This window comes from Cricetulus griseus, chromosome X, assembly GCF_003668045.3.
Source record: "Cricetulus griseus strain 17A/GY chromosome X, alternate assembly CriGri-PICRH-1.0, whole genome shotgun sequence".
NCBI lineage: Eukaryota > Metazoa > Chordata > Mammalia > Rodentia > Cricetidae > Cricetulus > Cricetulus griseus.
The window spans coordinates 1,843,110-1,979,704 of record NC_048604.1 but is presented as its reverse complement, the minus strand read 5'-3'; the positions used below and the strand labels follow the sequence as shown (position 1 = coordinate 1,979,704).

General features: G+C 48.2%; 9 protein-coding genes and 2 pseudogenes across 22 annotated transcripts in view; 6 read left to right on the top strand and 5 right to left on the bottom strand.

The window, feature by feature from the left end:
- Positions 1-9,533, top strand: part of Plxnb3 (plexin B3) — a 13,120-nt gene extending 3,587 nt beyond the window's left edge. The window contains 29 exon segments of the mRNA XM_035450104.1: positions 97-253; positions 344-452; positions 536-650; positions 764-889; positions 976-1,092; positions 1,421-1,514; positions 1,600-1,769; positions 1,984-2,135; positions 2,353-2,458; positions 3,099-3,229; positions 3,440-3,616; positions 3,710-3,905; positions 4,020-4,259; positions 4,365-4,526; positions 4,595-4,746; positions 4,856-4,956; positions 5,033-5,256; positions 5,412-5,590; positions 5,759-5,825; positions 6,227-6,554; positions 6,671-6,774; positions 6,877-6,973; positions 7,324-7,502; positions 7,634-7,794; positions 8,137-8,284; positions 8,453-8,517; positions 8,585-8,660; positions 8,789-8,863; positions 9,140-9,533. Of these exon segments, the coding sequence (XP_035305995.1) occupies positions 97-253; positions 344-452; positions 536-650; positions 764-889; positions 976-1,092; positions 1,421-1,514; positions 1,600-1,769; positions 1,984-2,135; positions 2,353-2,458; positions 3,099-3,229; positions 3,440-3,616; positions 3,710-3,905; positions 4,020-4,259; positions 4,365-4,526; positions 4,595-4,746; positions 4,856-4,956; positions 5,033-5,256; positions 5,412-5,590; positions 5,759-5,825; positions 6,227-6,554; positions 6,671-6,774; positions 6,877-6,973; positions 7,324-7,502; positions 7,634-7,794; positions 8,137-8,284; positions 8,453-8,517; positions 8,585-8,660; positions 8,789-8,863; positions 9,140-9,244 (4,113 nt within the window). The 3' untranslated portion in view covers positions 9,245-9,533.
- A 2,241-nt stretch (positions 9,534-11,774) lies between these two features.
- Positions 11,775-16,338, top strand: Srpk3 (SRSF protein kinase 3). 2 transcript variants are annotated; one of them, XM_035449972.1, is made up of 16 exons: positions 11,775-11,882; positions 11,960-12,090; positions 12,271-12,379; positions 12,480-12,567; positions 12,846-12,933; positions 13,398-13,504; positions 13,575-13,740; positions 13,837-13,862; positions 14,356-14,485; positions 14,575-14,622; positions 14,722-14,814; positions 14,900-15,000; positions 15,363-15,470; positions 15,546-15,615; positions 15,695-15,787; positions 15,907-16,338. In XM_035449972.1, exons 1-16 carry the CDS (start codon positions 11,827-11,829, stop codon positions 16,089-16,091), a joined length of 1,599 nt encoding a protein of 532 aa, XP_035305863.1. In that variant the 5' UTR covers positions 11,775-11,826; the 3' UTR covers positions 16,092-16,338. The 2 variants fall into 2 exon arrangements, with proteins under 2 accessions (XP_035305863.1, XP_027288213.2); XM_027432412.2 differs by having other exon boundaries at positions 14,575-14,814.
- A 52-nt stretch (positions 16,339-16,390) lies between these two features.
- On the bottom strand, positions 16,391-25,353 carry Idh3g (isocitrate dehydrogenase (NAD(+)) 3 non-catalytic subunit gamma). 5 transcript variants are annotated; one of them, XM_027432413.2, is made up of 13 exons: positions 25,202-25,353; positions 21,420-21,461; positions 21,079-21,090; positions 20,765-20,862; positions 20,243-20,355; positions 18,567-18,627; positions 18,313-18,445; positions 17,983-18,116; positions 17,585-17,687; positions 17,355-17,501; positions 17,003-17,097; positions 16,852-16,912; positions 16,391-16,599 (listed from the first exon to the last, which is right to left on the bottom strand). In XM_027432413.2, exons 1-13 carry the CDS (start codon positions 25,280-25,282, stop codon positions 16,498-16,500), a joined length of 1,182 nt encoding a protein of 393 aa, XP_027288214.1. In that variant the 5' UTR covers positions 25,283-25,353; the 3' UTR covers positions 16,391-16,497. The 5 variants fall into 5 exon arrangements, with proteins under 5 accessions (XP_027288214.1, XP_027288216.1, XP_035305864.1 ...); XM_027432415.2 differs by having other exon boundaries at positions 25,195-25,259; XM_035449973.1 differs by lacking the exon at positions 20,765-20,862.
- Positions 25,354-25,463: 110 nt separating this feature from the next.
- Positions 25,464-29,137, top strand: Ssr4 (signal sequence receptor subunit 4). 4 transcript variants are annotated; one of them, XM_027432419.2, is made up of 6 exons: positions 25,464-25,733; positions 27,212-27,330; positions 28,147-28,221; positions 28,375-28,464; positions 28,712-28,777; positions 28,965-29,137. In XM_027432419.2, exons 1-6 carry the CDS (start codon positions 25,667-25,669, stop codon positions 29,067-29,069), a joined length of 522 nt encoding a protein of 173 aa, XP_027288220.1. In that variant the 5' UTR covers positions 25,464-25,666; the 3' UTR covers positions 29,070-29,137. The 4 variants fall into 4 exon arrangements, with proteins under 4 accessions (XP_027288220.1, XP_027288221.1, XP_027288218.1 ...); XM_027432420.2 differs by having other exon boundaries at positions 25,521-25,733; positions 28,698-28,777; XM_027432417.2 differs by having other exon boundaries at positions 25,531-25,733; positions 27,215-27,330.
- Positions 29,138-32,273: 3,136 nt separating this feature from the next.
- On the bottom strand, positions 32,274-62,955 carry Pdzd4 (PDZ domain containing 4). 3 transcript variants are annotated; one of them, XM_027432484.2, is made up of 8 exons: positions 62,896-62,955; positions 38,132-38,385; positions 36,900-36,990; positions 36,342-36,440; positions 35,083-35,145; positions 34,622-34,723; positions 34,125-34,235; positions 32,274-33,937 (listed from the first exon to the last, which is right to left on the bottom strand). In XM_027432484.2, the coding sequence occupies exons 1-8, from the start codon at positions 62,953-62,955 to the stop codon at positions 32,414-32,416; spliced, it is 2,304 nt and encodes a 767-aa protein (XP_027288285.1). In that variant the 3' UTR covers positions 32,274-32,413. The 3 variants fall into 3 exon arrangements, with proteins under 3 accessions (XP_027288285.1, XP_035306042.1, XP_027288286.1); XM_035450151.1 differs by having other exon boundaries at positions 38,150-38,385; XM_027432485.2 differs by lacking the exons at positions 36,900-36,990; positions 38,132-38,385.
- LOC100750878 lies at positions 48,431-48,921 on the top strand (annotated as a pseudogene).
- A 12,783-nt stretch (positions 62,956-75,738) lies between the features above and the next one.
- On the top strand, positions 75,739-76,660 carry LOC100769411 (annotated as a pseudogene).
- An 859-nt stretch (positions 76,661-77,519) lies between these two features.
- On the bottom strand, positions 77,520-77,757 carry LOC118239413 (thymosin beta-4-like). Its single transcript, XM_035450103.1, has 2 exons — positions 77,608-77,757; positions 77,520-77,535 (listed from the first exon to the last, which is right to left on the bottom strand). The coding sequence occupies exons 1-2, from the start codon at positions 77,736-77,738 to the stop codon at positions 77,520-77,522; spliced, it is 147 nt and encodes a 48-aa protein (XP_035305994.1). The 5' UTR covers positions 77,739-77,757.
- Positions 77,758-81,076: 3,319 nt separating this feature from the next.
- L1cam (L1 cell adhesion molecule) lies at positions 81,077-96,061 on the bottom strand. 3 transcript variants are annotated; one of them, XM_035450124.1, is made up of 28 exons: positions 95,986-96,061; positions 93,088-93,102; positions 91,682-91,787; positions 91,252-91,451; positions 90,070-90,192; positions 89,798-89,968; positions 89,066-89,177; positions 88,761-88,945; positions 88,480-88,611; positions 88,207-88,350; positions 87,518-87,629; positions 87,242-87,408; positions 86,984-87,140; positions 86,675-86,799; positions 86,398-86,508; positions 85,973-86,170; positions 85,669-85,739; positions 85,286-85,508; positions 84,046-84,161; positions 83,655-83,856; positions 83,442-83,564; positions 83,183-83,356; positions 82,918-83,037; positions 82,646-82,807; positions 82,166-82,303; positions 81,776-81,848; positions 81,668-81,679; positions 81,077-81,308 (listed from the first exon to the last, which is right to left on the bottom strand). In XM_035450124.1, exons 1-28 carry the CDS (start codon positions 96,059-96,061, stop codon positions 81,077-81,079), a joined length of 3,780 nt encoding a protein of 1,259 aa, XP_035306015.1. The 3 variants fall into 3 exon arrangements, with proteins under 3 accessions (XP_035306015.1, XP_035306016.1, XP_035306017.1); XM_035450125.1 differs by lacking the exon at positions 81,668-81,679; XM_035450126.1 differs by lacking the exons at positions 81,668-81,679; positions 93,088-93,102.
- Positions 96,062-120,727: 24,666 nt separating this feature from the next.
- On the top strand, positions 120,728-122,362 carry Avpr2 (arginine vasopressin receptor 2). Of its 2 annotated transcripts, none has more exons than XM_027432459.2 (3): positions 120,728-120,752; positions 121,081-121,965; positions 122,146-122,362. In XM_027432459.2, exons 1-3 carry the CDS (start codon positions 120,728-120,730, stop codon positions 122,349-122,351), a joined length of 1,116 nt encoding a protein of 371 aa, XP_027288260.1. In that variant the 3' UTR covers positions 122,352-122,362. The 2 variants fall into 2 exon arrangements, with proteins under 2 accessions (XP_027288260.1, XP_035305924.1); XM_035450033.1 differs by having other exon boundaries at positions 121,081-121,877; positions 122,146-122,331.
- Arhgap4 (Rho GTPase activating protein 4) overlaps positions 122,122-136,595 on the bottom strand; it is a 17,033-nt gene continuing 2,559 nt past the window's right edge. The window contains exons 2-21 of the mRNA XM_027432456.2: positions 135,033-135,240; positions 134,793-134,955; positions 134,517-134,579; positions 134,027-134,239; positions 132,559-132,687; positions 132,228-132,449; positions 129,404-129,505; positions 129,040-129,231; positions 128,864-128,948; positions 128,575-128,602; positions 128,308-128,410; positions 126,505-126,565; positions 126,342-126,419; positions 126,133-126,267; positions 125,934-126,039; positions 125,610-125,843; positions 125,461-125,534; positions 125,190-125,373; positions 124,404-124,503; positions 122,122-123,445 (exon numbers count right to left, since the gene is read on the bottom strand). Of these exons, the coding sequence (XP_027288257.2) occupies positions 123,212-123,445; positions 124,404-124,503; positions 125,190-125,373; positions 125,461-125,534; positions 125,610-125,843; positions 125,934-126,039; positions 126,133-126,267; positions 126,342-126,419; positions 126,505-126,565; positions 128,308-128,410; positions 128,575-128,602; positions 128,864-128,948; positions 129,040-129,231; positions 129,404-129,505; positions 132,228-132,449; positions 132,559-132,687; positions 134,027-134,239; positions 134,517-134,579; positions 134,793-134,955; positions 135,033-135,240 (2,714 nt within the window). The 3' untranslated portion in view covers positions 122,122-123,211. The remainder of the gene's footprint in view (positions 123,446-124,403; positions 124,504-125,189; positions 125,374-125,460; positions 125,535-125,609; positions 125,844-125,933; positions 126,040-126,132; positions 126,268-126,341; positions 126,420-126,504; positions 126,566-128,307; positions 128,411-128,574; positions 128,603-128,863; positions 128,949-129,039; positions 129,232-129,403; positions 129,506-132,227; positions 132,450-132,558; positions 132,688-134,026; positions 134,240-134,516; positions 134,580-134,792; positions 134,956-135,032; positions 135,241-136,595) is intronic.

Sequence of the window (136,595 nt, the reverse complement as noted above, 5' to 3'; positions counted from 1 at the left end):
ATTTCTTCCCTAGCTGCGTCTGCCCACAGCTGCAGCATGGCCCTTACAGCACTCTGCTGTAGATCCATCTCCCTGTTTCCCTTTCATGTGTCATAGATCAGTCTGTCTGTTCCCTGGCTGCCCACCCTGGCCATGGATGAATACTTCCATTGTGCTTTTGGGGACTATGACAGTTTGGCCCAGGTGGAAGGGCCCCATGTGGTCTGTGTCACCCCTCCTGGAGATCAGGTACCACCTAACCCTCCAGGCTCAGGTGAGTAGACCTTTGGGTATGGATCCTAATGTGGAACTCGAGTCGGCCAGGAGCTACAAGACCTTCTCTGCCACTACTGTCCCCTTGCAGATCATGTCACCTTGCCCTTGGCCCTGATGTTTGAGGATGTGGTAATGGCTGCCACCACCTTCTCCTTCTATGACTGCAGCGCTGTCCAGGCCTTGGAAGTGGCTTCCCCGTGAGTTCCTGGATCTGGCTCCTGATGGGTAAGGGTGGAAATCTCATATGGTACCCAGCCTGAGAACATCCCTGCCCCTCCAGGTGTCGCACTTGTGTGGGCAGCCTGTGGAGGTGCCACTGGTGCCCTCAGAGTAGCCATTGTGTATATGGAGAGCACTGCCCAGAGGGTGAGAAGACTGTCTACAGTGCCCAGGAGGTGGGTATGACTGCACCTGATCAACCCAGAAGGTAACCCCAGTAGGACAGGACCAGACCCACCCAGAAGTGGTCCCATGCAATTTTAAAGGGCTAAGGCTATCCTTTCCCTAGGTGGATATCCAGGTTCGTGGCCCAGGGGCTTGTCCCCAGGTTGAGGGCCTAGCAAGTCCCCAATTGGTGCCTGTGGGTTGGGAGAGCCATTTGGCCCTGCACATTCAGAACCTTCACTATTTCCAAGTGAGTACTAAGGTGGATGGGGGAATGCATGAGGGGAGAGGAGACAGTGTCCACAAGACTGACATTATGGCATCTGCACCTTCCAGGGTCTGCCTGCTTTATACTACTGCTGGCTAGAGCTGCCTGGAAAACTGCAGAAGCTACCTGCCTCCCTAGAAGAAACATCTAGGGACTCTGGCCTCATTCACTGCCAGGCCCAGCAGGTGAAAGGCTGCTTGCTGTGTTAGGTAGCCTCACTCCACTGAAACACACACACACACACACACACACACACACACACAGAGAGAGAGAGAGAGAGAGAGAGAGAGAGAGAGAGTGCTCTGACCAATCCCTCTTCCTCTTACCATTACTTATAAAAGGTCATCCTGTGCTCCCTGGGCATATATCAAGATCAGGGTGCCTGCAGCCTCTGTCCCTCTGCTTAGAGATGCAAAGGATAACCACACCCATTCTAAGGAGGTGTTCTGTAGGAAGTACGAGGAAGAGATGTCCCAAGTGGAGGTCAAGCCTGACCCTACTCTCTGCCCACAGTTCCACCCCTCTATGTCCCAGAGGGAGCTCCCAGTGCCCATTTATGTAACCAGAGGTGAGATTCAGCGGCTGGACAATGCCCATGATCTTCATGGTGAGCCCTGAGATGACAAGGCAGGTGGGGGGCAGGATATGTGACTCATGGGCAGTGGCTCAACATGTTGCCTCACCTTCTTCAGTGACTCTGTATGACTGTGCTGTGGGTCACCCTGACTGCAGTCATTGCCAGGCAGCCAATGGAAGCCTGAGCTGTCTGTGGTGTGGCGATGGACAGCCTTCTTGCCGCTATGGACCATTGTGCCCACCAGATGCTGTGGAACAGCTATGCCCTACACCCACCATTGATATGGTGAGACTCTCCCTCTGTAGTTCCTGGCTTCCCCACCCCCAAGGTCCCTGCCTCCACTGTCCAATACTTCCCCCATGTCAAGCTGCTTGCCTTAGACTCCCAGCCCCTAGTAGTTTGGTTCAGACATTTTTTAGTAGTTGGTTGACTGGGCACCACCACTGCAGAATGGGCTGTGGGTTTGGGGGACCCTATCTGCCATCCTTCTCTGCTACAGATTGAACCCCTGACTGGTCCCCCAGAAGGTGGCTTGGCCATCACCATCCTGGGTTCCAACCTGGGCCAGGCCTTTAATGATGTGCAAAATGCTGTGACTGTGGCTGGCCGGCCCTGCAGCCCTGACCCTTCTCTCTACAGCATCTCTGCCCGGTGAGGCACCTCAGCAGGCTGGGGAGGGTAGGGATGCTGTCCAGAGTAGGCCTTCACAAACTGGTTACTCAGAGAGAGGGGAAGCTTGCAGCCAAGAAATGTGAGGTCCTGAGTCAGAACACAAAAGGGAAACATATGGCACAGGAGGAGCAGGCTCCAGGCAGCCCCTAACAGGCTCCCCCAGGGCTTGAGCAGCTACTGGACCTTGATTCACCAGGATTGTGTGTTTGACATCTCCTGCTCCCAATGGCACTGCTGGGCCTGTCCAAGTGGCCATTAAGAGTCGTCCTCCCAGCATTTCAATCCAGCACTTCATCTACCAGGTCTGTAACTCCCCTAAGGTGCTCCTAATGCAGAGTATGGTGGGAAGGAGGACAATGTAAAGATGTCGAACTGGATCCAAGAGCAGCAGAAAAGACTGCTGCTATCCCCAATAAGGAAGCTAATTGATCTCACTGGAGAGTAGGCTGGGGACAGTATTGTGATAACAAGCATACTGTCACTGGCAGCTGTCCAGGAGGCAGGCAAGCAATATAGAAGCAGCAGCAGCAGACAGCCAGGGTGAAGAGCATGCAAAACTTGCTGTAGCTCTGGTAGATGATGTGGAGAAAGTAGGGTATCTCCAGATGCTAGCCTGAGCCCTGGGCACATGATTGGACCACTGTGGAGTGGAAAGTTCAGGTTTAGAGCAAGTTTTGCTGCAGTACTGGATTCTAGAGCCTAGAACTTGGGAGGTCCCAGGTGTAAACTGCCCCAAGAGGGAGAAGGTGGTATCAAGGGCAGGGGCAGAGAGGAGGGGAACTAGCCTAGGCAGAAAAGGTGGAAGAAGAAAGGCATGTACTTCAAGAAGCAGAGTGCAGTTGACTGAAACCCCTGACTCAAGAAACCAGTAATCCTTCCCCTCAAAGCTGGAGGGACTTGAGGATAGGCCCTGTGTCTACTCCAGCCTACTCTGTTCCCTAGGACCCTGTCCTGCTGAGCCTGAGTCCTCAGTGGGGCCCCATGTCAGGGGGCACCCAGCTCACCATCCATGGGCAGCACCTCCAAACAGGAGGCAACGTCAGTGCCTTTGTGGGTGACCAACCTTGCCTCATGTAAGTATCCAACTCAACTCACCTATTCCAGGTCTGAACACTGTCAATGGGGCAGTGGATTCAAGGCTTCCTTGAAATTCTAAAAGAAGTGGTACTATGCCTATTCCTAATAACCTCTGCCTCTGCTGAGGGAAGCAAGTGTGTCTCTTCCTGAAGGACTGGTCCAGGTCTAGGGTTGAGCCCAAAGTGATAATATCCTTTCCCTTGCAGCCAGGAGCCTGTGTGTCCTGAAGCCATCATATGCCACACCATGTCCCAAGCAGAGCCAGGAGAAGCAGTGGTCCTTGTAGTCTTTGGCCATGTTGAACGCAAACTGCTCACCACCCCATTTCGTTATACTGCCAATCCCCAGCTGGTGGCAGCAGAGCCTAGTGTCAGCTTCCGGGGGTGAGTATTTGGCCAACCCACAGTGAACCACTGGAAAGATAGGGTTGAGTTACCCAAAATCATCTCAACTCTCTGACTTCCATGCTGGCACAGGGGTGGACGACTGATTCGAGTCAGGGGTATAGGCCTAGATGTCGTGTGGCAGCCCTTGCTGTCTGTGTGGCTGGAGGATGAGGACCAGGTAAAGGCTTTGGGGGTCCAGGGCCAGGTTGTGAACCCAAGGAGGAGCTGCAGTGCCCCTGCTGAAGATCCCCAGGCGTGTATCCTGCTTGAGAGTGGCTTGTTACAGGTGAGTCCCCTACCACCACTAGCAGAGAATAGGTTCATCCCCAGGGAATGCTTAGTGAGGGGTCAGGGAGGGTCACCAAGACCACTCACTGATCTGCATCCCTGCCCCCTCCAGTGCTCCACCCTGTGCTCTGTCAACTCATCTAGCCTTCTCCTGTGCCACAGTCCAGCGGTGCCGGATGGGGCCCTCCCAAAACGGGTTTTCTTTGCCCTAGACAACATGCAAGTAGACTTTGCCAGTGCTAGTGGGGGCCAGGGATTTCTGTATCAGCCTAACCCTCGCCTGGTTCCACTCAATCATGAAGGACTCGCTCACCCCTACCGCCTCAAGCCAGGGCACGTCCTGGATGTGGAGGTAGGTGTGCCACCAGTGTGCCACTGCTTGGGCACTCACCATCCTGAGGAGGATGGCGGTGGAGATGGGGGTTCCACAAGCTCAGGCTCCTACTATGTATCCCAGGGTGAGGGCCTCAACCTAGCAATCAGCAAGGAGGAGGTACAGGTGCACATTGGGGATGGAGAGTGCCTGGTGAAGACGCTGACACTTACTCACTTGTACTGCGAGCCACCCCTACAAGCCCCTCAGCCAACCAATGGTTCAGGCACTTTGCTGCAGTTCGTGGTGAGTGTGAGCCCCTGGTGGACGGGAGGCGTGCTGCAGTCCCATGCTCAGGAGCCCTGCTCCCCTAGGTGCAGATGGGCAATGTGCGCCTGGCTTTGGGCCCTGTCCAGTACGAAACAGAGAGCATGACGTCCACCTTTCCAGTGGAGGCCCAAGTGGGCCTGGGCCTGGGTGCTACTGTGCTGATTGCCGCGGTGCTCCTCCTTACCCTCATGTACAGGTGAGGATGCTCCCTCTTCAGCACATATGGGCAAATTTCCCATGGCAGGACCCAGGCCAAAGGCCATCCTAGTCTGGCCCTGTGGTTGATGCCTGGCCTCTGGCTCCAGGCACAAGAGCAAGCAGGCTCTGAGAGACTATCAGAAGGTGCTGGTGCAGCTGGAGAACCTGGAGACTGGTGTAGGAGACCAGTGTCGCAAAGAGTTCACAGGTATGTGGGGGTACAGGGGGGAGGACAGGGCATTCACCAGGCCTGAACCCACATCTTGGTGGGTTCTGGCCTGCAGACCTGATGACTGAGATGACAGACCTCACCAGTGACCTAGAGGCCAGTGGGATACCCTTTCTGGATTATCGGACATATGCTGAGCGTGCCTTCTTCCCTGGCTATGGTGGCTGCCCACTGAAGCCAGGGCTTGAAGGTCCTGGGGAAGAGGGTCGCCGTGCCACTGTGTGCCAGGGCCTCACACAACTCTCCAATTTGCTCAACAGCAAGCTCTTCCTTCTCACAGTAAGAGCCACATGGATGGTGGGGACAGGCAGAGCAGGGAAATCTCAGCTGGTAGGGAGGTGGGGTTTTGGACTGGCCAGAGCCATGTAGAAACATGGCCACAGAAATAGGGAGGGTATGGGGCTTTGTGGAGTAAATGCTGACTCCCTGTCTAGCTCATCCACACTCTGGAAGAGCAGCCAAGCTTCTCTCAGAGGGACCGTTGCCATGTGGCTTCACTGCTATCCCTGGCTCTGCACAGCAAGCTTGAGTACTTGACTGACATCATGAGAACTCTGCTTGGTGACCTAGCAGCCCATTATGTACACAAGAACCCCAAACTCATGTTACGCAGGTTGGCCTTGACCTGAGTGGGGGCAGGGACAGGGGCAGGGGCTCACATCTGACCAATAAATGCTGAGTGGGATCTAGCCCTGAGATCCGGAGCCAGGAACTCCGGGAATAGGGTCAGAGAGGATTTTAGGATTATCCTCACCAGGGCTCTGGGGTCTCCTTCACACAGGACAGAGACCATGGTAGAGAAACTGCTCACCAACTGGCTATCCATTTGTCTCTATGCCTTCTTAAAGGTGAGGGCACTTTCTAACATGCCTCCCTAGCACTTAGGAAATTCTGCCTGCTTGTGGTCTCCATAACTGCTACCCAAATCCCCCAGGACCCTTGGCTGAGACTTAGGGTGGGCCATCAAATGAAAGTCATGAGATCCTTTTCTCTGCTCAGTGGATCCATGAGAGGCCCAGAACAAGCATGCTGGGTAAGGGAAGGCATTGTGCTCCTTCTCCAGCTGACTGTTAAGCAGGGACAAAAAGGGCTTGAGGCCCAGCCCAGGGGCCTGTGTTAGCTGGGTGGCCTTTGCTCATCCTTGCTGTAGGTTGCTAACTGCCCCTCCCAGTCCCACTATGCCCTCTGCTGGGCTTTGCTGGGTCCACTAGCCCTGTGGCCAATGGCTGGCACATCTTAATGGTTGTAGGAAGTAGCTGGTGAGCCACTGTACATGCTCTTCCGGGCCATCAAGTACCAGGTGGACAAGGGCCCTGTGGATGCTGTGACAGGCAAAGCAAAACGAACTCTGAATGATAGCCACCTGCTTCGAGAGGATGTGGAGTTCCGGCCCTTGACCTTGATGACACTAGTGGGACCTGGGACTTATGGGACAGCAGGGAACAGTGAGGTGCAGCGAATGCCAGTCCGGGTGCTTGACACAGACACCATCACCCAAGTCAAGGAGAAGGTGTTAGATCAAGTCTACAAGGGAACTCCCTTCTCCCAGAGGCCTTCAGTACACTCCCTAGACCTTGGTGAGAAAGCCAGCCTTATACCCTCCTCAGCCCACTGACCCTCCCACACCTGCAGTTTCTAATGAGGAACTCAGAAAGCAGGCTGTGGGCTTATGGGCTTCTCTGAGTCCCTCTAGAGTGGCGCTCGGGCCTAGCTGGTCATCTAACCCTGTCAGATGAGGACTTGACCTCCGTGACTCAAAACCACTGGAAGAGACTCAACACCCTGCAACACTACAAGGTGCTAGTGGGCAGCAGTAGGACAAGGTGGATGGATGTGCAGGGGCTGACCCCAGAATTAACATGTGAAGGGTGCCCCTTTGCTCTCATTCCTCATCTGCAGGTCCCGGATGGAGCAACAGTGGTGCTCATTCCTCAGCTGCACAATGGTGGCACTGTCTCCCAGAGACTGGGCCAGACTGGCTGCCCCTTTGGAGAGAGTGAGTCCCTTGGTTCAGACATGCCCGTCTACCAGGAGCACCAACAGTGCTGCAGTGGCACAGGGTTAGATTCACTAGAACCCCAGGCTAGGCCAGCAGAAGTCCTGGCCATGGTATCTACCTCATCTGGGTTTCTCACCCCTCCTTGCCAGTGGGATAGCCAAATCTCTAGGCTGAACCAAGGTGTGGAAATTGTTGATGTCAGGATGTCAGGATGAGCAAGTTCCCAAGCCACCTCTTCCTTGTGCCCCACCTTCTCACTCCTCCCCAAGAGAAGTACAGGCTGCATATCTTAGGTTGCATGTTGAGGGCAGGAGTATGGGGCTGAGGCCAAGCTTCTGTGGTCTTAGACACCCCCATGCTGGAAGATGGTGAGGAGGGTGGAGTTCGGCTCTGGCACCTGGTGAAGGCCACTGAGGAGCCAGAAGGGGCCAAAGTTCAGCGCAGTAACCTCCGGGAACGAGAACGAGAGCGGGCACGAGCCAAGGCTATTCCTGAAATCTATCTTACACGTTTACTTTCAATGAAGGTTGGTGCTGCCTGGGGAGCCAGGCAACGTAGCAGGGTTGTCAAGGAATTGTGAGTTGAGGAGGAGGTGTGGTTCTGATGAAACAGGAGTTAGCCTCCTTCACACCCTGCCTTCACATGGTCTTCATGCAGGGAACCTTGCAGAAGTTTGTGGATGACACCTTCCAGGCCATTCTTAGTGTGAATCGGCCCGTGCCTATTGCTGTTAAGTACCTATTTGACTTCCTGGATGAGCTGGCAGAGAAACATGGCATAGAGGATCCAGAGACCCTGCACATTTGGAAGACAAACAGGTACCTTTCCTGTTGACCCCTTTCCTTCCCACTGAATTTCAGAGGGATATGTCTTCATCATGACAGGGTAGCAAGTCCAAGACAGGAAGTAAGACTTTACAACATTACCCTGAGTTTCTGCCCTCACTCCCAAACCTAGACTAATAATAGGAGGGTCCAAGTTCAGGTCATTTGGGCCATGAGGATAGCTTCCGGTGGAAAACGAACCCTGAGTTCCCTGCTGCCTAGGTCCCCAACTCCGGGACAGACATCTTATGTGGAGGAGTGGGGAGAGGAAGTACAAGGGGAGGAGGCCACAATGGAAGGCCAGGCCTCATCTCCACACCTGACCTGTACCTCCAGCCTACTGCTGCGATTCTGGGTGAATGCCTTGAAGAACCCGCAGCTCACTTTTGATGTGCGGGTGTCAGACAATGAGGATGCCATCTTGGCTGTTATTGCACAAACCTTCATTGACTCCTGTGTGATCTCGGAGCATAAAGTGGGCCGGGTAAGGGCATGAGCAAGGCACCAGAGGCAAATAGAAGAAAAGTTTGTGGGGAAACCCAGTGCAGAGCCTGGATGCTGAGAGGGATGGCATCATGGAGGTATGAGATGGTGGTGTAGGTGGTTCTCCTACCTCCCTGTTTACACCTCTAACCTCCTCTACCTGGAGCAGGATTCCCCAGTGAACAAACTGCTCTACGCCCGGGAGATCCCTTGCTACAAGCAGATGGTGGAGAAGTAGGTATCAGAACCTTTGGGGCTGGGGATCAGGGATACAGGCTTTTAACCCTGCTGACTTCTCCAGGTACTATGCTGACATTCACCAGAGCTCTCCAGTGAGCTATCAGGAGATGAACTCGACTCTGGCTGAACTGTCTGGGGTGAGGTGTGGCCCAGGGTACCCAGTCCTCCACATTTAGGGGGAGAGTAACTGGCAGAGTAACAGTGGAGAGCTTTGGGTCTTGAGGTCTGGGATAAGAGACTTACTGCCCCCCCATACTATCCATAGAACTACACCTCTGCTCCCCACTGTCTGGAGGCTCTTCAAGAACTTTACAACCACATCCACAGGTATTATGACCAGGTGAGGCCATAGCACTCTTGGAATAGTTGTAGCTAAAACAATGACCCACAGAACCTCCCTGATGGAAGGATAGGTTTGGGGATGGCCCAATCTAGATAAAGGGAATGGAGGAAGGGAGCCATCTTGTGCTGGAAGGGCCCAACCTGGTCAGGTGTCCAGAAGAGCCCCTACTCTATCACCCCGGGACCTTGTAGAGATGGAAAAAGAACTGGATGGCCCTGGGCTGAAGGGAAGAGGAGTGGGATTTCAGGCAGGTACACTCTACTGCCCTGACAGATTATCAGTGCCCTGGAGGAGGACCCTGTGGCCCAGAAGATGCAGCTGGCTTGCCGCCTGCAGCAGATCGCTGCCCTCGTGGAGAACAAAGTGACTGACTTGTGAATGCGAGCCACAGTGGTCACCTGAGACATGCCAGATTGTAGAACAGTGAGCAGGATCCACCACCAAACTGCTGTATGACCCTGGCCAAGCAGTGACTGAGGAGGGGTCAGCAAGACTGTCTACCAACACCCGCTTGCCTTATTTCTAATTTATAATGATCCCTACCCTCTTTCTCACTGTATTTATTTGCTTGCTGGAAAATAACATCTGAAAATAAAATAGAAACACATCTTTAAAATAAAAGAAACAGTCCCAATCCACTACCCTGGGGCTGAGGTGAGAGGCATGAGTGAGGGTTATGGGGAAACCACCTGCATCCCTACCTTCTAGATATAGGATGCCACTTTTCCCAGTACCAAAGTTTACTCTGCGGACACACCCAGGCTCTGCACAGGGTTTCTCTACAAGTCTTTCTTTTATTCACCTTTGCCCTTGCTCCGACTGCTATAATCTGCCATCCTTGGGGAAAAAAGTATAAAGCCTTCCATACCTTGCCCTGTCCCTCCTTTCCTGACCTCTCAGGCCCTGCAGAGAGGCTGTCCTGTCCATCTATGCCAGCCCCATCCATACCAGTTCTTTCTTATGATAGTACACTGGACAAAGAGTCTTCTACCTTAGGATAAGCACTGTCTCTGCCAAGCCCCCTCCAGTTCCTTCAGAAGTTCCTGGTTGACCTCCTAGCTCCACTTTTGCCCCCTTTGTTCTCTTTTTTTTCTTTTTTTTCATTCCCCTTTATTCTCATCTAGAAGCAATTTGAGTGGGCTCTCTACCTCTTGCACTCTTGTCTTATTGTTTTAGTGTTTATATATATATATATATATATATATATATATATATATATATATGGATGGATGTTTTGCCTGCATACATGTCTGTACCTCCCTTGTGTGCCTGGTGTCCAGGAAGGCCAGAAGAGGGTGTCAAGTCCTATGAGAGCTACAGTTACAACATGTGAGCTATAATATGGGTGCTGGGAATTGAACTTGGACAATAGTAGCCAGTATTCTTAACCACTGAGCCAACTCTCCAATCCATTTTTCTTTTCTTTTTTTGGGGGGGGGTTGAGACAGGGTTTCTCTGTGGCTTTGGAGGCTGTCCTGGAACTAGCTCTTGTAGACCAGGCTGGTCTTGAACTCACAGAGATCCACCTGCCTCTGCCTCCCGAGTGCTGGGATTAAAGGCATGCGCCACCAACCCTGGCCTTTTTTTTTTTTTTTTTTTTGGTTTTTTCGAGACAGGGTTTCTCTGTGGCTTTGGAGGCTGTCCTGGAACTAGCTCTTGTAGACCAGGCTGGTCTCGAACTCAGAGAGATCCGCCTGCCTCTGCCTCCCAAGTGCTGGGAATATCTTTTTAAAGATAAGGTCTCATGCATCCCAGGCTGGCCTCAAACTTGCTATGTGTCTGGGGATGACTCTGAATTTCTGGTTCTCCTGAGTATTGAGATTACAGGCACATTCCACCACAACTGGTTTATGAAGGGATGGAGATCAATCCTAGGGCTTAATACATACCTGGCATCACTCTACCAACTGAATAGACTCTTCCAAGTTCCAGAGTGGGTTTTCTAAAGAGCAAAAGTACTTGTCCACTTTGCTGGAACTCCCCAGTGACATCCATAGACTCCAGATGAGGTTCTCAGTTGTTTCCCCAGGTCCTAGCCTTCTGTATTGTGCCAGCATATGGTAGTCTCCAGTATTCTCTGTGTTTCCCGGAATGCTTCTGGGGACTCAATGCTCCCTGGTCTCTCAGGATACACAGGATCCTTTAGTTACCACCCAGCTTATGGTCACCAATTGCAGGGTTTTTGTTCTCCTGATCCACAGGAGGAGCTGCAAACATTGGTGGAGACAGTCATCAAGGTAGAGGTGGCCAGCTCTAGAGCTAGGAGTAGGAGACTATACAAGCCAATAGTGATCTCAAGGGCCTGTTGTCTCTGATGGGAGGAATGGGCTGCCTTAAGCTCTTGACCTTGATCCCCTTGGTCAGCCACATTTAGATCTGGGCTCCCACCTGTATGAGGAGGTCCTGTGAATTACAAAAAAAAAGCTGGAATCAGGGCTTATAATAAGCAAAGAATGGGACTCAGATGGATTTAGCAGGGGTCACTTCCAGAAGGATACTCACATGGGTTAAGTGGGAAGTTCTAGAATACATCAAGTGACATACAGCATTTGGAGAGAGCTCATCCTAAGGATCTGGTCACCATGTCAACCACATTCTTTCATAGGAGTCTCCTCTCCCCACAGTCCTAGGGTGTAGGAGCTCCAGACTGCTCTATCACCATGTAGATGTCTTTCTTGGTTGGTCTTGGACTTTGGGGAATTGACCTAGAGGCTGAGTCTCTATTATAACCCCAGCTTGGTGGCCCCTTCTGTCTCTAGAGTATGGGTGAGACAGAAGGGTTCAGCTATCGGTGCACTGCCCCCTCCCTATGCTGCATACCTTGCCCACAGCTGAGCAGCTGGGAGGCTATTTATAAAGACGGGTGAGATCAGCGGCAGAGGCTATAAATGTACTGGCCACAGCTAGGCCCCACAGGAACAGTGGTCCAGTGCAACAGAGCTTTGGGCTGCAACACCAGGATGAGTGCCAATGCTGGTGGTAGTGGTGGTGTGGACTGTGGTGGCAGTAGCAGCAGGTATGACCAGGCTGGGGAGACGGAGGTCCCATACACCTTATGAGCTTACTGCCTGTGTCCTCCCTCTTCACCCACAGCTCTCAGACTTCCTGTGGGCCGGAGTCCTCAGGGTCTGAATTAGCTCCAGCCACACCGGCACCTCCGTTGCTACAGGGGTTCCTGGGCTCTGATGAGGAAGAGCAGGAAGATCCCAAGGACTATTGCAGGGGTAAGGCCTGACCTTGGCTGCATGTGGTCCACCAGATTGACACAGGGGTTCAGGACAGCCTGGGAGGAAGAAGTTGCCCAGAGACTAGGCCTCTCATGGGACAGATGATCAGCAGGACTAGGCTATCTTGAGGGATAGGAGAGAGACGCCCTACTCTGATCTATCGGCTTCCTTCTGCAGGTGGCTACTACCCAGTGAAGATAGGTGATTTGTTCAATGGACGGTACCATGTGGTGCGCAAGCTAGGCTGGGGCCACTTCTCTACAGTCTGGCTCTGCTGGGATATTCAGTGAGTAGCTGGGATCTGCCTGTGGGTTTGGTTGAGGCTACCACCATGACCATGTGAGTCTGGCAAAGACTGGTAGCCTATAAGGGTCTCCATATTACAGGCGCAAGCGCTTCGTGGCCCTGAAAGTAGTGAAGAGCGCAGGGCATTACACAGAGACAGCTGTGGATGAGATCAAGCTCCTGAAATGTGTGAGGCGCCTCCCCTACTGTTCCCAGCTTCTCAAACTGCTTTGGGCCTGGCAATGTGGGTGCAGGGCCTGCTGGGGCCCTGCAGAGTGGGGCGGGGCAGCTCCAGCTGGTTCTGCCAAGTAAGAGGACCTGGAGGGCAGACACCTAAAAGAGGCAGTTGCCTCTCTAAGTGGGCCCCAGCTGGACTGGGAAAGGGGGCAAGAAGTGCTTAAGAGGAGTTGAGCAGCTGGTGAGGAACAGGTTGGAGCCATCTGTGGCTCGTTGCCTTTTTGTTCCAGGTCCGGGACAGTGACCCTAGTGACCCCAAAAGAGAGACCATTGTTCAACTCATTGATGACTTCAGGATCTCAGGAGTTAATGGAGTCCGTATCCTTCAAAGGATGAGCAATATGGCAGTCAAAGGACCCCAGACTTCTGGTCTGCACCATGGGACTCAGCCCTTACAGAGACATCCCATGAAGCAACCCCACAATGCCCTTTGAGCATTTGTGTTTTTGAGTTGGGGTATCACAGTAGGACACTGCTGAATGACCCCCAAAATATAAAAGGCTGCTTTTGAGGCCTTTTGAACAATTGGGCAGACAGAAGAGTAAGGCTGGTCTGAGAGGCATCTCTAAGATGATAAAAGGTACCATCCCAACTGGCATACCTTTGCTGGTGACAGAAACACTATAAACAATAAACTGAGACAGTGATAGCCACCAAGATGGTCCAGAGAAAGTCCTGCTTTCCTGACCTCTGCACCACAGGAGCCTAGGCGCTCCTGTGCTGGAGGGTAGGTAAGCCTGTGCATTAGTTGTGTTGCTGGCTGCCCTTCACTCCAAGTCCAGATGTGTGCATGGTGCTAGAGGTCCTGGGCCACCAGCTCCTCAAGTGGATCATCAAGTCCAACTACCAGGGCCTGCCTGTACCCTGTGTTAAGAGCATTGTTAGGCAGGTAGGTGCTGCCCCAGGCTACACAGCTTGGCTGGGTGTGGCTGCTGGGGTTCAGCTATAGCTTTCACCAGGTGCTACATGGTCTGGATTACCTCCATACTAAGTGCAAGATCATCCATACGGACATCAAGCCTGAGAACATCCTACTGTGTGTTGGAGATGCCTACATCAGGCACCTGGCTGCTGAAGCCACAGAGTGGCAGCAGTCAGGGGCCCAGCCCCCATCCCGCTCCACAGGTACCAAGAGCATGTGTGGGGACTCTTGCCAGGACTCAGGCCACAATCCCTACCTGAATTACTATTCTTTTTCTCTCCCTAACCCCTACCCCGTAGTCAGCACCGCCCCCCAGGAGGTCTTGGTAAGTTGTGGCATCCCTCTTTCCCTGTTTCCTTTTCCCATCCAAGGCAGATGAGCCATATCCTCAGGGCTGGGCTCCTCAGCCACACCTGTTCCACTTTATGAACTTCTGCAGTGGCATCTCTAAATAGTTGGGTACATGAGAAAAGAGTGATTATACAACAGTGGGCTATGTGCTCCAAACTGCTTCTGGTGACCCACTATCACTTCAATGGAAAGATACTGTGCCTTCACCAAATGGCTATTTCAGGCCGCTTCATCTAAGCTAGGAGTGGACAAGGAGCAATTTAGGGCAGGCCCACCACATTCTCCCAAACAACAAAGCTTTAGGGAGTAGGAAGATAGGAGGAAAGGCAGAGAAATGGATGAGGGGCTGGCACTAAGGGTGAGACAAAAGGTAGTACCACCATTTCTCTGACACCCCCATAGGAGTTAGTTCTGGGGTCCAGGGCTAGGCAGAGAAACTAAGGAGGTGACCCTCACTCTGGTGGCAGACTGGTAAGCTATCCAAAAATAAGAGGAAGAAGATGAGGCGTAAAAGAAAGCAACAGAAGCGGCTGCTGGAGGAGCGGCTGCGGGACTTGCAGAGGCTGGAGGCCATGGAAGCGGCAGTACAGGCTGAGGGTGAGGGGCCAGAGAGGGCACTGGGTTACTAAGCATGCAAGTGGAATACAGGTCTCTGCTCAAGGTGCACTTCTGCCCCTTCTCCCCAGACTCCGGCTCAAGATTAGAGCGGGGCAGCGGCTCCACCTCTTCTTCAGGCTGCCACCCGGAGGGCACCAGGGCTGGCCCCTCTCCAGCCTCTTCTTCCCCTGCACCTGGGGGTGACCGCAGCTTTAGTCCCAGTTCACAGACCTCAGGTTTTTCGGGGTCTCTGTTCTCCACGGCTTCCTGCTCCATCCTCTCAGGCTCATCTAATCAGCGTGAGACTGGGGGTCTTCTGTCCCCTAGCAGTAAGTTTGGGGAACAGTGGGTAGTGGATAGTCGGGGCCAGAAAGAGCAGGGCCAGATCAGTTTCTCTTCTGCTTCTTTCCCCAGCACCATTTAGTGCTTCCAACCTTCTGGTGAACCCCCTGGAGCCCCAAAATGCAGACAAGATCAAGATCAAGATTGCAGACCTGGGCAACGCCTGCTGGGTGGTATGCTGAACATTTTGGAATAAGAGTGTTTGGTCTTGGGGAGCCCTACTCTAGACCTCTGGTGTGGCCTAGGACTCACGGAGCCAGCAGTCTCCTTGACTATAGCTGGCAGAGCAACTTCTTTCTGTTTAAGCAGAAGAGACCTCCCAGGCCAGAACTATGCCCATGGCGAGAGACAGAAGCCACTAGGAAGGGGCTACCCTCAGGTCACCTAGACAGTCCCTCCTGTAACATCTGAAGAATTCTAAGAATCAGAGTGAGCTCCATGAAGCTCAGGTGCATGGACCAGAGGCAGGAGTGGGCTGTGGGGGAAGGCTAGTCTGGGCCCAGGCTCCTGTTCCAAGGGTTCCCTTTTCCTCCAGCACAAACACTTCACTGAGGACATTCAGACTCGGCAGTACAGGGCAGTGGAGGTGCTGATTGGTGCTGAGTATGGCCCCCCAGCTGACATCTGGAGCACAGCATGCATGGTATGCTAGTCCAGCTGCCTCCATGCCTAGGACCTGCCATCTGCCATAGCCTCACTTCTCCCCCTTCCCTTCCAGGCTTTTGAGCTTGCCACTGGTGACTACCTGTTTGAGCCTCACTCTGGAGAAGACTATAGTCGTGATGAGGGTAAGGGACACAAATCCTGGCCTTGGCTTTAGGATCTCCAGCTGCCCCACCCTGACTCCCAACCTTCTCTGGCCTACAGACCATATTGCTCATATCGTGGAACTTCTGGGAGACATCCCACCAGCTTTTGCCCTCTCAGGCCGCTATTCACGGGAGTTCTTCAACCGCAGAGGTAAGGACCAAATAGGTAGGCTTAGGCCACAGGGGCTAGGAGAGCAGAGAGAAGGTTAGGGACCTTGATTCTGACAGAGAGAACACTGGGGACACAGCCTAATGTTGCCCACCCTCCAGGACAGCTGCGGCACATCCACAACCTCAAGCACTGGGGCCTATATGAGGTACTCATGGAGAAGTATGAGTGGCCCTTGGAGCAAGCCACACAGTTCAGTGCTTTCCTGTTGCCTATGATGGAGTACATCCCCGAGAAGCGGGCCAGTGCTGCTGACTGCCTCCAGCACCCCTGGCTAAACCCCTAGATCTCACTGGAGCTGTGGACAGCAGGGGCTGTGCAAGCTTTGCCCTAGGTCACAGTACCTTGAGGGAAAGCAGGCAACTTCTATCACCCTGTGGGAACTGCTCCTCCACCCTGCTGGGTGCTATTGTGCTCGTTCCTGCCCCATGACAGGACAGAAATGCTGGAGCAAGTTCCACATCTCAGCCAGTCCACTTGTGATCCTTCCAGACGGTCTTGAGTGGGAAAGAGTGCCTGTTTCTTTCTTAATAAAGTGGGAACCAAAACACTGGTGTCCTGGCATGAAGGAAGCACATGGCCAAGTTCTGGGGCAGAAGTGGCTTTATTCTGGAGCATGTCCACCAAGCTAGCAGGAGTGCTAGAATGAGAAGGGGGGTCCTATGGACAGGTTGAGATAACTGCAAGGATAATTAAGCTTCCACAGCCCGGCCATTAATGATGCGGATGTGACGAATGATGTCCTGGATGGCTTGGGATGTGGTACCTTGGCCTCCAATGTCTGGAGTATGCATCTGGAAGAAAACAGGAAGCTTGAACATATCAGGGCAAAGTCTGCCACAACCCCATGGTGATCAGGGCTACCTACTGTTTCCAATAGTTGGAAGTGCAAGGAGCTGGTACTAGGAGGCCAGTACCACCCTTCCGTTACAGGCCATAGCCAGTGCTGGTCTCTGGCTGGAGCATATAGGACTTGTCAGACCAATATAACATGGGCTACAGGAGAGGAAACTGGACATGGGACAAAGAGTAGACAAGAGCCTTACATTTTCATTGTCCATGGATGCTAAGACAGCTTTGCGGATGGAGGTGGCATAGGAGTGGAGCCTAGGGGATGAAGAGAACAAGCTTTTGGTTGTTCTCAGGGCCTAGAGGCTGGCCAGAGGACTCATGACTAGACATTAAGAAACCACTTACTTGAGGTGGTCTAGCATCATGCAACTTGCTAGCAGTGTGGCAGTGGGGTTAGCAATGTTCTTATTGGCAATACTTTTGCCTGTGTTCCTTGTAGCCTAGAAAAGGAAAGAAGTGAGTACGTGGGAAAATGGAAGAATGCATAGCAGATGATTCTACTTGTATAGAGGCATATTCCAGACACAAAAAATGAAGGCATATTAGGGATTGGGAGAGGGAATGGGGATGCTCATGGGTCTGTGTTTCCTTTAGAAACCTTTAGTCTTAAGCTACACAACACTGTGGGATACCAACTATGACATAAGGCCACTACAAGAGAAAGAGAAAGATGGCAGAGTTGTGCCTAGCTACTCACTGTCTCAAATACTGCATACACATGGCCATAGTTGGCCCCAGCCACAAGGCCTGGGCCTCCAACTAGCCCTGCGCAGACATTGTTGACAATGTTACCATAGAGATTAGGCATCACCATGACATCAAACTGCTGAGGCCTGGATACCAGCTGTGGGAAAAAAGTGAGCTGAGTTGTACAAGCCATGAGAACCAAGGGTGGGCAGACGCTAGGGAGCCAGCTGGGCTGATTACCTGCATTGTTGTGTTGTCCACAATCATGCTGTCAAAGGTGATCTGCGGGTAGCGTGCTGCTACTTCCCTGCAGCACTGGAGGAAGAGCCCATCACCCAGTTTCCTAGATGATAGGAGGGGGTTGGGGATACAAGACACCAGATTGGCCTCTCACTACAGTCAGCTGGAGAGTCAGGGTATACAGAGAACCATGGAACCCTGAGGACTGTCCTCCATATGGAAAAATAAGCATAATCCCATATATCTCACTATAGTAAGGACACAGAGCCTCAGGGACAATATGATACAGTCCTAAGTGTGGCCCCTGATACCCTAGATCCTGCAGGTGGACCTGAGCAGGTTCTTCCAGCTACTTTGGAGCTGTTCAAAGTAGGCAGAAAGGTATGAAGTAGACATACATGATGTTGGCCTTGTGCACAGCCGTTACTTTCTTACGCCCACTCTCCTGGGCCAGCTTGAAAGCATATTCAGCAATGCGTAGGGACTTGGCCTTGGTGATAATCTTCAAGCTCTCCACCACTCCTGCTACGCTCTGAAAAGAGGGCAGTGAACAACAAACAGCTTAATGGGAGCACAACAGGATGCATGCAGCCTTATCACTGAGTATATCTGGCTTTTCCAACCCCTTGAGTGGGGGGTACCTTTTCCTTGTTTCTGAAGCTCTCTCAACTCTGACCCTGGCTGTAATCACTACTACCTACCAAAGAGGATCAAGTAGGTTTGCCTACCTCATGCTCCAGGCTGCTGTACTCTCCCTCTGTGTTTTCCCGCACAATGAGGATGTCTATGTTCTTGTGCCGGGTCACCACTCCTGGCAGGCTCTTACAGTGGATAACATTGGCATAGAGGTCTAGGCTGGTACTGGGAGGGAGACAGGGAGAAAGTCAAACCAGACTTAACTAGCAACTAGCTAGGTTCATCAATGGCAGCACAGCCCTCCCTGGCCTTCACTGAGCCACTGCTCTGTGAACATAGCTCTCACCGAAGGATGTTGTTTCGGGATTTGTGGGATGGTGGCAGGTTATGATTTGTTTCGATGTTGCCTACAGGACAAAAACAAACAAGATAGATAAGCTAGAGAGGGATCCTCTGGACTCAGCTGCATTGCCATAGCCCCCTATCTGGCCCAGGGAATGCTCGCCAAAGTTTGATCCAACTGAAGAAGATTGTTTTCAGGAGCAAAATACTTCCTCAGACTGTAGGATGTAACTGCCATTGTGAGGTCCATGAGGTTCAAGTGTGTGTGTGTGTGTGTGTGTGTGTGTGTGTGTGTGTGTGTGTGTGTGAGAGAGAGAGAGAGAGAGAGAGAGAGAGAGAGAGAGAGAGAGAGAGAGAGAGAGAGAGCAACCCATGATGACCTTGATAATTTCAAGAACTTTGACAAGCACCTGGCACATAGTAGATACTCAATACATATTTACTAGATAAATTAATAAATATGCTTGATAGCTAGCTAGCCAGGACACCCTGCCACTTACTACCCAGGCTTGTTTATGAATAAACTGTCTGGCCATGCTGGGGTGAACAATTTGACCTTGGTCAGGGTTACTGCCAGGACTCAAACTGAGGTGCTATCTACGCCCACCTCAGAGGCAGGTGGAGGCTGCCTGAAAAGGGCCCCAACTAGGCCACAGCATGTCTGGGCCACAGTGCCCCAGATATCTAGAGGAAGGAAAACAGAGGCCCAGTGAGGCCAGTGAGGTAGTATCTTCTAGAAGGTGATTAGTAGAAAAGCCTTTTTTGGCAGCCAACCAGAACCACCTCCCCCACCCAACTTTCAAGCTGTTCCCTGCCCAGACTGACTTGACCCAAAGAGCTGTGGCTCATATAAGGCCTATTAAATGCCAACATATTCCTCATAAAGAACAATGGATGGGTTAAACTTCATAGAATAATTAATTTAACCTGCAACCAAGGCAAACCCCAGGAAAGATTGTTAGAATCATTATGTATAATGTCATGACTATGCCACTTGGAGCCAAGACAGCAGGCTGATAGGATATAAGGGTAGATTATTGAATCTACTCTGAAAAGAAAAAAAAAGAGGATATAGAGAAATGTGGTGATGTCTTGTTTATACTCTAACAAATAAAGCTTGCCTGAAGATCAGAGGGTGGAGGTAGCCACTAGTTAACCACAGAGGTCTATACAGACAGACAGGAAGTGAGATGGCTGGGCTGAGAGAGGAATAGACTTAGGAGGAGACAGGAGCTCACTCTCCTTTCAATCTGAGGATTTGGTAGAGATAAGAGCTCTAGTGCTGCTGCTCTGCTTCTCTGATCCTTCAGTTTTCACTCCCTAATATCAGACACTGGGCTGTTACTATTAAGACCTATTAGAACTCATGTTACAGCAGGCAGGAAGGCAAAATACATATCCTTAGTTTGTGAAGAAAAGCTGTGGGTCAAAACAGATCCCAGCAGAGGCATGCCTCAGTGACGGAAGAGGTGGGAGGAAACCACTGAGCAAGCTCACACAGGCCATTGAAATAACAGAACCATGTAGTCAACATGCCCACAGAAGCCTCTACCCAGATGCCAAGAATAAGAGTCATCAATAACCAGAAAAATCCCTGAAATTGGAACCATGAGGACACACAAAAGTCAGTATATAGGCAAAAGGGATTATGTATAGCACCCCAACCTGACCCGAGCTCACCCTTCAGGGCTACACGGTTCCGGCGGATGGCCATGATGGCATTTCGGATATCCTCCTCATCAGCGTTGGAGCTCACATGCACCTCTTCAAAATCCACTGGCACACAAGCATGCCTGCAGTAAAGCCAGGCTAAAGAGGCTGACCTTTCACACCCCTCCTGAAGCCTTTATCAGTCTTTCTCCTGCTGGCTTCCCACCTTGACCTGGCTCCAGCTAAGAGGGAACTGGACCCACCCAGCCAAACATGGGGGGTGGTGGTGGTGTCACACTTAACTTCCACAGGATTGGTGCCACTTTCCTTGTGCCCAAATCAGCCTAGCAGGATGAGAAACATTGGGAAACAAGGCCTGGGTTTACAGACAGGGTTTTATGCCACCACCCCATTAGGTACTTGGGTAAAGCTGGTGGGCTTCTGAGTTCCCTGTGCATCTTGACACAAGGTTCTTGGGAGCTTCTAGCTTAGCATGGAGTACAACCCTCCCTGGGAGAGAAGGTAAGGGAGGAAGGTCTAGGCCCTCCATACCTGAATACTGATTTAACATGCAACATGAGCTCCGGACCAATGCCATCCCCTGGGATCATAGTCACTGTATGCCGCCCACCATACTTAGCAGATGGAGGCTAGAAAAAGGGAGAAGGTAAAAGTGAGCCCTTGGGTACACCAATGTACCCAGTTCCCTTCTTCCCAACAGTACCAATCCCACAGGCTAGCCAAGGCAAGCTTGCTGTTATGGGGCTCACGATCAGCAGCCATCACCACCACCCCAAGCCCACCTGGACTTGGGTTAACCCCAAAGCAACTAAGAGCCCCTCAAATCTAATACAGAGAATACTCACAATTGTTTGTTGCTAGAGGGAAGACAGAAAAGAAAAAGACATGGATCAGCCAAGGTTGGAGAAACAAGGCTGTGGCCAGGGAACTAGGTTCTTTTCACTGGGGATTCTGTCTAGCACAACTCAGAGGCAAGGTATGAGTGAGTGACCTCTGGAGACTATGCCTCAAAGGGAAGGACAGGAGGGCCATGGAACAACATACAGTCATGTGTGCATGGGCACATATACACATAGTACACATAGTCTCATATACATTATGTGTTCACATGGAAATACATGAGCACAGCTCTCCCCCTCACATGTACACGTGCACGTGCAAACACACATCCAAGGCAGGTACTTACTGAGGAAATGCTCCTCCAGGGGGTCTCATTGGCACCTAGAACCTGGCAAAGAGAACCCAGATGCCAATGTTAGCTATTCAATCCCAAAAGTAAAGTTCAAAAGAGCTAACCTAAGCTCTTGGCAGAGAGGAAATGATAACCAGTAAACAGCTCATCATGTGCCTAGGACATTCCAAAGCCTCCATTCCCAACAACTGTTCCAAAGGAGCACCAGACAAAGTTGGCCCAATACTTCACTCTCCTTGTGGATCAGCATAATAAAAACTGTATGCCCCAGCCTGATGTCATAGTTTTAATCCCAGCCCCCAGAAGACAGATGCAAATGGATCTCTGTGAGTTCAAGGCCAGCTTGGTATACATAGTGAGTTCCAGGACATTAAGGGTAACAGAATGACGTCTTGTCTCTAAAACAAAACAAAAACAGAACTGTATGTCCTCATCCCACTTGTGTATTGGCTTTTGGTTCTCTTTTGGCCACTTATTGAACATGTGGAAGGAAAAAGACTGGTAAACTTGAAATGCTGCAAAAGGATAATCTCAACAAGTCACCAACTCTGAGCAATAATTTCATTATGTTTTTCCTTATTAGAAAGCTAGTACATGGTCACTATAATAAATAAATGAAAATGGGGAGGTAGAGGATATAGCACTCCACTGCCCTGGGATAAGCACTGTCACCCCTAAGGAATGACCTAAAAAAAAAAAAAAAAAAACCAGCCATTTCTGGAGGACTGATAACATGAAATCTCTAGGATGGCTTTCACATGGGACGGCAAAGTGCTTTGTGGTGTATCCTGGATGGATGATGAATGTCCCCAACCACATGACAGGGAAGCAGCCATGTTTGGTCATGCTGGTGACAATCTTACAGCTTCAGAGAAAAAGTTGGGCCAAATGGACTTGGTGCTAAGAAGTAACCCACTGACCTCAGCTCCATAGGAAAGCTTTCTGCTGGGCCCCACTCACTTAGGAACACCGAAGGAGGCACTGGCATGGCACAGCTAAGTGCTTCCTTGTAACTTGAAGATTGTCTGCCATTCACCCACCAATTGGAATGTTCTATCCAATAGCCATTTTCCTTTTCTTTTTTTTCTAAAGATTTTATTTATTTATTATGTATACAGTCTTGTGCCTGCACGCCAGCAGAGGGCACCAGATCTCATTCAAGGTGGTTGTGAGCCACCATGTGGTTGCTGGGAATTGAACTCAGGACCTCTGGAAGAACAGTCAGTGCTCTTAACTGCTGAGCCATCTCTCCAGCTCCGAACATAGCCATTTTCTAACAGAACCTGTCTTCTTTACAGAAGACTAAGTTCCTCTATCCCATAATTATAAGAGACCCAGTTACCCTGGCACTAACAATCCAGGAATGGCACTCAGTGGCCCAAGCTGAGAACTAGGAAGGCTGAGTACTAGAACCAGAGCCCCAAGGCTCCCTTACCACATATACAGTCACAGGTATATGTGGAACTTCCTTTTCTTTCTAGTTCTTATCAATATCAGATTCATCTTATCTGCAGGGTTTCCATGCCTTGTATCAGAAGGTAGCATAGATAGCCCTTCCTCCTGGCAGCCTTCCTTGGACTGTTAAATTCTACTTATACCTTACCCCTACCTATCTAAGAGATGTAACTCCATCTGATTATCAGCTCTCTTCCTAGCCTGAGAACAGAACACACGTTTTTCTCACTCTCACTGTCACTCCAAGACCAAGCACAGTGCCTGGCCCAGTGCTGGAACCACAAGGAACATTTCCTAAGTGAATAATAAGCACATCAGAAAACGAAGAAGAAACAGATGAAGACCTAGGATATCTGAGTCCAAATCCACCATCTGCTACTCTTGAAATGGCTTTGTGTCTACAAAATCCATGGAATAGAAGCTCAGCATGGCAGTACACACCTGTAGTCCTAGCACCTAGGAGGATCAAAAGTTCAAGATCATCCTCATCTACATAGCGATTTCAAGGCTAGCTTAGGCTACATGAAACTCTGCTTTAAAAAACAAAAAAGGGGGAATTAGTTAATCCATGGAATGAAGGCACCAACTTCATTTAACTACTGGAAAGCTTAACCAAGAGGAGGTATGCAAATTGTTCACAGGCCCCAGTAGGATGGAGCTGAGCTAAAGTACACCACCTCTCACTCTACCAGCTTCTCAGTAAGAGAAGTCAGTTCAAAGCTAGTGTCCTTGGGAGATGCAAGGCTGACCCCTGTAACTCCCAGCAGTTAATTCCTCCTGGACTTCAGCTGTGGCACTGAGCCAGCCTTCTAAGGGCCTGCACCAGGTGTGGCTCACAATCTATGCAGCCCTGCTCACAGAAGGCAACATCACTGCCAGGGCTGAATCTGTCCTACAGATGACTCCTGTGAAAACTGTTACAATGGGCTCTGTCCCAGTCCCAGAAAACTCCCGAAACAGAGTCTCCTCATCTTGCTCTATACAGATGTGGGTTGTTTCTTTTAGGGGGTTACAAAGCTCTCCCTCATGAATCCAGGTTGTCCAATCAAAAAAGCCCCGTATGTGGCAGGTTGAGGAGTTGAAGTCCATATTTTAAACAGAATTTCATAAAGCATATGCAGCTCCCTCCCCCAGAGAACAGAGAAACCTAGTAAGTAGAAGAGGCTGCAAGCAACATGGAATTCTAGAAGGTCAGAGTTGGCAAATGCTTTGAGAACATGAAGTCCTCTCTTCTCACTGGACAGAGGGGAAACTGGAGCTCAGAGAGAGAGAACTGGCCTAATGCCATGTTCTGGGTCAGTGGTAGAGAAAAGCCTGGAGGTCATAGCTGTTATTCCCCAGAGCTAGTTGTTGGCTTGGTGGTGCTAAGCTGTGCTAACCAGGAGCTAAACCTGCTAACAAAGACCCCCAAAATAAAACGGAAGGCCAGGCGTTGGTGGCACACGCCTTTAATCCCAACACTCAGGAGGCAGAGGCAGGTGGATCTCTGTGAGTTCGAGACCCGCCTGCTCTACAAGAGCCTGCTGCTACAGCCTGCTCTCTATGGCTCTACAAAGCCATAGAGAAACCCTGTCTCGGGGAAAAAAAAACACGGAAGAAGCAAAGCCACAGTGGCTTCTAAGCTCAGAACCCTGGTTAAATCTCATTATAGGGCCTTTGGGCTTGCTTGTTGGCCTTTTGGCTAGAATCATGTGTCAAGCCACTTGGGAGGCAGGGGATCTAGAGCTGTAAGAATGTAAGAGAGGGATCAAGAGTTATTGGTGTCACACACCTTTAATGCCAGCCCTTGGGAGGCAGAGGCAGAGGCAGTCAGATCTCTGTGAGTTTGAGGCCAGCCAGGGCTACCCTGTCTCGAAAAATCAAAACAAACACAGAGTCGTGGTATTGGCTCATTCTACACCTCAACTAGGCCAGGTGACAAAGGAGGAACTGAGTCTGGGAACCAGACACCAATCCAGGCGGTAAGAGCAAGGCGGGCCAGGACACGTGACGTCTTCAAGCGGGCTTCCACAAGGACGCTAGGAAGAGGACACCCAGCCACTGCGGTCCACCTTTTCAGCTCTTCCGGAGCCCCTGTCACCAGTCGCAGACCCCCCTCCCTCGAGGACCCAGAATAGAACCAAGTTCGGCCAACCTCCTCACTGACAACAGAAGCGACCAATGAACCCCAGCGTGCAGCGGTCTCCCCGCCCCTACTAAGGCCCGTACAGCCAATTGAACTGCAGGTTGCTCAAACAGCAGTTACTCTACTGCGGGTCTCAATGGGATGTGAAATCCCCCAGGGAGTCCTTCAGCTATCCCACCGCCCATTCACCGCTCACCACCCAAGGACGGCAGAGGAGAGCTGGCTTGAACACTGTCTTTGCAGCACCGCCAGCTGCTATCGCCACCTTCAGCGCCATGACGGAAAGTGAGGACCTCTACAGGTCAAAACGTTAAGAAACCGTTCTCGCGAGAATTCGGCACAGCGAGAGGTCCGGGGGGGGGGTACAGGGTAAGAAAAAGCTAGCACCACGCACGCGCACGGTTTCACCGGTTCCTACGCCCCCTTCCGGTGCCTTGAGCACTGTTGCCGCCATCTTGTTGGGGAAGAAGGAGGGAAGTACGACCAGTTGGGACCCTGGCTGGGGAAGCCGACACGTCAGTGCCGCCAGCGACGTCACCAGGTCCGGCCCAGCCCGCTGGCGCACGATTGGGTGCTGAGGCCGCTTACGCGTCGCGCTTCCTCGTCTGCTCCGCATGTTCAGGGCGGCTTGCTCTCTTTTCCCTTCGGCAGAGAAGAGGCGATGGCGGCGATGGCATCTTTCGGCGCCCTGGCGCTACTCCTGCTGTCCGGCCTATCTTGCTGCTCAGGTAGCGGCCTGGCCGGACATTGTTTCGGGCGAGCCTCTGTCCTATGGCAGGTGGTGCTGGGGGAGGAAGGGTGTGAGCGAGGCGGGGGTCTGGTCCTTCCCGGGGCTCGTCCCTACTGGGATCTAACCCCGCTGGGTGTCGTGTTGTGGCGACCGAAGCACCACACATATGTTTACCCGGCAGCCACGCTGCTGGAAGAAACAGTCAAATCCTTCCTTGTCTGCTTTTGGGAGAGCCCCAAAGCCGCACCAAGCTCCGGTCACCAGATCTAGCCGGGAAGGTGATACTTACTTGGTTCCTGTATCAGAAGGTAGTCGCACAAGAGGCGTCCTTATCAGCACCTGGCAGTTCCCTGTGTGAGAAATAGTGCTGGCAGAGAGTAACCAATGCTGCATAGGCCAGGTTTCCCTAAGAGGAAGCAAAGGCTTTCCAGGCAGAGAAGCAGAGTAAGTGCACGAGGCAACTTAGATAGAGGGCCAAAGAAGCCACCAAAGGCTTTCACTGCCCAGAGCCTTGACTTTCCATGAGGCCCTGGTATATCCATCCCAAGGTTTATAGCAGAATTGAGCTGTGCACAGATCCATTGATATTTGTGAGCCGTTCGTAACACCTGGTGATGGGGTTGAGCTCCATCTGGAAACCAGACGTGTGTTTTGGAAGTTGTTACAGGAGTGCCGCAGACCTGAGAGCCTAGATTGAGCAGGACTTGGCTTCCATACCTACAAGGTAGCCTTCCTTTATCCCTCCTACTCTTACCTCAGGGAATCACCCAGTCTGTTGCTAGCAATGTCTTAAAAAAAAAAAAAACCTGGCTGTAAAACCTATTAGAGGCTCCACAGGAAAAAGTCCCAGCCTAGCAGGGCACAAAAGGGTTCTAAGACATCACATTTAGAAAACAGTTGGATGAGGAATATGCCATTTAGTGTTTACTTAATACTGTGTAACCATGTTTCCTCAGAGGTGCTTACTTTACAGGGGCAGTTTGGTTGTTTGGGTCCAGAGTTTACTTTTCTCATGAAACACTACGACCATTCTTGACCTTGGCAGCTGGCTGGGTCTAAAGACCCTTATTTTGAAAGCTTTGTGTGTTGCCAGCACCCCACTTACTATCTGCAAAATGCTTTCATTAAGCTATTAAGTACATGGCTCTGAATTAGCTGTCTTGGTCCACTGGGCTTCTGCAGTGCTTCAGGCCTCTGCAGTCTTCAGACACACTGCTTCTGCTCCTCCCATGTTTTTGCTTCAAGGTTCACCTCTACAGAGCCTTCCCTACCCCACCTTGGCCTGTCTTAACATCCCTTACTGGCCTCTTCCATTATACTTCAGGCTGAGTACTGGGATCCATCTCCCAGACTCCACCTGTCAGGACCAGAAGGACTTGTGTGTCCTGAGCTCACCAAATCTGAGAGGCAGATCCTGGGTAAGCCCTTTTGATTTTTCCCTGGAACACACAAACTGGCTTTGCCTCCTCCCCACAGCAGAGGCCTGCCTGGAGCCCCAGATCACCCCTTCTTACTATACAACCTCAGATGCCGTCATTTCTACAGAGACCGTATTCATCGTGGAGATCTCACTGACTTGCAAGAACAGGGTCCAGGTGAGACAGTAGGGACTCAGCACAGAGGGTGGGGGGGGGAGATGAGGGTGGCAGTGCTCTTCACTGGCAGTTGACAGTGACCCGAGGATCCTATCAACAGGGAGAATAAGGATTCCAATTCACAGGGTGCAGGAGAGATGAGGGCACAGCGAGGCCAGATCCTAGCAAGTACTTCAAGAGCATTTTCCTGACCTGCTTGGTATGCTTTGCCTCCATGCAGTAATGTGGGTAGACACCCCACTATTTCTTGGATGAATGTCTGGAATGGGAGAAAGAACTAGGGTCAGGCCCCATGCCCCTCCATCTTCTTTCTGGTTGCAGTTTGCCTGAGTGTGTCTGTATGAATGTTCTGTAAGTTAAAATTGAGAATCCCAAACTCAACCCTTGACCTGCTTTTCCAAAAATCTAAAAGAAATTGGACCTTTTGAGGGATAATACTCCTAGGGTTAAACACCTCATTTGGCACCTCTCAAGCAAGATCCAAGAAACAACAAGGCCACTTTTATCATCCTACCCTGTACAGCTAGTAGAGTTGCTGAGGGTTAGGTTAAGCAGGTAATAGGGGAGATCTAGCTCTAGTCACATCTACAGAAATAGATGAAGGAAGATGGTGACAGTATCCATGGGTATGGTCTGCCATGGCTTTGGCTTGTGGCAGGCCTTTTCCTTGGGTCTTCCATAGCAACCCCTACTAAAAATAGCCCTCAAATGGCCTAGTCATGGTACTGTTTTTGGCAGTACAATGGGGGTTCTGTGTATGCCCAGAGAAAGGAGGAAAATGTGACTCTTGATTTGTTGTCCTCACTCCCCATCCAGAACATGGCTCTTTATGCAGACGTTAGTGGAAAACAGTTTCCTGTAACCCGGGGCCAGGATGTGGGCCGATATCAGGTAAGGGATACTGAATCCAGGGTTGTTGGGGAAATGGCTCAAAGCAGGGTTATAGATCACTCAGGCACTGCTCATAGTAGTGCTTGTGTCAGCACTAGCACAGTAGTCCCTCATGTGTCTGCTAAGCTCACCCTTTGCCAAATACCCAACCAGGTTTCATGGAGCCTGGAGCACAAGAGCGCTCATGCAGGCACCTATGAGGTCAGATTCTTCGATGAAGAGTCCTATAGCCTCCTAAGGAAGGCAAGTATCATCTGGGAACTCTGAGGCCCCAAGGAAGAAGGGCATGCCCCGTTTCTGTAGCCCTCTCACCCTGATCACTCTGTATTCTACTTCTGTACCATCAGTACCCTAGGGGCCTAGTTTAGATGGAGCAGGAGTGGGTGCCTTCTTCTTGCCCCTGCTTCCTCATTTGTCTCTTGCTCATCTCATTTCTCCCTTATCTGGGCATGCCATCCAGCACCTTTTGACCCCAGCACCTCCCTTACAGGCTCAGAGAAATAATGAGGACATTTCCGTCATTCCACCCCTGTTTACAGTCAGTGTGGATCATCGGGTAAGTGGCCTTGTCTTAGAAGCAGAGAACACAGGACATGCCTCAATGTTTTTGGGTTGAGTCTAAGGGAAAGCTGTCTTCGTCTGCAGCCCAAGTTTTGGGCTATCACTGATGTCTGTCCTGAGGACAAGTGATTAAGATTGGCTAGTCTATCCTTCTGAGCTGTCTTTTGGTCTTTTTCTTGTAGGGCACCTGGAATGGGCCTTGGGTCTCCACGGAAGTGCTGGCTGCAGTAATCGGCATAGTGATCTACTACCTAGCCTTCAATGCAAAGAGCCACATCCAGGCTTGAGGACAGCATCCTCAACCCTCTATTGCTTCTTTCAATAAACAGTTGCTATTTGCCATGAGTACATTTAAGACATGGGACTCCTATGTCCATAGGGAGAACTTGGGATCCAACTGCCCTTATCCACCTGGACAGCAGAGATACTTGAGTGGAGAGCTGTACTTTCCCCAGTGTCCTCTGGTTTCTGTCATTGCCCTGATTGCCAAATGGCTTGGACTTTGACCTTCTCTTTTTCTAGTCTTTGGCCTCTTTGGAAACATCTTTTTAGCAGGGCAGTGCTGGCACATGCCTTTAATCCTAGCACTCAGGAGGCAGAGACAGATGGATCTGTGTGAGTTCAAGGCCAGCCTGGTCTATAGAATGAGTTCCAGGATGGCCAGAGCCATACAGAGAAACCCTGTCAAACCTTCCTTGTCCTCACCAGTTCTCCAGAGTAGAGCTGGGTCTCCACCTGGCTCCTTGTTAGGAAGTCTTCCCATGGCTAACTTACAGTAAGCAGGAGGACCCTGTGACTCTTTAGGACTGGTTTTGGCCTGAGGCCTCCTTTACCTTACTACCCCTGTAGTTGGGGATGGCATCTTTCCATACAGAGAAGGCAGGGGCCTTTGCTAGTCCCTCCTCTCCAAGTTCGTCAGTCAGAGCCATCACAACCAGCCTCATCTTTGTGGTGGGGATGGTCATAAGCTACGTGCAAGTGCTTTTGTGGTTTGCTTGCTTATCAATGAGGCCCTGTCTTGCTGATGTGGTTGAAGTTGTCATATTACCAGTTGCCTTAGGCATCAGGGAACACTCCTGGACTCCACACCCTAAACCACTCCATGTTGCTTCCTGTCCTGCTGCTGTTCACAACATCCAGTTTAGTGCTGGATCTTTGAAGGTCAGCCTCCCAGACCTCCAGAAGTATGCTCCTTCCCTAGTGATGTCTCTGCTATGAGCATGTAAGGGCCTGTCAGGAAGCCCTGCTTGTACTCTTTGCTCAGGTTTTAGCATAAGCTGGACACCAGCCACTTGAATAGTGTTCCTTAGTACTATGGAAGATTAGTTGGGGGAAGATGCTGGATGCCAAGCCCCAAGTAAACCCATCCCACTGCATGCTTAAAGCCACATTTCTAGTTCTATCTGCTGTCCAGGATAGGTCATTAGAACAGCTGGCCACACCCTAGTACCTAGGCTTATGAAAGTGTTAGAGGCTCCTTGTTTAACTTGGCAAACAGTGGAAGGATCGAAGTGCAGTTTATATGACCCAGGTTCATCCAAGCAAGAGGTCTGCCATGTCCAATTTTTTTTTTTTGGTTTTGTTTTTCAAGACAGGGTTTCTCCGTGTAGCTTTGGAGCCTATCCTGGCAGTCGCGCTGGAGACCAGGCTGGCCTCGAACTCACAGAGATCCGCCTGCCTCTGCCTCCCGAGTGCTGGGATTAAAGGAGTGTGATGCACTATAGAGTGGTGCTGAGAGTCTGAGAATTGGATAACAACAGAGCAGCAAATTCAGGAAAGGCCAGAGGTGGGAGCAGTAGCTCTTCCTTGGCTGCTGTGGTACAAATGACTGTGTTCTGACATGATTCTGTGTAGTTGGCCAGTGGCAACAGCTATTGGCCAACCAGTTGCTTTTTCTGGTTCTGGCTGCACCACCTGGCCAGACAGCAATGATAGCTAAATGTGAAGTTGATACTCCAGGGTATCAGTAACTCAATGCTGCTAGCCCTCCTTGATGCCACCTCTCCCTGAGCCAGTCAAGGCAGCATAAACTTCAGAAAAGTATCAGCACATATCCTGGTCCTGAGACCCTGCCACGATAGAACAATGGGATGACTCCAGAGCTCTCAGTAGCTGGAGGGATGCCCAAGGAATACTTGGCCTTGGTCTCCTTCGCTGGGAAGGCGTAAGGAACTGGAGATGTCCCTACAAGTATCTGGAGCCAGTACCTAGCCCTCTGCTCTCCTATTACCACCACTCCCTATAAATCTCTTTTCCCCTCCCTATTCAACAGCAAGGCTACAATGTGCATTCCTACCCAGAGCTATTGAGTGGCAGGGACATGAGGCAGTATCCTTATGACCCAGCCTTCCCAGCAACAGGACTCAGCTTCTGGGAATGGGCCCCAGATTTCCGACTCACATCCATCTTGGCATCTTGCCCACCACCAATTTGCTTGGAAATATGGGCATTTAGAAGCTAATGAACTGACATCTCCCAGTACAAGCAGCATGATGACAATGAACACAGGGAGTCCAATCAACAGAGCAAAAAAGCAGCTTGCTTTATTCTTGGGGTGTAGATGGGGAACAGGGGTATCCTATAGCCTCCAATACAAACTTCACCAAGACTGCGAGGCACCCAACAAGTGGCACATTGGAAAGTTACATCACTGGAAGAGGTTCTAGGCATCTCTCATTCAGCCCACTTTCCTTTCACTGGGTCCAGGCCTACCAACTCCTACCAGATCTTCTCTAGGCTAGGTGAGATCTTCCATTGTGCCCATTGGGTTAGCTTCTTAAACCCCTGGATATTTAAGCTCCTTGACTCAGGCCACTAAAGAGTGTCTGCTTTAGATGGCACAGGCCAGGGGTTAGCAAATTCTTTTTGGATGTATACTGTGCCCACAATCCCTGTGATTTTCATTCTCTTTCAGTCACTGGGGAAGGAGGTGGGCCCCATGGGTGTGCCTTGAAAGCCAACTAGGATGCTCCCTGCCACCCTCAGAGTAGAGACCACCAGGACAGCTGCTTCCTATTCTTCCCCATCCCCTTCCTTTCCCTCCCACTCAACCCTCCCTCCTTTCCTTCCCCCAACCTCCTTCCCAGCTAGCATTCGGTGGGATCCACCTTTGTTAGGCTGCCTGAAGGATCTGCCAACCCCCAGAGCAGGTTCACAAAACAGAAAACTATTGGCAAGCACAGAAAAGGGAAAAAACCCCACAAAATTCAGGGTTGCCTTTGTCTACAAATAACTGAGGCTTCCAGGGGTGGGGAGGCCATGCTCAGTAAGAAGCTGGTCATTCTCTTGTGCTTAGGATAGTCCACCTCACGTCTCTCTGTACTGACTTCCTTATCTCCCAAGAACAAACCAAGAGTACTGTATGCACACACAAACATGCATGCACACACAGGTGCCCCTTATGGTTATGCCCTCTATGCTGGCTGTTGGTATAGCCTCTTGGGGAGAAGTAAATAGGTGGTGAGAGAAGTGTTCATTTTAGGGGCTTTCTATTACCAAAGTCCTGTGCACACATACAGATACATGAGTGTGCATGAGCACAGCGTGCAAGCACACACAGACACACACTAGATTCTAAGGGAGGGTGAAGGCCAGGCGCTCTAGGCCTGGGCTGGGCTCCTGCTGGGGAAGCTCAGACAGTGGTGACAGAGAGCAGAGGGTTGTAGATCCTTTTTCCATCAGCTGAGCGGGCACCATGGGCCAGCATCTCTTGGATGGTGATCCAGTTGTCCAGGATCTTCTTGTTTCGCTTCTTCATGGTCTTACGGTGGCTCAGTGCAATGATGTTGAGCTCAGGCTTGCTGTCACCATTCTGCTGCTCCCTTAGACACTCAAGGCGGCTCTGCATCATGAATTCACGCCGCTTCCGTTGCTCCCGTGCTCGGATCAGGTGCTGCTTTCTCTCTTCCTTGCTCCAATAGCGGCCCATCTTCATCTCACTTACTGCATCATCATCAGTGGTCATGCCACTACGTTCCTCACGGATCTTCAGGGCCCTAGCCTTCAGCAACCGATCTCGCACAGGCCGCTTGGCCACATAGCGTGTTCCATCACTTCGCACCTTCACCTTCCATTCCATGCGGGGTGTTTCGACAGCTGCAGCCACCACTCCACCCACCCGAGGACCACTAGCCAAACTCAAGGAGCCATGGCCCAGATCCTCCAGTGTGCGTGGTGGGGCCAACTGCACACAGCTGCGGTAGTGCTCACTCTCCTGGCCATGATGACGCCTGGAGAGGTAAGGGCTGCCTTCAGGGCCTACACGCTCCAGCGTAACACCTGTCTTGGCACTGCGGCGGACACGCTCCTCTGTGTGTTGTCTCCGGCCCACCTCAGGATCCCGAGAGAGTGATCGGAACTTGGCTGAAGGAGCCCCCTTAGGGTGGGTGGTGACAGGAGGACCAGAAGGGGTCCGGTTCAAGTTGGAATTACCAGCAGTAGATCGCTTCAGGGAGCTCTCGGGCAGAGGCTCCACGAGCAGTGGGGTGCTACGGCAGCTCTCCCCAGTGTTGTAGGCGCTGGTGCTATCTTTGTCTGATTTCTCTGGCAGTTCAGAGATATCAGACAGCTCGTGCTTTTTGGGCTCACTGGCTGCCAGGTCATAGAGGCTCTCTTCCTCCAGCAGCCAGGCCTTCATACAGCGCTCCCGCAACTGCTGCATCTTCTGTGCCCGCAAGATGTTGCGGCACTTGAACTCTAGGTGCCGAAGCTCCTCCTCCAGCATGGCCATCTCATGGCCTAGGCTCTCATTGCGGTTAACGTCCAGGGCACTGTTCCCACTGGAAGCCCGGGAGAAGATGCTTAGCTGGTTGCCATTCTCCAGGTGGCACTTGATCTCCAGCAGTTCCCGGTAGCGTTCATACTCTTCATCCGTGAGCCCAGGCAGGTCAGCCCCTCCCAGTCCTGCCCCCTCAGCCAGCAGAGAGTCCATGCTAAAGTGGAAATCCCTGCTCTGCATGGCATCCCCTTGCAGGCCAAACTTGCGCAGGCTTCCAGGGGTGTTGGTGGTACTGGGAGGCTCATCCCCCAGCAGGTCATGTTCAGAACTCTCTTCATTGCGGGTACTGTCATCAGTCCGACCCACCCCGCTGTCCAGCTCCTGGCTGTTGCTCAGTCCTGGGCCCCCATCAGGAGCCCCCTTCTCATCATTTTCAGTCTGGGACAGAAATGACAAACACAGTCAGTTAGGTTCCCACAGACAAGTGTGATGCAGTAGGATTAGAAACAAGTTCACAGCTGGTTCCTCTCTGGGCCCAGGCCAGGAGCCCATATACAGCTACAGTCCCTTTCTCTCCTCCCTCTCTGTTGCCCTCCCCACTTAACAGGCCTTCATCCTTCCTCACCTGCTGGGCAGGGGGTGACTTCAGCTTCCGGGCACGGAGGTCCCCTTCATTCTCAGACCCAAAGTCATCTAGGAAGTCATCTCTGTCACTGTCTTTCCACCGCTTTGCTAGCTGCAGAGACAGACATAAGTTAGCCAACAATTTTCTTTCTTCCTTCCTTTCTCTCTTTCTTTCTTTCTTTCTTTTTTTTTTTTTTGGTTTTTTCGAGATAGGGTTTCTCTGTGGCTTTGGAGGCTGTCCTAGAACTAGCTCTTGTAGTAAACCAGGCTAATCTCAAACTCACAGAGATCCACCTGCCTCTGCCTCCCAAGTGCTGGGATTAAAGGCGTGCGCCACTACCACCCGGCCTAGTTAGCCAACAATTTAAAGACTTTCCCAATGCCCCTTCACATTGCCCAAGGCCCCATGCTCTCAGTGAAGTCAAACAGACCAGTAGCTTTCAAGACAGAAAGCCTTCGAGGGGCCCTATGTCATCCTAAACAGGTGGACATACACACCTGGCTCTCAGGACGGGCCACCAGCAGGGAAATGTTGGTGTTCTCCTCTTGGCTCAAGATGGCCACTGCCTCCTCTCGGTTCTGGACATCCATCCCGTTAATCTGCAGAGGTCCAGGGGACAATCAACAAGAATGCTAATGGAGGACTCTGCTAAGGATAGGCTCTTGAACTCTGGGAAGGCATAAATAAGCAAACTGCATCAGGGGAAAGGATGGCCTGGCCTCTGCAAGAGCATGTGTGCTCAAAGAATGGGGAGCAGAAATAGAGGGAAAAGTAGGTGGGGTGGGGGTGCTGGCAGGGATATGTGAGCCACTTAGGGCAGTTAAGTGGAACAGAGATTTGGTCCAGGTTCCAGCATACAAGGCTAGGTTCTCAGCAGAAAAGATCTAGGAATGGACCATGGAGAGAAAGGAGAGGGTTGCCACAGGGCAGGCTTGGCAACCTGACCTTGAGTGCTCACCTGGATGATTCGGTCTCCCTCACGGATCCGGCCGTCTTTGGCTGCAATGCTGTTGGGATTTACCTGCAGGACACATGCATCTTGGGGACTTGGGCACCTATGGTGTCCTTTTCAGCACAAGTGAGTGTGTATGGGTAGCTGCACCTTGGTGTACTCCCAAGGCAAATGCCAGACTTGCTCACTTTCCCACCTCACCTCAGAGTAACAGCATCCAAGTTCGAGGAAGCAGAGGCAGGACAGTGGGCCCAGGCAGTCTGCTTCCTCAGCTTGGAAGATACAGAATGACCAGAATGTAGCTCCCTAGCCCATACCCAATACTTCTGTATTTGCCCCTATCCCTTGTACTGCTATGCTCTTGCATCAAAGTCTTTCTTTTTCTTCAGTGGTAAGAAAGCTAGAGCCTTGTGTATGCTAGGGAAATACTTTACACTGAACTATACCAACTCTTTTGAAGAAAGATTTATTTTCCTTTTTTATGTATGTGCACATCTGAGTATAGGTACTGGTAGTCCAGAAGAAGGTGTTGGGTGCTCTGGAGTTAGAGCTGGTTGTGAGATATCTTATGTGGGTTTTGGGAATTGAACCATACTTCCAGATTACTCCTTCATACCCCCACACACCCCTTTAAAAACAGTCTATGTAGCTCTATCTAACCTCAAACTGAAAGAAATCTACATGTCTTTGCCTCTATGTGTGCTGGGTTTAAAAACACAATTACCCACATCTGACTTGCTGTGTTTTTGAAATACAGTCTCATAAAACTCAGGCTGACCTAAAACTATGTAGGCCAAGGGTGACCTTGAACTTCTGACCCTCTAAAGTGCTGGGATTATAGAGGCATGAGCTACCACACTCAATTCAGAGGCTTTTTATTTTATTTTTTGGTCAGGATCTAGGTAGTGGCATATGGCTGAATGCTTCTTCATACATCTGAGTCTGGGGTTTTTGGGCAGCGGGACTTTTTCCATTTGGAAGGATAGCTGCTGGGTACATAGACATCTGCCGAAGGGAAGGGAAGTGGGGAGAGAAGAGGTGGGGTGTTTAAGTTCCTGATGTCTGCACAGACAGGACTGTGTCCCTGGATATAATGAAACCATGGTCACCCTGGCCTTGACACTCACAATCTACTTACTGTAACCTATTGTTAGGCCTCTGGGCAGCTCTAAATTTTGAACAGACTTTGTGGAGAGACCATAGACTTCAGTTAGAACAGCTCTGGGGCTCTGTGTACCACAGCCTGCCACAGCATCTCTCCATACCTCTCCAACGTAGATGCCCAGGTCCTCCTCATCATCTGTGCGGTAGCACACCATCAGGCCCAGCTTGTCTTGGTGGCTGTTTTTACATAGCTCCACCTCCTGCCACAGGGGTATGGGAGGAAGTACAGTTATAAAGAACTGAAGTGTATGAGCAGGGACGCCTGCAGACTTGGCCTAGACCCTACCCCCTAGTACCCCCAGCACCCCCATGTCTTTTGCTTCAGTTACCTGAATTGAGTATGCAGCCTGTGACTTTCAGGGCTCCCTTCTCTTACCATCCTAAATGTTGCAAGTGTTCAGTGGCTTCCCTATCAGGAAATGCCTAATACATAGTATGTACACACAGGATACGGACATGCATGGGACACAGAATTACCAACACAGACAGAAGGAACACCTCACCCACACCCTCTCTGACTCAGGCTGCTCTCTACTGGGAAGGGTCATGAGGCCCAGCCACCAGGGGGCAGCAGGAGCCAAGCCTGGGCAGAGCTGCAGAAAATGAGCCTGCTCAGGCTTCAGGCTAGCCAGACTGGTCAGGCCAGCCACTAGGCTCACCTCATACTCCAGCTCGTCCATTCGCTCTGCCTCCTGTGGGCCGCCCTCCATGAACTCCGCTGGGTCATAATACTCATGGCTGATGGGGGGGCTGCCCAGGAGAAGGGGGGGTCAGATGGGCCATCTGCTTCTTTGGCACCCTAGCCCCAGCTGCAAGCTGGCCAGTCCCAGTGTAGTAAGCAGAGAATCCTGTTCTAGATGTAATCCCTAGGGAAGGTGGCCAAGCTGCTGCCTCTAGAATCCTTTTTTTTTTTTCCAAAACAGGGTTTCTGCGTGGCTTTGGAGGCTGTCCTGGATCTCGCTTTGTAGACCAGGCTGGCCTCAAACTCACAGATATCCGCCTGCCTCTGTCTCCCAAGTGTAAAGGCATGCACCACCACCGCCTGGTGAACCCTCCTTTCTGATCTACACAAATGCTGTGGAAGGATCAGGAATGTTCCTCAAGTAAGAGTTCTTAGGGGTCCATCCTAAGGACCTAGGCAGGCACACCTAGTTTCCCCATCCTAATTCCCAGACCAGGGGCAGAATTCTCCAAAGATCTAAGTGCTGTCTCTAGCACTGGCCCCACTCATGCAGAGCCCTCAGGAGTTATCCAGGCCTTCTACAGAGCAGACAAGTACCCCTCTGCCTCCAGGGAGGGGTTGCCCTCCTTGCCTCAAAATTAAGACTGACTATTCACTGCCTTGTGGGCTACCTCTCTGAACAAAAAGGTTCCCAGGACCACCTCCCTGAATCCCCCAGTGGGATTAGCAGGATGAGTCAGTACTGTTCACATGGTCACAGCCACCAGGCCAGGATGAAAGGCCCTTCTTTTGAGAAGGCCAAAGAAAGAAGCCAAAGAGATGGAGAAAATTCAGAGCAGGTAGAAGAATGGGACAGACAAAGGATGCAAGAAGATTCAAGGAGAAATGCTTGTGAGAAGACAGAGAAGATGGGGCAGAAGAAAGAGGATGGAGGAGCAGCCAGGTCCTGGGCACATTGGCTCCCTCTTAGTCTTTCTGTTGGCTGGTGCCAAACCTGAGGCCAAAGGCCTGGAGGTTTCTGAGTCCGAGTGCCATTGTCAGCTATGGAGGTCAAAGAACCTGCTTCCTGCTCAAGAGTGGCAGCTGAGTTGGGTTTCCCGACCATGGCTAGAGCTGCAGCAAGCCACCTGTGGGTCACACAGGGACAACTGCCCCAGATGGCATGTCCTCTCTGGAGGCAGGGCCCAGGCCCTCCTGAGGGCAACTCACAGCTCAGAGAGGACGTACGGCTCCAAGATGCCCATGGGTGGGGTGGGTGGGCGCAGCTTGCCCAGTGCCATGATATGCTCGAAGGTGATGTCGGTCTGAGTGCCACTGTCCACCAGCTGAAGGTCATGGCAGGAGCTGTCCCCCCGCAGACGGGGGCTGCGTCTCAGCACCTGGATCACCAGGGGCTCCTTGGAGGCACGCAGGGCCTCTAGGGTTTGCTCCTGAGACAGCTTGGAGAGCTCCTTCCCGTTCACCTGTGGCAGAGATATGCCTCTGTGAGAACCCTCATGAGCTGGCTTCTCCCCTCTGGAGGTGAAGGCAAGCAGGACCCTGAGCTGCTAACCAGCATCCAGACCTGTTCAGCCAAGGGATATGCTCTCCACCCACAGCCCTGGCTACCCCTGGTGCCCTCCTTTCCCAGGCAGACCCCATTCGACAGCCTCCAACCCAGAGCCTGAGTATTGTGACTCTTTAAGTCAGGTGACTAAGTATCTATACAGGGTCTGAAAGTTCTGCCATGACTTCAAAACATCTGCAGTCCCTCCTCCACCAGGACCCATCCAAAGCTCTCTGATCCTCCCTTCAGGATCTGCCTCTCCTCTGGCAGCACTGAGGCCAGAGCTCGAATCTAGAAGATCCAGAGTCCCTTGACAATGACTGAGACAAACTAGCCAGTCTTAGTGAGTGTCAACTTGTGCCCACCCAACACTAGGGCCAGAGGATGACCAAGTACATACAGCAAAGCAATGAACACAGGGAAGGAGGAGTGAAGAAAACACTAAACATGTACAAGAAAATGGGCTGTTCCTTCTGATGACAATTGTCTTGCTGAAGAGAGAGAACCTCCTGACATTAAAAAAGGGTCTAGAATTGCAAGGTATCCTAAAAGAGTTGCCAAGTGGCTCTTACAAGGCAGCACAATTTTCTGGGCACTTGCTATGCACCAGGTTGCAGGCACTGTTCCTAAAATGAGTCCCCACAAAAAACCAAAGTCCTGACAACTTTAAGGGAGACACAAGTATTGCCTCTGTTGAGCAGATAAGGAAAGTGAGGTTCAGCTAGGTGAACAAATTGAGTCAAGGATAGCCTTACAGTGGCCAGAATGAGGGGCAAAGGAGGATGCCTGAGGCAGAAGCAAGACTGGGAACAGCTAGGTAGAAAGAGCAGAATGCGGGGTAGGGGTTGGGGGTGGAAGGAGTGGTCTTTCAGACAGAAGCAGGTCAAGACCCTGGCTGGGGAAAAGGAAAGGAAAGGAAAGGGGAAGGGGAAGGGGAAAGGAAAGGGGGAGGGGAGGGGAAGTGAAAGAAGGGAAAGGTAGGGAAGAGAAAGGAAAGGGAAGGGGAAGGGGAGGGAGGAGGGGGGAGGGGAGGGGAGAGAAAGGAAAGGAAAGGAAAGGAAAGGAAAGGAAAGGAAAGGAAAGGAAAGGAAAGGAAAGGGAAGGGAAGAAAAGGAAAGGGGGAGGGGAGGGAAGGGATGGAAAGAAGGGAAACGGAGGGAAGAGAAAGGAAAGGAAAGGGAAGGGGAGGGAGGAGGGAGGAGGGGAGGGCAGGGCAGGGAAGGGAAGGGAAAGGAAAGGAAAGGGAGGGAAAGGAAAGGGAAGGGAAGGAAACAAAAGGGAAAGGAAAGGGAGGGGAAGGAAGGGAAGGGGAAGGGAGGGAAAGGGAAGGAAAGTATAAAAAGGGAAAGGAAAGGAAGCCCACCACAAATTAGGACACTTGTCAAATGCCAGCAAAGAAAGCAGGAAGCAGTTTTGGAGATGGCAGTTGCTGAAAAACCTTTCTGTACTGAACAAGACTATACCCATTGGTCCTCACTGGGATGAGCTTACTGGTATGGAGCCAGCCATCATCCCCACCTAGAAGAGAGAAAGGTAGGCAGCATCCTTGAGTCTGTGTGCAAAGAAAGTAGCGGGCCAAAAATAGAGGTGACACTTGGGGGGAAGGAGAGGATCACTGTAAGTTTGAGGCCATACATACATAGCAAAACCCTAAGTCCTCCCTATCCCAGAAAAAAGAAGAGCTGGGTATGGTGGCTTGTGCCTTTTAATACAAGACCTTGTAAAAAAGAGGCAAGAGGCAGGAAGATCAGAAGTTCAAAGTCACCCTTAGTTATAAAACAAAGCATGCATTACAATAGATCCTGTCAGACATAGACAAAAGGAAGGAGGAAGAGAGAAAATAGGTGATGAGGCTAGTTTTCCTAGGGACAGAACAAGGTGAGAAGCACAAGGAATTAGAAGTTCCCTAGCTATGGCTGTGGCTACATGCAGTTATAGAAAACACAGCTGTAAGTCCTCTGCTTCGCCTAGTCACCCCAACATTTGCAAATCCGCAAAGATCCTGTGTCATGCACTCACAGCATAAGCACCTGCCTGTGACTCATAGAGATGCGTTAGAAGGGACTTTGGGGGCTGGAGAGATGGCTCAGAGGTTAAGAGCACTGACTGCTCTTCCAGAGGACCTGAGTTCAATCCCCAGCAACCACATGGTGGCTCACAACCATCTGTAATGCTGGTGCCCTCTTCTGGTGAGTAGGCATACATGCAGACAGAACATTGTATAACATAAATAAATAAACCTTAAAAAAAAGTCTCCATTTTTTGTTGTGGGTTATGACTGTAATCCCAGCATTTGGGAGGTGAAAGAAGGAAGATCAAGAGTTTCATTGACGCTGAGGGTTGGTGGTACACACCTTTGGTCCCAGCACTTGGGAGGCAGAGGCAGGTGGATCTCTGTGAGTTCAAGGCCAGCCTGATGTCAACCAGGCTACATGAGGCCACCTCAAAAAAAAAAAAAAAAAAAAAAAAAAACCAAAACTACAACAAAAATTCAATTTTTTCTGAATTTAAGAGAAACACCAAGCTAGGCGTTGGTGGCGCACACCTTTAATCCCAGCACTCAGGAGGCAGAGGCAGGCGGATCTCTGTGAGTTCGAGGCCAACCTAGAGAAACCCGGTCTCAAAAAACCAAAAAAAAAAAAAAAAAAAAAAAGAGAGAGAGAGAGAGAGAGAAACACCATTGTAGAACATTTAAAAACTACAGAAAACCTGCCGGGCATTGGTGGTGCACATGTTTAATCCCAGCACTAGGGAAGCAGAGGCAGGTGGATCTCCGTGAGTTCGAGACCAGCCTGGTCTACAAGAGCTAGGTCCAGGACAGCCTCCAAAAACCAGAGAAACCCTGTCTCAAAAAACCAAAACCAAACAAAACAAAACAAAAACAAACAAACAAACAAACAAACAAACAAAAAACTACAGAAAACCAAAATTCCTTGTGATTTCAGGGATGTATGTAATGCTGTGGCTCTGTGGACATATTTCCTGCCAGTCTTCTCTTTATGTATATTATAAGGCAGGGGCAGATCTTCAAACGCTAGTGGCCTTGCCCCTACTATATAGCAAGACCATTTCCAATTTTTTAATATAAAGAATATGTCAGCTGGGTTATGGTAGCCCATGATTTTAATCCCAGTACTCAGGTGGAGGCAGGTGAATCTCTGTGAGTTCAAGGCCAGCATGGTCTACAGAGTGAGTTCCCGGACAGCCAGGGCTACACAGAGAAACCCTGTCTTGAAAAACAAAACTGAACAAACAACAACAAAAAAGAATTGGGGTATTTTCATGTATCTTTATGTAATCTGTGGTTATCACAGTAGATAATTACTGGAACATTTTCAAGGGGAACTGTTTCTCTTAAGCAAGACATTTTCTAGAATACTGTTCCTAAAAAATTAGATGGAGCTAGGTGTGGTGGCACACTAGGAGGCAGAGGAATCATGAGTTCAAGGTCATTCTCCTCTATATGGGGCAGTAGAGATCTGCCTAAGCTACATGAGATTCTACCTCAAAACAACACATAGGGGGTAAATAAAGGAAAGAAAGGGGGAGGAGAAGGGAAGGAGGGTGGTAAGGAGATAGAGAGGGAGAAAAGGAAGGGGAGAGCCAGAAAAGCAGTCTACTATAGAGGCCACAGTTACCCAGGCAGACTAGGGAAGGAACTATACACAGGACACTAGCCAGGATGTGTGTAGGTAAAGGCCTTTGACAAGGAATGGCCTCCCCAGCAGTGGCTAGTGTCAGCTGTTAAAAACAGACAAGCATATCAGCATTGTGACTGAGAAACTTGCAACTGAATAAATGGAATTAGAAACAAAGGCAATAAAGACTACGCCTCCTGGCTCTCTAATTGCTTTACTACACTTCACTGTCATCTGTGTGCTTGGCATTATTTCCATTCTGTGTGTCTGGAAATAAACACTTGATGGTGCCTGGCTGCACATTTCTTTACTCTGCTCATTGGTGTCTTATACTAGTGGCTTGAAATGAGCAATAGCTGAGTGTTCACATCACAGAAATCAGCCAGTGCTCCAGCTGTCTACTTAGTTTTGTTTTGTAACATCTGCTAACTCATCACTACTCTTAAGTGAAAACAAAGAGGCAGAAGAGGTCAGAGGTGATTTGGGGGTTTCTGTGTGGGAGGAGTTACCCTGAAAATCCCAGGGCAGGATGACGGGCACCGGGCACAAGCACAGGGTGGGCTGTTCAGGTGACACAGAACCACAGGAATGTCTTTCTCCCTGGAATCATTAAGTTACCCAGCAGCCACGTTACCATGGAAACCAGGCCCAGGCACTGGGAAGAGCTTGCAGGGCAGGCAGGTGGGGGCTGGGAACAGTCTTAGCACCTCAGAAAGGAGCAGAGCCAGAAGGCTCTCCTGACCTAAGTGGTGGTCACACCCCTTGGACTCCTCTCCGTCTGCAGATCATGGTGATCCTCAAGAACTAGTGAGGGTAAATAGGAAAGAATCTGTTACAAGGAAGAAGTAAGAAATCCTTGTAGAGTGGGTAAAAGCTCCCAATAAGATGGAAATACACAAGGCACTGCACAAAGCCATGTGGGACCAGGTACATGGCCAGAGACAACAGCAGGGTTCCTACATGGAACCCTATCTGCCTGGTCCCCACCTGTTATCAGGCATTCACACAAGTAGCAGTGTCCAAATGCTGGGACTCAGCACTCACATATTCCTTGCTGTCACCTGTTACAAGCTCCAAACAAATCCAAACAGACCAGTGATGTAATTGAAGCAAGGCAAACACCCTGCCTTGGGGATGAATGAACAGTGTGTATGGGGTGTAGGAAAGAGGACACTCTAAATATGAAAACAGAAACAACAGAAAATAATTGGAAGCATTTGGAACAAGACGCTTTATAAGTACTAGCCCAAAGAAAACCATCACACAGCATGAAGAAAACAAAACTCAGTAGCTACTTAGCAAAGGACATCAATGGGCAACAAAGCCATCCACGGGAAAGGTGGGCCAAACCAGTCCAGTGCTGGATGAAAAGGATGCCTGTTAGGATCATTGGGACTGGGGACACCAAACCACTAGGATCATGTATGTGTTGTGACATTTTATTACAGTGTGCAAAGGTGTCACTGTGGTTGGTTTAATAAAAAGCTGAATGGCCAATTGCTAGGCAGGATTTCTAGTCACAGAGGATGCTGGGAAGAAGAAGGGTAGAGTCGAGGAAACATGGAGGAAGCATGACATGTAGGAGATAAGGTAACAAGCCATGAGTCACCTGGTAGCACATTAATTAATAGAAATGGGTTAATTTAAACTAATTAGAAACAAGTTTAAGAGGCTGGAGAGATAGCTCAGCGGTTAAGAGCACCACTGACTGTTCTTCCAGAGGTCCTGAGTTGAGTTCCCGGCAACCACATGGTGGCTCACAACCACCTTGAATGAGATCTGGTGCCATCTGTTGGCATGCAGGTAGAAGACTGTATACATAATAAATAAATAAAATCTTTAAAAAAAGAAACAAGTTTAAGCTATTGGCCAAGCTTTCACAATTAATAATAAGTCTCTGTGCCATGATTTGCAAGCTGGCTGGCGAGACAGAGAAAAACTCACAACATGTATGTGCCAACTAAAAGCATATTCTGGAGTATAGCATGTGTGTTCTGGACTAAGGGCATTTATATCCTAGTAGCAGCAGCCAAACAAGTTATTCATTGGTAGAACAGGTACAGTACACAGGCAGGGGTTGTACAGTTTATGGAAGAGCGTGTATTTCTGCAGGGGAGTTAAGACATAATCTCACTAAATTATTCAGGTTGGCCTCTTAACTCTCTGTAGCAGAGGCTAGCCCTAGAAATCTATTTTCCTGCCTCTACCAAGTATAACAGGTACATACTACCTGATTCACACCTGCTTCTTTTAAAGGCATCAGCAGTAGAAAACCTGCATGAAAATCACTACACAGAATCTGTCTGGGAGAGAGGAAGATCAGTTTCAAATCTGCCACAAATACCTTCATTAAAGAACAAGTGTGGAGGCTGCCATGGCCCAAAGCGAGGCTGGGGCAAGTACTTATACCAGTGTTTATCCATGTGTAAAGTCAAATCAAGAAGGTCTCAAGTCATTCAGGCCAAGACTTCAATATCCACTATCAGAGGAGGTTTCATCCACCAGACAGAGGCAAGGCACCACATCATCTCAGGCCTGGGCGGCCAGGTAACAGGAAGGACCTTTTTTTTGCGGGGGGCAGTGAGACATGGTTTCTCAGCATAACCTTGGCCATCCTGGAACTCACTTTGTAAACCAGGCTGGCCTTGAACTCACAGAGATCCATCTTCCTCTGCCTCCTGAGTGCTGGGATTAAAGGTGTGGGCCACCACTGCCTGGCCTAAGGCCAAGCACTGATAATTAATAAGCCTCTGTGTGGTTATTTGGTAGTGACTGCCAGAACATAGAAAAAACCATGCCTACACTCTTCTTCAACACCTGTTTTGTCACTTCCTGACCTTCAATTCTGCTACTCAATGGAAGCTCAGGAAGTAGTATCCCATTGTTAACACAGCTAACCTGTCCACCAAAACAACTATCAAATCACCACCATGTCCCCAAAACAGAGGGTACAATGAAAAATCTAATCTGTCCAAGATTGTGGGGGATTACGGTTTACACAGCACAACACACAGATTGGCCACATGGACTGGGCAGACAATTTAGTCTGAAAGTGCTTGTCACGTAAGCTTGAAGACCTTTAATTCAATCCCTAGAACACCGTGCTGCTAGTTTTACGTCAACTTGACACAAGCTACAGAGCCATTTGAGAAGAGGGAACCTCAATTGAGAAAATTATCCTTTTCAGGGCTGTGGTAACATACACCTTTAATCCCAACGCTCAGAAGTTTGAGGCCAGCGTGATCTACAGACTGAATTCCAGGACATACAGGGCTTGAAAAATGAGGGGGGGATATGTCCTCATATGTCCTCACTAGATTGTTCTTTGGGCAAGCCTGTGGCACATTTTCTTCATTTATGATTGATGTGGGTGGCCCCAAACCCTGGGCTGGTAGTTCTGATTGCTACAGGTAAGCTAAACTGGTCGGTGGTGGTGCACCCCTTTAATCCCAGCACTTGGGAGGCAGAGGCAGACAGACATCTGATTTGGAGGCCAGCCTGGTCTACAGAGCAAGTTCCAGGGCAGCCAACACTACACAGAGAAACCCTGTCTTGAAAAACAAAAAGAAAGAAAAAGAAAGAAAGAAAGAAAGAAAGAAAGAAAGAAAGAAAGAAAGAGAAATGCCTTTGATGATGGACTGTGATGTGAAAGTGCACATTAAAATAAAGCATTTTCCTTTTTATCATAGCAGTAAAACCCTAAGCACATTGTTAAGAAAAACACACTGGGGCTGAGTGCTGATAACACATACCTTTGATCCCAGCTATCACCACTCAGGAAAATGCAAGACCCTCCCTGAGTTTGAGGCCAGCCTGGTCTACAGAATGAGTTCTGAGACTTCAAACTGGGGGGGTGGAGAAAAAGAAAAATGCTGGGCACCAGGCATAGTGCTGTACACCTTTGCTATGAGTTCAAAGCCACCCTGGTTTATATATCTCAAGTGCCAAGGCTGTATAGTAAGGTTTTGACTTGGGGTATAGTGTACGAGACAGAGAGAGCTAGTGAGCAAGACAGAAATGCTGAATGCTGAAGGGGGCACACTTGTAATCCCAGAGCTGAGGAGGTAAGACAGGAGGATGCATAGCTGAATCAATCAGTTAAGTATCAAGCCAGATGAACCGGGGGTGGGGGTGGGGGGAAATGGTGCACGCCTTTAATCCCAGCACTCAGGACTCAGAGGCAGTCAGATTTCTGTGAGTTTGAGACCAGCCTGGTCTACAAGAGCTCCAAAGCCACAGAGAAACCCTGTCTCGGAAAAACAATAACAACAAAAAGAAGGTATATCAAGCCAGATGAAACCCTGTATCAAAAACCACAGCAGAGAGCTGGAGAGATGATGGATGGTTCGGTGGTTAAGAGCACTGGCTGCTCTTCCAGAGGACCTGGGTTCAATTCCCAGCACCCACAAGGCAGTTCACAACCATCTGAAACTCCAGTCCTAGAGGATTCAACACCCCTTTTTGGCTTCCACAGATACTGCATACATGTGGTGCACAAAAATATATAATACATGATGGCAAAGCACTTACACAAAAAATAAAATTTGATGGGCATTGGTGGCACACGCCTTTAATCGCAGCACTCTGGAGGCAGAGGCAGGCGGATCTCTCTGTGAGTTCGAGGCCAACCTGGTCTACAGAGCGAGTGCCAGGATAGGCTCCAAAGCTACTCAGAGAAATCTTGTCTTGAAATACCAAAAAAAAAAAAAAAGAAAAGAAAAAGAAAATTTGAAACAAAACAAAAAACAAGGTGCAAGGCCAGACACAGTGGCACACTCCTATAATCCCAGCAATGGGAGATGGAGGCTAGAGAGTCAAGAGTGGTTATCCTCAGTTAGGTAAAGAGTTAAGGCCAAGCTGGGCAATGAGTGGTGGCGCACACCTTTAATACCAGCACTCAGGAGGCAGAGGTGGGTGGATCCCAGAGAGTTTGAGACCAGCCTGATCTGCAGAGTGAGTTACAGGAGAGCCAGAACTGCTATACAGAGAAACCCTGCTTGAAAAAGAAAACAGAAAAATACCCAAGTGAAAGAAAGCTAGGGAGATGACTCTGAAAATATAAAGTTGCAAAATCAAATCACCAGTACCAATTAAGAGCATGTGCCTACAGTCAAGTCCCAGGATTGAGGACTGAGGAAGGTAGGTCTTAGAAGCTCATTGGTTGGTTCACTGAAAGTTGAACAGTGATAGAAGAATACATCTGGGATCTTTCTCTGGCCTCCACATGCATGCAAACAGACACCAACACCTGTACATGTAACATACACACACACACACACACACACACACACACACACACACACACACACACACACACACACACAAAACAACAACAACAAAAAAAAAAAACAGAGCAGCAGTTTTGGAATGGAGCCAGTTTTAGGATGATGGAACCTGAGAAGTGACCCAAGCAGCCCTTTGGAGGTGCCCAGAAGGTTGTGAGTGAATCCCCATGATTGGAAACGGAATTATTTACAGTTAGAAGTTTGGTTTTGCTTTGTTCAGATTGTGAGTACCCTGGCTTATTTTTGATTATACAGGGGCCCACAGTTGAACGACTTTAAAAAAAGAGACCAGATTTTTTAGAGAAACTTTGAAAGAGACTTTTGATGCTTTAAAGAGACTGAACTTTTATTTTACTATTGAAGGAGTGTTTCGAGGCAGGATTTCTTTGTGTAGCCCTGACACCCCCTCTGTAACCAGACTGGCATCACACTCACAGAAACCGGCCTGCTTCTGACTCCAGAGTGCTGGGATTAAGGGACTTAAGTTGTACATTACCACAACCAGCAAAACTGAACTTTTAAAGTGCTTGATTTTCAAAGACTGTGGGGGCTTTTATAATGTTTTTTTTTAATTTTATGTGCTTTCTTGTTTTGCCTGATGTATGTCTGTGTGAAGGTGTCAGATTCCCTGGAACTGGAGCTACAGACAGTTGTTAGCTGCTATTTGGGTGCTGGGAATTGAACCCAGGTTCTCTGGAAGAGAGGCCAATGCTCATAACCACTGAGTCATCTCTCAAGTCCCAATTGTGGGACTTTTAAGGTTTTTGTTTGTTTGTTTTGTTTTTACAGGCAAGAGTTTCTCTGTATTGCTTTGGAGCCTGTCCTGGCACTCACTCTGGAGACCAGGCTGGCCTCAGACTCACAGAGATCCGCCTGCCTCTGCCTCCTGAGTGCTGGGATTAAAGGACTGCACCACTGTTTCTGAGGTGTGGTGGTGCTTGGGCAGAGCTCCCTTCCTGACTCACTGCTGTTCGCTCCCGCCCAGGAACAAGTTGGTCAGGAAGCCACGCCGTCGCCTTGCAGCCATGGCTTTTAAACACCCGTGGAACCTGAGGTGGCAATTCACTGAATTCCAATCACACTCACTAGCTGCAACCTGACGTCTCTGAAAAAGGTGTGCGCCAACTTGATCAAAGGTACAAAGGAAAAGAATCTGAAAGTGAAGGGACCGGTGCGCACGCCTACCAAGACTCTTGAGAATCACTACAAGAAAAACATCTTGTGGTGAAGGTTCCAAGACATGGGATCGTTTCCAAATGAGAATCCACAAGCGACTGATTGATTTGCACACAATCCTTCTGAGATTGGTTTTTCGACACAGGGTTTCTCTGTGTAGCTTTGGAGCCTGTCCTGGAACTCTGTAGACCAGGCTGGCCTCGAACTCACAGATCCTCCTGCCTCTGTCTCCTGAGTGCTGGAATTAAAGGCGTGAGCCACCAACGCCCGGCTCCTTCTGAGATTGTTAAGCAAATCACTTCTATCAGTATTGAGCCAGGAGTGGAGGTTGAAGTCACTATTGCAGATGCCTAAGTCAACTATTTTATTTTTTAAAAGATTATTTATTAATTATGTATACAGTGCTCTGTCTGCATGCATGCCTGCAGGCCAGAAAAAGGCACCAGATCTCATTACAGATGGTTGTGAGCCACCATGTGATTACTGGGAATTGAACTCAGGATCTTTGGAAGAGCAGCCAATGCTCTTCACCTCTGAGCCATCTCTCCAGCCCTAAGTCAACTATTTTTAATAAATTGACTTAACCAGTTGTTTAATAAAAAGGCATGCACCACCAATGACCAGCGCTACTTTTAATACTTTATGTTGAGATGTTGATACTGAGATGAGATCTTGAAGATAAACAAGAAAGGAAAGGTTATGCCTTAATAACTGATACTGTGTATCAAGTTGACAAGGGGTCAACTGTAATGGTTGCTTTTTGATTTTCGTTGTTTTTTCAACTTGACACAAAGCTAAACACATCTGGGGGAAAGTATCTTTATTTTAAAAAATGCCTCCATAAGATTTCTCTGTAAGCAAATCTATGGGATATAATCTTGATTAATGATTGATGTTGGAAGGGCCCAGACCATTAATGGGTGGTACCACCCCCTGGGCACATAGTCCTGGCTTGTATAAGAAAGCAGAGCTGGCCAGTGGTGGCACACACCTTTAAGATCAGCACTTGGGAGGCAGAGGCAGCCTCCCAAAGCTACACAGAGAAACCCTGTCTTAAAAAACAAAAAAACAAAGAAAGCAGGAAGCTGGGCGGTGGTAGCCTACACCTTTAATTCCAGCACTCTGGAGGCAGAGGTAAGCCTGGAATACATGAAATCCTGTCTCAAAGAAAAAAATTCAATATCAGAAAATATTTCTGGACTCAGTGTAGTTAAGTAGCACTTCCATTACAGGGGGTGGAGGTGGGGTTAAAAATTATTTCCTTCATAAATCCAAGCCTGTACATCTTTAAGAACAATCTGGGGGCTGGAGAGATGGCTCAGCAGTTAAGAGCACTGGCTGGTCTTCCAAAGGTCCTGAGTTCAATTCCCAGCAACCACATGGTGGCTCACAACCATCTGTAATGAGATCTGGTGCCGAACACTGTATACATAATAAATAAATAAATCTTAAAAAAAGAACAATCTGAAAGGAATCTACTTTGTTTATACTATTAGAGAAATGTCACTTACTGAGAAAGACCATTGGCAGAAAACAAAAATGTTTCCTTTATCAAGTACAACCTACCTACTTCGTAACAATCCAGAATACTTTATCTCCCAATACTTCCTATATCTCCAAATCACTCCAGTTACCAACGACTCTTCTTTGATAGCAATCCCCAAGGCCTGTGTTATAGTCAAATGTAAGTTTCAAGGTTGTTACTATCAGCTGCTCCTTCATTCTGTACTAGTACCACATCTTTTTCGAAGTAAGCACCACACAAAAGATACAGAACATCTCAAAGATCTATACTGAAGACTCCAGCAATTGCCACCCAGGGGCACTACTCCCTGGCATGGGATTTTGTTTCCTCTGGATGATGGACTCTTCCGCACCCAGGTGTGCTCACTTCCAGATTTGTTGCTGAGTTTGAACCCTTGGGAAGGGGTCCCAAGACCAGTGGTCATCTCCAGATATCATAGCACTGGGCACTCCTCATTCCAGTCTGACTCAGTATCCCCTCCATACACACAGCCAACAGAATTTTATCTCAAAGTATAAAATATTCAGCCTTCTATAAAGTAATAAGAAATGCCTTTAAGAAAAAGCAACTATTGGGGGTGAGGGGAGGGAGAGGGAGAAGGGACTTACATGTGAAACAAGCTTGTTCCCTAACTAGAACTAATAAATAAATATATAAAAAAGAAAAAGCAACTATTATTCAAATTTAATTACAGGGATATTTGAGCCAGTGTTATTATTGTGGTAGAATACACCTAACACAAAACTAACCACTTTTTAAATATACACCAAATTGAACATAGTGACATATGCATTAAGTTTCAGCATTTGGAAGGCAGAAGCAGGCACATCTTTTAAAGTTCGAACACAGCCTGATCCACATAGTGAGTTTTTGGCCAGCCAGAAGTACACAGTGAAACTTTGTCTCAAAAAATGGGGGAAAAAAGCCAGGCTGGTGATGGTGGTTGTTGCACACACCTTTAATGCCAGCACTCCAAGGCAGAGACAGGCGGATCTCTGTGAGGTCAAGACCAGCCTGGTCTACAAGAGCAAGTCTCGAAAACTCAAAAAAAAAAAAAAAAAAAAAAGGAAAAAAAAGAAAAATCTAAAAATTTTAAATTAAATACATGTAACCAGGAAATGTTTAGGGAATCTATAATGCTCCACAGATACCTACATAACCCAATACCATTATTTAATTTCAGGTTTAAATTACCTAAAGCAAATTGTTTTTATTAGGAGGCAGGGTCTGGTAGTTCAGGCTGGCCTTGAACTCTTGAACTTCTTGTTCTCTGGTCTCTACCTTCCCAATGCTGAGATTAAGGTGGGTATCTGCTTTGTGAATGAATGAAGTATACATGAGGAAAATGGGGCCCCAGGTGTGCCATCTCCAGTGTTTTGTCAGAGGTGCTCAGATGGGGCATCTTGTGATGAGTATAGTCCAGGGCAAAGCACTGGAAACTGGGAAGATGGGGAGGAGCTCTGCTCCAACTCTGCACTAAAAGGAAAAAAGCTGAAAGGTAAGGACCAGTGGCAGCTGCTTCTCTGTGCGGGTAGAGGACTTGTAACACAGCTTCCCCCCATGCTTAAGAACATAATTGGGCCTTTTTATCCCAGCACTCGGGTGGCAGAGGCAAGCAGATCTCTGTGAGTTTAAGACTAGCCTGGTCTACACAGTGAGTTTCAGGACAGCCAGGGCTGTTATACAGAGAAACCCTGTCTCAAAAAACCAAAACAAAACAAAAATATAATTGGAAGGTGGCAGGAGGGGACAGACAGAGCTATATCAAACAGTACATGGCAAATGAACATGCAACTCAAGAGTTCCAAGTAGGTTGGGGTCTCCTGCATACATGGGACCAACTACTAAATATGTTGAGATCCAAGAAAAGTGGATTATTGTTCAATCATAGAATGGAAAGATGAACATGCTGATATGCCCAAACATGAATGGACCTTAAAAATGGTTTTATATTAGCAGAGCAGTGTTGGCGCACACCTTTAATCCCAGCACTTGGGAGGCAGAGGCAGAGGCAGAGGCAGATGGATCTCTGTTAGTTCAAGGCCAGCCTGGTCTCCAGAGCTAGTTCCAGGACAGCCTCCAAAGCCACAGAGAAACCCTGTCTCAGAAAACCAAAAAAAAAAAAAAAAAGAATAGAAAGCAGACACAAAAGGCACATATTATATGCCATTCCATTTAAATGGAAGGTTTCCATCAGACAAATCCATGGGGACAGAAAACAGTGTAATGGTTGTCAGGAGCTGAAGGAAGGTGAGTGGGGAGTGGCAGTTTAATGGGAGGCAATGAATGCACTCTGGAATGACAGTGCTAATGGTTGAACATTGTGAACAGATGAAATGTCACTAATGTTACATTTTACATTATGTGTATTTTGCCACAATAAAGCTGTTGCCAATGTCCACAGTGACTAGGGATGTCCTTACAAAAGAGAGGAGGGACAACTACAGGGTTGGGGCTTAGCTAGAAATGGAAATGCTTACTTCCTTGTTTTCAGAAAGGATCTTACCTATAATGTACTCTCTGTAGCAGATATTATCTTTAAACTCCTGTTGCTATTTCCTTTGCCTTCTAAACACTGAGATTATAGGCTGGGTCCCCCCCATGTTTCCTTACTTGTAGCTTGGAGGTCCTGAGACCCATAAATGTCTTTAGTGGTATCTACACTTAGCAAGAGCCACCAATTTGAGTATCCTCTAACCACTGTTGTTGGGTTTTGTTTGGATTTTGGTTTCTACTTGTTTTCTTTTGTTTCAGACAAGGCTTTTCTGTCCTGGAACTCACTCTGTAGACCAGGCTGGCCTTGAATTCACAAAGATCCACCTGCCTCTGTCTCCCGAGTGCTGGGATTAAAGGTGTATGTCAGTAAGCTCAATTGTTGCTAAATTTAATTACAAATGTTTTTTTTTGATTTGAGATCATGAGGAGGAAGCCATGAAGTGGAAAAATGAGTGGAGAACTTTGAGGCGCCTTGACATTGACTGGTTGGAAATTAAACTCATCAAGAGAGAGAAGCCAAGGGCAAGAAACCAGATTTGGGAGGGGAACAAGATAGATGGAGAAGAACTGGGTGGGGGGACCTCAGACAGATAAAGCTCAGTCTGAGTAGACACACCCTTCCGGGAACTTTTGCATAGGTGCATGGGAGCAACTCAAGACACCTTTGTTTTTGTTTTTTTTTGGGGGGGGCATTTTGTCAGGAAGGGATGAATGCTGATGGAGACTGGTGGAGGAAAATAATTCTTAAAAGCCAGAGTTGGAAAAAGGGGGTAGGGAACAAGACCTTGTGACTGTGGGGCAGATATGCAGGGGCCCCAGGAGCACTGGCCCCGCCTTCTGTATCCAAAGCTGCAGACAAAGGGAGCGTGGCGCAGCTGCAGCGGCGGCGGCGGCGGCGGCGGCGGCGGCGACAGTGAGGGCAGACAGACACAGCATTGAGGCCAGCCTAGAGCTGGCAGGCAGGCGCACTGAGGCATCAACAGGACCCCCCAGAACTGATCTCCCCGCCCCCGCGTTGTGTTGTTCAGCCTGATCTCATCCCATCTGGGGGCTGGGGTGCCTTCCTACTAGTCCCAGGTCTCCAGAAACCTGGGACTAGTAGGAAGGTACTGGGGAGGTGGGGCCAAAAGAAAAGAGTCCTACAGGCCTGAGATTTCCTATATGGCTTGAGAAATGGTCCTTCGCACTTTCATGGACAACCAACTTTCATGGGTGAAACTACATCATTTCTACGGAACCCGGGTGCCACCATCAGTCAGCTTACCCCATTCTTCAGATGAGGTGTCTGAGGCTGGGGAGAAAAGAAACCGGAAATTAGCCTCCAGTTCCCACCAACCTGCTGGCTGTTAGTTCTGCTCTTTGGAGTGTACAGGAGATATGCTGGAAGCAGCTTCCTATGCCCAGACAAATATTATTGGGATGTGGAGGTGAGCTGATCAAAGTGAAAAGAAACCCCAAAGAAATATAGCAGATACTCAAAATTCTGGGTTTATTCCCTTCCCCCACCTCAATGGCTCAACAAAAGTCTCCATTTATGTTTTCCCAACTCAGAGTTTCAACCTGCATGTTTGCTTTACCCAGATCTTCCCATAATGCACACCCGTTTTCACTTACTCATATTTGCAGAAGCATTAGAAAACCCCAGACCATCACTCCATTCACCGTCTATCTAATTTATCACAATTTTCACCTGGCATTTCCAAAACTCTCCAATTGTACCATGACACCCTGTAATGATATTTTGTTTATAATCTAACAAATAAAGGTTGCCTGAAAATCAGAGTACAGAGCTAAGGCACTAGTTAGCCACACACACAGTAAACCACTAGTTAGCCAAAGAGGACAGACAGTGGTGGCCACACCTTTAATCCCAGCACTGGGGATACAGAGGCAGATGGATATCTGAGTTCAAGGCCACCCTGGGCTACATGAGAGTGAATCAGTCCAAAAGAGAAACAGAGCTCCCACCTTTGATCCCAGCACTTGGGATGACATACCTTCAATCCCACACTAGAGAGGAATATAAGGCAGGAGCTCAGTGCAGTCTCAGGGAGTCTGAGGTTTGGTGGAGAGCATGACAGTCACTCGAGGATAGGATCACCCTCTTTGGTCTGAGCCTTTGTAGAGGCAAGAACTCTAGTGGATTGGCTACTTTGCTTTTCTGATATTCATTCAGGCAAGCTTTATTTGTATGATTACAAACAAAATATCTCAACACCCTTATATTTTCTTCTAATCCTGGATCAAATATCATGTTTGCCCCTTGCTACTTTAGTATAACCTATCCACTTTTTCTTTTTCACCTTTCATGGCATGGCCTCTTGGCAGAGTCCTTATAGAAGGAGATCCCAAAATCTACAGTTGCTGACTTGGTCTCTGTAATGAGACGCAGATTAATTATTTTGGCAAGAACACTGGACACGTGATGACACAGTAAAACACAGTGTCCTCACTTCTGTCCCACTGTATTCCAAGGATGGGGATGGCAGCTTCATCACATAGTCAAAGTAGTGGCTGCAAATAAGGCTCCCTTTATAACGTATACTTTGTGACAGGGTCTTGCCATAAAGTTCAGGCTACCCAGCCTCCCCAATGTTGGGATTACATGTGTATTACCATGCCTAGCATAAGGTGTACTTTCTCTTTCTTATTCACAGTAACTGGGCTGACCCTTGCCTAAGTGAATTATTCTACCAATGGCTATGAAATGCCTTAACTTCTAGCATGGCAAAAGCACACATTCCACCCACATCTGCCAACCTGGGAAAGGGTGTGGCTGCTCAATCATCCCTCCCAATCTCTCTGTATCCATCCAGAATTCACCTGTCCAGGGCTGGAAGGCAGAGAAGGACAAGCAAATTGCATCTGCAAGATCTTTTTGAGTATCTGAGGAAGTGGGTATATTCCAAAGGAATGTGGGTAGTGAAAAGAGAGTCAGCTGCACATGGCATAGAAGAATAGACTGTTCCCCTTAAGGCCTGATTCAGACAGTATCCTCTGGAAGTCCCGGATTTGTAATTTAATAGGTCTGTGGTGAGGTCTTAACATATATTTGTAAAAATACTGCACTTCCCCACTGATACTAAAGTAACTTGAAGCTTCCACAGATCTTTTCCAAATTCCTATCTGAAGCCCTCATAATCATCAGGAAAACAACCCCACTCACAGCTTGTGAGAAGGAAATGCAAACTCCAGAAACAAACAACACCCCCCCACCCCAGATTAAATCTTAATCTGGATTTACATTTGAATAAGGATCTCCCTCTGGTGGGGGTGAAGTCTGGTGGGGGGGATAAACCTGGGGTGGAAGGGGGAGTCATGAATCGAGAGAGGGGGGCATAGGAGACTCTTCAGAAAAACTCCTTTAGAAACCAGATCAGGCTCCAAAGCTGCTGTATGAGTAATGCTGGTTCAGAGTTGCCTGAGAATTCCCTGCCTTTTCAGAGGCCAGCTGACAGGAAGGAATGCCCTATAAGGTCAATAGCCAACTTCCTGAAACCATGCCCTTTGGGTGTTTGTTCAGTTTTCCCATGCACAATAAATACAAGCTGCCAGGAGCCAATGCTCCCACCACCTCCAGCTAACCTGGTGAAGCAAGGGCAAGGTTCACAGTTAGCCATCATCAGAAAGATAAAATGATGTTACCTGTTCCAAGCAATAGTGAAGATCAGACAGAATGCATTATGAAAAAGAAGATCGGTATCTTGGCACCTAGGCCTGCAACTTCTCAGCCTGTTCCTTCTGTGCAAATTATGCCTCTACTGTTGTCCCTCTCCTTACTCACCCTGCCTGCTATTAATTACTTCCTCACAATTTGAGCCCTTTCCTCTGTTTTTTCATATTAGAGAAACTCTCGGAATACAATAAGACACTCTTCAGTCACTGGATGTTAAGCAGGTCCTGATGCTTGGCTGTGTCTGCCAGAAGTGGAAACCTGTTGAGACAAATTCAAACTATGAACTTTTACGCCCATAGTCTTAGTAATTGGGAAGGGCAGAGGTCCTAAGACCATCCTCAGGCGGGGAAAACTTAAGCTGTACTACTTATTTGGAATCCTTTTGACCAGTGAGAAGTGGATCCAAGTTTTATGACTTGTTTGATCCTCTGAAGCCTATATGAATTTTTATTTTTACAAAAGGACATAAAAGTTTGAGATGTATTACTATTAGCAACCAGTCTAGCATTCACATTGGCTGGACTGGTCAACATCAGCAGCAAGTCCAGAGCTCCCAGTCTTATGAAGCAGGTTGCAGTCAGCGACTGATGCTTGGAAGTGCCCAATCTATACCTGACTCTCTGGACAGAATAAAAATGTACATGCTTCTAACCCAACTCTGTAGTTTTTGCTAGGACCCAAAGGTATGAGTCTATTCCTGCTGTTTTATAGATACTCAATACCTGGTTTTTCTACAATATGAATTTCAGTACAGATTGGTAATACAGCATTGACCACAAAGGAGATACATTCAAGCTGCTTTCATCAGAAATTGAGGCACAGAGCCATCTTCGGACTTGCCTACAGGTACGGGTTGGGGGCAGAACTACTCTTAAGTACTACCACATCAATCTGTTGGAGGAAAAGGAAAGAGTAGACCATGGAGATACCCCACAGGACTGAAAAGAAACAATTTACTGTGAGGTGTACTTGTGTAAACATGAAGTTCTGAGTTTTGAAGTTAACTGAGGTATGTGTTTGGAATGTGAAATGAAACAGGTTTTGTAAATTATGTCTACATACCTGCAAAACTATTGTAACAGAGACAGTAGTGCAGTAGTGACTGGTGTCATACCCGAGGATCTAGATACCCCTGCTGCACTGTCCATCACTGCAACTGCTAATGTTTCTGTCACAATTTATTTCAATGGATCAGACAGCCCTCAGAAGTCAGAGGTAAAGAGTTAGGGATGCAGTTCAGTGGTAGAGCATTTGCCTAGCATATACAAGACCCTGTCCTGTGTTCAGTCCCCAGAACCACATAATAATAATAATAACAATAACAACAACAACAATAATAATAATAATAATAATAATTTGCTATTTGACACCAAAGGCTGAATGAAGTGTGAGTCTCACCTACACATTTGAGACAAGCCTGTGCTAGACTTATCTCAAAAAAAGGGGGAAGGGGGAAAACCCAGAGTTCAAAACCAGCCTGCGCCACATGAGGATAAGGGAGAGAGGAGGAGACCTAAGAGATGATCTGCACCTGCATTCTATCCCAGGAACCTACATGGTAAAAAACTGATTCTTAAGCTGGGTAGTGGTGGCACACACCTTTAATCCCAGCACTGGGGGGAAGGGCAGAGGCAGGTGGATCTTGTTGAGTTTGAGGCCAGCCTGGTCTACAGAACAAGTTCCAGTACAGCTAACGCTACACAGAGAAACCCTGTCTGAAAAAAAAGGGGGTGCTGGCTATGTATCTTAGCTCTGTCCTAAACTTAACCTTCTTTAATGTTGTGGGTGGGCATAATGCTCCCTGGAAGAAATGGGTGGCTTCCAGTGGAGAGAGAGAGAGAGCAGGTACCTTTGTGGAGGCTGATTTACTAAGCACCAACATAGAAGGAATGACAAGTTTAGGATAACAGGGAAAACAAAGATAAGGTCTGTAGAATGTGTGGGACCTTATTAGATACGTGAATGACAAGAGGGTCTGCTGATGAAAGATGGGGTGGCAAGCAGAGGCATCAGTAAGACTCTAGGAAGGTGCTTTCCAGCATGGTCAAAGATGCATCCTGCTTCCAATTTTCCACTCTTCCTTTCTACCTCAACATGCAGTCACCCTTTTTATCAAAGGAGGTGGCATATTCTTTTTTTTTCCAAAGGGAGGTCTTGTATTTCATAAGCATATTCAACCTGTTTAATATGCTAGAAGGGCACAACTGAAATAACAGACATGGGCATGAAGTTCTGAATGCTAAAGGGACTGTAAACAGATCTTAATTGTCAAATATATAACAAATCCTCAGAAAAAACATTTGACAAAAATAATCTCTCATTATAAAAAATTTTAACAAACCAGGGACAGAAGGAGCTTCCCTCCTCCTTACTTGTAGAAAATTGAACACTTTTCCCTCTCAGATTATGAACAAGGCAAGGACGGCTGCTCTCATCACATCCCCTCAAAAGTGTGGTAGAGGTTCCAGTCACAACAGATTGGCAAGAAAAACAAAATGCAACCAGATTGGGAATAAGTAAATTTGTTTCTATTTATCAAGACATAATCACACTATATAGAAATTTCTGAAGAATCCACTAAAAAGGGTTTAGAATAAACAAAGTAAGACCTCAGAATACAAGATCAGTATGTGAAAATCAATGGGAGGGGGCTGGAGAGATGGTTCAGCAGTTAAGAATATTGACTGCTTTTCCAGAGGACTCAAGTTCAATTCTCAGAACCCACATGGCAGCTCATAGCTGTCTGTAACTCCTGTTCCAGGGGATCCAATGCCCTCATACAGACAAAACACAAAAATAATTTATTTTTTAAAAAGAAAGAAAACTAGTGGGAGAGGATGGCATTGGCTGGTTTAGCTCGTGAAAAGTACTAGGTTCCACCTCCACCGCTTTAAAAAATGTATTTCCAGCCAGTCGGTGGTGGCTGCACAGGCCTTCAATCATTAATCCCAGCCCTCAGGAGACAGATGCAGGTGGATCTCTGTAAATTGGAGGCCATTTTGGTCTACAGAGCTAGTTCCAGGACAGGCTACAAAGCTACACAGAGAAACCCTGTCTCAAAAAAAAAAAAAAAAACCAAAAATGTATTTCTATGTTTTGGCAATGAGAAAGACAAGATGAAATTTAGAAAACAATTCCGAGTCAGACATAATGTCTCATATACAGGCAAGAAGACTGTTATAAATTCAAGCTCAGCCTGCTACACAGTAAATTCTAGACCAACCTGGGATAGACTTAGGCTGCTTTAAATAGAAATTCCACTTACAATAGCATCAAAAACAGTAAGATACTTGGGCTAGAGAGATGGCTTATCAGTTAAGAGCACTGGCTTCTCTTGTAGAGAACCCAGGTTCAGTTCCTGGCACCCACATGGCTTACAAATGTCCATAATGCCATTCCAGGGGTTCCTCCAGTCCCAGGTGTTCTGATGCCCTCTATAGCCTCTGAAGGCACCCGATTCATACACAATTAAAATGATGATGATGATAATAAATCCTAACATAAATTTAACAAATTAAACAGGCCATATTTGAAATATAAATGTGGCCCAAATAAACAGGCAATACTACCATCTGATCTATGGATTCAATTTCACCTAATCAAAATCCCAGTTAATTTTCAGAAAACAAGCTGATTCCAAAATTCACAAGGAAATAAGGGACCCAACAGAGCCAAAACAACCTTTTAAAAGATAAAAGTTGGGGCTGGAGAGATGGCTCAGAGGTTAAGAGCAGTGACTGCTCTTCCTGTGTCCCGAGTTCAATTCCCAGCAACTACATGGTGGTTCACAACCATCCGTTATGAGATCTGGTGCCCTCTTCTGGTGTGCAGATATACATGGAAGCAGAATGTTGTATACATAATAAAATGTTTTAAAAATGATAAAAGTTGGAGGACCAACTAGTTCCTAACTTTAATACTTCCTAGAATGCTCCACCACAATGGACAGACTTTTGCAAAGTGGATATGTAAATGAACAATAAGCACAAGAAAAAATTGCTCTACAGCATTTAGCCAACAGATATGCAAATCATCAAATCCCCAGCACTACATCTAGCAAACAAAAAACCATAAAACTGCCACTTTATACCCACCCATAAGCTAGCTACATGCGATCACCAGAAAAGTACAAGTGTTGATAAGCATGTGGAGAAATTAGAACTCTTATACATTTCTGGTGTTAGTGTTAAATGGTACTATCACTCAGAAGAAATGGGTGGGAATTACTATATGATGCAGCAACTCCATTTTTAGGTATTACTCAAAAGAATTGAAGGCAGGGAGGGATTCAGACATTTGTATACCAGTATTCATTGTAGCATTTTCCACAATAGGCAAAAAAAAGCACTAAATTGTACTCTTTGAAAAGATACATTGTATGGCCTGTGAGTTTGATGTCAATAAAGCTATGTTTTTCTTTTAAGTTCTAGTGTGTCATGGTGAGAAAGTCTCTACCAGCAAGTTGCAGAAGCCATGAGTTGATATGAAGTCACTTTGAAAGAGACAGGGAGAAGGGCACTCAATATGGGGCAAGTGCGCATGTTTATGGGAACTCTCCTGAGGCCTATGAACATCCCTTTCTCACAAGCTCCTCACCTGGGCTACCAAATAGCTTTCACAGCTTTCCATAGTTTCTACAGTCACTCCTTTTGTTTTTACTTAATTTGAAAGGATAACTATGCCTTTAAAGACCAGCTGGTCTGCCAAGAACCAAGAAAATGAAAGTTTGTGTCCTAATTTTAAAGAAGTAGCATCCCATGGGAGCTGAGCACAGAGGATTAAGGCTGCTCTGCAGGGGCCTCCCTTCTAGCCAGACACCTACTGGAAGGCAAGTCCTTTCCGTGAGAGGTGGGGCTCTCTTTTAAGAAGTCCAGCAGGGACTCCCCCACCTAGGGTGGCATCAACTTTCAAGCCCATTAAAACCCCAATAGAGGTAGCCCTAGTTCTGAAATCCAATGGGTTTCACTGAACCCTTTTTCGGTTCCAAGCTAGATCATTCCAGATTCTTATCCCACTAGAAGGATGGCAACAGACAGGTGAGGGAGGTGAGGGCTTCAAACAGTGGGAACAAGAGAGGAGAAACAGTGATGGGGAGGATTTGCCTGAGAGAATAATTAGGGAGGACAGAAAAAGGGAGACCAGAGCCAAGTAGAAGAGACCAGAAGCCCTAACAGGCTGAAACAAGAGCACCACCAACCTAGGGCTCTATGCCTACCATCTCTTGCCCATTATTTACTATTCCTGCTAGAAATGAAGATAAGATCACAGCAAGAATGATGGGCTCCCGAAGCCACCTCAATACCATCCCACTATTATGATTGACACCATCTCCCCTGCTACTCCCGCCAAGTTCCTAAAAGGAGTTTATTTTATTCAGTCCAGGAGTCTACAGGTTCTCTCAGAGCCAACATCTCCTGTGCACACTTGTTCCCTGGTTCTGATCAACAAACTCAGTAGCTGAGGCACAAGTCACTAAACTCACCTGTCTGCGCCCACATCTGCTCCTGCTCCTAACTTCCTTTGATCTCCACCTCTCTACACTTAGCCCTTGTGCATCTCAGTGAACACCATCTGGGACACATTTATCTAAACAACTCGCAGGGTGTACACAAAAAGTACACACGCGCGGAGCTGGAGAGCCTCCACACACAGAGACAGGGCACAGGCACGCACTCACGTAGTTACTGCACGCACAGGCAAGGAAACCCAATCGTGGCTGAGGGGCTGAGAACAAGGATGCAGCAGGGTGTCTCTTCCCGCCCTGCACGTGTTGCTCGCATCGCCCCTCTTGTACCCAAGGCCCAACAGGCCAAAGCAGATGCCAACAGGCAGAGTGAATACTGGGCACCACCGATCCCGACGTTACCCAGTCACCCAAGATGCCAGGAATCGACAGTCATGACTGCATCAGACCAGAGAGTTGGGTGCGAGAATCAGTACCCAAACCCAGCTCGGTTGTCTACTTATTGAGTCTGTCCTCCCAGGGCATGATTTTCCCTCTGGCCTGCGGGAACTGTACAGTTTTTTTTGTGTGTGTGTGTGTGTGTGTGTGTGTTGATTTTTCGAGACAGGGTTTCTCTGTATAGCTTTGGAGTCTATCCTGGCACTCGCTCTGGAGACCAGGGTGGTTTCGAACTCACAGAGATCCTCCTGCCTCTACCTCCCGAGTGCTGGGATTAAAGGTGTGCGCCACCAACGCCCGGCTACAGCTTCTTTGGTTCTGGGTCCAACCAGGGGAGCATGTGCCCAGATCCAAGCTCGTTGCTATGCAACCTTCATCCCGCACGGGCCACAGAGCATCTCTCAGTCCTGAGACAGAATTCCCTTAACTTCCCACCCGGGCTGATGTGGACAGACGTTCGTTGTCCTTATGTACCTGGTTGGGATGCCTGGTGATGTGTCTCGAACACTTATCTCCCCCGTTCATTACATCCCTGGCTGGTTCCTACAGGGCATCAGCAACCATCAAACCATCCATCATATGAGGGTGAGATCGACTCCCTACCTTTTCCTCTCTGAGCGCTCTCTCCCTCCCACACCTGCTTCTCCGCCTCCACGTGGCCCTCCCCTGGGGTTTACAGTTTTCCTTGGCCCGACTGAGCCCCTGGCCCCAGCAGCGCAGGCACCCTACCTGAAGCATCACTTTGTATTGCTCCTCCGGTTTCTGGACTACGCACATATTACATCCCATGGTGCTGGCCGGCGAGGGAAAGAAGAGGGCGGGAAAAGGAAGGCGTCTTTCACTGGCCGGTGCGTGGGACCGCGGGGCCCGGGACCTGGCCCTGGGCCATACCCTACCGCGGGGGGCCAAGCCGCCTAGCAGGGAAGGGAGGCACGCCCCCAAGAGGAAGGCAGCTCCACGCCCCTCGACTTAACTCTTTGCTGGCCGAAGCCAGACACAGGCATGCTCCCTCGTACCCAGGCAGGAAAAAAAGGGCAGCGGGGGATGGGCGGGCGCGCCACGCGTTGCCTGGCTACGCCCCCCCCAGGAGGCGTGGGAGCACGCCTGGCCGCTATGGCCGTCAGGGGCCGTGGGCCACGCGCCTCTCCGCCCACGGGGCCCGCCGCTGTCGCTGCCTTTGCAGCTGCCGTCCCCGGCTCCCGCCCATGGCCTTCAGCCCCGGAGCCCAGCCTCCACGCGAGGCGCTGCGGGCCGGCCCGCCAGCAGAGGGGCGGCCAGGCCCTCGCCAACTGCAGCCTCGCAGGGTCCCACTATCTTGAGCTCGCGGCGCCCTCTCAGAGTCTGGCCCGCAGAGGATCGCTGGTCTCCAGCTCCTGCCTGTGACGCCGGGAACGCGCGCGCGCTGCAGCGGCGCCAGGGGAGGTGTACGGGAACGGGGCGCACGCGCGCGGGAGAAGGCAAGGGGCTGGGTGCGGGAGGGAGCGTCTGGGGCGGGGGCGAGAGTCGGCGCGGGAAGCTGGGGGCGGGGTCTGGGTGGTAGGGGCAGTGGAACCCCTGGTACCCGGTGACGCTTGTGTCCTATGGCGAGGTGTTTAGCGGACCTGTCTGCTAGGTGTAGCTCTGAGAAAGAGGGTCCTGTTTGAAGAAGCCTTCCTGGACTGACTGCTGGAAAGAGTTCAGGGCGAGGCTATTTCACCCTTGTCCCAGGTTCTGGACATATCAGCCCTAAAGTCTCCACTCTTCCCTCTGTCTCTCTTTAATGACTGGTTCCCTCCTTTAACTGAGCCATTCCAATGCTGTCTTTGAAAAGAATACCTTTGTTTAGAGAAAAGAAAAAAAAAACATGGACTGCTGTAGGTGCTGAAAGGAGAAGCCTCTTGCTTTGAGACCTTCATGGGCACCGACCTTCCTTGCTCTGGAACTGCTGCCTACCTGTTTCTCAGTTCCAGCCTTCACTCACACTCTTTTAGCTCCCCCCTTTCTACCTCTTCCCTCCCACAGCCTGCTCCTCTTCTAGGATATAATAGAACTGCCAGCACTTGAGAGGCAGATGGATCTCTGAGTTCGAGGCCAGTCTCGTCTACAGAGCGAGGCCTACACAGAAACACTATCACAAAGAGAGACAGACAGAGAGAAGGGTAGTGGTGGCATATGCCTTTAACCCCAGCACTCGGAGCAGAGGCAGGCGGATCTCTGTGAGTTCAAGACCAGCCTGGTCTACAAGAACTAGTTCCAGGACAGCCTCCAAAGCCACAGAGAAACACTGTCTCGAAAAACAAAACAAAAAGGTATTGAGACGTTAGGGGTTAGGCAGACTCCCTGGTAAGTAGGTAGACAGATAGGAGAGGGGCCATGGTAATAAAGGTGGAAATTTCAAAATGAGTGACTTCTTCCTGGCACAATAGGCTGATAGACTGGTTCAACAATTTCAAGGCCTGATCAGGATATATTATACAAGAATTACCTTTTAATTCTTTAACTGGCAGTGAAAACCTGATCAAGGCCCCTAGACTGTATCAGTATCAGACTGCTTTTGTCACTATGGCTGTGTAACACAGTTTGAATTCAGGTGTCAACCTATCAGCAACTTCCTATTTGGGTATCCAGTATCCAGTCCCTCACTTTGCTGCAGTTGCAGCAGAGAGGTTTGGCAAAAATGTACCTCGTGCCTGGGATAGAAGAGATGACTCAGTACATCAGTGATAGACCATTGAGACCCTGTTTTTGGTGTTGTTGGATTCCTATTCTTTGACTCTTTTGGCATGGGAGTGGGGGAATTGCCTCCAAGTTTTTAAAAAAAATCACACACACCGCCGGGCGGTGGAGGTGCACGCCTTTAATCCCAGCACTTGGAAGGCAGAGGCAGGCAGATCTCTGTGAGTTCGAGGCCAGCCTGGTCTACAAGAGCTAGTTCCAGGACAGCCTCCAAAGCCACAGAGAAACCCTGTCTCGAAAAACAAAAACAAAACAAAACAAAAAAATCACACACAGGCTTATTCTTGATTATAAATGCCCAGCCTTAGTCTTAGCTTGGCTTCGTTTTCTTTTTTATGGGGGGGGCTCGAGACAGGGTTTCTCTGTGGCTTTAGAGCCTATACTGGCACTCGCTCTGTAGACTAGGCTGGTTTTGAACTCAGAGATCCTCTTGTCTCTCTTCCCAAGTGCTTAAAAGCATGTACCACCAATGCCAGGCAGCTTGGCTTATTTCTAGCCAGCTTTTCTTTTTTAACACTTACTTATCTATTGTGTATGCAGTGTTCTGCCTGGATGTACGCCTAAACACAAAAAGAAGGTACCAGATCTCATTACGGATGGTTATGAGTCACCATATGGTTGCTGGGAATTGAACTCAGGACCTCTGGAAGAGCAGCCAGTGCTCTTAACCTCTGAGCCATCTCTCAAGCCTCTACCAGGTATTTCTTACATTATTTCATCTACCTTTCGCCTCTAGGCCTTTTCCTTTTCTTACTTCTGCATATCTTCCTTTCACTCTTACTCCCTGGCTGGCTGGGTGGCTGGCCCATGATGTCTTCCTCCTTTTGTTCTTTTGTTGCTTTGCATCTCAGATTTCTCCTATTTATTCTCTCTGCCTGCCAGCCCTACCTATCCCTCTCCTGCTCACTATTGGTTATTCATCTCTTTATTAGACCATCAAGTGTTTTAGACAGGCAAAGTAACACAGCTTCACAGAGTTAAACAAATGCAACATAAACAAAAGCAACACATCTTTACATCATTAAACAAATGTTCTACAGCATAAACAAATGCAACACACCTTAAAATAATGCTCTACAACAGTTTGGTCTCCAGTACTTCCGAGAAAAGGCTGTACCTTTGTAATCTGTGAGGTTTTCAGTATTTTCATTGGGGGGGGGGATGCTGTTTGTTGTAGCCCAGGCTGGCCTTGAACTGATCTTCCTGCACCCAAATCCATTGTCCTGAGGGCAAACATTACAGGCAAGTAACACAATACTTGGCTTGTTTGAAGGCTGTACTTAAATAAGCATTTACTTGAAGTTTTTTTTTTTTTCTCAATATAGATGTTTAGTTGACACAACTCCATTTACTGAAGGTTGCTTTCTTCATGTGCATGCCATTAATCAGCACTTGGGAGGCAGAGGCAGGTGATCTCTGATTTTTAGGCCAATCTGGTCTCTATAGTGAGTCCCAGGACAGCCAGATGAGAAACCCTGTTTCGAAAAACAAACAAAAAAGAAAGTTGCTTTCTTCATGGCTATGAAGATCTCCTCCCTCACTCCCTCTACGCATTTCCACAAATATACAAGAGAAAGGAAGTACGTCTTTCTGGTCAGAAAATGAGATTCCTTTTTCCCAGTAAGCAGCAGGAGTCAAAATGCTGGGAAGTCTTTGTGATTTGGGGTCAGGGAAAGGAAAGTGGGAGGTCTGCCTACCAGTGCATCACCTTCCAGAATGAGCCTTTATTACATTTCAAAGAGCTGGCTCCAGGTCCCCAAGGAGAGGAAATCTCCCTCTGTGGGAAATCGAGCCAGAGCCTCTTTAGCCATTAAAAATGATTTACATAGACTGAAAAGGATGGAGAAAGGAATTCAGCAAGGAAAGGGAAAGGAGGGAGGGCAGCATTCTCTGTCTTTTCAACCAGGATCATTAAGCCTCTTGTTTTCAGTTTGCATTTGCCTTTAACAGTATCCTTCCTGGGTTTCTACAAAATAGAAACTTCACAATATTTCATTAAGTCCATTGTTGTTCTTACCTTTTCTAGACAAGTTGCAGGTGCCTAGCTCTGCAGCCAGCCTATAACACATCCAAGTAAAGCAGTGATCAGAATTTCAATTTTCAATTCTGCACAGAGCAATGACTGTCACAGGACAGCTACTTTAAACTCATCACACACATGTGAAGGGCTAAGGCAGCTGCTCAGAAAGCAATCTGCAAGTGTTTCCCCTCCTGATACATTAATTTTACTAGTTGCTGTGGGGTGTTTATTGTGAGACTTCCAATGGTTTGCTGTGTCTTATTTCATAGTTGCCAGCAACATCTTGCCCAATCCAAATTTCAGGAATAGTTTAACTCGGAAATCTTATAATTTAAGATATTTTTGTTTGTTTGTTTGGTTTGTTTGTTCTGCTCTATTTCCTGAACTCAGAGATCCGCCTGCCTTTGCCTCCCGAGTGCTGGGATTAAAAGTATGTGCCACCACCGCCCCGCCAGCAATGAGTCTTTATATGAACTTCCAAGATAACCATAGCTGTTAACTAGTATAGAAGTCTGCCAATGTCCCAGGATAAGCACTGAACTGAGAGCCTTTAATATTCCTGATGCAAAAAGAAAAAAAAAATCCTGATACAATTAACTTTTAGTATTAAAGATTCCCCAGGTGAGGTGACACACGCCTTTAATCCCAGCTCTTGGGAGGTGGAGGCAGGTGGATCTCAATGAGTTCAAGGCCAGCTTGGTCTACAGAGAGAGTTCAGGACAGCCAGGGCTGTTACACAGAGAAACCTTGTCTTGAAAAACAAAACAACAGCCGGGCGTTGGTGGCAGATGCCTTTAATCCCAGCACTCACGAGGCAGAGGCAGGTGGATCTCTGTGAGTTCGAGGCCAGCATGGTCTCCAGAGCAACTGCCAGGATAGGCTTCATAGCTCACAGAGAAACCCTGTCTCGAAAACCAGAAAAAAAATCCTTTTTCTTATATCAGTCCAAATGAATATTCACAACCAATTAAACCTGTCTGAATAACAATCTAAATCCAGATTAATCTCAAAGATTCAAGAAAAAAAGACACACTGACCCAAATCAGGGTCAAATTAATTAAAGCAAGCTTTTTGGTTTGGTTTGGTTTGTTTTTTTCCAGACATGGTTTCTCTGTAGTTTTGGAGGTTGTCCTGGAACTCCCTCTGTACACCATGCTGGCCTCGAACTAACAGAGATCCTGGTATTAAAGACGTGTGCCACCACCTCTGGACCTGCTAAGAATTTTTATAGTTCAGAAATAGGGGGTTTCCAAATGGAGGATTTGGTAGAGAAATAATCAGGGTTACAGAAGCATAACAAGTTGGTCATAATAACCCCCTGTTGTGATATTTAGTTATTTGTTATTTATTATGTATAAAGTCTGCATGTGTGCCTGCACACAGAAGAGGGCTACAGATCTCAGTGCAGACAGTTGTGAGCCATCATGTGGTTACTGAGAATTGAACTCTGGACCTTTGGAAGAGCAGGCAGTACTCTTAACCACTGAGCCATCTCTCCAGCCTGTAGAAAATTATTTTAAGGTGTGTTATATTTGTTTATGCTGTAGAACATTTATTTTAATGATGCAAAGATGTGTTGTATTCTTTTGCATTGCATTTAATTCTGTGAAGCTGTGATTCTTTGCCTGTCTAAAACACCTGGTGGTTTAATAAAGAGCTGAACGGGCCATAGCAAGGCAGAAGATAGGATAGGCAGAGCTGGCAGGCAGAGACAATAAGTAGGAGAGAAATCTGGGAAGAGAAGATGGAGCAAGATAGAACAAGGGGAGGAGGACATCAGGGGTCAGCCACCCATCTGCACAGCAAGCCATGGAGTAAGAAGTAAAGAACGGTACATAGAATAGAGAAAGATAAAAGCCCAGAGGAAAAAGATCCGCCTGCCTCTGCCTCCCGAGTGCTGGGATTAAAGGCATGTGCCACCACAGATCGGCGAAAAATCTATTTTTAAGACTGGCGAGCACCTGGCGGTGGTGCCGCACGACTTTAATCCCAGCACTCGGGAGGCAGAGGCAGAGGCAGGCGGATCTATGTGAGTCCGAGACCAGTCTGGTCTACAAGAGCTATTTCCAGGACAGCCTCCAAAGCCACAGAGAAACCCTGTCTCAAAAAACCAGAAAAAAAAAAAACAAAAAACAAAAAAAACAAAAACAAAAACAAAACCCAAAAAAACAACAAAAAAAAAAAACAAAAGTCTGGAGAGGTTAAGGATATAGCTCACTGGTAGTATGCTTGCTAGCTAGGTACAAGGCCTTACATTTAGCCCTTGGCACTAAGGGAAAAAAAGGGACCAGGAATAGTATCAGCAAATAATCTCAGCAAATGGGAAAGAGGCAGGAGGATCAGAAATTCTAGACTAGCTGGAGCTACATGAATCTGGTGTGTGTGTGGTGTGTGTGTGTGTGTGTGTGTGTGTAATATGGAGAGTTATGAATTAAATAGGATAGCCAGGCAGTGGTGACACATGCCTTTAATCCCAGCTCTTGGGAGTCAGAGGTAGGTGCATCTCTGTGCATTCAAGGCCAGCCTGATCTGCAGAGTGAGTTTTAGGACAGGCTTCAAAGCTGCAGAGTAACCCTGTCTTAAAAAATGAAAAAATAAATAAAAAATAAAAATAAACAGAAGGTTAACCATCGAAACAATTGCTATTAAGAAAGCCAAGTAAGGAGCCTGGTGGTAGTGGCACACGCCTATTAATCCCAGCACTCAGGAGGCAGAGACAGGCAGATCTCTGTGAGTTCAAGGCCAGCCTGGTGTACAGAGCAAGCACCAGGATAGGCTCCAAAGCTACATAGAGAAACCCTGTCTTGAAAAACAAAACAAAACAAAAAAAGAAAAAGAAAAAAAGAAACACACACATACCTCACTACACAAAGAGATAAGGAATGCTATAAAAAAAAAAAAAAAAGCAAAGCGTGCTGGAAAGATGGCTCAGATTTAAGAGCACTGACTGTTCTTCCAGAGGTCCTGAGTTCAATTCCCAGCAACCACATGGTGTGACTCACAGCCATCCCTAGTAGGAGCTGATGCCCTCTTCAGGCCTGCAGGCATATGTGCACACAGAACACTATACAAATTAAATAAAGAAATCTTTTTTTTTTTTTTTTGTAAAAAAAGAAAAGTAGAGCCAGGGACAGTGATGCTTGATTGCAATTCAGTGCTTGAGAGGTGGATCCAGGAGTTTAAGGTCACCTTTGGCTACCTAGGAAGATAAAGACCAAACGAGAGAGAGAGAGAGAGAGAGAGAGAGAGAGAGAGAGAGAGAGAGAGAGAGAGAGAGAGAGAGAGAGAGGAAAAGAGAAAAATGAATGTGGTACATAGGTGTGATTCCAGCAGGCTGGGGCAGAAGGATCACCTACCTATACGTGGGTCTCTGTAAAGTCTTTATCTGTCCTGCCAGCCAGCAACCAAGTAATGACAAGGAGACTTCTTATTAATTATGAAAGCCCAGCCTATAATTTAGGCTTATTCCTAACTAGCTCTTATAACTTAATTTAACCCATTTATATTACTCTAATGTAGGTGGAAGTTCCCAGGCGGTCTCCTATCCAAGTACTAACCAGGCCCAATTCTGGTTAGCTTCAAGGTCAGACAAGATTGGGTGCCTTCAGGGTGGTATGGCCATAGACACTAGCTGACTCTTTTTTTAAATATTTATTTTTATTTCATTTGCATTGGTGTCTGAGACATCAGATCCCCTGGAACTAAGAGTTATAGACAGTTGTGAGCTACCATGTGGGTCCTGGGAGTTGAACCTGGATTCTTTGGAAGAGTAGTTGGTGCTCTTAACCAACCACTGGGCCATCTCTCCAGCTTCCACTAGCTGACTCTTACACTACACTTAAATTAACCCATATTTCTTATGTAACCTTTGCCATGTGGCCTGGTACCTTTTCTCAGTATGGCATGCCCATCTTGCTCTTTCTGCATCTTGCCTGGGACTCCTGCCTCTGTCTTGCTCCTTTGCCTTATCGTACCTATACTTCCTCCCTGGCTAATCAGCATTTTATTAAACCAATTCAAGTGACAAATCTTTACAGTATACAAGAGGATTATTTCACAGCATTTCTCCCCTTTTGTCTAATTAAAAAGGAAGGTTTTTAATTTAAATATATATATATATATATATATATATATATATATATATATATATATATATCAGGCTGTCTGGACAGTCACCCAAAGTTCCTCTAAAACGTTGGGGCACCCAACTCCGGCCTACAGACCTAGCATATTTGGCAGACTTTTCTGGGAAGCAGGGAATTTTTTGTTTGTTTTGTTTTGTTGAGACAGGGTTTCTCTGTATCTTGAAACTTATCATGGAACTCACTCTGTTTTTGTTGTTGTTGTTGTTGTTGTTGTTTTTTGGTTTTTGGTTTTTTGAGACAGGGTTTCTCTGTGTAGCTTTGGAGCCTATCCTGGCACTCGCTCTGGAGACCAGGCTGGCCTCAAACTCACAGATATCTGCCTGCCTCTGCCTCCCGAGTGCTGGGATTAAAGGTGTGTGCCATCACCAGCTGGCAGAGTCTGGGTTGTTTACAATTCCAACATAGACTAAAAGCCACAGGTCTCTAAGAACTCCCTGGAACTCCAGCACCAGATTGGGACTGCAGAGACAGACATGTCTGTGGACTGAAGAATCAACTGATTCTTGGCCTATTCTGTCATGGAATAGCCATATATGTCCTTTTTAGTATTCAGGCATCTGTACTGGCCTGTCCTTGGGGTTCTGACAGGATATTCCCTCAGCTGCAGCCACTAAGAGCACCACCTGTGCACATTCACTTTGTTCCCTTTTAAAAGGGCCCTGCCCACCTCCCATTTTCCTTTCTTGCTCTGCCATCTCTCTCTCTCCTCTCTCTCTCTGTTTCTCTCTTTTTCTGTCTCTCTGCCTCTCTCTTCTGCCAATCCTGTCCCCAGAGGCTGGTTCCCCTCCCCCTTTCCCCATTCACTTTCCCCTAATAAAAACCTCTCCACCGGGACTGGAGAGATGGCTCAGAGGTTAAGAGCACTGACTGCTCTTCCAGAGGTCCTGAGTTCAATTCCCAGCAACCACATGGTGGCTCACAACCATCTGTTATGAGATCTGGTGCCCTTTTCTGGTGTGCATCTATACATAAGAAATAAAATCTTTAAAAGAAAAAACAAAACAAACAAACAAAAAACCTCTCCACCCAAGCTCTGTCACATGGTGTCTTTCTCTCATGCACTGCTTTTAAAAATTACAACAGTCCTCACTGGACACATCCTGTAAATCAGTCTAGTAAATTCCCTTTTAGTATGTATTCATTTTATCAGATCTGTTCCTTTAGAGAACCCTAACTAATACACCCAGCTCTTGGGGGGGGGGGAGGCTGAGGCAGGGGAGTCTTGAGTTCAACCTCAGTCACAGCTACAGTATGACACCTTGTCTTACAAAACAACAAAATATCATTACTGCTTTGTTGGGTAAGCTATTTCCTCCTGGGCCTTAGTGTGTACTTGACCCTTTGGAGTATGTTGAGATCGGACCCAAATTATGGGTCAATGGCAACAAGAGGATGGTCACAGTGAGATTCAAGGAGAATAAATTTCTTCTTATAGGTCACCACAGGGCTTCTAAGATGGGCTGCAATATTTTCTGACTCTGAACTTTCAAGGCTGATAGTGCTAAATCAAACACAAAATTGTATCATTCTGGTTGATGAATCACACTGTCAGTTGAACCAGGCAATGGGTGGGGGCGGGGCTATTTTTTAAATTTCTATTTCTGTGATAAAATATCCCCACAGAAAAACAACTTAAGGAAAAAGGGGTTTGTTCAGATCATAATTTTCAGGTTACAGTCCATCATTTCAGAGATGTCAACACAGGAACTTGAAGTAGCTGGTAAAGAACAGAAACAGAATGAGCAGCTAGCTCTCTATACTTATGAAGTCCAGGACCACTACCCATAATGAACTGGTCTTCCCATCTTAACATAAATCTAGAGAATCCCTGCCATGCAGGTCCTAACACTCGGGAGGCAGAGGCAGGTAGATTTCTGTGAGTTGGAGGTCAGCCTGATCTACAGAGTGAGTTCCAGGACAGCCAGGGCTACATAGAGAGATCCTGTCTCAAAACACCAAACCAAAACAAACAAAGTCAAAACTAAAACAAACAGAAACAACAACAGAGAGAGAATCCCTCCCCCAAGACATCCCACAGGCCAACATGATCTAGACAATCCCTCATTTTGACTCTTCTCATGTAATTTTAGATTGTGCCAAGTTAACAATCAAAGCTATCATGACCCTGTAAGGTGGCTCAATAGGTAAAGGAACCTACTGCCAAGCCTAATCACTTGAGTTTGACCTCCCAAGCTCCACATGGTAGAGATAATCAACTTCTGCAGGTTGTCTTTGCACTTCCACACGTTATGGTACGTGTGAGCGTGCATGTGTGCGCGCACACACACACACACACACACACACACACACTAAGGATATAACTCATTCCTCATGTATTCTAAGCATATAGTCCAAAGCTGAGCAGCACCCTCAGATGCCTCCATCTCAGACTTCTAGCCTCTAGAACTGAGAAAGAATCCAGTTCTGCTGTCAAAGGTACTAGTGGAAGTTCTTATGGTACCCTAAAATAAGAATATTGCCTTTAGGACTGGCACTCAGAGGTAAAGAGGTAGAATTCTTCAAAGCTAGATTTTTATTTTGTTTACTTTCTTTTTCTTATTACTCATGTGTGTATAATGCAGTGAGGGGTACAGGTGTCACAATGCATGTGTGGACGTGAGAAGACAACTTTAATGAACTCAGTTCTCTCCTTCAAACTTTATGTGAGACCTCGGGACCAAGTTCAGATCTTCAGGCTTGCATTATCTGGCAGCAAGTACCTTTACCTGCTAAGCCTTCTGATTTGCCTGTAACTCCTCAAACTTAGAAAGTAAGGGTGGGGCCAGGCATGATGGAGCATACCTTTATTCCTAGCACTTGGGAGGCAAAAGTAGGCAGATCTCTGTGTGAGTTTAAGGCCAGCCTGGTCTATATAACATATCCCAGGACAGCCAGGGCCACATAGAGAGAATGTATCTTCAAAATAAACAAGAAAAAAACTAAGTGTGGGGCCTACTAGATCTGTAGATGAGGCTGGCCTTGAACTCACAGGGATCTGCCTGCCTCTGCCTCCAAAATGCTGGGATTAAAGGTGTGCACCAGCTATCTCAGTGTCTGAAGTAGTAGTAGTTAAAGCAAGCCTTGTTATGTGCCATGAGCTCATGAAGTATGTATACACTGTTCTGCCTGCATGTCAGCCTGCTATATTCATAATGGTGGAGACATGAACAACTCGTGTTTGCCAATGGTTGAGTAAATTATAGTGTATCCATACAATGGCTGCTGCTCAGCAATACAAAGAAGAGAGAGACAGTAACATGGATGAGCCTCATAGACATGACAAAAAATGAATGATGCATAATTTTATTGGTGAACATGCCAACAATCAGTGAGACCCACCTTCAGCTTAAGGTGGTAGAAAGGGGTCAAGTACTATAGTGAAAGTGGCCCCACAAGATGTTTTTAAATGTTCAATAGTTTGATCAAATGATGGTTGTATGAATGGATATACATGGGTTAAAAACCTCAGGTATATATTTTATTCACTCTAGCCCTCAAAAAGGATGTATTCAGTGGACAGGCATGATGGGACACAGCCATAATGCTAGCACTTAGGAGTTCAGTGTCATCTTCAGATACACAAAATTCAAGACCAATCTAGAGTATTTGAGACCTTGTTTCAGAAGAAACCAAAAAATGTGGTTGGTCAATGGTTGTTCAGGTTATCTGTTCTATATAATCTCTGCAATGGTGACTGGATGTCATTATTGGTCATGCATCATTAGGGTAATGAACCCTAATATCAAGTATGTACTTTAGTTAGCAAGAGAATCTTAATGTGAGCTCATCAACTGTGACAGATGCAAGATGATAGGGAAAATTTTGGAGATCGAGTAAGGGGTAGATAGGCACTCTATATGTTCTGCTCAAGTTTTCTTTTTTCTTTTTTCTTTTTTGGTATTTCGAGACAGGATTTCTCTGTGGTTTTGGAGGCTGTCTTGGAACTGTCTCTGTATACCACGCTGGCCTAGAACTCACAGAGATCCACCTGCCTCTGTCTCCCGAGTGCTACCGTGTGACACCACCACCTGGCTCCACTTTGTTTTTTGTAAAGCTAAAATTGCTCTAAAAGTCACCTGACTGAACATGCACAAGGATCTGGGTTCCGTATCCAGCACTTCAAAAATAAACATGAAACCAGGTGTGATGATGGTGCACACCTTTAATTCCAGCACCCAGGAGTCTGAGGCAGGTGAAACTCTATGGGTTTTAGGCCAGCTAGGGCTACATAGTGAGACTTTGGTTTCAAAACCCCCAAAATGATGATGATAAAATTATAAACATACACACAAAGTGGAAGAGTACCTGCCTAGCAAGTACAAAGTCATAGATCTGATTCGTACCTTGAGGGGCAGGGGAGATATGAGGATAAGGAGATGGTTTAGTCTGTAAAGTGCTTCCTGTAGAAACATGAGAACCTGAATTTGAATCTTCAACACATGTAAAAAATAAAGTCAGACAGTGGTGATACACACCTTTGACTTTTACACACTTTTACCTCGGGGGAGGCAGAGGCAGGCAAATCTCTGAGTTTGAGGTCAGCCTGGTCCACAGAGAAAGTTTTAGGATGGTCAGGGCTGTTACTCAGAGAAATCACATCTTGAAAAACCCTAGTTCAGCTCTCACCAGGCGTCCTCATTAGACTGACATCGTCTTTAAACCCTGCGTGGCAATTCCTGACACACCGCCATGATGCCCAGGGAAGACAGGGTGACCTGGAAGTCCAACTACTTCCAACTTTTGGATGATTACCCAAAATGCTTCATTGTGTGAGTAGACGATGTGGGCTCGAAGCAGATGCAGCAGATCCGCATGTCCCTTCGAGGGAAGGCTGTGGTGCTGCTGATGGGCAAGAACACCATGCATGCATGATGTGCAAGCCATCTGGTGGCACCTGAACAGCCTGGCTCTGGAGAAGCTGCTGCCCCACATCCAGGAGATGTGACTTTGTGTTCACCAAGGAGGACCTCACTGAGTTTAGGGACATGCTGCTGGCCAATAAGGTGCTGGCTGCTGCCCGTGCTGGTGCCACTGCCCCACATGAGGTCACTGTGCCAGCCCAGAAAACTGGTCTGGGGCCTGAGAAGACCTCTTTCTTCCAGGCTTTGGGCATCACCACTAAAATCTTTAGGGGGACCACTGAAATTCTAAGTGATGTGCAGCTGAGAAAAACTGGGAGACAAAGTAGGAGTCAGTGAAGCCACAGTTGAACATCCCCCCCCCTCCTTTGGGCTAATCATCCAGCAGGTGTTTGACAATGGCAGCATTTACAACCTGGAAGCACTTGACATCACAGAGCAGACTCTACACTCTTGCTTCCTACTAGAGGTTGTCCAAAATGTTGCCAGTGTTTGTCTGCAGATTGGTTACCACACTCTTTATCATCAATGGGTACAAGCGGGCTCTGGCTTTGTCTGTGGAGACTGAGTACACCTTCCCACTTGCTGAAAAGGTCCATGCCTTCTTGGCTGGTCCATCTGCATTTGCAGCTGCTGCCCCGGCGGCTGCAGCCACCACTGCTGCTTCTGCTGCTGCTGCAGCCCCAGCCAAGGCTGAAGCCAAGGAAGAGTTGGAGGAATCAGACAAGGATATGGGATTTGGTCTCTTTGACTGATCCCTGAGAGCAACCAACTCAGCCAGTTTAATTTGAGAAACATGGAAACAAAAGTTTACTTCTGTTAAAAAAAACAAAACAAAGAAAAACCCTAATTAAAATCTCAGTACCTACATAAAATGCCGATCATGATCACACACTCCTATAACCTTAGCACTGTGCAATTGCTGGGGCTTGCTGGCTGCCAGTCTAGATTCAGTGAGAAACACTGTCTCTCAAGGGAATAAGGGGGAGAGGGGTAGAGCAGAATACCAGATCTCTTTCTCTAGCCTCTGCCTGTGCACATAAGCTCTTGTAATGTCATACACACATTGGTGTACGCCACACACACTAAATAAAATTTTAAGGTGGAGAGTGTTTGAGGAACATTGCTAAAACATCTTGTAGGACCACCCTCCCTATTGAACTTGACCCCTTTCTACCACCTTAAGCTGTAGGTAGGTCTCACTGATTGTTGGCATGTTCACCAATAAAATTATGCATCATTCATTCTTGTCATGTCTATGAGGCTCATCCATGTTACTCTGTCTCTTCTCTTTTTTTCAGGTTTTAAAACTTTATTTGCATATTAAAAATATACATTCCAATAATTAAAATCATTTGAACAAAAAATGGCACCCTGATCAAACTGCATTTTACATCCTGCAGGACACCTTGGACCATCTTGAATTTTTCTCCATATTTCAACACCTCCCACCCAGCTTTTTCTTTCACCAACATGCAAGTTCTTTCCCTCCCTGCCAGCCCGACCGATAGATGGGTGGGAGAGGCAGGGGAGGCCTTCCTGGTCAATAGTTCTGATTCTTTGATGTGAAAGGAGCAGCACAGTCATTTAAACTTGATCCAACCTCCTTGCATCTTACAAAGTTAAACAGCTAAAAGAAGTATAGTAAGAAGGCAATGCTTGTGGAATGTACAGTGCATATTGGCGGCACTCACCTCACTACCATTCGCCAGCTTGCTTCTCCTGTTCAATCGTTTCTTTTGAAGGCATAGGATTTTTCTCTTGCATCTCTGTCTTCTTCAATTTCGACTTATCGAATTTCTCAATCTCAGCCATATTGGGTTTGTCAGACATGGTTGCCGGAAAGAGCGAGCGAGGTGCACGAACATGAAGAGTCAGATCTGCTCAGAGGATGTCGCCGATTAGTCTCTTCTCTTCTTTGTATTAATACTTGGTGTAAACCTCAGTCCTCCATACATGTGCATATGTACTTTCACATGCATAAACATGTATGTACACAATAAAAAAGTATCATTTTTTAAAAATAGTCTAGGAGGCGGCCAGACCTAAAAGCTCTCTGAATAGAGATATAGATGTTATCCTGAACATGTGGCTTCTATTTGGTACTCCCTGCAGCTCTTTCTGATCTGACTGTTACATCTGTGTTCTGCTTCTGTAAGCAGCCAGTGACTACTGTCACATTCCCATGCCACAACTCATCTCTGCCTCCCTCCCATTTACCTGGCAAGTACAGAGGTTGAGGAATGTATCTTTAGCTGAGCTGCCTTGTGCCTGAATCAAAATACTATTATTATGGGAGACCAAAAAACAGATTGGGAGTGGCACACAGCAGGCTGATGTTGTTATAGGTAGAGATAGTGACAACAAGGAGAACAGTTGAATTTGAGGGGGTTCTCTATGAATAGGAACCAAGAACTGGGACGCACACAGCATTAGGAGTGAGGGCTTTTAACAATAAATGCTTATAGCAAGCAGGTTTGTCTGCTGACAGGATTGATACAATGGGGACAGCTAAACAAGAGCTACAGAAAAGCAAAGGCAAGACTTAGTAGTAAACCACAGGGTATGGAGTGGGTTGGGTTGGTGGTGAGAACCATAAGGAAGACATTGTGGGGTTTTTGTTGTTTTTTTTGGGGGGGGGAGGGATTCTAGACTGGGTTCTCTGTGTAACAGTCCTGGCTGTCTTGGAACTCACTTTGTAGACCAGACTGGTCTCAAACTCACACAGATGGGAGGACTGCATCAAGGCTGCTTGGGCTATAGAGAAAGGTCCTGTTTCAGGGAGGGAGGGAGGGAGGGAGGGCACTCTGTTAGTACAGGCCTCTGATCCCAGGTACTTGGAAGGGCAAAGTAGAAGAATCACAAGTTCAAGGGAAGCCTTGATTACAAAGTGACCTCAGGGCCAGTCTGGGTTATTTAGTGAGACCTTATATCAAATAAAAAGTGAAAAGATGAATGGGGAGGTAACTCAGTGGCAACGTATTTGTCTAGTGTGGCGGTTTGAAAGAAAATGCCCCCCAAAGGGAGTGGCACTATTACATGTAGCCTTATGGAGAAGTGTTCCACCATGGGGGTGGGCTTTGAGGTCTCTTTCTCAAGCTTCCTGTTGCCTGCAAGATGCAGTACTCTCAGCTCCAGCACCACATCTGCATGCACACTGCCATGCTCCCTTTCATGATGATAATGGACTGAACCTCTGAAACTGTAAGTGAGCCACCTCAATTAAATGCTTTCTTTATAAGAGTTGTCATGGTCATAATGTCTCTTTACAGCAATAATAAGCCCTAACTAAGACATCTATCAAGGCAGCCTTGATTACATAGTGAGTTCTAGGACAGTCTGCACTAAATAAATTCAGTGTGTGGGGGTGAGCTTTATGTTGGCTTTTCAATAGTTCAGGTGGCTGGACACTCCAAGGATGGGATGACTATACATGATACGACATGGTAGTTTTCCTGAACCCTGGGTGCTAAGTGGACACTTCCTGGTGCCTTTATTGGTTGTGTCCTATTGGGTAAGAAAGAGGCTCCCAGATATAAGCCAGGAGATTGCAGCTTTAGGGCTCCAAGACTTCAAGGCCCTCAGCCACATTCTGCCCCTGTGTTTACCTCCTTTAGGCATGGGTGGTCCTAACAATGAGAGTTAAAACTTGATATCAACAGGTCATCAGTAGAAAGGTGGACCTAAGGCCCACAGTATGATAGTAACACCCAAGGGAGCAGATAACAAGGCCTGGCAGTGGGGTGGAATACCCAAACTCTGGGAAGAAATATGGGAAGTGGGATTCGGGCTGTGGGACAGGGCTGAGAACAGACCTCAGGGCATCCCCTGCCCAGGGATGGAGCTTCCACAGCATAGAACAGGTATAGAGTGGTAAGTGCTCACTCAGTAAAATGATGAAAGAGTCTCTTCATTTCCAGGTTTTTATTTGCTTGTTATAATTCTGATATTATGTACACACATATATATATATACTTTTGTTTTTTGTAGAGGGCTCATCAACAGACCAAGCAAAGGTATACAGGGAGTCCTCAGTTGCTGGGCAGGAGCACAGAAGTGCTGGGAGTACCAATCTTTGCTTTTTTTCCATTTTTGTCTGTTTTTATTTTTCCTGGAGTGGGATCACCAAAGCTACTGCTATAAAACAGAGAAACCACCTAGAGACTCAGACATCTGCCTACACACTAGCAGCATATGGGGAAAGGGCAGGGGCACAAACTTTCAAAGTCACGGTGTATTTACATTCCCAATGGGGGGGGAAAGGGCTGAAGACAAGAACTGGGGGCAGGCAGGGCTGCAAAAGGGTTCAGGGGGTATGGTGGCAGCAGGGAGAAGCCCAACCAGTACCAGAAGGAAGAGGTGTGCCTATCTCTGGCAGTGACAGAGGCCATTTTGATGTTGTCTGGTGGGTACCAAAGGCAATGTGTGTGTGTGTGTGTGTGTGTGTGTGTGTGTGTGTGTGTGTGTGTGTGTGTATGTGTGTGTGTGTGTGTCCCCTAAAAGGTGGAATAGCAATTGGAGGAGGGTGTGAACCCAGTGTGCTATGGTGGGGGAGGCACTCTGGGCTTTCCAGATGGCCTCTTCTATGCAGGTGGCCAGCTTGCCCAGGTCCCCATCCTGATTGAAGCAAAAATGGCAATGAAAAGACAGCAGATGGTAGACACAGAGTTCTGTCCCCAGTCAGGCTAGCCAAGGAGTGGCTGAAGAAAGAAGAGGTGCCAATCTAGTCCTGAGGAGACCCCACCATGCCTGTTCCCAGTCAGAGAGTGAGAAGGATGGACGGCATCTCAGAGATGCTTCAGAGGACACTACTTAATCCTTTCCACCAAACTGTGGCCTCTCTGCCTAAATGGGTTGGCAAGGCAGCACCTGAAGATCCCTAATATGGGAGTGAACTGCCCCAAGCTGGGGCAAAGCAGCGTATGCCCAGGAAAGGGTGCAGCTGGGTTTTGGCAATAAAAAGGGTAGTGGGTGGTAAGGAGACTCAAAGCCACAGTTCCTCTCCTCTGCTCCAGTCAAGTTTTCCATGGGCTGTGGAAAGAGGAAGGGGCCTCCATCCCAAGCTCAGCAGGTCAGTGGCATGGTGTATTGGACAGGTGTCTTGGCCCCTGGGCTCTCCTGCACCTCTTGCCCTGGGCCCAGCTTGGCCTGCCTCACCTTGCTGAACCTTACTATTCTAGGGCTACTGCAGGGTTGATAGGAGAGGTGGCCCCTGAGCTGTCATTTCCTCCTACTGCCTCCTTCTCTTTCTTGCCACTGTACTGGCCGATGAAGGAGCCATCCTCATTGAATTGGACATCCACACTGCCCCCATAATCGGCCAGGCTGTCATCACTGCCTAGGGGTTTGATGTCTCCATTGAGAGATGGCTGGCTGCTGCCAAAGGCCTTCTCTTCATTGTCACTGTAGGGATAGAGGGTAGGGTGTAATTAGATGTGTTGCAGGGCCCTGGTAGGAGACCCCCACAGGTAACCCAAGTAGGTTCTTGCTCTCTTTTATTTGCCTGACCTAACAGGAAATTCTGGGACTCATCTTGACATACTTCTGGGAGATCAACTGTATGCATGATGCCACAGGGCCTGTGCCTACTCCTGGGTCTTCTCTTGAGGTTAAAGGCAGCCAGGAGGGTGACAGGCAGCCCAGCAAGTAGGGTCTTAGCATGAAAATAGCTGGGCATATTGGCTTCTCCCCAAAAGGGTAAAAGTGGAGGGGCCCTCCCAGTTCCTGACCTCTAACTGGGCATCCCCACTATCCCACCTTACCTTTCCAGGGACCTGAAGTCACCCCGAAGCACAGGAAAGAGAAAGGAGTTGAGTAAGAAGCAAAGGTCAGGCAGAGCTGGGCCAACCCCTGCTCCTTTCCCTGCTCACCTGTACTCGCCAAAGGTCTCGTCTTTCATGGGCCGGGCCTCAGAATCCACCTGAGTGTCCTCCTTGTCTTTCACTACAGACATACCAGGAGTCAACTTCTGTCTGCCCTCAGATTCTAGGTTCCTTTGTGCTGAGAGCCCCCAGCACTGTCTTGACAGCACTTAGAAGCCTTCAGAGTGACCCACCCAGCCCATGTGGATGCAGCTGACACTGGCATAGGCCTCTGTGGCTCCAGGCTGGAAAGAATACAGCCTTGGCCTCTGGCCTGCACCCCACCTCTATGACTATGTTTGTCCTGCCACTCCCAAGCTTGGGCCCTTGGGGCAAGGTAATTTTTCTCTACCCTCAGCTGTAGCACCCTACCCAAACTTGTATATTTTCCAGAGTTACCTGAGTACTTGCCTCCCTTGCTGCGTTTGATGAAGCAGAGGATGAGCAGGATAAGGAGCAAGAGAATGATAGCACTGACAAAGGCGATGAACCAGCCCTCAGAGGCGAAGCTACCTGTAGTAGAAACTCGCACGGGGCCTGAAGGCACAGCATGAGAAGAAGACAAAGTCCACACCCTGGGATGAGTTATGACCTCAAGGGGCACCCTACATTCCTAAGCCTGAGCAGCAGCCTCTGAGTTAGGGCCTGGTGCTCAGACTCACTTGAAGCTACAGGGGGCCCTCTGGGGCCAGAAGGTGCTACAGTAGCAGAAGAGGAGAGATGGAAGAGAGCCCTCTGTAGGCGGTGTAGGGAAAGATACATTGGCCAAAGCAAACCCAGATTTTGGAGAGGCAAAAGAGCTGCTAAGGGCTGCATGCAACAAACCCTGCAGAGGTGCCCAAGGCTTCCCGGCAGAAGATGGTGGCCCCAGTGCCTCACCAGTGCCATTAGTTTTCACGGCCAGATGGTGAAGGACCACCTTTTCCTTCATCAGGTGGATCTCATACTTGGTATCAGGCTGTAGGTTCCACTGTGTGTAGGAGCTTTGATTGTAGCTTACGTACTGAGGCTGAGGTTGGCGATCAGGGCTTACTTTCCCTTCTGCAAAGTTTAGGCACAATGACAGAGGCACTTAGCAGGAAGACTGGGGACACCTTGGGGTCAGGGAACAAAGCCTTGGTTACTTGCCCCAGGGATATTTCTGCACTCACCTGGCAAGGCTTTGAACCAGATGTGGAACCTGAAATTGCACTGGCCCTCCCGAGGGACCCAGGAGACCACGCTGTAGTTTTCACCTGCTGTGGCGGAGATGTTGCCAAAATCTGGCTTGCCTGGAGAATGTAGGAGCAGAGGTGGACCACAAGGCCCTTCAAAGGCCCACTCTCCTGAGCTTAGCCTCCCAGTCAATCTCCTCCCCAGGTTAAGCACAGGGAAAACCCCAAAACTAACATCCCCAAAACCCTTGTTCCAGCTCACCAAACAGGGCCATGGTGCCTCCTTCACGCACAATGGCCTCACCAGGGCCCTGTTGGGTGGTGGCCTGAAGCTGGAAGCGGTACTGCAGATTAGGGTTGAGGTTGGTGAGATTATGAGTCCGGAGCTCTGGGTCCGAAAGGTTGAAGAACAACTGCTCTTTGCTTTCCCCATCCACTGTGGAGAGAAACAAGGAGCTGGCTTTCCAGCTCAGGGGCCTTTCTGAGTCTCCCAGCCTCCACACCAGGCACAGTACACGTACAGGGGTGATAAGAGAGCAGGTAACCAGTGAGCACTCCATTGTGGCTGAGTGGTGGCTGCCAGTGCAGTAGCAGGCTAGTATCCGACTGGCACTCTAGGTGTAATGCCTCAGGGTGGCCAGGCACTGTGGAAGCACAGAAGGGTAGCAGGTCTTCACCTGAGTCCAAGGAGAAGGAGCAGGGGATATAGGTAGAGGGTGAGGTGTCAGACTCACCTCCCTCTGGGGTGCTGAAGGTCCATTCACTTGCAGGTCCCAAACCCCGCCCATTAAAGGCCTGCACCTCCACATGATAAGAGCTGTAAGGACGCAAGCCACTGAGGATTGCACTAGTGGTGTTGGCAGGCACAACCATGTGGCTTTTGTGGACATGCCTCTTGCTGTGCTTTCTCTGACTGCCTTTCCACCAGAATGTTACCTGTATAGATGGTCAACACACCTCATAAGGGCAGAAGTCATCCAACAGAACCTCCAATACATGATCCTTACCACTGTTGTCATAGACCCTTTTCCCCCAACCAAAGAACTTTCAGGAGAGCTGATCACAGATGACATCCTTAATCCTATCATATCCCTCTTTAGCTTTCCCCATATCCTAAGTTCTTACATTGTATCCCCTGAGGTGGCCCTTAACCTGGGCCAAGTCCACAGGCCTCCACCTGACCAGCACAGTGCTTGAGTTGAAGATTGTGATGTCTTCCAGCTCAGGGCTCACCTGGGGGTCTGAAAATAGCCAGTTATTTGGAGAAGACACAGGCCCTCACCTGAGCCAGGCCAGACTCCTTCTCACAGGAAAGTGGGCTGCATGCTACACAAGGGACTATTCAGTGAGGAATGGTGCTCTTCAGGAAGAAAGCAGTAGCTTATACAGAGAAATCACACCAAAAAATCCTAAGTGGATACGCAAAATTACTGTTTGGTGATGCTCCAGACTCAAGAAAACCCACAAGGCATGGGAACTTGCTCTGGTAACTAGCTCTTAGGTGACATGGTTGGAGTGAAGTGAGTTGGATTTGTTTATATTTTAGAGTATTTGCATATACATATTGAGATACCTTGAGGATGGGTTCTAAGACTAAATCCACAGGATTTCTCTCTGTAGTTAGGGCTGTCTTGGAACATACTATGTATCCCAGGGTATCATCATATATATATATATATATATATATATATATATATATAATATATATATATGTTTAGAGATGGTCTCCTGGAGCCCAGGCTGGCCTCAAATTATATGTGTAGCTAAGGATGGTCTTGAACTTTCCAGTCCTCCTGCCACTACCTATGTGCTGGGATACAGGTGTGCACTTCCATGCTTGCTTTATATGGTGCTAGGGATCCAATCCAGCTTTCATGTATGCTAGGCAAGCACTCTACCAAATGAACTGCATCCCAGCTCTATATATACTACACTATTTTTAGCAAGCCTGTGTTTTTACTGATCCAACACAAAAAGTCAAGTGTGGAATTTCCCACTTAGGGTGCCATATTTCATTTCCAATCTCAGAGTTGGTATTTTCTGATGAGTAATTCTCAGTATATACAAAATATTCCCTGTACCAGAGACAGGGCATGCTATCAAAGATAGTGCTGGAATAGTGGTTACTATTTCTGCTAATGGCAGAAATGCAGCAATTTGAGCTGTGCAGAATTTCCTAACATTGCAATAGCTATGGGAATGCATGCCCTTGTGTGTAGGAATTGTATACTGAGGCACTGAGAGGTGGGGGCTGGCAATGGCAAGTGAGGAGTGAAATACAGATGTGCATAGACTGACATGGATGAGGATTCTGGCCACCAGTCTCCATGCCCCACGGTGAGCCCAGCCCCACTCTAGTACTCACAGTCTTCTCCCGAGTATCCAATGGTGACCTGGGGCTCAGGGCCCTTGCCCTGGTTGTTCACTGCCTGGACTTTGATCTCATAAGGCACAAAGGTGGAAGTATTAGACACCACCAGGAAGGGGTCGCTCACGGTCTGTTCCTTCCAGGTTTCCTGTTTGCCTTGTGGGCGCCACTGCACACGGTACTGAACCTGGGGAGCATTCCAATCCATCCACCAGAGGGGCTGGAGGAGGACAGCAGAAAAGAAACCCATTGGCCAAGAGCTCCCACCTTCTGTGCCTTGTCCCCCAGGCATTGGATTCCTCTGTAGGACAGTCAAGGGACAGCGAAGAGCTGGGTCCTGCCTTCATGTCCATAATGTAAATCAGGGTAGGGACCCTCACCTTCCATGTGATGACCATGTTGTTGGTCTCATTCCCTTCCCCTCTCACATCCACAGGGTTTTTCTCTGGGGCTGGAAAGTAATGTGTTAACCTATCAGTGCTGCAGCAAGGACAAGGAACAAATGGTCCACTCTGACCCATGAAGCAATAAGACAGCAGCTCCAACACTGCTGCCGTTGTCCTTAAAACTCTGGAAGCAGAGGGTATGGACACAACACTTCTTCAGATCCTCCCCACAGAAACTGCAATCCAATGACTGGCACCCCTTCCACGTAATCTGGAAAAGGGTGCTCCCTTGGCTTACCTGCCTCAGGTGTGACCACAGTCTCAGACACAGGGCTGGGTTCCCCAGGGCCATATTTGTTGATGGCAGTGACCCGAAAGGTGTAGTGGACATAGGGGGACAGCTTAAGGGTAGTAGAGGTCTGATTTCCTGGCACCTTGCCCAGACTGTACCATTTCTCAGGAGCCATTTCCTTATCTTCAAATTCAATGTCATACTCTGCCAAGAACCAAACCCACAGTGGAGTAATGAGCATATCGTGTAGCTTAGTGAGGACGGCAATAGAGAGGTAGGTGCTGTAAAGGAACAGGAGCCCCCTGGAAAACAAGCTTGTGCCTCAGTGACACAGGCCATCCTGTGACTATGGTTCTAGAAGAGAGGAGGGTCCTAGGAAGAGGGAGAGCTGTCAGGGACAGTACAGGGAATACCACACTCTGGTTTCTTACTCTCGATGGGAGAGTTGTGGTCTTCAGCAGGGCTCCAAGATAAGTGCACCTGGCTCTGCTTCAGCAGGTAGCGGTCAGACAGCTCTAGGTGAGACACAGGTCCAGGGCTCCCTGAGGGCCACAGAAGGTGGTTTTGCATGGACGGTGGACTCTCCGGCATCCTCAAGAACCATCCACATGCCCCTACCCCCAACTCAGAATGTCCAGCAACAGAAGCCTGGTCATGGCAGGCCAGAAGGTAGGTACCCTTTGTACCTAATACTATATTAGGACTTACCCACCACTAAGAGCTGTGCCCTGCTCTCCACCTCATCCAATTCAGTGCTGGCCACACAGCTATAGTTGCCCTGGTCACTGTAGTCCAGACTCTGGATGACCAGTTGCCCATCTTCTATGAAATATCTGTGGAGGGGGTCACAAATACCCCTTGGCTAGTGGCAGATGTACTACTTTCCCTGCCTTTCCTGGCCGTTTTCCTTGTCCCACCATGTTCCCCCTCTGAGCAGGATGCAGCTAGGTGATCTAACTCTATTTTTCTCACTGTGCTCCCTTCTACCTAGCCCAGTTTGGGGCTGGGGATCCTCACTTGTCACTGTCCCCACGTTCCTGGAGGTCTCTCCCATCTCCACGCCAAGTGATGCTAGCCTGCAAAGAGGGGTCAAAAGAGGCCTGACACGTGAACGTCACCCTTGCACCTTTCTTCTCAATTGCACTCCTGGGCCCTTCTGTGATCTGGGTTGCTTCTGAGGGGAGCAAAAGGGAGGGAAGGTTACTCTGATGGTCTCCACAGACTTTGACCTTACCTCCCAGGAGGTATAACAGCCATGTGTGGGTATCATCTAACCTTTAACCTGCAGATTAGCCAAAATGGTCACATTGTTCTGGTCATTGGCAGCCTGGCAGAAATAGCGTCCAGTGTCATTTGCCTGAAGGTCTCTGATACCCAGGGTTCCATTGGCATAGGGGAAAAAACGTTCATCTTGAAGCACTGTGGTTCCTTCCTCATCCAGCCTAGAGCAAGCAGAGGGCCTGTCTTGAACTAACCAGCCTGACCTCCCTGCCCTCCTTGGATCTTTAGATGAGAAAATAGCTTAGAAGCCTCCATGGGATGGGCACTCACCACTGGACACTGGGAACAGGGGCTCCAAAGGCCTTGCACAGCAAGTAAGCGGTGCTGCCCTCTACTGCCATGTATGTCTGGTTGTCTTTCGTTAGGATCCTGGCTGGCAGCTCTAGGAGAAGAATAGTCTCAGGAGACAGTGTAGGTCTAGAGGTCCCAAGTATGGGAGAAGCCAGTGATTTCCCAGATGCCACACACAGACCTTTGGGAGCCATGATCATTGGCTTCCCCATTCTAGGCTGTTCCTCTCAGCCTTGGTTGCATGGTCTCCTTATCCTTTCATGTACTCCAGCCACCTGAATTCTATCAATTATTGGATGCTCAAAGAGCAATCGGTGTCTTACCCAAAGCCTTCCCTGCCCACTCCACAATTTCTGAGTCTCTGTGACAGAAATCATCAGAATATCCTGGGTTACATCTTGTCCAGGGTACACCTCTGTTTAGACATGATGACAAGACCCTGTCCATACTATAACGCCCACTCCCAACTATTGTGAGGATGAAGAAATGCGGTGAAGGCCTTAGCAAGGAGCAAGGCAGCCTCAAGAAGCTATTTCCCCACCAGTTGCTAGCTGAGTAATTTTGATGAACTGGAGAGACAGACTAGGAGCTATGAGGCAAAGATAGGCAAGTGGGTGGTGGTGGGGGAAAGGGACAGAGGGAGGGAAGGCAACCAGCACTGCACTCACGGACAACATAGATGTAGGCATTGGCTAGCAGGAGCCCATGCTGGTTGCGGGCCTCACACTGGGTCACCATTGTGTCACTTGGTTGCACATTACTCAGGATCAGAGACCCCTGCTCAATCCGGTACTTCTGGTCCTTGTTCACCTCTGTGTGCAACAGGCAGAGACCAAAGGCCCAGGTCAGAACATTGAGTTGTGCTGAGACCCCTCATCACCCTCCTCTTAATGTTTTCTTATATTTCCCACACACCAGACCACTTTCGAGGCCCTGCTTACTCTCCATAGACATTCCATTGATACTCCAGGTGACCTCTGGCTGGGGCCTGCCCTGGACTTGGCAGTCTAGGCGGGCAGTCTCTCCTGGCCCATACAAATGGCTCTGGGGCTTCTGCAGCCAGTATGGAGCAGCTGAGCGGAAGGAAAGAGATGCCTGAGCCTGAAGTCTGCTCTGGCCCTAAGTGCAGGGCCTGCCCTCTCCTGTGATATTAGACATTGCAGGCCATCTAGAAGCCATTCTTAGGAGCCCATGGCTGGGAAAGGGTGTACCAGGCCCATACCTTCCACAGTAACATAGTAGGCATGTCGTGCACTGCCCAGTGAGTTCTCAGCAAGGCAGGTATACTCGCCATCATCTTCCTCACCCACATTGAGTAGCTGTAGGGTCTTGTTGTGATTCTGGTAGATAACACGGTGTGCTGGCATAGGATCACTGGGGTGCAGCCACTTGATGGTGGGTGTAGGGCTACCCAGAGTTACAGTGCCAAGGGAGAAAAGGGAGAGATGACAAAGCCACTCAGTCCTAAGGCCGAAGCCTGCTGAGGCCTTCCAGCCCCAGCCCTCTACCCTAGAAGCCCACACTCACAATCCCTCAGCAATGCACTCCAGGATCAATGGCTGCCCCTGCAAGGCTACCAGGTGGCTGCTGGAGTTTGTGGGGAACAGCAGGCGTGGCTTCCGGTCAATCATGCTGTTGGCTAACAGGAGAAAGGGAGTGAGTGAGTCAGCAGACTTGGAGGACTCGGACATCCCAGTGGGCCCCTAAGCCTTTGATTGTTGCTATGTTAAAAACAATGGCTGTAATATGGCTCAGTGGTAAAAGTTTGCCTAACTTCCAAGAGTCACTGGGTTCTAGAAAAAAAAAAAAGGATGCCTGATGGGTGTGGTGGCCATACCTGTAATATCAGCATCTACTTATGAATTCGAGGTAGAAGAATCATGAGTTCAAGGCCAGCTTGGGCTATAGAGTAAAAGTAATTCTTAAGGTGTGTCTTAGCAGTGTGTGGTAACACATGACTGCAATCCCAGCACCTGGGAAGTGGAAGCAGATTTCCATGAGTTTGAGGCCATTCTTTATGTAGCAAGTTCTAGGCCAGCGAAGGGTACAGAGTAAGACTCTGTTTCAAAAAAAAAAAAAAAAAAAAAAAGCATGTCCCTCTCTGCCTTCACCACCTGGGAAGGGAGGGTCTCTCAGTGCATAAAGTTGAGAGCCATGCTGCATTTGAGGATGTTTGGGGTTGTGTGACCCTTTTCTTGGGGGTCAGGCTGGAAATCAAGGAAAGAGTGGGACAGAGTTGTCAAAGTTTCTGAGACTCACTGGGCTTGACCCGGAGGTCAATAGGTTCCTTCTGAATGATGGTCCGGGTCCCAGGGAAGTGGGCATTGCAGATGTAGTCTGAGTGATTGTCTGAGGTAAGCACATTGGCAAAATACAGATCTCCATTCTGTCCCATGGACACCCTCTCATCTTGTTTGATGTGCAAAATCTCTGCAGAAGAAAGGATAAGGAGATGGAGGTGAGAATCTGTCTGAGAAGACTCCCCAGTCCCAACCCCTGTGTCCCAGGCAGCAGCTCCTTCTGACACCCACTGCTGTTCATCCAGTAGATCCTAAGTGGGGCTGCACTGGGTGGAGGGTTGCAAGGCAGAACTACTGACTCCCCTTCTTCCACTTCCACGGGTTTTACAGTCTCCTTCGGCCACTTGGGGGCACCTAGAAAGGACAGAGGCTGGCACTCTCATCCTGGTCAAAACAGTTGAAGACAAGAAGGAGGGAGAACTGTCTTGGTGATTCGCAAGGGTGTAAAAGAGCCAGGTGTAAGTTCACATAAAGGGAGGCAAAAATTCTGCCTCTGAGGCTCACAGTGGAGATGGGGGCTCCACAGCAAAAAGATGGTGGGCAGGAGGCCAAGTGGCCAAGAAGGGTTAATCCACCACAATTCTCAGCTCACCCACCCACCCTGAGGAAAAGACAAGAACAGTAGGGGGAGGCTGAGGTGCAGCAGTGGGGGAGGGGATCTGTGAAGGGATGCGGCGAGTCACAGACCCTTCCATCATCTTGACATAGGAAACCATGGCAACGGTTCCCAAGGTAACTAAAGGGACAGGGAAGGGAGGGGAAAGTGCTCAGGAGGCAGAAAGCTCAGGGAGGATGATATGTAGAGGGAAAACCCCAGGGAAAGGGTGACACAGATACAGACAGAGCCCTATAACAGGAACTAGGAACTAGAGGGATGGAGAAGTCAAGTTAGAGATGCACAAGGAGTGGAAGGCAGCATAGACCAAAGAAGGAAAGCCAAGGGAAGATGAAAGACACAGATGGACAGAGATGAGGTAGGAAGTAGAAGGGGAACCCAGGCAGAAACAACAGCCATAAAACCCAAGCCAAGGCCTGACTCAGACAGAGACAGGTGGGAGGACAGAAGGGCAAACTAGACCATGAGGCAGTCACCCACCTATTCAACCAATCCACAGCCCCCAGCCCACCAGCATCAATCACACTGAGAAAGACAGAGAGGGAAGGAGCAATGAGGTAACCAGAAGTTCAGTGGATAAAGGGTGAGAAGATGGAGTATACTAATAGAGAAAAGAAGAAGAGACAATGAGGGCAGCTGGGGTGGAGTGAGGGCTGCGAGGGTACCTAGGCAATTCGATCACCACACAACCAGCTGAGATGACAGTGATTGCCAGCTTGGCCCCCACCCAGCCCCAGGTATCTAAGGACTTCCTCTCAGGTATTCCAAGCTCTCTCTGGCCCTGCAGTGCCTCATACCCTCAGCCACAAGCTGGATCTCGTGAGACATGGCAGTTCCTAGCTTATTACTGGCATAGCAGCGATAGATGCCCTGAAACCTCTGGGCAAAGCTGTTGTTGCCTTCGATGGTGAATGAGCCAGAATAGGGTGCCTCATGCACCACCACACCCAGTTCTTCCTTGGGTTTGAAATGGATGCCATCTTTCGTCCACCGGAACCTGTGGGCAGAGCATGGATGAGAGGTCCTGGCAACAAAAACATGCTGTAACAGGATAGGGCTGAAGGTTCAAGAAGCCAGGGAGCCCCAGGGGGTGGGCCGAGGGTGGGCAAGGACTTGGGGTTACATCCCAGATCTGAGGCTTCTAGACTTGGAAGTTAGGGAACCCTGTGGGCTAGAGGCTGAGGTCAGCAGTCAGCAACAGAGGCTCAGAAGGGGAGGGCCACTTACTCCACTTGGGGTCTGCCTCTGGCCTCACATTTAAGGCTTATGTCATCTGTTGGGAAGACAACCAGGCGCTGTGGAGACTGTTCCGTAATGACAGGTGGTTCCATCACTGGAAACAAAATAAGAAAAATGGGAAAATTTATGTCTGGTTGGTACCATGGCCTCAACCCCTGTCTCATCCTGAGGATAGCAGGACTCGCAAAAATCCCATGGCCACTGAGGATATGGAGATATGGAAAAGCTAAGAGACACAAGGAGTCACTGAGGAGTCAGTGAGGGACAGAGAAAAGACAGCAATAGAAGTTAGTGGAAGAGCTGGGTGGTGGTGGCGGACACCTTTAATCCCAGAACTTGGGAGGCAGAGGCAGGTGGATCTCTATGAGTTTGAGGCCAGCCTGGTCTCCAGAGCGAGTGCCAGGACAGGCTCCAAAGCTACACAGAGAAACCCTGTCTCAAAAAAAAAAAAAACCAAAAAAAAAAAAAAAGGATACTTAGGAATAGCCAGGCAGTGGTGGTGCACGCCTTTAATCCCCGCACTAGGGAGGCAGAGGCACATGGATCTCTCTGAGTTTGAGGACAGCCTGGTCTACAGAACCAGTTCCAGGAAAGCCTCCAAAGCTACAAACAGAAACCCTGTTTCAAAAAAAAAAAAAAGAAGTTAGAGAAAGGACAGAGAAGAAAGCGAGAGCCAGAGAAACAAATACACAAAGAGACAGAGAGACAGAGACAAAGAGAATAGTGTATGACCATATCATTCCAAATGCACCTGCTCTCAGAAGCTAAGTAGCCCTGGTTACTACTTGAATGAGAGAGACAGAAAGAATAAAATGTCAAGAGAGACAAAAAAGAAAGAAAAAAGAGTAAAGCAAGGACAATTCCAGTCTGGTTGTAGTGGTGCACATAATTAATCCCAGCACTTGGGAGGCAGGTGGATCTCTGTGAGTTTGAGGCCAGCCTGGTCTACAGAGTGAGTTCCAGGACAGGCTCCATAAACCACACAGAAACCTTGTCTTTAACCCTCCAAACACACACACACACACACACACACACACACACACACACACACACACACAATCCCAAACCGAAGAGCAATTCCTAGTGGGAAGGCATGGCACCACAGACACGGCAATAGACAGAAGCAGTGTGAGAATGGAAGAAACTCTAGCAGAAACAGAGACAGAGTAAAGATGCTAAACTCAGGTGAGAGAAGAAGCCAAGAGGAGCCTCTGGATTGAGTTAAGGGACAGGGGATCTGAGCCACAAAAAGCCCCCAACCACATCCATTTACAACACCATAAGAAAGCTAAGTGTCCACCAATATGCAGAACAGAGGTGTTCTGGCTCATCCCAAGGCCCCTCCTCCCTCTGTTTATGGCCTTCAAGTACACACTCCCACACCTCCAACTTACCATAGTGTCCTTTATCTGAGAATCCAGACAGCAAGGGAGAGAAGGGAGAGAAATGCTGAGAGTAGTCCTAATAGGGCCTGATGGCAGGAGAAGCAAGCTGGAGCAGACTCCCATGGAGAAGAGAAGTAGAAGGGTTATTGTGGTGGTAATAACAGGGCACATGCTGGGCTGAGCAATGGCAGGTCAAACTCAGGAAGCACTGGACAGAATCTCTGGATGGCACAATGTCTAAGAAGAGACTCAGGATTTGTAGGTCCAGAAATACAGAACTTTTGCCTTTAGTGAAGAGTGCTCAGAGCTGGGTGGTGGTGGCTCATGCCTTTAATATCAGCACTTGGGAGGCAGAGGTATGTGGATCTCCATGAGTTCAAGGCCAGTCTGGTCTACAAATAGAGTTCCAGGACAGCCAGGGTTACACAGAGACACTGTGTCTTGAAAAACCAACAAACCAGCTAACCAACCAAACAAAAGAGTGCTATTATAGTGCCTGGCAAGGTTGGGTAGTGCCCACAGAACTAACCTCTTCTCCCAAGATGCCTTGGAAGGTTTGGAGGCAGACATCCTGGCAACTAGCACCCATCCCCTGCTCCAGCCCACTTTCCTTCTAATCTAATTAGTGCAGCTCAGTGTTTTCAATTAGGAAGGCCCAGCCTTCAGAGCCTGACGCCCCTCCTCTTCAAGACCTCCCCAAAGCCTGCCAGCATCTGAATCTCCATAGCCCACAGGACCTGTGCCAGCCCTTTCTGGCCTTCCTCCCTCCCAGGAGGCTACCAAACTCCCTTGGGCAGAGGAGGTGTCCCAACCCCAGGTCTCAACCGAGCAGAAGAGGGATGGAGGGGAGGGGAGGGAAGGGAACAGGCTCTGAAAGCTTTGTCTCTGCAAAAGACTTCAGCTTCAGCATAGGCCCCCAGAAGAGAAAAAGGGACTCCCTAAGAACACCACAGAGGTCTATGAGCTGGGAAGGAGCCAATTTGAGAGCAAGAGAGTGACAGCAGTGACAGGATGAGGGGAATTAACTAAGTGGAAGAAACAAGAGAGACAAAGGGACCTGAAGAGGTTGGGGAAGAGATGGAGGGCAGGTCTCAATATGAAGGCAGCACAGCTGCCTGCTGTGTCATATAAGAGTCAGTACCAAGGGCTAGTCATTGCCTAGGACAGTCTCAGATCTCCTGTGATCTCTGGCCTACTTATCTATCCTCACTGCCACTTTTTTCTAAATTCTCCCTGCCCCCCCACCACACAGAGACACACCCAGGCAAGATGGACTAGTCCATCTGGCAGCAGGACAGGTTGATTGATACCCAGCATAAGGCCTTGGCATTTCAGATTAAGAGGCAAACCTGGAAAAACAAGTGAAAGGCAAAGAGGGAAGAAGGACCACTACATGTTTGTGAATGTACAAAAGTTGGGGTCTGCCACAAGTGTGGATGTCCTGGAATGTTCATATCCAGTGTCTGCTGGTGTAGGTGTATATGCCCAGGCCTTAATAGAGCACACATGCAGACTTGTCTGTGTCTGCTTATATCTCAGTGCACAGTGTTGTGTATATAGCTCCCATGTCTATATACCTAACTTCTCCTTTATGTCTATAGATAACTGCTCCTTTAAGTGTAAATTTCTGCCTATGTGTGTCTCTATTGCTGTGTCCCGTTCCATTCACATCTCTGTGCCTAGTTGGAACAATTGTTTGGCTCATATTTCCAACCACACTTGTAAGTCCCTAAGCAACTCTGGTGGATACAGAATGGGTGTAGGGACCTCTAAGAGTGTCTAAGGGAGTAGCCTCAATCTATATGCCACCAGTCTCTCTTTACCTCCTCCAAAGCTCACCTCTCTTGGCTCCTATCCCATTCTTGGCACTGTCTTCCCCACCTCTGCTCTGGAGCTTGTCTCTCTTTGTGTCCAGACTCAGAGACAAAGATGACAAAGTGGACAGGGATTAAAGCCTGGCAACTCAATATGCATAAACACCATCATATTTGGTACTTTTTGAAATGTTCTTTCCTACAGTATTACAAACACTTACAGTAGTGTGCCCACAACTCTTACTAAAACTTGGGAGGAAATCCATCACAGTAAAAATACTCCTCATATGCAAACATACTCTATTCATCCATATACCCAGCCCACTACAAAGATACATTATAGTCAAATACCACCACATTTCCACAAACTTGACCCCTAAATAAGTTAGAGTGACTCACAAACATACTCAAATAGGAAATTAAAATCATATCCAGCAACAGTCATCTAGTCAGTCAAAATACACACATTATACACATTAAAAACACACAACCCAACTCAAAAGATTAGTCCCACTCTACAGTTAAAGTCCACAATAGTCACACACTTACCTGTGATGTTCCCCAAGCATCACAGATGCACGTTTTAGCCCTTCCCCATTGCCTCCAAATAATTACACACCATAAACTATCCAGAAGGCAGTTAAGACCTGGTGTTTTCAAGGTGTCTTTTCATGTCTCAATTAAGAGATAAGGTTACCCAGGGCCCAAGATGGGAAAGATCTGAGATCTTAGGACTGCCCATTCTCCTGGCTGCCACATTCCTGCGGTGTGTTTGGAGGGAATAGAAGCACAAAATAGAGTGGGCTAGGAAGGGGTGTGCATGCTAGAGAGCAGGGTTAAGGTCCCAGTTAGTCTTTTCCACTGTCTGCTGTCCGTGGTGCTGGAAGCATGCATGTCCCTGTCCACGGTGCTGACACACCCCACACTTTCTTCCTGGTCCTTCTAAAGGTAAAGTGTCCTGGGTGCCTCTTGTCCACCCAGTGCTAAAGAAGGAGTGAGGCTTAAAAATGGGGAGAAAGTGAAGAGGCAGAAGATGAAGAAGGGCTCAGCACCGCAGTGATAGGAGGTGCTGAAACCCCCTCAAGCTACTCACATTCGTCAGGAATCTGTATGAGCAGGCAGGGGCTGCAGAAGAGTAGAGGCCACAGGTACCGAAGAGCCACGACCATCTTCCTGGTAGGGCAGAGGCTAGGTGAGGCACAGCTGGCCAGATTCCACTCACCCTCCTGCCAGAGGGAAGGGGGTTAGTGATTGGGTTACAGCGGTAGCTGCTGACAATGGGGGGGCACTGAAAGAAGGGAAGAGAGTGGGGGAGGAGAGAGGAAGGGAGTGGATGGAATGGGCCATTGGTGACTAACATCTTGGCCTCACTGTCAGTCCTGCCCCCAGCTTGTAACTTTCCCCCACCTTTCTTCCTCTCCCCTCTTTACACAAACAATTCCACCTTGGAAGGGGAAACCTGTAAGAGACCACCTTGGTTGGAACTCCAGATTCCCTTTCATTCCTTTCTCTTGGTCTGTGCTTTCCTGCCAGTTGCCTCGCCAGCACCAACTTGTTGCCCCAATTAACCCCGCCTCCTGTGGTTACCATCAGCCATGTGTGTCTTAATATACCTGTAAGCAGGTGTCCAAGGACATGTGTGTGGATTCAGATCTGCATGTGGGGAGCACTTATGTGGCTATGCATGTACATGCACAAGCATATGTTGTTGGTGTGTGTCAGGAGGAACCAGTGTGTAGCTACTAGCTTTTTGTGTGTCTGAAAGTGCCTGTGGAGGATGAATCCCTATGACGCCTACAAGTGTGTAAAGAACTTTGCTTGTAGTTTCATTGTTATCTTTCCAAGATCTGACTAAGACGGATGTTGGTGGTGCATGCCTTTAATCCCAGCACTCATGAGGCAGAGGCAGGAGGATCTCTATGAGTTCAAGATCAGCCTGGTCTACAAATAAAGTTCCAGGATGGCCAGGGCTGTTACACAGAGAAACCTTGTCAAAAAAAAAAACAAAACAAGCAAGCAAGCAAGCAAACAAATTAATAATAAAGTCAAGTCCTCATGCTAAAAATATTATAAAGGATGATGTGCATACATTTATATGTCTATTTGTGCCATTTTATACATGACAAGAGCTGACTGACCCCTGAGAGCTGTTTGTATCTACAAGCTGGAGGCTTGGGAAACAGGATAGGAAAAGAGGAAATGGGCCCAAGATAGCTGTATTTCACAGAACAGACTCAAGAAAGGAAGAGAGAATGACAAATGAAGTCTGCTCTGAAGAACTTGGAGAAAAAGAAGAAAGCACTCACTTGCTACTCTTCTGCCCCCAGAGGGAAATAGTGGGAGCTATGGCCTCCTGCTACTACAAGTTCCAGGCCAGGGTCAAGACAGGATCATGGAAAGCTATGGAACATTTCCAAAATAGTGTTTCTGACATCTGTCATGTCTGGTAGTCTCAGCACCTGGTTCTTTTCTTTCTTTGTTTGTTTTCAGTCTTCAGAGTTCATCTGCTAGATCATCCACTTTAAGACAAAGACATTCCAGGTGTGTTTCTCTGGATGCAGAGGGGTCCCAGAGACTGGGGGTCCAAGACAAGATTCAGGAGAGGAAATAGACTTGCATGAAAACAGGCCACTTTTACTGACATAATAAAAGGTATGAAAGAGGCAAGGGTATTGAACAAATGAACATGCAGACAAAGGAAGAGCTAGTATTGGGTGACTGAGCTAGAGGCTGTGAACCCCAATGTGGATGTCCTCAATAAATCCATCCAACCAGTATATTATCAAAGTAGAGGGCCTCATCTAGAACACCCAAATGTAAATAATCAAGTAAGTGGGGCTGATAAGATGGTTCTGTGAGTAAAGATGCTTGTCAGGTAAAGCCTGATGACATGAATTTGATCCTGGAACCCATAAAATGGAAGGAGAGAATTGATTGCCACAAACTGTTCTCTGATTTTCAAGTGAGCATCATGGCATAAACACATATAAATTAATAAATATAAAAGAAAATTAGAACACCCAAAAGGTAGGTCAAGAGTCCTGGAATACTATGTTAAGGCATCTGAACTGCATCAGGACAGCCAAGAGTCATAAATCAATTTCACCCCAGGGGGTGATCTGAGAGTAGCAGTCAGCTTGTAGTCTTGCCCTTCAAAGCTGGTGAGGGTGGCAGAGCACCAGACTGGGTTAACATGGCTGGCCTGGAGGCCAAGGGAATGACTTAAACACTAGGATGTGGAAAATGGATAATCAATCCAAACTTGCAAGATCTGAGCTGGGGACCAAAATGGAATAGAAGAGTGGTTTTGTTTTACTAACACCTCCCCCAACAAAGCTTGTGTTAGCAGGGCCAGGCAGCCTAGGCAGCCTCAGTCTGGACTTCAAGGCCTGTAGGAAGCAGTAGGAGACTCAGATCACAGAGCAAGGGATCAAACAACAGCCTTGGGAGCTATAAGCCCTGGTCTGAGGGGGGTGGGGACTGGAGCAAGGGAAACTCAAAGAAGGACTGTCCTGTCTGGGAGGATGCTTTGATGCTCAGTGTGTTGAACTGATCATTTCTACCAAGCCACTTCCTCATTTTTCTTCCAAACCTATAATCCCGAATGGGGTTTGGTATACATGCAAAGTGAGGAGAAATGGGTGGGGATATTGTGTTACCCTTGTATGTGTTTCATCCTGGATCCATCCTAATAACCACACATTCAATTTATTTTTGTGTCTCCTAGTATTTGTCATCCCTGTTGCCACTGTGCTGAGTACTCAGAGACAGGCAGGAAGAAGCCAGAAGATTGAAAAGCCTTTGACAGGTGGGAGGGGACTTTCCTGTCTCCCTTTCTACTGCTGCTGGGTCTCTGATCTCTCACCATTCCTCAGGCAATTATAGAGAGAACTAAGGTTGTTAGCTCAGCAGGCCCTGACCTCCCATCAGCACGATGGAGGGCAAAGGGGGCAATAAATGTTCCACAGATGGAGCCAAGGCACAGTCTTCCAAGGGTGACAGACAGAGTGAGAAAGAGGCAGCAGGAAGCAGAAAAATCTGAGAAGCAGGGTTAGGGGGCTGGGAACAGATGACAAAGACAGCTATTAGAAGACTAGATAGCCAAGAGATAAACAAGATGGAGAAATATAGAAGCAGAGACCTGGGCAGCGAGGACAGGAAAAAAAGAGGTAAAAGGAATACAAAGGGTGACAGACAGATGCAAAAATCACTGCTGAGAAAAGGCAGAGAGAGAAGAGTGATAGGTGTGTGCACCTTTGTGCAGGCCACTGCTGCCTCCCTCTGCAGCAGTCCCAGTCCCTGGGGGGATGGCGATGCCAGGCAAGGCAGGAAAGGAGAGACAATGAGTCTGGGTCAGTGGAGGAGGGCTTCTCTGCTTGAAGGTCAAGCTGAGTGTAGGAGCAGGGCCAGGAGAGTAGAGATGCTGAGCACTGAGGCCTGAGAGACAACAAAGCACCATAGTGATGGTGGTAAGTCCCTGCCCACTTGTGGCACTGGGGCAGGAGAACAGTTGTAAGACAAGATAAATGATTCACTGCTGGCTAATGCACATATGCCAGAGAACAGGTGGAGGTTCCAACAGGGAGGAGGGATATGAGAGGGAGAAGCCCCCAGAGGAGCTCAGCAGATCCTTCCAAGACTGCCGATGAGTGCACGGCACTGCAGAACAGGCAGTAACCCAGCTGGAGAAGGTGCTCACAAAATCATAGGCACGTGTGTGTGTGTGTGTGTGTGTGTGTCTGTGTGTGTGTGTGTGTGTGTGTGTGTGTGTGTGTGTGTGTGTGTGTGTGTACACTAATCATGTATATCTATAACCGTGCATACCTACTAACGTGTTGTGTAACGTGTTGTGGAGTGTAAGACAAAGGTGAGTATGCTGCTAAGTGAAGCCAACACCCAATCATCCTACTCACCTTGTGGCAAATTTCATATGGGCAAGAAGGAGAAAGAGTGTGGCAAGCATTGGAAGGGGCAAGCTCAGGAAATGAGGGTCAAGACCACAGGTGTATAGGGCAGGGCTCAGTAACAGCTACGGAGGAGCCTCACCTCTGCCCTCACCTTGGTCATTCTGTGCCCTGAGTCCCATGGGGAGTCCACTTGTCTACAGTACACCATGTCATTGCCATCAGTATCAGTACTGCATTGCTGGCAGAAGCTAGTTTCCAGGAAGGAGCCTGTGAGGTCATGGAACCTGGCTGAAACCTGGAGTTGTTTGTTTCAGTCCCAACTCATATTCTCTCTCTCTCTCTCTCTCTCTCTCTCTCTCTCTCTCTCTCTCTCTCTCTCTCTCTCTCAGGATACCTTGCAAATGCACTTGAAACACATGTCTAACCACTCTTGGATTGTCACTGCCAGTCTTTTCAAAAAAAAAGAAACAAGGTCCTTTAAAGGTAGAGCAAATAATCTCCAAACTTCCTACTCAGATTCTAGAGGAATGGCAGCAGGCCAGAATGGGAGCAATAGTGGAGGTTTAGTGTTCTGTATATGTGACAGGGTCAGAATGGGTGGCAAGTCCCTGTCCCTTAGGACTAGAAGGAAGTAGAAGAGTTTTGGTACCTTGTCCATATGGACATGAGGGTATATGCAGTATGCCCCTTTGAGCCTTCCTCGACCTCATAGGCTGTGGCTGTTGGATTTCTATGGTGATGGAGCCTGACAGCAAAGGTGGGGGAAGCCTTGTTGTAGCTTTTTGGGTTATTTAGATAATACATAAACAGGGCTGCTTGAGGGAGCCCCCCTGCACCAGGTACCTGGAAGCCCAGAAGTCTTAGACTCCTCCGTACCTCCTTGCTAAGGGGACACTGGAGAGAGTACACCCCATCCAGCCTCAGCCTCCTTTTTCCCAGCCCCCTCATCCTGCCTGAGGCTCCTGTCTCCAAGGCAACTGAGGCTCACCTGTTAAGGACCATTCTCCTTAACTGATGGGAAGGGAGCAGATGGAGGTTAACCCTTTGTGAGAAAGGGAGGAAGGATCCTCATCATTGGCTGGTCCCACCCTACACTCCCTCAACCATGATCTATATTAGCTCCTTTTTATTTTTTATTTTAAACCTTTTATTTATTTATGTATTTTTTAGGTATCAGTGCTCTGTCTGCATGTATCAGATCTTGTTACAGATGGTTGTGAGTCACCATGTGGTTGCTGGGAATTGAACTCAGGACCTCTGGATGAGCAGTCAGTGCTTTTAACCTCTGAGCCATCTCTCCAGCCCCCTCCTTTTTATTTTTATTTATTTATTTATATAATATTTTTGGTTTTTTTGAGACAGGGTTTCTCTGTGTAGCTTTGGAGCCTGTCCTGGAACTCACTGTGTAGACCAGGCTGGGCTCTAACTCACAGAGATCCACCTGCCTCTGCTTCCTGAGTGCTGGGATTAAAGGTGTGTGCTACCAATGCCCGGCCAGCTCCATTTTCTTTTTTTGTGGTTATTTTTATTGTTTCATTGTGACTGTGCTTTTATAATTTTTAAAGTGCAATTTTTTATTATTAATTTATTTAGCTCCATTTTCTTAAGATACTCTTCTAAGCACTTTTCTACAGACTCATTTCATCCTTATTAGCCCCATTTGATATGCAATAAAACTGAGACCCAGAGCTGAACTGTGTGCAGAGCTGCCATAGGTACTCATTAAGGGTGGAATTATAAACAGTGAAGAGGCTCCTGAAGCTGTCAAAAGCTCCTCTAGCATCCTAATTTGTTTCTGCTTGAATCCTAGAGAATCAGAGGCCTGGTCAAGGATAGCCTCCAAGCCATTCTATCTCATGGGGAAGGACCTATTTGCTAGGCAAATGTAGGAGGTCAGGAGTAGAGTCCTGGGAGGGTGGACATGAGGAAGTGCCATGTAAGCAACAGCGTGTCTTCATGGAGCAACCAGGTCTTACCCCCAAACAACCTATCTGCTCCTCTACTTGCATTCCCCTCAGCCTGAAGCCCCATGGGATTCATATGACACCCCTTTATCCAAGTACTGAGTTTAAGAGAAAGCCAACTACTTTTCGTGTTAAACTCAAGTGCTTTCTGGGTTTCCTTGCCCTCTCCCTGATAGCCAGAATCTCAGCCTGCTATTACCTGTGTTGCAACCAAAGGGCTCACAAAGGTCTCTTTCTCCAGCCAGAACTCAGAGACAGCAATATCTCTGTACTGTACTGAGGGGTGATACCACTCCATTCTAGATCCCTGAAGGCAGAGTTAGGAAGCATCAGGGGGTATCAGGGCTCTCCTGGCCCTGGATTTTATGGGTCAGATAGCATGAGACTCACTGGGGGGCTTCAGGAGCCAGGCCAGAGGAGACAATATAGATCCATTCCTTGGGTGAGGGGCCATCAAACAAGTAGGCAATCCATGTGAGGTAGAGGAGGTTGTGAGTAAATGTGGTGAGCAGAGCAGTGGCTGACTTGTCTCCATTTCCAAAATGACTCCTGGAAATGGCTTAGACACTGCCAGGCACCAGCAGACCCTTGGGATTTCTATTCCCAAAGAGCTAAAGGACAGAAGAGGCACAGGAAGCCTGGGAGTGAACAATGGTGCTTCTGTCCTCCCTATGGCCTGAGCATTCCTAAGGCGTGAACGAAGCCATCTGGGGAGGGGACCAAGGGAATAGCCCCTTCCACTGAGACCAAAGCCTGGCCTGGTCAGCTGCTCTGCCCCCAACAAGAACCAGTGCTGCATCTGCCAGCCACCACCCTGTCCCACTCTCCCAATGTAGACCTTGTTAGGGCCACTGACAGGGCCCATGTAGACACAGGAGGATGTGCGTGTATGTACACTGTCTCTCAAGAACATATATAAAAATATACAAATGTGCACAGACAGCCAAATAGGAGCCCCATGCAGGAAAACAAGACTAATGGAAGTTACAGAAATACACACATGTGATCAGATACATGAGCCTCACACATGCAAATAAAAATACTAGAACACGTATACATGGGCTCAAAGCTTCCCAGCAATCCAACTCTCCAGACTAGGGCTACCCTTCCCCCATTTCTGCCTGACACTGAATGCTTTAGACTGGAGTTCTGAGGAGGGAGGGGCTCCTAAACAGACAGTCCTCAACCTTCAAGCCCCAACTTCAGACCAAAATTGAGATGGACAGGCTCCAAAGTTCCCTATGGAACTAGCTACCTTACTGCCCCACCCAACCCCTGGCTTACACAGCTGCCCCTGCTGGGTTTATGGGCCAGGGACTAGCACAAGCTGCCAAATGGAGACTGAGTGGCCTTGCAGCTTTTCAACCTGGAAAAATTGTGGCAAGCTCCTGGGGCCTTGGGTGGGGGATAGTGGACAAAGAAAGGCTTCCAGAAAGGCCAGTAGAGTAGATCCTTCCCCTTCGTAAAAAGAACTCCCCGCCCTACTCTGACTCCTCCCTATCCTTACAACCACAGCCTTTAGGAAGCCACAAAGACCCTGTTGATATTAGGGAAGTAAGCAGTGTGGCCACCAGATGTTCCTCTCTAGCCTCCAGTTCAGACAAGGTCATATGGGGGTGTCTAGGACCAATTTAGGGGCATGGTGACAATTAAGGTACACTGAGTCACCCCTATTACTGGAACTGGAAACTCAGTGCCAAGCTCACAGCCATCAGGAACTCCTGAGAGAGAGCAACACTTTAGGGAAAATAGGAGGTGAAGATACAAATCAACAAAATGGCAATCAGATAGAGCAAGGGGAAACAACTGGAAGGGGAAGTGTGCAGGCAGAGGCAGGGAGGAGGGAAGACAGAAGAGGAGGGAAGGAGAGTGCTGCATCTCTACCCCCCATGAGGAAGAAAGAGAATGGCCTAGTGAGAGGATGACAATGTAGCAGCAAGAAGCCTGGAAGAGCATAAAAGATGATCAGATTAGAGCAAGCGACAGATGGGGAGGTTATAGTGCCTAGAGGATGAGGCCACTGAGGGCCCATTCTAGTTGGCTCCACAGAGTGACCCAAGCCCTGTCTTCCCCATCATGGGAGCAGGTGACAGGGCAAAGATGCTAATAGCTTGGGACACTAGTCCTGGAATTCAGAGCAACTCCCAGTGCCTGAACTACAGGGAATCCCCTCACACCTTGGGAGGCCTGGCAGATCTCTGCATGGGACCTCAATTCTACTCTACAGCCTGGACACATGTGATCTTGGAGCTACTGATAGTGATAGGATTACTGGACTAGGTCATTCCGCAAGACCATGTCACCCTCACAATCCAGAGGAACAACTAGTTCTTGCCATTTGGGGTGATACTAGGGGCCATTTGCCTGGAATATATCAGTGAACCACTACTCCTCCCATGATAGCCAGCAACGCTGAAGCTCAAGTTCAGTATGGTGGCACAGGCCTATCATCCTAGCATTTAGGAATACTGTGGCAGGAGGATTGCTTTGAGCTTAAGATTAGCCTTAGCTGCATATTGAGTATACTAGATCAGCCAGAGTTACAGAGTGAAACCTTGTCTCAAAAATCAGAAAGAAATCAGTAGACAAAGGCAGGTGGATCTCCATGAGTCTGTGGCCAGCCTGGGCTATAGAGTGAGTTCTGGGACAGCCAGAGTTATGCACAGAAACCCTGTTTCAAAAACCAAAAAACAAACCAACCAAACAACAACAAAAAAAACAAATAAAAATTTAAAAATTGAAAAGAATGAAAGAGTATGGGGGCTGGAGCTCAAAATAGGTAAGGGCCTGTCTCAAGTTATTGGTCTGGGCAACAGCCAATTTGGCACACTGTCCCTTTCACCCTTCCCAGCCAACCTGTTCAAGCACTTTCCATGGAAAGTGCCTTTCCCTCAGTGACAGAAAGAATACAGACTTGGGGAGAAGCCAAATGGGGATCATAGCAGGGCTCCCCTGTCTGCTGACTTTCCTTCACACTGTCTTCCCTTTTCCCTTCAAATTATCATGAAACAAAAAGAAAAGAGAAAGAAAGTAAATCTGTGTTTCATAGGGACAAGGATGGTATTGGCTGGTTACTTACATGTGCAGTCTGGCCCAAGCAGGCACTCAGGAGTGAAAATCTGCTAGCAAATGGTTACCCACCCAAGGCTGCTCAGTTCCTGGGCAGTAATTCTGTGAATAAACCCCATGCCTGGCTACCTTGTGCCATGGTGCTCTGCAGAAGGCTAGGGGTTGGGCACGGGGAGGATTCTTGGGAGTAAGTGATAGCAATCCAGGAGGGCTGTGCTGTGCTGAATACTGAATGTGTTTCTCTCTCCTCAATAATCAGATCACCAGCAATTCCTAATTTCTTTTGTTCTTCACTGTCTATTTCAAATGTATTTCAATAGGTTGTTTCTGTAAATTTCAAATGCACTATAACAAGATATATTGCTTTGGTAATCATACACACAAACAGAGAATGGGAAATTTTGAGATATGTCAAGGAAGCAGAAAAGTGGAGAGTTCCCAATTGCAGCCCTAGCACCAACTTGCCATGTTGTGGCCATAGACACTTGAGGGTGACTGAGGGCTTGGTTCGTGACAGTAAGCATGCACATAGTGCTGCATAGATCTTGAGCCAGATGAGATGATAGGTTTGGCAATTCCCACCATCTGCAGCAAGGAGTCCATCAAAAGTGAAAGGCCCTGGGCATGCCCCACCCTAGCCACCCTACTAAAGGACCATAAAGGAGGGAAGAAAGACTGTTGGATCATATTCACCATAAGGGCCATGTGAGTCAGCAGAGATAACATTGGGCTGCCAGCAAATCCTACCATTGGAGTTGCATTAACCAGGATCAAGGCATCTACCTGAAAGGGGTGTCAGGCCCCCAGATAGACGGTGGTCTTGCCTCTCTGAGACAGGCAGTGATGGGTAGGCATTCTATATAGTAGGTCAGGTGTAGTGGGTTATACCTGCTGTTCTTTGGAATCCCTGTCAATCAACACCCTAAAATTCTGAACCAGACAGAAGGAAATAGGGTATGGAAAGCTCTCCCCTCCCATAATTAGAGACTGTAAGACATGGCAAGGGCCAAAATTGCTGCAGTGTCTACAAAAAGGGTCCCAGGCACCTTACTTCTAGAAGTCCCTGGTCCTGAGTCAATGAGGTCCTTCTTCCCTATTCCTACCTGGTGGACCCATGGTCAACACCCATGCGTACCCGGAGACACATCTCTCCCAGCGTTTATTGGCCAAAGAACCTAAGGGAAGAGGTACTCTGCTGTGCCTGAGAGGAGACTGGCTTTGCAGATCAGTTGAGGGGAGCCCCGGCAGGAATTTGGAAAGGAGGAGGTGAAGAACAAAGCCCCCTCTCCACTTTGGGGCAGAAGGGCAGGCAGCGCCTAGCCCTGTTCCCTCTCCTTCTCCCACTGAGGAGTTCAGTCTCTCCCACACCAAGCTAGACACTGGATTTTCCCAGCAAACAGGATCTTAGAATGGGGATCAGGCGCAGCCACGCCCAGAGCCACACCCCACGATGGACGACTAGGTTAGAGAGACATTCTGCTGGGTTCACATTTCTTTCCTCACACACGCACACACCCATAGGGATATGGCAACTTCAGTCCCACCTGCCCACATAGAACCTGTCTAACCACCCCTGTGGCCCTCCCTAAGCTTGCTTTTGGGGTGCCGCCCAGTTACCCCTCACCTGTCGGGCTTTGGCATCTAGCCACTTTCCCCTATTCCACTCCAGACCGCAAAGCTCAGAACCGGGTGCCTAGTATGGGTGGGGCTCCAGCTTCCCTGCCCTCTACCGAGGCCAGCACGAAACCCGCTCGTCCTTCTGCCCGAGGCACGGTTGGGTCTGGAACGCAGATGGTCGCTGTTGTGGCCAAGGGGACAAACCAGCCTGCCTTACCTGCGCTTCTCGGATTGTCAGTCTAGCCTCTAAGCACACGCTAGCCTCGGACTCGACACCCAGCGCCTCCGTGATGCTGCTGCCGACGCGGATACTGCTGCTGTTGCTGCTGCTGCTGCGGAGGCAGCGGTGGGAGGGGCGGCGTGCGTGGAGAGGAGGGGACAGGGAGAGAAGTGCGTGGAGCGGAGGGAGGGGGAGAGTGAGATCACCTCCCCCACAGCAGGCCCCGCCTCGCCACACCCTAGTTCCTTGTTTAGTCCGAACCCAGCCGCAGAGCCCCGCGCATGATAGGGACCCCTCGGGAGCCCTCTCCAGGAGCTCCGCAGTCCTGGAACCTCCGAGTCCAGAGTGGCCCCAACCTCACCATCGGGGGATCCTCGCCGTCTTGGAGGCTTGGATACGGAATCGTTGGCAGGAGTATTCATGGGATCCGGAGGCTGGGCTGTGTGTGGGGAGAGGATCCAGGCTGTGCAGCAGATTGCCCCGCCTCCATTTGGCCTTCGAGGGCGCTGGCCAGCGATAGGTACTGACACACAATTAGGTCCATGTCGCGCCCTGGTCATGCGTTTGAGTGTCTCCGCGCCCTCAGGGCAGAACCCCGTAACCTCGGGCTCCTCTTGGAATCCCTGCCTATCCAGGACGCTAAACCAGGATCCTTCAAGGATGTGCGAGTGAACCTGAATCTCCAGCCTGCGAAGGAGGTGTGGCAGTGCATGGGCTCCTGCACGCCCCATAGTCCCTACCAAATGCTGGGTCCCAGCCTATCCCAGAAGCAAAAGGTCACCGAGAGGGCGTTCTTAAACTTGCAACCCCCTACTCCTACTTCCAGTCTGCTTGGTGCCTAATTTCTTTGTCCTCAGGATTGGCGTCTTTCTGACCTTCCCTGACCTTCCCATTCCCTCTTACAGCCCTTTGGGGAAAGTTTTGTAAAAGAGCTGTTGTGGCTCCCCCTCCCAGGCTGTGACCTCCCAAGCGAGGCAAAGTGGAGGGGGCTGGAATTCCAAACTAAGTCCAGCTAGCAGAAGCCTCAGGGCAAGGAAGGCCTAGGGCCCAGATGGCAGATTGCAGCCCTGGTAGCTATGGTATTTTTATGGGCATGCCTGTTACTCAGTGAAGCATTCCCTAGGCCCTCTGCTCAGCCTGCCAACACTCCCCCAGTGGTGCAGTGCCCTGTTCCCATTAAGTCACTTTTGGCACTCTGGCCTGGTCTTCCTCCTCATAGGACCACTTCCTGCCAGTTTCATTTCTCATGAAAGAAAAAACTTGGGGGTTCCCGCTAGCGCCTCTTTGAAGGTCTGGATGCCATATTCTATGGAGTCTTCAGGAAGAAGCATCTGAGTGAAGGTGGAGGCTTAGGCACAGAGCTCAGAGGGTACTGCCCCTTCTACGGGCTTACCATTTGGCTCAGACAGGATTCAGAGTGAAGCTGCCAACAGTACTCACAAAGCCCCACTGGTTCAAGTCTTCAGGAGATAGCAGAAGAGACTGAGCCTTCCTGGATTATTATGAAGCCAGAGACCTCTTGAGTTGGGCAGAGAAGGGATTTTCCATGAGGTACTGAGCTGAGATCAGCTTCCTGACTGCACTGATGTAAGAGCGATAGGCCACAAAATTGGCCTCTCCTCTCCAGCTGCTTCCTCCACTGCTCTACTGCCAGCCTGCACCCAAGCCCCAGCTCAACCTAATCAAGGTTTGATGCTGTCCTGGAACTCACTCTATAGCCCAGGTTCATTTTAAACCTACATCGCACTGCCTCAACCTGCTGGGATTAGAGGTGGTAGTTCACACCCAGTGCTGTATGCAAAGCATAGACACAGGTTTTGTTTCATCTCTCATAAAGTCTTTATCATTTAAATATCACCACTTGGGAGACAGAGACAGGCAGATGGCTTATGAGTTTGAGGCTAGCCTGGTTTACATAGCAAGTTCCTGTTCAGCCAAGGCTATACAGTGAGATCCTGTCTCAAAAAGTAGTCAATTAAAAAAATAAACATCTGCTTGCTGAACATGATGGCACATGCCTATAATCCTGGCACCAAATTGGACTCTTAGTGAGTTCCAGAACAGCCTAGGATGCATTGTAAGACCCTGCTTCAAAACACAAAAATAAAGCTGGGTGGTGGTGGCGCACGCCTTTAATCCCAGCACTCGGGAGGCAGAGGCAGGCGGATCTCTGTGAGTTCAAGACCAGCCTGGTCTCCAGAGCGAGTGCCAGGATAGGCTCCAAAGCTACACAGATAAACCCTGTCTCGAAAAACCAAAAAAGAAAAAAAGGGAGGAAGAAAGAAAGTCTAGATAATGTTTTCTTCCATGGAACAAACTTCAGAAACTACCAAGAATAGAAGAAAATCATAATGAAATCAGGGTCTGAGCTGATTCTGTTTTTATAAAGTCTGCTTTGCCTACACCTCCCTCTTCCTGGAGATGCAGGATGCAGGAATCACCAGGCCCTTATATTCTTGGCTGGTCCCTAATGACAAGTTTTTTTTTAATTTTATTAAAAACAAGCTTCTTTTACATGTAAATCCCAGTTCTCTCTTCCCTCCTCCCCTGTATTTTGCCTTTTTTTTTGTTTTTGTTGTTGTTGTTTTGTTTGTTTGTTTTTTGTTTTTCGAGACAGGGTTTCTCTGTGTAGCTTTGGAGCCTATACTGGCTGGCCTCTAACTTACAGAGATCCACCTGCCTCTGCCTCCCGAGTGCTGGGGTTAAAGGCGTGCGCCACCAATGCCCGCTGTATTTTGCCTTTTTTATAATTTATTTTTATTTTATTTGCATTGGCATTTTGCCTGCATATATGTCTGTGTGAGGGTGTCAGATCTTGGAGTTACAGACAATTGTGAGCTGCCATGTGGGTGCTGGGAATTGAACCCCGGTCCTCTGGAAGAGCAGCTAGTGTTCTTAACCACTGAGCCAACTCTCCAGCCCTATTTTGCCTTTTTTTGAGACAGGGTTTCTCTGTGTAGTCTTGGATGTCCTGGAACTCACTTTGTAGATCTGGCTGTCCTCAAAGTTATAGAGATCTGCCTACCTCTGCCTCCCAAGTGCTAGAATTAAAGGTGTGCTGTACGGATTGGAGAGATGGCTCAGCAGTTAAGAGCACTGGCAGCTCTTCCAGAGTTCCTGAGTTTAATTCCCAGCAACCACTTAGTGGCTCACAACCATCTGTAATGGGATTTGATGCCTTCTCTGGCATGCAGGTGTACCTGCAGATAGAGCACTATACACATAAAATAAATAAAATTATTTTTAACAATTTTTTAGAAGGTGTGCTATAAACAGATTTTTCTTTGGGCCACCAGCTCACAAAAATGACATGGAGACTTATTTAATTATGAAATCTCAGCCTATAGTTAGGCTTGTCTCACTAGCTCTTATAACTTAAATTAATCCATGTCTATTCATCAATGTATTACCATTTTTATTCATGTATATGTTGCCATGTAACTTGTGGCTTTTACCTCTCCTCCTGCATGTCTATTCCCTTTGTGTCCTGCTTTTGACCCCGCTTTTTGGCTCTGCCTTTGTTTTTCCCAGAGCTCTTTGTGCTATATCCCCTGCGTAGCTATTGGCCGTTTAGCTTTAAATCAGTCACAGAAACACATAGTGTAAAGGACTAATCCACAACAATGTGCACCACCAACACCTGGCTAATTTTATTATTTTTAATTATGTGCTGACCTCGAACTTACAGACATCAGCCTGCCTCTACCTTCCAAGTGCTTTCAATAGAGGTGTGCACTTCCAACACCCAGTTTGTAACATATGTCATGGGATATTTGTACAATGTGTGAAGATATATTGGTATGATTGGTTTAATAGAGAGCTGAATGGTCAATAGCTAGGCAGGAAGTATCAGCAAGATTTCCAGGCAAAGAAGAGACAGGAAGGAGATAAATCTAAGTGCATGAGACACCATGGAGACACAGAACAACTCAGACAAACGGAATGGGAGAGAGGTAGAATCGACATGGTAGAACGTAGATTAATAAAACATATGGGTTACTTTAGTTTGCAGGAGCTAGTGTGACAAGCTTTCATAATTTGTAATAATTCTCTGTGTCATTATTTGGGAGCTGGGTGGAGGGACAGAGAAAAATGTTACAAACATGCATTCTTTTTTAAATTTTTTTTTGAGAGAGGGTTTCTCTGTATTGTTTTGGAACCTGTTCTGGAACTTGCTCTGTAGACCAGGCTGGCCTTGAACCAATGCCCAGCCTTAAATTTTTTTAATTTTACGTGCATTGGTGTTTTGCCTTCATGTATGTCTGTGTGAGGATGTCAGATCTTGGAGTTACAGACAGTTGTGAGCTGACATATGGGTGCTGGTCCTGTGGAAGAGCAGTCAGTGCTCTTAACCACTGAGTCATCTCTCCAGCCTGTAACACAAATTCTTCTGGGGGGGGGGGTTCGAGACAGGGTTTCTCTGTGTAGCTTTGGAGTCTATCCTGGCACTCGCTCTGTAGACCAGGCTGGCCTCGAACTCACAGAGATCCACCTGCCTCTGCCTCCCCAGTGCTGGGATTAAAAGCGTGCACCACCACTGCCTGCCAGTGTAACATACATTCTTAACAAATTATAAAGTTAATCAATATCTCAGCTCTGGTGGTTATAATGTAGGTCTACAAATTCCCTGATACTCCTTTCTCACAAGGTGGCACCTCAAAGTGTGGTAGCATATGCCTGTAATCCCAGCATTCTGGATTCTGGGACAGGTAAATTACAAATTTGAGGCCAGTCTAGGCTGACCCTGTCTGGAAAAACAAAAAGAAGTGGTGATGTGGCTTAGTTAGAGTGCTTGCCTATTCTACACTAGGCTCCAGGTTCAAGCCCTAGTACTTCATAAACTTGGTATTGTGGAGGCATGCCTATAATCTTAGCACTCAGGGTGTGAAGGCAAGAGGGTCAGAAATTCTAGGTTAACCTTGGTTACATAGTAAGTTAGAGGCCAACTGGATACATGAGACTCTTTCAAAAGACAAATAAAGCAAAAAAGAGTTGTGTGTATGTGCACATGTGTTCATTAATGTGTACATGTGTGCATGCATGCATTTGTACATACATAGTATGAATCTTTAGAGATTTCTTTTATTTACTTATTTTTTGGTTTTTTGAGACAGGGTTTCTATGTGTAGGTTTGGAACCTATCCTGGCACTCACTCTGGAGACCAGGCTGGCCTCAAACTCACAGAGAAGAGATATGTTTTATATAGATGTGTGAGAAAGGCTTTCTAGGTTTTTAATTTGTTACACAATCAGAAAGCAAGGAGATTCATGAAGTATTGGTCAACCCCTCTGCTATCCTAGAATCTCCCTTTGCACTCTTTTCAGAACTATCCCTGGTCACTGCCTTCCACATAGCCTCTGTCCTGCCTTCACACTGTGCTAGGTTTCCCTGCCCTTGGTTTCAAATACTACTGCTTTGACCATTGAGAACTTCTACACAAAGCTCTTCTCTAGCCCCTGGCACACACTAGACAAATTCAACCTCTCCTTGGAATGTGAAGTGAAGCCTGAAGCCACTGTCCTTAACACTTCTCCAGGGCCAGGGATTGTTGTGAAATATCAGTTTAATGATGCAAAGATGTGTTGCATTCTTTCATGTTGCATTTGTTTAATTCTGTGAAGCTGTGTTATTTTGCCCACCTAAAACACCTGATTGGTTTAATAAAGAGCTGAATGTCCAATAGCAAGGCAGGAGAAGGGATAGGTGGGGCTGGGAGGCAGAGATAATAAACAGGAGAAACCTAGGGAAGGGAGGATTGAGAAAAAGAGGACAGAGGATGCTAGGGTACAGCCACACAGCCAGCCACAGAGTAAGAAGGAAAGAAAGATATGTAGAATAAAGAAAGGTAAAACACTCAGAGGCAAAGCATAGGTAAAGACAAATGGTATAATATAAGTTAGAAAAGCTGTCTAGAAACAAACCAAGCTAAGGCCAGGCATTCATTAAATAAGAATAAGTTGAGCTTGGCAGTGGTGGCACACACATTTGATTTACTTATTTTATGTGTGTGAGTGTTTTGCCTAAATGTATATCTCTGCTGCATGTGTGTGCAGTTCCCGAAGAAGTCAGAAAAGAATGTCAGATCCCCTATAACTGGAGTTAAGGATGGTTGTGGGTACTGGGAATTGAACCTGAGTCCTCTGTAAGAACAGCTAATGCTCTTAACCCCTGAGAAATTTCTCTAGCCCCTTTCTTTTGGCTTTTGTTTTGTTTTGTTGAGACAGTGTCTCATTACATAGCCCTAGCTATCTTGGAACTCTCTATGTAGACTAGGCTGACCTCCAACTTACAGAGATCTGCCTGGTTTGCCTCCTGTCTGTGCCCAGCTCCCCATACCCCGTGTCTGTCTGTCTGACACAGTCGTTCCTTTGTTTTCTTTTCTTTTATCTCTTGCTTGTTGTTTTGATGTGAGGCAGGGTCTCATGTAGCACAGGCTAGTCTTGAACTCATCCTTCTGACTCAGTCTCACAAGCATGGGAATTACAGATGTACCCACCATGTCCAGCATCCCCAAGCTATGCTAACCTCACCACAGCTTCCTCCTCCTGCCTCAATTGCTCTAACCTGTTCGTCTCAAAGCCTTACCCTCTGTCCTTAACCTCATGGTGTTCCTTTCTATACACTGCAGTTCTCTTCTACTCCTGAGTCTGGAGCAGTCCTTGAAGCACAATCTAAAGGCTAAATGTATGCTCTATTGAGTGTTGGCCCATTTTAGTTCCTTGAGTGCTAGCAGCCAGCCTCAGGCATTAGCCTAAAAGTCTTTCTTGGTACTAATCCCAGGAAATGGGACCTGTTGAAGCTCACTATAGACTGGTCCCCCAAAAGTTCCTGTATTAAAAGCTTAGAAGCTTAGTTCCCAACATGGGGTTTGGGGAAGTGGTAGGACTCAGTGGGAAGTGTTCCATTCATTGAAAGCACAGGGAGAGAGGCACTGGGCTATGGTGGTGCTTGCCTTTAATCCCAGCACTCGGGAGGCAGAGGCAGGTGAGTGTCTGTGAGTTCAAGGCCAGCCTGGTCTACACAGCGTGTGCCAGGACAGCCAGAGCTGTTACACAGAGAAACCCTGTCTCAAAAAACAAAAAAAAGTGTGTGTGTGTGTGGGGGGGGTGGACTGGAAAGATGACTCAGCAGTTAGGATCACTAGATGTTCTTCCAGAGGACAGAAGTTTGATTCCAAGTGCCACATTGATTCAGGATGTCTTTCTTTACACTGTGAATATGTGTTCTCATTGGATGATAAATAAAGCTGCTTTGGCTTATGACAAGACAGGATACAGCCAGGTGGGACCAATGTACATAAAATAAAAATAAATAAATTTTAAAAAGAGGGGAAGGGTCTGGAATAAGCATAATAGTCCAGGGGATTTGCATGTGGCCTGCTCTACAGATAGCAAAAGACATCAGATTATTAATTATATTCAATCCCAGTTTTCCAGGCAGAAAATAGGTGTAAGTCCCTTGCATTAAACACAAAAGCCTGTGAGTTTAACATTCCTGGTTTCCCTACTGCTATCCATGAGCACAATGACCTTGTGCCCTCTATACACACCCACATCAATCACTAATCAAGAAAATGCCCTACAGGTCTGCTTACAGTTGGATCTTTTTTTCCTTAGATTTTATTTATTTATCACATGTACAACATTCTGCTTCCATGTATATCTGCACACCAGAAGAGGGCACCAGATCTCATTACAGATGGTTGTGAGCCACCATGTGGGTGCTGGGAATTGAACTCAGGACCTCTGGAAGAGCAGTCAGTGCTCTTAACCTCTGAGCCATCTCTCCAGCCCTACAGTCAGATCTTATGGAGACATCTTTTCACAATTGAGGTTCCCTCCTCTCAGATAAAACTAGACAGTGCATTTTAAAAATTGTGTCTGGTCTATAATACCCTCATTTGGGTAGCTAAAGCAGGAGGATGACCAAGAGTTCAAGGTCACCCTGGTCTGCATAAAATCTCAAGGCCATCTTTTAACTAGTTATTGTGTGAGACTTTGTCTTAAAATAAAACAGCTGGGCGGTAGTATCACATGCTTGCAATCCCAGCACTCGGGAGGTAGAAACAAGGAGATCCCTGAGTTCAAGGCCAACCTGGGGGACCAGTCTATAGTGAGCTTCATCAGGTCCAGGACAGCCAGGGTTATGCAAAGAAACCAACAAAAACATGGAAAAAAGAATCCTGGTGTGGCAGTACAGTCTGTAATCCTACCACTTCAAGTGTGGTTTGAATAAGAATGGCCTCTATAGGCTCATATATTTGAATATTTGATTGCCAGTTGGAGACTGTCTGAGAAGGATTAGGAAGTATGGCTTTGTTGCAGGAGATGTGTCTCTAGGGGCAGGCTTTGAGGTTCCAAAAGACTCATGGGATTCCCAGTGTGCTCTCTGTCTCCTGCTTGCAGAGCAAGATGTGTGCTCTTAGCTGTTGCTCCAGCCACCTACCTATGTGACCTTGCTCTGTCATGATAAGTTCTATCCCTCTGGAACCAAAAGCCCAATTACACTCTTTCTTTTAGAAATTTCCATAGTCATGGTATTTTATCACAGCAATAGAAAAGTAACTAAGACATGAAGGCAAGAGAATAAGGTGTTCAAGGGTAGCCTCTGCTACCTAGCAAGTCTGAGGCTAGCCTGATATGTCAGTTTCTTTTCAATTGCTGTGACAAGACACGATGATCAAGGCAACTTATAGAAGAAAGTGTTTAATGGAGGCTTACAGTTTCAGAGAGTGGGCTCATGACCATCATGGCAGAGAACATGGCAGTAGCCAGACACGCAGCCTAGCCCTGAAGCAGTAACCGAGAACTTGCATCTGATCCACAAGCACAAGACTGAGAAACAGACAGAAAGAGAGGCTAACTAGGAAATGGCACCAGCTTTTGAAACCTCAACACCCACCCCCTCCTCCAACAAGACCACATCTTCTAATCCTTCCCAAACAATTCCACCCACTAGGGACCAAGCATACAAATATATGAGCCTATGGAGGGCAATGTCATTCAAACCACCACACCAGTGCTATATGAGACTATTTCAAAAAAGAAAGAAAGAGAAAGAGAGAGAGAGAGAGAGAGAGAGAGAGAGAGAGAGAGAGAGAGAGAGAGAGAGAGAGAGAGAAAGAAAGAAAGAAAGAAAGGAAGGAAGGAAGGAAGGAAGGAAAAACATTTTCTCTGGGGTAAAGGTACTATGGCTTAATGATAAGACATTTTCATGGTATACACAAATTCAAATGATAACTAAAATGTCAATAGGGGCTGGGGATGTTGCTCAGAGATAGAGCATTTGCCTACTGTGCACAAACACCTGGGTTCAATCCTTAGCACTGCAAGATAAATAAATGAATAAATAGTAAGTGAATAGTCAATAAACAGAAAATACTCTTAAAGATTCAAATTGTATTCCCAAAAGTCAGAAAAGGAGAAAAAGAAAAAGAAAAATGGAGCAAACAGAGATCAGGCTGTTTGACTTTTGCTGGGGGATGTAAACAAACATTTATTCACTCCAGATAGGGTGCCAATGAGAAACCAAAGCAATGAGTCCATTCAAGTCTAGCATGAAGAAGTCTAGCTCTTATAAGTTTGTTTACTTATAAGAGCTTAGGTGACTTTAAGGCATCTGAAAAGCCCACTCCAACATGGATGAGACTAAGGAAAGCTGCAACCCTGAGGCTTCCTGCACAATTCCAAGGCAGCTCCAGAAAAGAAAAAAAAATTCCCCATTACTTGATTATTGCTTCCTTAATCCTGGAGAAGGGTCTTGTGAATCTTGTCACTGTCTGAGCCTCTTGAATCTCCTTAGATTCAGGAGTTTCCTAAATCTTGTAAGTTTACTTAGTTTGTCTTATGAACATTCCTCCTCCAGAAGGAATGTCTCAATTCAGAGGAACTTGCTGTACAAACCCAGCATCAGCTGGGTGGTGGTGGTGCATGCCTTTAATCCCAGCACTCGGGATCGCTTTGAGTTCAAGGCCAGCCTGGTATACAGATCGAGTTCCAGGACAGGCTCCAAAGCTACAAAGAAACCTTGTCTTGAAAAACCAAACCACAACCCCCCCAAAAAACCAACAACAAAGCCAGCATCAAGTGCTGGAATGGAGCTCACCTGAGAGCAAATGGTAACAGCTAAAAAGTGGAAGCAACTAAGCCACTATCAGCAGACAAGTAGATAAAGCCAACAAAATGGTACTCAGACATAAAAATGCCAGCTGGGGATGGAGCTCAGTTGATGGAGTACTTGCCTATCATGTACAAAGCCCTGAGTTCCATTCCTAGTAGTACACAAACCCTGTGTGGTAGTGTGCTCCTATAATCCCAGGTAGAGGCAGGAGAATTAGGAGTTCGAGGTCATCAGTTTCTGACTAGTGTGATAGTAGTAATAATGGTTGTTAAGCATTGTGAATGCAGGCTGGAAAAATGGCTTGGCAGTTAAGAGCAGTCTCTTTTGCAGAAGACCCAGGTTCAGTTCCTACCACCCACACAGTGGCTCACAACCATATGCACCTCCAGTTCCAGGGGGATCAGATACCTTCTTTTGTGTTCTGTAGACACTAGACATGCATGTGCTGCAAATGCATGCATGCAAAACACACACACACACACACACACACACACACACACAAAACCAAACCAAAAACATTATGAATACAATTAATACCTCAGAACTGAACATTTTAAATGGTTAAAATGTCAAACTATCTGTAATTACCCACATTATACCAGCTAAATAGAACATAATTTTTCCCAGTTTTTCAAGACAGGGTTTCTGTGTAGCCCTCACTCTGTAGACCAGGCTGACCTTGAACTCACAGAGATCTGCCTGCCTCTGCTTCCCTAATGCTGGGATTAAGGGCATGAGCCACCACTGCCCAGCAGACCATAATATTTTAAAAAAGAATTTGGGAGGAGTTTACCCAAGTCATTCTGGCTTGGAGTTTTTCACAAACTCGCTGTCCAACCAGGGCTGCAAATGCAGCAAACTAAAGCTGCCTGGGCTTGTCTCCTTCATACTCCATGTGAGCCCTTCTCTGCACTCTCTCCATGATGGTTGCTCAGGTTTTCTATGGGGTGATAGAGAAGATGGGCAGCTAACATGGTTGTGATGGGTAAGTACACCAGCTAATAAGGCAGAAGCCCTACATGCCTTAACTTTTCTGACCCAGTCTTAGAAAGCAAGCAGCACTTTTAGCATATTATCTTAATCACAAGCAACATGCAAACCTACTAGGATTGTAGGGGGAGGACTAAATTCCACCTCTTGAGGAGAGGTGGCAAGGCTCCAGAAGAACCTGTGGGATGGACATGTTGCAGCTACCTTGGAAAGCCACAATCTGATACACACCAGCTAAAAGGCAGAGACTGTCAACCTTAAACAAAGTAGCTATATGGTATTTACAAGAAGCACTTTTTTTTTCAAAACAGGGTTTCTCTGTGTAACTGCCTTAGTTGTCCTGGAACTTGCTCTGTAGAGGGGGCTGCCCTTGAACTCACAGAGATCCACCTGCCTCTGCCTCCCGAGTGCTGGGACTAAAGGCTTCCTGCTCACAAGAAGCACTTTTATGCATAAATACATGTTGAAAGTTGAAGTATGGACACATAACAAGACCTAATACCAAATCTCTCAAATGCATGAAGTAAAAATTGTTCCCTCTAAAGGGCTCTAGAAATAAATCTCCCAACACATTTTTATACTATAACATATGTTTTTCAGGAATTGATCAAATAAGAAAAAAATCACTCAGAATATAGATTTGCATAGTATTATCAAGCAAATTAATGTAAGTGATATTTAAAGAGCACTACATCCCCAATGTCAACAAACACCAATAAAATACAAAGGATTTGGATGTCTCTCCAGTGTGAAGTTGAATTAAAGAGTAACAATGATGAGCTGTTAAGATGGCTTACTGGGTAAAGGTGCCTATCACCAAACTTGGTAACCCAAGTTTGATATCTAGGACCCATGTGGTCGAAGGAAAAATGATTCCCACAAATTTTCTTCTGACCTACACACACACATACACACACACACACACACACACACACACACACACACACACACACACACTGATGTACATCTCCACCCTCATATAAATAAATGTAATAAAAATAAAATTAAAAAACTATACTGAAGCATGGCATGTTAGTGTACATCTTTAATCCCTGCACTCAGAAGACAAACACAGATGGATCTCTGAGTTCAGGATAGTCAGGTCTATGTAGAAAGACTCAATCTTTAAAAACAAAAACAAAAACAAAAAACAGTTGGATGGTGGTGCACACCCTTAATCCCAGCCCTAGGGAGGAAGACGCAGGTGGATCTGTGAGTTTGAAGTCAGCCTGGTCTACAGAGTAAGTTCCAGGCCAGCCAGGACTATTTTGCAGAGAAACTGTGTCTCAAAAAAACAAAAACCAAACAAACAAATTAACAACAACCAAAACAAGTAAGGCATGATGGTGCATCCCTGTAATCCCAGCACTTGGGAGGCAGAGGCACATGATCTCTGTGAGTTCGAGGTCTGTCTGGTCTACAGAGTGAGTATCAGGACAGCCAGAGCTACACAGAGACCCTGTTTCAAACAACAAAGAAACAAGTAAAGCATGGTGCTGCATGTCTGTAATCTGCACTTGGTAAGCAGAGGAAAGAGAATCCATGCAAGTTTGAGGCCAGTATAATTTACTTATGGAGTTCCAGGCTTACCAGAAGACCCTCTTTCAAAACAGCAAAACCCAAAGGACCCAAAAAGCATGATAAACATTCGATGTGTGTGTGTGTTTGTGTGCACACGTGTGCAATAGTGTCTATATAGTGTCTTTATGTGCAGTGTGGATTAGGTTCATAAACTCTTTCCTCAGGTTCTTTCACATGGGAGCTTGGATTCCTAAACCTGCTGTTTGTGCACAAATGTATGAGTCGTATGTTGTGTGAAGCATGTATTTGAGGATATGTGTATTAAGAGAGAGAGAAATAGGCAAGTATACTGGAGATCAGTCTGAAAGGTCTTTCTCCTCTGGGGACGAAGCTGGATCACATCGGGCACATTTGGCCCTGGCATAACCCCAGCCCCACCCCTTCCCTTCCTGTCCCTCATCTCTGGGCAGCCAGCCCCATTTGAGGAGGAGGGGCTTGAATGGTCCTGAGAGGTTCTCTCATTCCCAGGCTTGTAGCCCTTTGTCACCCGGAGATGAAGACAAAAGAAGGAGCCTGCCTGGGTTGGGTAAAGAATATAAGGATTTGGCATGAAAAAGTAGTGAGTCTGGGTCAGGTGCAGCCATCTGCAGCCTCAGTTTGCCTCTTAGGAGATGAGGTGCTGCACTAAATAGTTTCCCACAGCACTTCCATACTAGATGTTTTAGTAAGGTGGACCTGTGGAGTAGGGGCAGACAGGACCTAGGTTGCTGCTGAACCAAGATGAGGACTGGGCTTTAGATGGGTGGTCCTGGGGACTGACCTGGAAAGCGTGGGGCAGAAAGGGAAATTGAAGCCAGGAAGTAACTTCCTGGTAGATGGAGGAAGGAGGCTAGGGGGAGGAGGGAGGCAAGGGGAGGTGCTTGAGGGGGAGGAGGGGGAAGTCTCCCATGCAGGTCATTCCCTGAGGCTGGGTTGGGGCGGGGCCGACAATGGAGAGCCGATCTGAGCACTGGCCACCTTCACGCTGCTGCCCAGAAGCCCAGGAGCTGAAGCAGGTAAGGGACTGCCAAAGGACTCTGAGAAGCACAGTTGGTCTTTCTTGACCAGTCCTTACTTGGCCCTTCAATGGTGATCTATCCAAGCTGCTGTCTGGGCAGGGGGAATCTTAGTGTTTACCTCTGATGCCTAATCACCAGTCTGGCTTTTGAGAGCTGCCTGGATGGAACGTGGGCTTTGTGTTATTTTGATTGTTCCTTATATTCCCTGCCCAGGCCTGAATACAGGCTGCACCTCCATCCTGTGAACGTACCTTCGGAGAAGCACCTCTATCCTGTGCGGTGACCCTGGACAGTGGGGCTGGCCCCTGGAGTGGAGGCTGAGTTGGCCCCCCATAACAGGTGTACAGGTCATCTGCAGTCACCCCCACCATGTTCCTCGTGTCCACCATATCCGGTAAGGTTCCAGCCACTGGGTTCCTGCTCCCTCTTGCTTAGATGAGCCAGGTGGGTTTGATGGAGCTGAGAAGGCCCTTTTTCTAAAACTTCTTTCCCTTTCTTGTGAGCGGGTATGCTGTCAGGAGGGGCTGAAGGGAAGGCATTAACTGCCTTCTAAACCACAGACTTCCTTAGAAGTCCCTTCTGCTGGGGTCCAGGAAATGGGCAGTAAGACCAACAAGGGGTTCAGCTGCACAGGCCACTATCCCTGGCATTTGAACTTCCTCATTCTAGGGAACCTACACAGCACCCCACTAACTTGTCCCTTATCCCTCACCCTTGCCTAGCTGTGCCTGGGCCTCTTTCACCTCCTAGCTCTTCTAGCAACAGCAGCCAGGAGGAGCTACTGGATGACCGAGACCCACTGCTAGTCCGGGCTGAACTGGCCCTGCTTTCTACCGTCTTTGTGGCTGTGGCCTTGAGCAATGGCTTGGTGCTGGGAGCCCTAATACGACGGGGCCGGCGTGGACGCTGGGCACCTATGCACGTCTTCATCAGTCATTTGTGCCTAGCTGACCTGGCTGTGGCTCTGTTTCAAGTGCTGCCCCAGCTGGCTTGGGATGCCACTGACCGCTTCCATGGCCCTGATGCCCTGTGTCGGGCCGTCAAGTACCTGCAGATGGTGGGCATGTATGCCTCCTCCTATATGATCCTGGCCATGACACTAGACCGCCACCGTGCCATCTGCCGCCCTATGCTGGCATACCGCCATGGAGGTGGGGCTCGCTGGAACCGGCCAGTGCTGGTGGCCTGGGCCTTCTCACTCCTTCTCAGCCTGCCTCAGCTCTTCATTTTTGCTCAACGAGATGTGGGAAATGGCAGTGGAGTATTTGATTGCTGGGCCCGATTTGCAGAGCCCTGGGGCCTTCGTGCCTACGTCACCTGGATTGCCTTGATGGTATTTGTAGCACCTGCCCTAGGCATTGCTGCCTGCCAGGTTCTTATCTTCCGAGAGATTCATGCCAGTCTGGTGCCAGGGCCATCTGAGAGGGCAGGGAGGCACCGCAGAGGGCACCGGACAGGCAGTCCCACTGAAGGAGCCCATGTGTCGGCAGCCATGGCCAAGACTGTGAGGATGACACTGGTGATTGTGATTGTCTACGTACTGTGCTGGGCACCCTTCTTCCTTGTGCAGCTGTGGGCAGCGTGGGACCCAGAGGCTCCTCTGGAAAGTGGGTATGGGTGTGGCTAAGTTTGGGGTGGGGGAGGTAAGGGCTTGGCCATACACATCCAAGTATTCCACTTGCTATCTTTATGCCCTACTAGTGGGTTCACATGTGGTGTCCCCGTGGCTTGCTAGCATGAGCAAGGCACACCCTGAGCTCCAACCTGGCCTCTTCTCTCCTTCATAGGGCCTCCCTTTGTGCTGCTCATGCTGCTGGCTAGCCTTAACAGCTGTACCAACCCCTGGATCTATGCTTCCTTCAGTAGCAGCGTCTCCTCAGAGCTGCGCAGCCTACTTTGCTGTGCTCAGAGGCATACCACACCCAGCCTGGGGCCTCAAGATGAGTCCTGTGCCACGGCCAGCTCCTCTCTGACCAAGGATACTCCTTCCTGAGCAGCCACTGGGCTCCTTCCATTCAAAGGCTCCCTGTAGGCTCAGATGACTGTCTGAGGTTGGCCCTGGGAACACCAAGAGAGGGGTACCTTGGCCATCTTTGATCCTCCCTAGATCTCATTGTCCCCAGGTATGCAAGAAGGAATGTTCTAAGACTGTAAGGAAACCCTTAAGTTAACTTCTTTGTGCCAAACATGGGAAGCAACTGGAGCAGAGTCCTCGTGGTCTGCCAAGTACCCTGAAGGTGAAGAAGAGTCCCAGGGAGCTGGAGGAAGGACCAGAATGGGGCTAGTAGAACTTCCTGTCATTCCTCCCTTCTGCCTATCTCCCTAATAAAAGTTGCAGTTCATTTTGCACATGGAAGAGGTTTTCTTGGATCAGGTAAATGGTGGGTACAGAGGCTGGAATAAAGACAAAGACCCCCACACCTATAGATATACACACAGTCAGGGACCTGTGATATGAGCAACCAAGATTGCACTTTTGAGAGCAGGTCCCCAAATGACAACAGACAACTCCATGTCAGAGGACCCTCTTTCCCAAGAGAAGCTGTTCAACATTCTGTCTTGGCATCTGTCCTCTAGCAGCACAGTTTCTGGGAGCTGCCCTGCACCTGACCTGTTTAGCCCCCCAAAACAGAGTGTAGGTTATTATAAAAGCAGCCAGTGCATGGGTCTTTATGAATTGCTACAACTTCCATCCTCCACAGCCACAGCCCAAGGCTTCCCAGCAAAGGCACACAGAGGCTTATCTCTAGCCTCCTTCTTTTGCTACTTCCCAAAGACCCCTAGAGCAGGGATGTGGAGAGGCAATAGGCCTAAGGGGAATGGTGGGCTGGTGACTGATGGAGGTAAGCTGCCTCACAGTGGCTTGCGAGTTGAGTCTGGACCCTGGGGGTGGGAGGCTGAGGGGGAAACTGGAGTGCCAGGTCCCCGGGAGAAGACTTTGGTTTTGCCGAAGTTGCTGCAGGCCAGGGGCTTCAGGTTTCTGGTTCCTAGACTTGGGGAGGCTGTAGAGGCTAGCCCATGTCCCTGGCGGACAGCAGCCTTTCCCAAGAGCTCCTTAAACACAGAGTCCATGTTCTGCGCCACAGCCTAGCAAAAGGAAAAATGGAGGGCTCAGTGAGTTTCCTCCATTACTTAAACTGAGGCCTTGGTTACTATGCCAGGTTCTCTCTCTAGGGGCCATGGAAGAGACTGCCTGAACCTTCAGGCCACCTCCCCCACTCCATTCTAACTTCCTTCCTCTAGTCACTTTCAGTGTTGCTTGTGGAACAGTAACTTCTTAGTCTGTCTCTGAAGAGGGGGATCCTTTGAGCCCTGGGTCCCCCCTCTTCTCACCCTTACTTTTTCTCTAGCTGACATCACAGCTTCCATCCATGGTCTCTGGGGCTGTCAACATGCTGGGGATTCCCAAGTCAGTGTCTTCCCCTGGGTCTCCCAGATGCCAGGCTTTAGTTCCTGTGTGTTTACCAACCTTCCCTAAGCCCCCAAGGTCTAGGAGTAGGGGCAGTCTTCCTAAGACTTAGCAACTGTCTTCAAGGATTCCCTGCTCAGTCCATAGGGGCTCAAAAGACCTGTCGTATAAAGGGGACTCCCCAAGTTGTGCCACTCATCAGAGCCTTGTTCTGAGACTATTTTGCTGTCCCTCCTACTTCCCTATTATCTGTCCTTTCACTCTCCCTGGCTGGCTAAGCACCTAAGCCTAGCTCTAGGTGCCAGCTTTTAAGTCTATCCTGGAGCCCCTAGCCCACATCAGTCTAAACTGTCTGGCTTCTCTCTAGCTTAAGAGTGTTGGGAGTCCTATACCACAGCTGGGCTGATGATCTTCTGCCCTCTCATCTCTGCCCTTGGGTCCCTACCCCTGTCCCTCCCACCCCTGTCTCTTCCCCCTTGTCCCCATGCTCCTCCCTAGATTGTGACTTGACTCGCTGGTAGCAGGTACCCCTGGACTGGGACCAAGGACAATAACAATGAACCTCACCTTGGGGAAGGCAGAGACCATGTAGAAGAGGCGCCCCCTGCTGGCCCCATAGCCAGTCCTGACTCTTACCTTATCCATCTCCACATGTTGCTCAGGGGAGGTGGGAACCAAACAGTGTCGTCTGTGCCCAGAAGGGCCCACAGCCTCAGGTGGGGTGCCTAGTTCCAGCCTACAAGGTACAGATACGAAGATTAGTAATGGCCCTGGGAAATCTTTGCCCTATGCTGGCACTGCCCATCTTAGATATGGCCAAGGAAAGAGATGAGCCTCCATGGTCCCCAAATTCCTCTAGAATCTCTCCAAGTCACAAATAAGGGTGACTCTGTTCTGTCCACACAGTGTCCTTTATGCAACAACTCCCCCAATTCCATGTGGTCAAAGCCTGAGCCAACATCCTAAAGCTTAACAGTGCAGGTTGCCTCTGACCCATGGTGCCTGCTGCTGGGTCTTTCCAAAGGCCTGTCCTCTCCTGGCTCACCAATTGGTAAACTCCAAGGCCAGGAAGCCCTCTGGATGGCTCACAGATTCCACCGTGGCCTGCAGACCAGCTGTCTGCTTCTCATCCCTGGGAAGGGAAAAGACTGGCTTGCTTTGGACTCTTTCCTGGCTGGAGCTTAGAGGCCAATATCCCCTTACCCCAATCAAAGGAGTTGGGAATAGTTGTTCTTGGGCCCAACCCAGGCCTATAGACTCTGTTTCAGGATTGGGGAGGGCAGCATCAGAACAAGTCCTGTTTGAGCATATCAGAATGACAGCGGCTACTTCCAGAAAGAAGACCTGGAGACTCTATGCTCACAGGTCAGGAGACCCAAGGCAGATACAACGGGACCCTCCCCAAGGCTACAGCTGACTCACCCCTCAGGCAGTGTGATGTACTTATGGGGAATGAGTCCCTGTACACCAGCATGCTCCCCTCGCCACCAGTCACTCGATGCCCGAGCATACAGCCGTAGCACATCCCCTCGCTGGAATGTCAGCTCCTGGGCTGTGCGGCCAGTGTAGGCAAAGCAGGCCACAGCCTCCACATCTCCCTCCGGGTCTGTCAGGAAGAGATGGTCAGGCTGAGAGTAAAGTGGGTACACAGATAAAGAATGGGGTAGAGCCTCCCTGCTGAATCCCTCCTCACCATCTTCCTGAGCTGTGGTCCCAGCTTCCAACTCCAGCTCTGGCTCCCCAACAAGGCTCTCCAACTGGCTATCCCTGATGTTTCAAGCAGAATAAGGCAGGCTGCCCTCCACTAGATTCCCTCTCCCCCAAGAAGCACCCAAAACATACCCCAGGCAGCTGGCAGAAGGTGGTGCCATGCATTTCTCATAGATGGGGCCTGGCAGTATGGCCAGGGGTGGGAAAACTCGAGCTGGTTGCAGGATAAGAGTTTGCACCAGCTGGTTCACTCGACCCTGCAAGGCTACAGGGTCCTGCCCAGCAGGCACAGGCAACAGTGTGGGCCCAAAGCATACAGCCAGGTTGTAGGAGTCCATCATGTTCTCATCGCTGTACTGGGTCAGGCTGGGGAAATAAGCATGTCACAGGTAGGGAGCTACAGCACCAGTGACCCCTCCATCCCCAACAGTCAACTGGCTCCCCAGAAATACTCACTGGTTGAGGAAGGTGAAGAGATATCGCAGGACCACTAGCACAGGTCTGGGCAGTCTGGACAACAGATGGCTCATAGGCTCCACCCGCTCACCCACAGCCTCTAGTTCTATAGCCAAGGAAGCCCAAGATAGTACACTGAGTAAGATGTAGCCACTAGCACTAGTGGGTGCCCTTCTACCCAGCTGATCTCAGGCCTCACCTGCTGAAGTCAGAAGCTCATTAAACATGCCCAAGGGGAAGAGTGGGGGCTCCAGGCTCCGGAAGTACAGCTTCAGTACCCCAGCCACTGAGTCTAGGTCATGAGCAGTACAACCTTCCACCAGAGGGTCCTCCCCTGTGGAGAGTAACAAAGTAAAATGAGGAGGTTACCTGTGCCTACTAAAGCCACACTTATCCATCAGTCCTCACCTCTTTCAAAGGCATCTCGGATCTCAGAGATCCGGGCCTGGGCACCTGATATCCGGAAGATGCCTTCATGCTGCAGGCCTGTGGAGAACAAGGGGCCAACAGGCAGAATCCCCTCTCCCACAAACACCCAGTGCTAAGGTGGCAGAAGATCAGGTACACTTACCATTGAGGTTAATGAAACGGATACAGCTTTCCACCACAAGGGGCACAGGTTGGCCTGAGCTCTGGGACAGAGAACACATTTCACTAGGACACAGCAAGTCCCCTGGTCATTCTATCACTTTTCCCCTAATAGTATTATAGTGGAATTTTTTGGAATCTCTGTGAACGAACTGATTTGCTTGTGCCTTTAAAGTGGCACTTTACCTTTTATTTGCAAATCGTTGCAAGTGTAATAAGGCAATCAAAATCCAGATGTTGACCTTCTTTCAAAGAATACTGCAAACCTTATTTCTGCTCATTTAAATGGTCTGACTCTTTTTTGTTTGCTTGTTTTTTGTTTTGTTTTGTTTTTGTTTTGTTTTGGTTTTGGTTTTTCGAGACAGGGTTTCTCTGTGGCTTTGGAGGCTGTCCTAGAACTAGCTCTTGTAGACCAGGCTGGTCTCGAACTCACAGAGATCCGCCTGCCTCTGCCTCCCAAGTGCTGGGATTAAAGGCGTGTGCCACCACCACCCAGCAAATGGTCTGATTCTTATGAATGCTGTAGATACATAATGGCATAATTGTAAATGACAGTGTTACTTTTCCTCCCTTCCTTTTGAGACAGCACCTCATTAATCCCAGGTTTGCCTAAAATTTGCTATGTAGCTAAGGCTACTACTAGCCTTGATCTCCTGTTCCTCCAGCCTCCACCCATTAAGTGCTAGGATTACAGGCTACACCACCACACCTGGCTCTTTCAGAACTCTGCTGAATTTCTTTCTTTCTTTCTTTCTTTCTTTCTTTCTTTTTTTTTTTTTTGCTATTTAAAATTGTCAAAGTCAGGGCCTGGAGAAATGGCTCAGTAGTTGGGAGCAGTGGCTGCTCTTCCAGAGAACTCAGGTTCAATTCCCAGCACCCACATGTCAACTTATAACTGTCTGTAGCTGCAGTTTCAGGGGATCCAATACTTTCATATACATACATGCAGGCAAAACACAAATGCACATGAAATAAACACATTATTTTTAAAAATATTTTAAAAAAGAATTGCCAGGGTCATATGGGCCAGAAGTATGGCTTATGAACATCTTGTGCTGTCCTAATCATAGGGGGCAGCTCTCAACACCTCATCTCTAAAAATGTTGCAGACCCAGGTTTTCTTTTTTTCCTTTTAAGTATATATTTATTTTTTAAAGATTTATTTATTTATTTATTTAGCATGTATACAGTGAGTGCCAGAAGAGGGAACCAGATCACATTACAGATGGTTGTGGGCCACCATGCGGTTGCTGGGAATTGAACTCAGGACCTCTGGAAAAGCAGTCAGTGCTCTTAACCCCTGAGCCATCTCTCCAGCCCCCATATTTAATTTTTTTAAATTTTATGTGCATTGGTGTTTGGACTGCATTCATGTCTGTGTAAAGGTGTTGGATTCCCTGTAACTAGAGTTACAGACAGTTGTAAGCTGCCATGTGATTACTGGGAATTGAACCCAGGTTCTTTGGAAGAACAGCCAGTGCCCCTAATCACTGAGCCACCTATCTCTCCAGCTCCTGGAAGCTCCGGTTTTCTGAGTTCCTTAAGAGTTCCCTTTAAAGTTGGATGGTATTGGCACCACACCTTTAATCCCGGCACTTGGGAGGCAGTTTGAGGCCAGCTTGATCTACAGAGTGAGACTCTGTCTCAAAAACCAAAAAGCAAACAATTATAAAAGAAATAGTTCCTTTAAATTGGTACAAGCCACTAGGAAGCCCAAGGCTAGAGAAAGACCAGAAGGGATAGAGATGGACTCCAATGAATTAAGAGTGTGGGGCAAAGCAAATACCTGGATAAACTTCTCCAGGTCACCTCCAAAGAGTCTCTGGTTATACTGGGAGATAGGACGAGGGTGGTGGCTCTTGTGAAATTTTCTCTCTGTGCACTGGGTCCTGAGAAGAATGGGAACTGCCTTTTAGGGGAACAAGCTATCGAAAAGTTTTCCCATCCCTAACCCAGCCAGGGCATAGGGTGCTGGCAATAGAGCTAGAGCTAGGCAGTAAGGATAGGGGAGATGGAGACTTCTAAATAGGCCAGTACCTCATCAAGGACTCACCAAGATGTTTTTCGCTCTTCCTTGTTACCTGGAAAGAAGTAAATATTGATTGGTCTGTCTCTCAGACTGGGGAATCTTCAATTAACCCCAGAGAGAGGACTATCCTTGGACTGAAAGCTCAGGATAGTCAAAGGACCAAGGGGTAGGAAAGAAGTCAGTACCTATGCTGGGTTAGTTCCTGTATGCCAAACAACCTCTCTGGTTAGGGAGGAGCATGGGCCAGATCAGAGGGAGGAGGACGGGGGCAGTTTGGGCCCTAGAGAGAGGGTGTGCCTGGAGCAGGACCCACCTCGTTGTATAGCCTCCTGCAGCTTTTCATGCTTGGCCTGCAGCTTGGCAAGAATGCTCCGGCCACTCAGATACTCCTGCAGCTTCTGGAAAATTCAGAGAGTCCCTAGTTTGAACCTAAACTCAGTCCCCCTTTCTGCTGCCTTTTGTGGCCTTGTCCTGCCTGTCTAGCCCTACCGTAATGTAGAAGGTCTCTGTCTCCTGCTGCTGGCTCCGTCTGCGGCCTGTCTGTTTGGTGCCTGGGTCTGAGCTTGTGGACTTGAGGGACTCAGTGGAGGGGCTGGCCGGCAAAGAGTCCAACATGTCCCCATCCTCTGATGCTACCACTTCTAGCAGAGCCTGAAGTGTTGCCTTCAGTGTCTTATTCACCTGAGGGGACAGTGACAGGACAGTGAGTAGAGGACAGGATGGGAGGAAAGAAATCTAAATCTGCAGAAAGAGGAAAGGAAAGCTACTGCCACCTAGGAAGGAACTGTCTGGGCAGCTGAAGCTGAGAGAAAGCTCTAAGGCCTATCCCCACCCCAGGCTCAGTCATTCATGCCTCTTCTGTCTCGATGGTCTTTTGGTCCAAGCGACTCTGGATGTTTTGGGCTCTGGGCAAAATCTCATCCCGAAGTTCCATCTCAACCTGGATCTCAGCCACCTGCAAAGGGTAGTACCAGGGACTGAGGACTAGGCCAGGGCACAGAACTCAGATGAAGTAGTCAGGATATGAAACAAGGTACATATCTGTTGCTTGCTTCCAACTTCTGAGTGCTACAATGATAGCTATTCACCACCATGTCAGGTTTATGAGGTGCTGCAGATAGAACGAAAGACTTCGTGCATGCTAGGTAAGCACCAACTGAGCTACAGTCTCAGCCAAGGATATAAATTGTATCTTCAGTAAGTTTCAAATACCAATACAGAGGAACACATAGTCTAAGTCATATGAAAAAAGGACACATGCTGACAGATAGATGAACCTTGAGGAATGGAATGAGTCAGTCCCTATAAGACCTACTACTGTGATAGACCTTTATGTGTCAGTGCTGTAGCCAAGTTCACAGAGACAGAAGAATACTGGGTTCCAGAACCTGGAAAGAGAGCAATGGAGACCTAAATATTTAATAAGGACAGATTCTGTGTAAGAAAATAAACAGTCTAGAAATAGGGTGACACAGCAATGGAAATGTGCTTAACATCACTGAACTTGAAAGTGTCAGAAATAATAAATTTTATCTTTTGTTTTGTTTTGTTTTTTGAGACAGGGTTTCTCTGTGTAGCTTTGGAGCCTATCCTGGCACTCACTCTGGAGACCAGGCTGGCCTCGAACTCACAGAGATACGCCTGCCTCTGCCTCCGGAGTGCTGGGATTAAAGGTGTGCACCACCAATGCCCGGCTTAAATTTTATCTTTTATCAATTAAAAAATGAGATCTATTGGGCTGGAGAGATGACTCAGCAGTTAAGAACACTTGCTGTTTACCCAAGGACCCGAGTTCTCTTTCTAGAATCCACATTAGGTAGCTTACAACCACGTATAACTCTAGTTCCAGGTTGTTTAATACTCTTTTCTGGCATCCACAGGCACACACACACACACACACACACACACACACACACACACACACACACACACACACACACGGCATATATATTCACACACATACATACACATAATTGTTTTTGAGACAGGGTTTCTCTGCGTTACAGCTTTGGCTGTCCTAGAACTCACTTTGTAGACCAGGCTGGCCTCAAATTCACAGACACTCACATGCCTCTGCCTCCCAAGTGCTGGGATTATAGGCATGCACCACCACTGACTGGCTACATACACATAATTAAAAATTTTTGTTGTTGTTGTTTTCTCGAAACAGGGTTTCTCTGTGTTAATTTACAGTCCTGACTGTCCTGGTACTCACTCTGTAGAGCAGGCTGGCCTCGAACTCATTGAGATCCCCCTGCCTCTGCCTCCCAAGCGCTGGGATTAAAGGCAGGTGCCACCACCGCCAGGCTAAAAATCTTTTTAAAAATAATGGTCTATTTAAAAGCAGATATGAGGGGCTGGAGAGATGGCTCAAGAGGTCCTGAGTTCAATTACCAGCAACCACATGGTGGCTCACAACCATTTGTAATGAGATCTGGTGCCCTCTTCTGGTGTGCAGATATACATGGAAGCAGAATGTTGTATACATAATAAATAAAATCTTTAAAACAAAATAAAAGCAAACATAGTGTTTGTACACGGGTACCTGCTGGAAGTCAGAAGAGGGCATTGGATCTCTTAGAGTTGGAGTTATAAGTGGTTACAAGCTGCCTGATACGTGTGCTGGGAACCTAACTCTGTTCAGTGATCCACCTGCCTCTGCTTCCCAGTGCTGGGATTAAAGGCGTGTGTCACCACTGCCTGGCAGTAAATTGTTTTTAATTCAGCAAAAAGTTGGAGGAGATTCCAAAAGAAATGTCTTTTAATAGAAATGGGAAGAGGAAAGAGAAAACAGGAAATTGGAGAATGAATCAACCTGTGAGATGCAAGTAGAAGGCAAGAGGAGGAGGAAGAACACGGTGTCCAGGGAAGCCAAAAGCCTCAAGCAGACAGACACACTTATTGCCTAGTACTAGAAGGGAAAATGGAACCCCAAAGGAGAGCATCATTAAATTTTACACCAGAGAAGAAAGACTACCCTAAAAGTTCATAAAATGAGGACAGACATCTAATTATAAATGATGCTGTATGCTGGGTGGTGGTGGCACATGTCTTTAATCCCAGCACTGGGGAGGCAGAGACAAGTGAATCTCTAAGTTGGAGGCCAGCCTGGTCTACAAAGCAAGTTCCAGGACGGCCAGGGCTATCCTGAAAAACCAAAAAAAGAGAAAAAAAGAAGAAAGAAATGATGCAGCAAGTGTTTATTATGAAATTTGTCATCAGTTTGTCTGTTCTGTTTGTAGATAGGTTTTTACACTGAAGTCCAAGCTGTGGGCTTTATTATGTAGCACAGGCTGGCTTTAAAGTTAGGATAATCCTTCTGCCTTAGTTTCCCCAGTGCTAGGATGACTGGCATGCACTACCATACATGGCTACAATTTTCAACATTTAGTGTATGGACAGCCGTGGTGAACAACTGGACTGCTGTGCTTGCACTGTTTGAGGGCAGCCCCCTGAGTGAACTGCTACAGCTAACTGTTCTAATAGGACAGAAGCCATAGGATGAAGGGCTGAGAAATAAGGACCTTCAGCATCCTGGAATTTGTTTTGTTTTAGGAAAGTATAAATTATGTGACTGACTCACACTAATATGAAGTACAGAGAATGTGAAGTCTTTTTAAATCATGCTTGGTCCTTAAGGGTAGCAGAAGTAGGGGGTGCAATAAACTGACCCTCACCTCATCACCTTCATGGGGCTGGTAGTCAAATCGTAGTGGGAGACAGAAGGCCATGGCATGAACTTCAAGCACTTTGGCTTTGTCCCCTGGAGGATCCAGGGCCTCCAGAGCCTCTTCCAGGCTGCCCAATCCTTGCATCTGGGAGGCTTGAGTGCGGTTCTCAGCAGCTGTGTAGCTCCGGAGGGCCTGCCCCAGGGCCAAGTGGAAACCTGTGTCACAGCACTGGGAAGAAGCAAGTAGACACTGTTGTGGGCCTGGAGCCAGAGCCAATGGCTCAAAGCATTTAAGCTCCAATACCATGACCCCACTTGCCTGCCCACACAAGACTTACATCCATGAGGTCCAAGATACCCTGCAAGTAGTAGTTGCTGACGGCAGCATTGACACTGGCTAGGCTGAGCAGGTACTCATTTCGGGCCTTGGTGCACTTAAGTTTATGCTCCAAAAACTTGGCGTGACGCTGCTCAAGACACCAAGGAAGACCAGGGTCACACATTTGGAAACCACTCTTATCTCCACTTTTATCCATTCCCTCTACTGACAAGCATGGCCAATGTGCCACGGGTCCCTCATGTTTAATATAACATGAACCTTTTTACACTGCCACACACCAACTCTTGGTGCACCCTTTTGATCTCTTGGCAAGGGATGGTCGTCCGCCCCCCCCCCCCCCCCGCCCTTGTCTTGGTTTGAGTCCCCAACATGCCTCATGTCATTCTCCAGAGAAATGGAAGTAGATCACATGGAAACATATGACTAAGTAAAAGGCATTCATATTCATGTAGTGATATATTATTTATGATTTATTAAAGCTTGCTTGAGGATTTAGGAAAGCAAAGTCAGCCACAAGCCTTAGAAGTCAAGCACACACCTTTAATCCCAGCAGGCAGAAGCTAGGAGGTGGTGGCACACACCTTTCATCCTAGGACTCAGGATTAAGAGGTAGACAGAGCTCTGTGAGTCCAAGGCCACCCAGATCTACACAAGATTGACCCAGTCCTAAAGAGAATTATAGCTCACACCTTTAATCCCAACATTAGAGAAGTATATAAGACAGAAGCAAGGTCTCAGAGAGGCATTCGTTCTCCAGCCACACTGGGGAGAGGCAGCAGTTTGAGACTTGGTGAGAGCTCGTGTGTGGATCAGCCCTTTCAGCCTGAGCTAGAGGTGAGAGCTAGTGGCCGGCTACTTTGCTTTTCTGATATTCAGCTTGAAGCTTGAAACCCAGTATCAGTCTCTGGGTCATTTATTTATTCGTGTTACATACTCAGACCCCATGATGGAGGTCTGAGCTAGGAAAATATATGAAAAGGCTAATTAGGCTGCACATGGGGGTGGCACAAAACAAAAGCCATTGCCCTCAGCCTCACTTAGCTTGGAGCCTCTCTATTCTCTTCATGGGGTTCCCCCTGAATGCTTCTCCCGAAATGGCACCCAGTCCCTCACTCATCCTGAGTTCTCATGCTCCTAAAAATGTAGAAGCTAGCTAGGAAAAAGTCCTCTAAGGTTAGAGTACTACAGCTCTCTGCTTCAGCAGGCAGGGATGTGGGACAACATGATTGGATTATAATGTGTAAAAATCACTCTGTCATGACAGTATGATTGTTTTTACCCATCTTTCAGGTCTGTTGAAATCTCTGTAGCATTGTCTTTCCATATCCCAGAGCCATCAGGTCTGACCAGGAAGAAAAAATCTTGCTAGAGGCCTATAGCTCCCCCACACACACACTTTTGTCCCATGGACATCCTAGAGCCATCAGAGCTCTACAGAGAGGGGTGCCATAGCTCTCCAGGCCCACCTTCTCCACTAGCCGCCCTCCTTTCTTGAGAGAGCTCTTTCGGAGGGGTCCTGTCTCATTGGTGGTAACAGTAGTTGTGGTGCTGGCAGAGGCAGCAGTAGTGGTGGGCAGGGCACTCCGGCCTGACCTCTTCTCCTCCTGTCGCTCAGCTTCCCGGAGTTTGGTCTCAGCATTCATGCTCTCCAAGTGGTACACATAATATGTCTTCTTGGTCTGCAGGGAAGCCCAGGAAAGGCAGCCCCCTGAAAGTCATGACCAGGAACAGCACCCCTCAGGACCCCAGTATTCAGATCTGAGGGTTGGGCCATTTTACCTAAGTATGTTGTCATCTTAACCACTCTGTCCCCAGAGCATAGACAGGCCCATGCCTGTTGCCCCTCCAGACTCGGGTCATCCCTGGGCACCCATTCTCTTGACCCTGACTTGGAGATGCAATGGCTTGGGGCCGTTCCTGCTTCCCCCTGATCAGCACACAGTAGGTCCTGCTTACTGTCTGGAGTTCTGAGACCACCTCCAGTAGCTCATCCTGCAGCTGCTGCACCAGGTCCTTACTCTAGAGATGAAGGGGTATGTATGAAAATAGCATTGTCCTACTCAGTGCCTCCCATCATTCTGTAACAACCCATCCCACCTGAGATTGCTACAAGCCGACCTTGGGCTGCTACTTGTACATGGCATCCCATGCCTCTCAACCACAGTGCCTCCAGATAGATTCCCCATGGACTTTGTTAGAGCCTGAAGCGCTCCACAACTTGTGTGAACCTACCTTTTTGACTAAGCGTCCCACATCCTCGGCAATATAACTCAGGCGCTGAGCCAGGGGTCCAGCCAGCACCTCGCTGAGGGCGGCACTTTCACGACTCTGTTGCCGTGTGTGTTCCAGTAACACAGACCAGCAGTGCAAGGATGACAGGAGAGTTGGCTCCTTCCTGTAGCAGAGGAATATTCAGACCAGGGAGCCTAGGTCTCAGGCCCCGTAAAGCACTGCTGCCAGTGTGGTACCTACCGGAAGCTTTGCTGCTCCCGGCTGCTGCCTCCCAGGCGACCACTGCGACTGGCAAAGCGTTCAGCCAACTTGTCCAGGCCCCGAGAGTACTCCAGCTCCACCTCTGCCCGGCGCCGCATGAACTCAGCTAGCTCTTGCAACAAGTCTCGCCGCAGCTCTCCCTGAAGCTCCAGGCAACGGAGCTGCTCACTCAATTGCCAGCGCATCTCTGCAAGGGGACCTAGGTTCAGTCCTGGCAGACATGCATGGCGGGAACCAACCAGGCCAGTAAGGGGTAGAAGAGGCAAAGACAGACAGGCAGACATCCTGTCGACACCAAAGGCTCCTTGGTACCCGACTGAGCTAAGAACTGTAACTAAGTGCAGAAAAAAAGTGTGCCCTGAAGCAAGATACCCAGGCTTAGCAGCCCCTGTACACTTGGGAAGGGCCCTTAGCGAGAAAACTCTGTACTATGGCTTCTGAACAGACACAGGAACTTGCTCAGGCGCAGGACTCTGTGGCACTCGGCCAAGCCTTCAGGGACTTCAGGCCAAGTCAAACCGGTCTCATTCATAGTAAGGGCCATCGCCAAGTGTTCCTGTCAAGGTTAGTAAGTGAAAGGTGGAGTGTGGGGGGGTAAGTTTTCTGTCTGTTGTTCTCTACTGGCAGTTACCCACCCCAGGGCTTTTCTCTCTATCCTACAAAGGAGTCATAATTGAGGGCCCCACACAGGCCTTTTGACATCTTATCTCTGGCTCAATTTAGCAATACTTCTTCCCTCACCCATATCTCAAGCAAAAGCTGCCTGTCCTGCAAGTTGCTAGCAAGACTATGCTTCACCCCCCACCCTCCCACCCCCCCACCTCCGCTGCCAGACCAAGGTCCCAGATGAGTACCACAACCCACACACCAATACATCAAGCACAAAGACACTGTCTTGGCTTCTAGTAAGCGGGATATCCACAGACAGGTCATCAGCCGTATCTTCAGAGCAGAATACTAATTGATTTCTTCATTTAGTAGAATGGTGACTTCACATTTATTTCATTCCAGGCATATTCTAGACAATGCCTGCTCTTTTGGAGCTGGAACCATAGTGGGGGAAAGGAGCCATGGTAGAATGGAAAGGAGGGGAGCAGATGACTAAAATCTTGTGGTCCCAGATTCCAGCTGGATGCCCAAAAAGAGATAAGTCAAGGGGTAGAGTCCTATGGACTCATTTCATTTTCAGGGTCCCTCTGGCTACTGTGAGCCCAAAGGGCAGCTACTTTACTTATCTAAGGAAAAGAGTGGGCACTGGGACCAGGGAGCCAGTCTGAAAGGCAAGCCCCAGAGTAGCTGTTCAAAAGAAATCCACTGTGAAGAGATCAGAATGGATGGACTTCGTTCTTGACAGTGACTTTCCCGGGGCTATGAGAGGAAAGGCCTCCTTAGGTATCTCCAGCCCAGACCTCCCCATTTCCCCTTCTGATTTCCTTTTTCAGTATGTCCCCTGCCTGCTCTCAGACTCCACTCTACAGTGGGACTTACTTCTTTTCCTAACTCCAGGTGCTCCAGAACCAGAGGCCTGCATGACCTACTCAT

What these genes read in the sequence shown, in the direction of transcription:
- Srpk3 (XM_027432412.2), top strand. Translation starts at nt 11,827, where the DNA reads ATGAGTGCCAATGCTGGTGGTAGTGGTGGTGTGGACTGTGGTGGCAGT. An exon ending in GGGTCTTCTGTCCCCTAGCA is followed by an intron (nt 14,815 to 14,899) that starts GTAAGTTTGGGG and finishes TTCTTTCCCCAG; the next exon opens with CACCATTTAGTGCTTCCAAC. An exon ending in AGACTATAGTCGTGATGAGG is followed by an intron (nt 15,616 to 15,694) that starts GTAAGGGACACA and finishes TCTGGCCTACAG; the next exon opens with ACCATATTGCTCATATCGTG.
- Idh3g (XM_027432413.2), bottom strand. Translation starts at nt 25,282, where the DNA reads ATGGCGCTGAAGGTGGCGATAGCAGCTGGCGGTGCTGCAAAGACAGTG. An exon ending in GTGCACAAGGCCAACATCAT is followed by an intron (nt 17,688 to 17,982) that starts GTATGTCTACTT and finishes CCTATCATCTAG; the next exon opens with GAAACTGGGTGATGGGCTCT. An exon ending in TGGACAACACAACAATGCAG is followed by an intron (nt 17,502 to 17,584) that starts GTAATCAGCCCA and finishes TTTTTCCCACAG; the next exon opens with CTGGTATCCAGGCCTCAGCA.
- Ssr4 (XM_027432419.2), top strand. Translation starts at nt 25,667, where the DNA reads ATGGCGGCGATGGCATCTTTCGGCGCCCTGGCGCTACTCCTGCTGTCC. An exon ending in AGGATGTGGGCCGATATCAG is followed by an intron (nt 28,222 to 28,374) that starts GTAAGGGATACT and finishes ATACCCAACCAG; the next exon opens with GTTTCATGGAGCCTGGAGCA. An exon ending in CCTATAGCCTCCTAAGGAAG is followed by an intron (nt 28,465 to 28,711) that starts GCAAGTATCATC and finishes CCTCCCTTACAG; the next exon opens with GCTCAGAGAAATAATGAGGA.
- Pdzd4 (XM_027432484.2), bottom strand. Translation starts at nt 62,955, where the DNA reads ATGGGATGTAATATGTGCGTAGTCCAGAAACCGGAGGAGCAATACAAA. An exon ending in TGGACGAGCTGGAGTATGAG is followed by an intron (nt 36,441 to 36,899) that starts GTGAGCCTAGTG and finishes CCCCTGTGGCAG; the next exon opens with GAGGTGGAGCTATGTAAAAA. An exon ending in AGTCACCCCCTGCCCAGCAG is followed by an intron (nt 33,938 to 34,124) that starts GTGAGGAAGGAT and finishes TTTCTGTCCCAG; the next exon opens with ACTGAAAATGATGAGAAGGG.
- LOC118239413 (XM_035450103.1), bottom strand. Translation starts at nt 77,738, where the DNA reads ATGTCTGACAAACCCAATATGGCTGAGATTGAGAAATTCGATAAGTCG.
- L1cam (XM_035450124.1), bottom strand. Translation starts at nt 96,061, where the DNA reads ATGGTCGTGGCTCTTCGGTACCTGTGGCCTCTACTCTTCTGCAGCCCC. An exon ending in CTACTATGTTACTGTGGAAG is followed by an intron (nt 88,612 to 88,760) that starts GTATGGGCCTGG and finishes CCTTCCGCTCAG; the next exon opens with CTGCTCCATACTGGCTGCAG. An exon ending in TGTGGTCACACCTGAGGCAG is followed by an intron (nt 85,740 to 85,972) that starts GTAAGCCAAGGG and finishes ATTACTTTCCAG; the next exon opens with CCCCAGAGAAAAACCCTGTG.
- Avpr2 (XM_027432459.2), top strand. Translation starts at nt 120,728, where the DNA reads ATGTTCCTCGTGTCCACCATATCCG. An exon ending in CCTCGTGTCCACCATATCCG is followed by an intron (nt 120,753 to 121,080) that starts GTAAGGTTCCAG and finishes ACCCTTGCCTAG; the next exon opens with CTGTGCCTGGGCCTCTTTCA. An exon ending in CCCAGAGGCTCCTCTGGAAA is followed by an intron (nt 121,966 to 122,145) that starts GTGGGTATGGGT and finishes TCTCCTTCATAG; the next exon opens with GGCCTCCCTTTGTGCTGCTC.